The sequence below is a fragment of the Notothenia rossii genome, assembly GCF_949606895.1.
Source record: "Notothenia rossii genome assembly, chromosome: 7".
In the NCBI taxonomy this organism is placed as follows: Eukaryota; Metazoa; Chordata; class Actinopteri; order Perciformes; family Nototheniidae; genus Notothenia; species Notothenia rossii.
The window spans coordinates 70,344,053-70,467,868 of NC_136905.1; the positions used below are offsets into that span (position 1 = coordinate 70,344,053).

The 123,816-nt window shown below is 40.1% G+C and overlaps 5 protein-coding genes and 1 long non-coding RNA gene across 7 annotated transcripts in view; 2 read left to right on the top strand and 4 right to left on the bottom strand.

The window, feature by feature from the left end:
• The window catches only part of bahd1 (bromo adjacent homology domain containing 1), a 13,123-nt gene extending 11,465 nt beyond the window's left edge, over positions 1 to 1,658 (bottom strand). The window contains 1 exon segment of the mRNA XM_079641182.1: positions 6 to 1,658. Coding sequence (XP_079497308.1) covers positions 6 to 1,582 — 1,577 coding nt within the window. The 5' untranslated portion in view covers positions 1,583 to 1,658.
• A 19,819-nt stretch (positions 1,659 to 21,477) lies between these two features.
• On the bottom strand, positions 21,478 to 30,177 carry ivd (isovaleryl-CoA dehydrogenase). Its single transcript, XM_079691422.1, has 12 exons — positions 29,892 to 30,177; positions 28,696 to 28,785; positions 28,493 to 28,544; positions 28,199 to 28,368; positions 28,013 to 28,106; positions 27,141 to 27,271; positions 26,856 to 26,952; positions 26,628 to 26,721; positions 25,634 to 25,715; positions 25,370 to 25,474; positions 23,348 to 23,420; positions 21,478 to 22,455 (listed from the first exon to the last, which is right to left on the bottom strand). The coding sequence occupies exons 1-12, from the start codon at positions 30,021 to 30,023 to the stop codon at positions 22,322 to 22,324; spliced, it is 1,254 nt and encodes a 417-aa protein (XP_079547548.1). The 5' UTR covers positions 30,024 to 30,177; the 3' UTR covers positions 21,478 to 22,321.
• Positions 30,178 to 30,553: 376 nt separating this feature from the next.
• LOC307046726 (phenylethanolamine N-methyltransferase-like) lies at positions 30,554 to 33,195 on the bottom strand. Of its 2 annotated transcripts, none has more exons than XM_079693258.1 (3): positions 32,299 to 33,195; positions 31,075 to 31,285; positions 30,554 to 30,963 (listed from the first exon to the last, which is right to left on the bottom strand). In XM_079693258.1, the coding sequence occupies exons 1-3, from the start codon at positions 32,462 to 32,464 to the stop codon at positions 30,732 to 30,734; spliced, it is 609 nt and encodes a 202-aa protein (XP_079549384.1). In that variant the 5' UTR covers positions 32,465 to 33,195; the 3' UTR covers positions 30,554 to 30,731. The 2 variants fall into 2 exon arrangements, with proteins under 2 accessions (XP_079549384.1, XP_079549385.1); XM_079693259.1 differs by having other exon boundaries at positions 30,706 to 30,974.
• Positions 33,196 to 33,270: 75 nt separating this feature from the next.
• Positions 33,271 to 44,149, top strand: itpka (inositol-trisphosphate 3-kinase A). Its single transcript, XM_079693257.1, has 7 exons — positions 33,271 to 33,959; positions 39,259 to 39,355; positions 40,178 to 40,391; positions 41,522 to 41,726; positions 42,204 to 42,305; positions 42,809 to 42,880; positions 43,275 to 44,149. Exons 1-7 carry the CDS (start codon positions 33,543 to 33,545, stop codon positions 43,515 to 43,517), a joined length of 1,350 nt encoding a protein of 449 aa, XP_079549383.1. The 5' UTR covers positions 33,271 to 33,542; the 3' UTR covers positions 43,518 to 44,149.
• Positions 44,150 to 44,370: 221 nt separating this feature from the next.
• Positions 44,371 to 102,458, bottom strand: ltk (leukocyte receptor tyrosine kinase). The gene is made up of 29 exons (XM_079693256.1): positions 102,270 to 102,458; positions 79,438 to 79,536; positions 77,038 to 77,187; positions 76,557 to 76,791; positions 74,645 to 74,784; positions 73,660 to 73,797; positions 71,704 to 71,853; positions 70,928 to 71,028; positions 70,644 to 70,804; positions 70,206 to 70,300; positions 68,765 to 68,836; positions 68,203 to 68,377; positions 66,993 to 67,143; positions 66,687 to 66,815; positions 64,825 to 64,981; positions 62,792 to 62,977; positions 62,082 to 62,180; positions 58,517 to 58,681; positions 57,544 to 57,654; positions 54,352 to 54,538; positions 54,182 to 54,272; positions 53,638 to 53,702; positions 51,667 to 51,796; positions 50,257 to 50,354; positions 49,687 to 49,779; positions 49,307 to 49,408; positions 48,173 to 48,307; positions 47,489 to 47,579; positions 44,371 to 47,393 (listed from the first exon to the last, which is right to left on the bottom strand). Exons 1-29 carry the CDS (start codon positions 102,319 to 102,321, stop codon positions 46,392 to 46,394), a joined length of 4,560 nt encoding a protein of 1,519 aa, XP_079549382.1. The 5' UTR covers positions 102,322 to 102,458; the 3' UTR covers positions 44,371 to 46,391.
• Positions 102,459 to 112,479: 10,021 nt separating this feature from the next.
• LOC307046898 lies at positions 112,480 to 113,073 on the top strand. The gene is made up of 3 exons (XR_013810277.1): positions 112,480 to 112,737; positions 112,825 to 112,877; positions 112,958 to 113,073. It is a non-coding gene; the product is annotated as an uncharacterized lncRNA (long non-coding RNA).
• Positions 113,074 to 123,816: the final 10,743 nt, after the last annotated feature.

Sequence of the window (123,816 nt, forward strand, 5' to 3'; positions counted from 1 at the left end):
AGCACCCTCCTCTGGCGATGGCTGGAATCACATTGGTGTAGGTGGAGTAGCCGTTGAGCCTGCAGGGCTCTCCGTAACACGCCTCCACCGAGGAGCAGCAGTACACTGGGTGGGTGATCCCTGAGGGCTGTGGACCCTTGCTGGGGAGCAGCTTGGGCCTCTTGCCGCTCTTGGAGCACAAAGCCGGGGACGATATGGGAGACTGTGAGGAGTCCTGATGGCTGAAGTGGACGTAGTAGCCGGGATAGCAGGTGTACGTGTGCGGGCTGATGGTTATGGGCGCTGGGTGGGTTACAGTGTGAGGAGACTGAAGATGGTGGTGGTGATGATGGTGGTGGTGATGGTGGTGGTGGAACACCTCTGATAGCGAGCCGTCCTCTGGTTCCTTGAAGGTCTTGTCGTCCAGGAAGAGGGCCAGTCGGTGGCAGTACTCCACACACCTCTCCTGGGAGCAGCAGTAGCATGAAGACACCTCAGACTCCACCTGTTCCTCTTTGATTGTTTTCACGGAGAATCCCAGAGAAGAGCCACGCTGGAGCTCATGTTTAAGATACTCCCGTCCTCCTGTGCTGCCCTTCCACTCTGGATCTGCGATTTTACACAAACTACAGCAGCCCTGGGAGTCTGGCTGGGAATGCACCGGATCCTCTGTACCCTGTTTTATGTGCTTTAGTTGGTCATCATGTTTGGGATTTGTTGTTCTTTTGGTCAGTGTTGTTTCTCCACACACTGGTTTACTTATATCATCCTGAGTCGTAGCTGCTGCTTGGCTCCCACTCACTGGCTTGGACTCTGTCTTCTTCTGCCGCTTGGTTCCATACGTGGAACTGGTGAGTTTGAGCAGCGTTGCAGCAGTGAGGCCCGCCTGACGCCGAGGCGTTGGCGCAAACAAAGCCAACCAGTCGATGTTCTGAGCCTCCACCTTTGACCGCCTCTGTTTTTTAGGTCTCTCTTTAGGGTCTGCTTTCCCTCCTGGGGAAACCTTTTTGGTTTTAAGACCTTTATGTTCAGTTTTAGCAAGACTATCTTTAGCTTTGTCTTCATTAGAAGGCTGTCGTTTCTTTGTGAGATTTGACGCATGAGAGTTGTTTCTGTAGAGCAGCAAGCTGTTGACAGCCTCAGCATTGAGAGACGCCATTCTCCGCTGGCGAGGCTCGAAGAAGGGGGCGGGAAACATGGGTAAGGCGTCAGATTGGTCGATTTTTGGTTCCAGTGCTTGCTGATCGGCTGTGGACGTTTTCTTTAATCCAGATTTGGTCCTTCTTTGACTGGAGCTGGAATGCAGCTTTTTCTTTACTTTTACCCTCTTTTGCTTTCCATCTTTTGGTGCATCCTTTCCTTTACCCACAGCCCCTTTCTCCTCCAGACGGGTGAGCAGGACGCAGCAGTCCAGTGCATCCTTGTCACCGACTGCCAGTGTCTTCTTCTTCCTCCTATGTCGATGTGGCTCTTTCTTATGCTTCTTTTTTCTATCGCTCAACTCATCCTTTCTGTCTTTCCCTTTTTTCAAGCCGACGCCTTTCTCCTTGCTTTCCTTCTCTTTCCGGGGCTTTCCACATTTCACAGCCTGAGCTTTCACCATGGTCTCAGCGTCCAGAGGCAGAGCAGCCGCTTCCTCTTCATTCACAAGTCCTACGATGGAGGGTTTTAGCTCAAAGAGAGCCTGCAGCGAGCATCCTCATGGACAATCACCTGGGTCCATACACTCTCTGGGGAGACACAGATCAGACATTTAACTGTAAAGCTTAAGCCCCACAAAGACAAGAGACTTTGCAAGTGACTTAATGTAACAGACAGGATCTTTTGATGCATTATTTAACAACCGGTTTTACTTAGTTTGCTGTCAATATGCAGTACCCCAGAGAATATGACCACTTAGACAACCTTTCTCCTTGACATGCAAATCCAGTGCACACACGAGATGGAAGAGAAACTGAGATAAAGAGAACATTATGTAACGTAATGCCTGAGGCTGTATGTACTCAAACCTCTTTCCCATTTGTAAGCCCCGTCTCATTTTAAGAATTGCTCTTTTTTTTTGCTCTAAAGATATTCTTTATTGAGTCATGGACAAAAGCTATTTTTTTCTAGATCATGTTTTTATGTTGACCAATGGATTAGATCATTTAATCGACAAATCTGTAAAGCTGAGTTTCTCCACGAATAATCATGCAAAAGCACTTCATCTTGTTTGGCTTTCTTGGAAATAAGCTTCACAAAGAAGCATAACAAACGATGAAAGAAATCAAAGACTACGATAGTCAATTAGTTGTCTGACTGACAGAGAGGAGGCAGCCCTCCTCATCGTGTAATCATTATTTAATCTGTATCACCTGCACCTTTGGAATAAGGATTGCAGCCAAATTAAATACTAAAAAAAAAAAAAACGATTGCCTTTTCGCCTGTGTATCAATAAAGACCATATTTGGGTCCTTGAACCCATGTTGAAGCACTTTAATGACTCACACAATCCAGCAGGAGCTCAATATTACAGGCATTTACCCACTCAGGGCGAACACAGAGAAGCGCAACGCAGAAACAGATGATTTAGGTGATGCATTTAATGTTTGATATGATGGATGCTTTTAGAAGTGATCTCCATGCCACAGCCTGTAGCTGAACTCTGTGACTGGCACTGTGGCTTACCCAATAGTAAGAAATAATTAAGTTAAATATATCAAAGACTGTTTCACATTGACAAAGGGAATGTTTCAATTTCTAAGAGGTAAAAAAAGGCCAGCGAATGCTTTGAAATAACTGCGAGGTATTGCCACTCTTCAACATTTGGAGACACAAAAACAAACAGTATGATCAAATGACTCATGAATTGATACTTATTTCACCAAAAGTGGCGGAGGAAACACTTGTAGCACAAAAGCCTCTTCAGTTTCCATGTCAACAGGCTGGTACAGAGCACATCAAAGCACCTCCAGCAACTTTATAGTAGAAGTCGCGTATTAAGCTTTACGATCCTCTGTAATGCACACTTGTCTTCCTGCTCTTGCAACACAAAAAAAGATGTCCTCCCTTAGGAGAAAACCTTTAAAGTTCCCTATGACTCAACTGCCAGTGACCTTTATTCAATGACACTCGTGCGCGCAGCATAACGAGATGGATCATCCTTCTTGCTGCAGCCATGAAACACAATTATGCCACTTGACCTCCAAGAACTAAGTCAGCATGGGACTTTTTTATATTAAGTGACTTCAGCCAGAACACCATTGAGCTGGCACGATCACACACACTGTTCAGAAAGGACTGGGTATGAATCTTTGCTTTCATTAACACACTCAACAACTGCACATATATATTTTTTCATCTATGAAATTAGGAAGTATTGATAAATCTACATGTGAATGACATTTTTCAAAATAGCAAAAATAAACATCAGAGTTTATCAGAGCCCATGTTGATATCTGAAGTTAACCAAAATATATCAAATTGAACATTAAAAGGCACAACATAAATCACACTGGAAAAACTGTAACTAAATCATTTACATTTAAGAAATTGATTAAATGATGAATTCATTGTGACCATCAAATAATCTGCTTCAGCACTAAATCCATAGAAGAGTATACATGTGAGATAATATAGGAGGAACAAGTTGGGCCGTCTCCTATCAGCAATATACTGTATGAGACAGATGATCATGCCCTACTGTCGGTGTAAACTGAAATTTTGAGCAACAATGATAAAGTGATTTCTTATAGTTACCAACTTAACCTTAAAACGACTAAACACAACACAGCTGATTTCTGCTGCTGTTGCTTTTCCACACACCATATTCCATTTCCTCTCCTGTCTCTACATTATGATGTTTGTTAGAGTCCTAAAAAAGTATTCTTCAGCCAATTCACAGTCAAGTTACACACATCAAAAAGAGAATGATGATGGGATACAACTCATATTCTGCTAAAAACTGTTTCTGCACTGCATAATAATGACCAATCCATTAAACAGCGGATTATTTGTGCATTTGAGTGATGAACACATCTTCATCTCATCGCCAAATATGAAACAAATTATCATTACAACTTTCTGTCATGTCACACCTAATGAAAGCTTAGAGAAAGTGATTGAAGTGCAGAAAGTGTTGAAGTGCTTTAGTAACAAGAAGAAGACCGTGTGAGAAGTTTTATTCTGTTTCTCAATATCTTTTTTTTCTGCCACACTAGAACCAGAACAACCCTCTATCATTTCATGGCATCTTACATTTATTGAGAACATACCCAGTTTAGTTTCACCACAATTGCAAACCTACTTTGACTTTGGAGTGGTCACAACTCTCTGACTGGACATTTTCACAACCGTCTCGTAGCTCTGTCTTCACTTATACCGTACGACTCTGGGAACCGTGAAATGCAATCCATGAGAGCGAAATTTAATTTCAGGATAACAAGAGGACAGAAGGAGCCTCACATTGAGTTTCTGTCTGCGGATATCAAATCTAAATGCTTCATTTGAATAGGACAAGCATGCACAATGGAAGGACAGGAGCTCATTTGTGAGCATCGTATTGTTATTACTGACTAGACCTTCCCCTCACCGAACACAACAAGAGGTTATTACTTGGATGCTTACTTGCTTCTTCATGTGGTTAAGGAAGTCAACAAAAGATATAGCACGCACCGAACACACACAAAGCCAAACCTTTTGGGACTACCCAATCCATGGTAAATATTTAAATGTTATACAGTATATAGAAAAGGAACCACTGATTAATGGGTGACTACTTCTCTTTTCTCGTTACTTCTAGAAACCTTTGGTAAACTGTAAAAAGGAGATTGTGTCTTCATTTTTCTTTTTATCTTTAGTTTTCGGCAGAAATAATGAAATACCAGAAGCTTGATCTGGTTAGGTCAAGGGTTTAAGAATATGATGGGTCAGGAGATACCTAATGAGAGAAGATAGAAAAACAAAGAAACGTTTAGGTTTCTTTTCCAGGATTTTCTTTACTTAACCTTTTCTTTTGAAATAATGGACACTTTCACCTTTTCAGGCAACATACGCCAGATGGAATCAGTCATTTAAATCAGTGTTTCACAACATATTTGGCTCCCCAATTTGTGATCTCCTCATCCAGTTCATGACCTGAGTTTACACATGAATTGTGAACAGGAAACTAAAAGAGTGATTTTTTTAAATTTGAAGGATTTTTAAAAGGTCTCAAAAAGTATCCATAACACAAAAGACAAGAGGATGTATTTGTCCTAACATTAAACATGCCTTTGTATAATAAAAAAGTTGTGTGATCATCTCATTATGATAAGTCACCATTTACAGAGTTTTATCAGGGGAAAAAAGAGCCAAAATTAAAGAAAGACTGAAATGTTATTGTGTCAACATATATCATATTTTATCCTGAACTTGTGAGCTCCATTTCAGGGAGGATCCAGATACTCAATGACAGAATTCTGATATCAAAGAACCCTTCCTTCAACATTATGCAATTTAAAGTAAATGGAGCATAACTGACACATAAAGCCCACTTAAACCTAATCGTGTCCCTCCTCCTGATGGCATGTTAACTGACTGTAGCCTACAGTTTAATGTGTATCTGAAGACAGGGGAGGAGGTGGCAGAGCTGTCACACGGACTCATTCAGAGGAGGGACATGTAGAGCTATCATCATCATTAGAGGAAGACAAAATAAATCCCTGAGGCAGGAGCTCTCAGGAATCTAAGCTGGTGTACTGCTTCAGATAGTGATATCCCTGCAAGTCCACTTTCCTGGAGCAAATCAGCAGTTCAGCAATCCTCCACAAACACTAACCATCCTCCAACACCTCCATGCAGGTTCAAAACGCCAGCAGTTACAAACACACGCATCTCCAATCACGGATCTGCGCTAAATTAACCATCAAAATGCAATCAAGCGCAACATTATATATTGTAATCGGGCTGTGCAAGAAAAAAGAAAGCAGCAGACTCGCATACTGGAGCTCGTAGTTGGCCATGGTGGAGGACGGTGTTAATCTGACAGCATGCCGTAGCAGGAGTGCAGGCTGTGATAGGAGAAGTGAAAAAAGCTCCACAGTGAGGAAACGAGTCTAAAACATCCGAACATTCTCGATCAATCTGGGGTTAGAGGCGCTGCTAGTTAATATCAATATTATCAGGAGCTCGTGTTACAGCCGAGTTGTTAGAAGCAGGCGATCCAATCATCTCCAACTGTGACGGGAATTACAGCCGCGATTCATCGTTACCTTGCGTGTCCCGTCGGGAAATGAAGATCTCTCCGTCCTGTTTCTGATGCTCAGTTTCTACCCGGTCGGGCTGTCGACCTGGGGAGCGATCCGAGGACCAAACAAGCCCACAGTAGCTGGAGACATGGTGAACAAATCGGTGAGCGGTGACCTACTTCCGAAGTGGCATTCTGGAGATAATATTCATGCGCTGCCTGCTTTCACATTCGCCGTTGCACCGGGACATCCCTCTTTAACGCTCATGTGGCTGTAATATTCCTTCAGTGACTAAACTGTGTCGCAAATCCTCACTGGGGAGATGTTACCCCCCACTTTACGGATTTTTTTGTTACCCCAAAAAATATACATTTTCTCTGCAACATGTCCTATCATTTGATTAAACAGCTCTATTTAGTGTCAATAGCAAAATCATTCCACTGAAAATGACCAAACTTCCACCAAAATCAACATTACTTCTTAAAAATAAGGTCAGTCAGGAGTAATCATCTAAAAAACAGGGAGGTTTGCCACTAAAATTGGATAAAAAAGCAGAAAAATAAGTAGAAATTGAGGAAAATGTTGTAATTATGCTGACAGCTGACTACAAAGTAGTACCTTTAGCGCTGCTGTAGTGCTAAACATGACTGTAACTCAGCAGTTAATGTTTAAAAAGGCAATAGAGTAGAGAAATATGCTACTGTAGAAGTTTAGACGACTATAAAATATGATTATAGCCTATGTAAAAAAAGAAAAATGTTACTATAACGTAATGCCAAGTACCAGCAACATAAGCACCATTGAGATCACTGATGAGCATCCATAATATACAGTAAATCCCCATGGGAGTATTCCAGTGATTGCCTTTTCTTAATTAGGCTCATTTACTATACTATCGTCTTCTCTTAATAAAGAAAATAAGAATATGATTAAATTGAGGGAATTCACTAGATTATAATGCCAATACGGATAATAAACAGACAGTACACTAGGTCATAATTCAACATAACTCACTATTTAATCAAAACTAAGATATTGACAAACCTTTTGAAACACACCCATCCCAGTATTATAACACAAACATAAACTATCAACTATAATGAGGCGCCTATTACATTCATACTATAAATCTATAATATAGTAAGATAAATCTGTATAACTAAGTCAGATACAAAAAAAGTAAGTATAAAGACACACTTTGACTAGTCTCAGCAACACAAATCAGAGGAAATAAATGTGTTCTTGTCTTCTATCATATTAAACTCATTATTGTTGGGTTTTGGTTGACCAAAGTTAAGTTAAGTTAAGACATTTGAAGAGGTCTTCTTAGGCTCTGAGAAGTATTGGTGGGCATGTTTTGATCTATTAATCATTTTTACATCAGTCAATAATGAAAACAATCATCAGCTAGAGCCCTATTAACACTATATGATCAAATGATTACTAATGTTAGATCTTTATTTGTGTAAAGCACACATGTAGTCCCTATCAACATAAACCTCATTAAGACCAGCTCTCTAATGTATATTACATTCATAATATAAATCCCGAACGGAGTATTCCACAAATGTTATTCCTGTCAGATGGGAGCAGGAATAGAGCATGTATCCCTCTTAATTAGTCTCATTTACTGTATCCTCTGCTCTTAACGATACTTGGATTCCAGTAATGATGAGTGATCAGACGCTGCTCGTCATTTATTACCCTACTTCTTGAGAAAACACACACTGGCCAATTACAGTGCGAGACACACACAATACACATACTGTCAATGATGATAACTCAGCTGCTGAGCTCACTCAGTGGATGTTCAATTACAGGAAAACTACATCAAACACAGGTTAAGTCTCTTAACAACCAACTGATTGGAAAGCCACTATGCTATCAAGTTAGCATGTAGTCAGAATTGGGCTTAATTGGGATAAATGCTGATTGTCCTCATCAATATCAGCTTTGCAGTGTGTAATTAACAGCTGTAAACAAGCTGAGTGTGTTGAGTTAATGAGGCGTGAGCACCGGGGGAAGTGGAGGGAGTATAGACTGCTGAGAGCTGACCTGCACTGCAATAAAAAAACTGCAACACACTGCAGAGAGACGCACGACACGGCCGGGACGCTTCCTACAAGCAGGAAGCACTCACTCACTACTGCTGATGATGGTACAGACATAAAGCTTCTGAGATCTAAATGACTGCTAAAGTACACGGTTAAAATCTCAAAGAAGAGGCTTTGAATTTCCAAAGAGCTTAAGGGTGGTAATTAAATTGTAGGTTCATGGCTCAGAGCGACTCCTTTCACATTACACAGATTCAGTCATTTGATCTTTTATTACCATCAAAAAATTGATTATAGCTTCTTTAAAGACTTCTTCAAAAGGCACATTTCCCTTTGGTGTAACATGGTCTTTCAATACTTTATTGAAAAAGAAGAAGAAGATGATGATGTACCTTTATTTATCACCCTAGAGGGAATTTCAGTTTTCACTCTGTGACGGGTTTGGTGCCTTGCTCAAGGTCACCTCGGCAGTGCCCAGGAGGTGAACTGGCACCACTCTGTATGTTTTTGGTTCCGATCGGGACTCGAACCGGCGACACTTCGGACCCAAGACTGAGCCACTGCCACCCTGTCTCTGCATTAGGAGCAGTGGGCTGCCATTATTTAGGGCGCCCGGGGAGCATTGTAGGGAACGGTGCCTTGCTCAGGGACACCTCTGTAGCACTTCGTCTTTCCGGGACTTGAACCAATGACCTTCCAGTTACCAAACCAAGTCCCTATGGACTTAGCCACCATCGCCCTTACAAAACCTAAAATACACTTTTACACTTCCATAAGACTTTTTATCATTTTCCAATGACAGAAAGTTCATCCACCTTTATGGATACAATCTGGTATCCATGCATTTGGTGATAATCAGACTAGAACTGTAGAAATAGATTGTGTATAAGAAGTGGACGCAGTCACCATAATGTCACTAAGTGGACTAAGGTTTTGAAGTCTCGAGTTTGACATCTGGCCGTCGCCAGAAGTGACACGAGTAGCTGGAGCTACTGTTAGTACAAACTAATACTGACAAAAAAAAATTTAGGCAACCAACATTTCACAATTAACTTTCATGAACTGAAAACCCACTTTGAAAGGGTTAAAGTGCTGTTACAAAAACACAGACATCACCTTTACCACACAACAGTGACCTGTGTATCAGAAGGGAGCCATATTGCAATGCATACCCTGCTTTGGCTTGTCTATTTTAATCTAAATGCAACCATCATTTACTAAATGAACATCATGCTGTATCAAAGAACACTTGGATCCAGCACCTGAAAATATAAACTCATGACAATGTTTACTAATGTAATAAATCAAGAGAGAAGTCGAGTCCTTTGTTCGAAGTTAAAAGGCAGTTTTGCACAGGCTCCACTTTTCAAACACAGAGGTTGGCATATAAAACTTGTTTTGCTAAAATGGAAATGTGTATCCTTGATAGTAAACATTGCTTCAAATTCGAGTGTAGCTGCACCGAGGCTACAATTTCTAAAATGTTGATGCCTTAGACACATCTTCAAAATGGCAGCAGAAAAAACTTCTATACAATCATCACAGATTCAAGGGTTGCACCCAAGACTAGTGTCTCCAACTCAGTATGTGACCAAATGTGAAATATGGATTCAATTTACCCTTCAGTTTCTACGTAATGGCATTGAATAAAGGCTAAAAATAGTTTTTGCTGAACACTATAATGTTGCAGATGACCTTTGACCTTTTGGAATATTAAATATCAACACACCTATAACCTCTCGCCACCGGAACAATTTCTTCCCCTCCACTACCGGCCTCATTAACAAGGCCCGGCCCCCCCACTGACACTTTACCTCAGCCACAATGCAGACTCTATGCATTACATTAATGCACACAATGTTATATATCTGTTTTTTTACAGCACATATTTTATATATTATTCCATTCTATTTCAATGTAAATACTGCTTTCTTTTATTTTACTATATTTTTTCTTATTTTTTTATGTTATTATAGTGTTCTTAAAATAGTTCTCTATCTGTGTTTTTTTATTTTTGTTTTACTTTTATGTATGCACCACGACACCAAGTCAAATTCCTCGTACGTGTCAAGCTGCCTAGTAATAAACCCGTTTCTGATTCTAATTCTGATATCTGTGTGAAATATTGTGAATTTTTTTGTAAAGTTTTGTAAGGTCACAATGACCTTTTGACCGTTGAACACCAAAAACTAAGGAATTCATCTTTGAGTTCTTTTGGACTTTTGTGCCAAATTTGAATAAATTCCTTCCAGACGTTGCTGAAATATCACATTCACTGGAAAGGGATGAAGAAAACATATTTCCTCCAGCAACAGCATTTGCAAGCTCAGAGGCATAAAAAGATCAATTACCTGAAGAATCAACATTGTGGGAGGCAAAATGTGTGGAAAGAAATCAATGCAATAAAATATGTTGTCAGAACAGTTAATGCAACTCTTATAGATCGATCAACACTAAATATTTAAATGTGATGTCTCTTTCACAAGCAGGCAAAGAGCTGCTCTTACAACACTGGGTCCTTGCCTTGACAGGACTTCTCATGTCAGGGAAAAAATACACCTCGCTGTCCTTGAGAGAGAAAAGGAATATGAAACTAATCGTATTTTTTAAGAGTTTCATGATCCTTTGTGTTGTCTTTGTGTGTCCCAGACCATTTTCACCTCAGATATCCAGACTGAACTTTTTTTTGGCCACAGACACTCTCACCTTAGGAGATATTTACTGAAGATGATGCATTTTTCATTCTAGAGGTGGAAAGATAGCATCGGGGAGAGTGAAATAACACTTTAATACTTTATTGATCCCCTTTCTCCGCTTGCCCCTGCCTGAAAAGTCAGAGCTCAGATTCTGCTGCAGGCCAGCCACCCTCCAGCTGCCAGAGCGTCTGGGAACAAAAAGTTTGAACATATATAAAGAGCTATAGTGTGTTTTTGGACTGAAAGGTTCTTTATATTAAATAAACAAGTGTCAAAAGTCAACCTTTAACATGTAGACAAACATTTAATTCACTAGAGTGTTTCTCTGAGATTTCTAAAGATGGTGTAACGAGCACATTACTGCTTGGATATTCATTTGGGCAGCAGGCAATTGTTTTCATTCTTTAAAAGTCCTGGGTACATTACCAGCCCGGCACCAAATGGCAGCGAGACAAAGTTGCCGGCAAGCTTGTGAACACAGAAAAGCATTTAGATGCTATGGAGTCAGATCATTCCCTCTGGAGTTGGTAGAGAGCAAAGCGGAAGTGATTGCTGATGTTTCTCTGTAACTGTTGTAAATAACTGTTACAACCCAACATGCGAAGATGTTTACTGTATCATCTTTAAAAATTGCGATATGTCAATGTTTTGTCCACAGCTCGCCTTCTTTGCACCCAAAAATAATCACTTTACAAATGTGGCCCCCATTAACATCCATTCATTAATATTTTTCAGTTTTTTCTTGTGGAATTTTTTTTTCTTTCAAGAATTAAAAGGTTACACGGGTCGAGTGATTAATATACAAATGGACATTTTGTGAGTGGAGAATTTGCTTATTTCTGCAAAAAGAAAGCGTGTATGTGTAACACAGTGGTCTGAACAGCATGAGTTTCGAGCTCTGGAAAGGATTTAAAGTTGTATATATAATATCTATTTTCTGTGACTAACTGTTATAACACACAGTAACAATGTGTATGTTATCAACATACAAATCCATAAACCACCTTTGAGTCATTAAAGAAAAGCGCCAAGAAACTGGGCAGAAACAGCTGTTGAAAATTTCCTGCCAGTGCCTATGAATGAGAGGCGAGATGTTTACTGTCTGTTTGCCCACAGAGCAGGAGTAGAGGTGTACAGCAATCTGACATTAGAGAAACATGTTTTCAATGTGATGAGTCATACAGCATGCACGTAATCAGTCGTTCAGGTGGCCTTATCTCTGCCAACCACTGCAGCAGCCTGTCATACAGTACAACTGCCTGAATACTGTGTCTGTGGATCAAGGCTGTTTAAAGAATATGTTTGTGTGTACGATAGGTATCCGTGATCTGCATGGCTGGTAGCAAGAATGTGGTACACGACTGTTTGTTTTCATTTGTAGATATTGTGTGTAGGTTTAAAAATTGAAAAATGTAAATAATGAAACTGATCCTTTCTGGTACAAGTTTGCCAATACTGGAAAATGTTGTCTGTTAGATGAAAAACTAAATGTTAAAAAATATTAGTGGGCATAGATAGGGTTCACACACCCTCTTATCATCAAATACAGGGACTTTCCAAGCCAAATTCCCTCACCGAAGGACACAAAAGGGCCTATTTTAAGACATGGATCAAGGTTATCTACTGTAACAACACCGAGAATATTTATAATGAGAACTAGCAAGCTATACAGGAAAACAGATTATTATTATTTTTTTTTTAAAGGAACAAATATTATTAAATTAGCACTACACTTTTTCAAAGAAACACGTCTGCTAAAAAAAATTGGGGAACTTTCCAGGATTTCTAGTGCTCGTGGCTTCCATGTATAGATTAAACTTGACATAGCGCAGAAATCATTTTTAAGCTTGGAAAATCTGAGACAATGATGATGCAAAAGTAGGTAAGAGTCTAAATTCTGAGTTTTCACGCAATCGTGTATAACTGCTGGAAACCATGTCTGTGCTACACAACAGAACAGGTAGTAAGCTGTTATTTCTCCAGCCTGTAAGCCTACAGTTGTAAAGATGACAGTTCAGCACTACAGAGCAGATACAGGACAGGAAGTGTAATTATCTGCTTCTACTGTTCCTCTTCAAAGAGCTGGGGCAAGATGCCAGACCGCCTGACTGGCAAAGAGGGAGAAGAGAAAAAAAATAACTCTAGATAGAGAGAGAGACATAGTGATGAAGACTGAATTCAAAAAGATCGAAGCAAAGTGCTAGAGAGGAGTGGGGAAAAGTGGAGAGGGAATCTCACACCTCACATGTCATCGAGCAGGAGAAAAGTCAAACTGAGGAGAAATCAGAGGCAATTTTTCACATTCACCCTGCTCTTCTTTGCCTGACAGCTCTTCAGAAACACACAGTTTGACATGGACTCTCTGAAAGAGCAAAGCAAGAACAGAGGAGGAGGAAAAATTAAGAGAATGTGTGAGAGACCGCGACTGAGACGGGGAGGCTAAAGACAAGAGAGTGATGGATTGAGATAGCACGAAGAATGGAGACAGAGAGAGATTGTCATCATCACCCTGAACAATGACTCTCTGATAGAGGAGGATTTTTAACGCAGCAGAGGAAAGAGCGCGAGGGGGCGGCCGCCCGCCTGCCCACCTGCCAGGGCCTCAGTCATGCTTTTAGCATCTGCCAGACTGAAGGCCGCTCGGTGCCATGTGCTTTTCACTGAACCAGCCTGACGTTTGTCCGTCACAGTGAGGGCTTCTGTTCTGTTCGGCCTCAGCCAAAAAGGTTTTAATATTCCCCCTTCCACACACACACACACACACACATGCTCCCAGGCCATGCAAACAATCCCAGTGTGTGTGAGGAGCGAGCTAGACCCGGGCCCTGAAAACTCCACATCCACTGCAGCTGTGGGCCGGCCAACAGCTGACGCTGGGTCTCTGCTCGGTTTCTGTCTCCCTCCCCACCAACCCTGCCCCCTCTTCTTCTGTGTTTCCATGAAACAGACCTGTAATTTTCACAGCTGTGTCTCGGGCATTTTGCCAGGGTGAGTCAGGGGAAGAAGAGAGAGTGGGAGACAGGGAGAGAGGGAGAGGGGGAGAGCGGGAGAGCGGGAGAGGGCCTGGCTAATGGCTTTAGGAGGAGCACAGGCTACAGTATGGCTTTGGAGACTCTGAAGATTTAAACCAAAGAAATATTAAAGCAACTGAAAAGCAGAGGAATTAACTGAGAAAATCAGAAGCATTATTCAATGTATATTTCTGTAGATGATATGTTAGTCACAAAGCATAATTCAGGTTTAGTCTTGTTTTAAATTATCGCGTTATATCTATTTGGATAGGATAACATTGTCGTAATGCAAAATCACTGCTGAAATCTGGAAGCACTTTGCCACAACAACTCAGAGGCAGGAGGTAATGAGGGCAACAGTGGATCTAAACGGTGTTATTCAGAGGTAAAACTGAAAGAGAGTGCGTCGAAATTACGGTTATAATCTGAAATAGCAGGAAATGTTTTTGCACGCACAAGAAGTAAGAACAGTTGGTCAAAGTTTACTCAGGAAGTCGGTCTATAAACTGTGAACCATGTTTTTAATGGACAGTTTGGGTCATCCAACTGGTGTTCGGGGGAGGGGGGTTGTTTAGTCTGATCGTTGGCATTTTCTTTTCTTTTTAGAAACGATGCCAAATTCCCACATTTCAGACAAAACCAGAATACAGGGAATATCGGACATATATGACGCTGTTCCAGATCTTTGCGCAATTTGGTGTGAAAGCACTGGGGTTCGAATGGTTTGGGGTCAATTTCATGAATATGTGTATTTAGAAATGTATTATTATTACAAAAATAAAGGGCATTCAAGGGCATACAGTATGCTTGGTCTCAAAGGCGAGCTGAACTCTATGAAGCAAAATATAAAGAAAAGGGTATATTTAAGGAGAAAAATAACTCTGAATTCAAACAATACAATTTCAAGGTGAAGAGCTTTTTTTAGCCCTTGGTAGTGTCTGTACAGTAGGTCTCCTTTTTAGGCTGCTTGAACCTCCTGCATGGAGCCAGAGGTATTATTATTTCAGTGTTGTGCTTGTACGCTGAATATCTCTACATGAATGTGGGGCCCAGAAGTCCGCTTGTTGCCTCGGGGCCCCTTAGCAGGTTAATCCGGCAATGATTTTAGCCAATAGCTTGGGGAGTGCAATGTTAATTTACCAAAAGGAATGATAGCCATAATTAGAAAAGTAAGACCCCTTTTGTAATAAACATGAGTTCTCCCTAAAAATGACTAAAACAGAGACCCAACATCTAGGCACACTCTTCAACCACATCTTTTCATCATGCGTTGACTTATCTTTATAAGGTTAATACCATCGGTTTAGACATTTTAGATTATCTGCATATAAAATAACCAAATGTCCAAATGATTTAAAGCCCAGCAGTGGGAGGCTTAGGGTAGTATACAGATTTTACATCTGAGTAAAAGTAGTTATACCAGGAAAAATACAGTAAAAGCCATGCATTCAAAATGTTCTGATGGGTCGTAATCTATGAAATGACATCATCATTTAATAGTTGAATAGGTATCCAAGCAATCTAAGTAACTAGAGCTGGAAAATCTGGGTATTGGGTTAAAAGTACAATATTTTCTTCAGAGACATTAAAAGGTAAAGAAGTAAGTAAAGTACAAGTTCTTAAAAATCGTACTTGAGTACAATAACTGAGTAAATGTACTTAGTTACTTTCCCCACTGCAGATGCCACATGGAAATGCAAGTCTAATCTAATGACAAACAGCTGAAGCTGCTGACAAATAGAGGAAGTATCAGCCATGTAAGTAAGTTAAAAAGTTACTTTAGTTTTCAAAAAACACATGCAAGTTAGCTTGTACTTGATGCCATCCTAAAGGACCCAATGAGCTGAGTTCCTGTTAGATAATATTTAACGTCCCTGTGTGGAGCACACCAGTGTGGCCATGACAGGTGTTTTGGAAAAAGGGATGTGCGTGTGTTAGTGTACTTTTCCAACGCAACCTCATGAACAATAAAGGCATTCATACTGGGTGGAATGATGTTTTCACTTCCTAAAATAGATTTCAATGGATTTGCTTTACACAGTGAACCACACAACAACATGAAGAACGAGAATATGTTAACAAATAGATGCTAATGCTTATATTATCAATTATAGTCTTCTGAACACATGTGGCCTGTATCTGAGCAGGAAGTATTTGTCTTCTTTTGGACAGCAGGGAGGACACCTTTGGGTGACAGGAGGCATGCTCTGCTCCTCCTCCTCCTCCTCCTCCTCCTATTCCTACTCCTCCTCACAACAGAACACTTCATCAGAAATAATGGGATTATGTCCAGGATTGATATCCAGCTTTATGGTTCACGTCTTGGCTGCACCTCTATTCAACAAGCTGCTATGACAAGCCTGTCAAAGTAGGCTGCGGAGAACTGACGAGACAAAATCTACCACAAGCTCCAGGACTGAAGCTCCATTGTCAGGCTTCTCTGTCCACACGAGGCTTTACAAACACAATTACACTGAAGAACTCACCAGGCAGCTTGTACACTGTGATCTATAACCCTGATGTCATGTCACAGCATGTACTCCCAACTGCCTCTTACAGCGGGAGGTGATGGGCTCTCCACAAGCTGGATGTTTTTTCTTCTTCATCCAAACAGTGCTAAGGCAAACTCACACAACTTCTTTTTCATTAGAGAGTAATCCCCTCATTATTTTCTTGATTAAATACTAAATTATGAAAAGCTATAGAATGTCAGAGGAAGTAAAAAGAAGAAGGCAATAACATGTCCCTGGAGTACTAGCTAAAGTCTTCAAAAAGCTTGTTTTGTCCATCCAACTGTGGTGGAAGAAGTATTTAGACTATTTTCCTGAGTAAAAGTACGAACAACATAGGGAAAATACTCCTTTATAAGTACTGAAGAGCATGCAGCTAAATCTTGTAGGGAGGGGGGAAAGGAACTGGAGAACACTGATTGATTTATAGATTAATTATTATTATTTGAACAGTACTGTGTCTTCATCAGAGTCAAAACAGACCAAGATAAAGGAAAATATAAGTATATAGTACATGTGTAAGAGTATCATTGGATAACTGCTGAGGTAATAGATCAGAGCTTCAGTCAACTACTAATTGACTGAATGTGAAACATCTTGAATCTTTATTCACTTTCTAGACTTACACTTTACAAAAAGGAATGACAGCACTGTTGGTACAATCTATTACAAATCCTTACGAAGAAACAATCATATATTAGCGGAGAGTAATTCCCCCAAAACCACCTCATCTTTTCTATCCAATTACTAACTCTTGATACGTCTAAAGTAGTTGAAAAGAATGAACGTTTCCAGGGCTTACTTCCTAGTCATTTTTTTCCTCTGGCCAGCCGGGTCGAAAAATGTAACGTCCTAAAAAAAACATCCATCTTTGCATAAAATGAGCTTGAAGGCTCCTTCAAACACATACCCACAATCTGAGAGACGAAAAGGTTCATTTAGACACAATTTAAAAAAAACAAAATAAACGATTTACTGGTTGTCAACTCACAGGCTCTTTTCCACTGTGGTCACCGCGTTGAATACTTCACACAAACATCATAAACTGTGTCATAACCTGCAACAGCTCGTATGTAGAGTACATGCTCACATGACTTCAGGAAATGCATTACACTTTTTGGATGCAGTGTCTGTAGTTTTGTAACTTTTAGACATTTCTGTGCTGTTTTGTTTCTGATGAAATGATGTGGCATGTGTGGACCTGGGACCCAAATGATAATTGTTCACCTGTTCTATATCTTCTCAAAAAGTCACAGTATGGTCAAATCGCCTGTTTTCACTACTAAAGGCTGTAAATCAAACAGTTTGCTCCAGTTTCTTATGTTTCCTTTAATACGAGTGTATTACAATACTTTGTTATATCATTGCAATATTAATAAGATGGCATCCATTGACATAATATGGAGCATTTTAATGTTGTACCGTTGACGAGAAGCTCATTTAACCTATATGCTGTACTTTTCGGTGTTAATTATGTGTAATAGGCTACATTTAATGAACAAACTATACCTCTGAGAAGTAATGAAGGAGACATATTAAGTAGCATAAAATGTCAGTAAAGTACAAGTATGTCAAAGTTGTACTGAAGTGAAACAATAAATGTATTTATAGTCCAAATATATCGAGAGTATTATGATAGTTAAGCAAACAAAATCCACAGGAGTGGACCTGGCAGCAGTGGATTTGGGGTATTTATGACGCTTCAGTTTACTAATTGATTAATCGGCTCGTCATTCAGCTCTAGATCCAGAAGAAACAAACAGTAGAATACCACAAGGACCTTTACATGTCTCCAGTATGGTTTCCTGTGTTATAAGCAGGCTGTTAAAACATATTCCATCTCCATAAACAACCTCAAATGTGACAGGAAACACAAAAAACACAAACTCCACAGACAGCAGAGTGAAGCCTCAAACTCCAACAGAAGCTGCTCGAGTGACATTTTCAGCAATCACGAGCTGAACAAGTCTCAACCGAGGCGCGTCTCACCATTAAGGCGATAAAAGACAACTAAAGTAAAGCAAAAAGTCACAGATCTGCAAAACTTTCCACTCAGATCACTACCGAAACTGAAGGATCTGTTTATCTGTCTATCGCTGACACATCGCTCCAGCACGGAGCTCGATCCTGTCCTGCCTGACACTTTCCGTTTGGCCCGAGAAGCGATAAGAGTTGTTGTGTCTTACCGATTTGATGTCTTGAAAATAACCCGGTTTGAAGAAGCAAGATCACTTCCACAGGGCGAGAGAGAGATGCGTCAGGTGTACGCTTCCCGCGAGTGAAGGAGGAAAACAGAGTGGAAGGCGACTCATGTTGAGTTGATCCGCTGAAGCCTTTTCCTCTTCCTCTCTCCACTCCAAACTGCACTGCCTTGTGCGCTAAGCGTAAAAATCACAAGTCGGTTCACTTCAAACCCAAAATCCTGCTTTAGGAGAATACATGTTGCGTGATAAGCATTCGGCAAGCTCCCTGCAAAACTACGGCTCACTTCAGCGTGTTTTTACATAACAGCATCATCCGCTTTTTTATGTTGACGCATCATGTAGCGAAAACATGGAGTTTCTTAAAGGGCCACGGACGCGCCGTCCACATGTCACCGAGCTCCCGACAGGCAGCAGCCCCGCTGTGGCTGACAGATGGCTTTCACCTCGTTAATGTCTTTAAGCCCTGTTCTTTTGACACTTGTATTAACCCTGGCAGGCAGCACAGAGTGGGGGGGCTCTGAATGAAGGATCGGTGTATGTCTCCAGCTCATGGCCAGAACCTTCTCTGACATGTGACTGCGCCCCGGAGCTCTGATGTGGAGGGCTGGCTGTTCTTATGTGACTTTCTGGTTTTATTTCATCAACGAGGTCACTTCATGTTGTGTGACACCTGGGATTTTGTATGGCCCATCAATTAAGATAGTGTATATATCTGCACTATGAGACAAAAGTGCTTAGAGTCACACATTTTCTGGTTTTGCGTTATCTTGATTTACTCTTCAACCTATTTAGCATTTATTGATAGCAGCATGGCTTATAACAAATATGATTAAGCCTTATCCATGTTCTTATATACATCCAGTATTTTTTGTACATGTCTTTCAATAGTATTTTTCAGTTTGTTGTTCAATCATCATTTACAATGATGTGTGATATGTTAATTGATGTTGATTAGCAACGTTATTCCTTGTGTCTATAGGCTATACCTTTATTTCCCATTTCTGATGGTTTTAGATAAACCTTTAGTTGGTTTCTCCCTTACCTGGTCATGTGATTTATTTTCGTATACTTTCTATTTGTCTGAGCTGTTTTTTTGTTATTAGCAAGTAAAACATAAAGTGTGGCTGAGTCCAGAAATCGTTCCTAAAGTTCAGTTAGTGCTGATTTCCCTTTACATTCCTACAGTTGATTCACCAAAAAAAAGTTAAAATGTATAAACCACTTATGAAGAAGTTTAACTATAGTGTCCATCAGACCTCCATCAATGACTCACTTACTTGATGCTCATTATAAACCTTGACTTGACAATAAGGCACTCACTTTGCGCCTCTCTCCTGAAGGGAGGAGTCCTTCCTGCTTTATAAAGAGCCACACAGCTGAAAAGAAAAATAACACTCCTCTGACAGCAGCTTCCTTTACAAAGATCTGAGTTCACACTGGACGTTTGCATTAGATCACTTATAACTGAGTCATTAAACCGTTTAAGCTCAGAGCCTCATACATAGTACATTGGCATGCTTTATTATAAGGTTACATTGTATCTAAAATACATGCTTATTAAAAAGTAACAAGATAAATACCAGGTGGTCTGTTTTTTGTTGGATTTAGGGGTATAACACTCTTATAAAATACTTAAAAAATCAGTTGTCTATAAAGTGAGTGCCACAGATGCACCATCATCTCTGAAGTAAACCATCATCCTTCATCTTGTCATCGTGGGTTTGAAAGGAGAAATTGCCCACCTGCCATCTAAGGACAGGAAACTAGTAGGAATACTTTGATTGATTGTCCTTGTTGCAGGTCTTCAGAAGTGTCGACATTTGGTATTTAGCTTGAGGTGAGTTTCAAAGAGAGTGATAGAAGATAAACATGAGAAAAGGCAGTATGTTTGATAATTGATACATCTCCGTTTTACACGCATAGCTTTGTTGCTTTTGCTTCAACGGCTAACTTACTGGTTCTCCTCAATCAAGATTTCCACAACCGTTTAACTACAACTCTGGTCACACATTCAAAGCATGCACATTTGTGCTTGAAATCGTTCTCTCTGATTCTTTATACTCTTCATCCATCACATCTCGAAGGTTAATATTTTACTTTTATTTCAATAGATATCCTGATAACTATGGTTGATTGCTTAGTTGGTTTGCAGATTAAGATTTTACTTACAAAACATAGTAATACTAATCTAAAATGATATGGAGTTTTACAGATTAAACTAACTAAGAGTTCAATTAATCTATATCCTTTCAAAATGCGACACAAAAGTACTTCTTAAATGTTAATGCATCAGTAATGATCCAATAATATCACAATAAGACTCGCAGCATAACCTTTCATACTGCAGCACATTTTACTGCTTAGGTCAATCTGAATGCAACAAGTGTTTTTAATGCCATACTTGCTACACTGCTTTTCAAATGTCGCAATGCTGTTTTTTTTCTGTTTAACTTTAATGTAGTTGTTCATTTATCATGGATTTTAAAGAGGATATTTTAACAGAATACACATTTTAATCAAGTGTTTAAAAAAACATGTAATTCCCTTGCATTTACTGCAGTGTTAGAGAAAATACTGTTGTGTTGTTAGTTGTTACCTGTAATGAGAAAAGTCACCCTGACATGTATTATTCAACTGCACTGTGATAGTTCAATCATTGTCTGAGCTGACGTCTCCACTTCGTCTTTTGTAGAAACAAGCAGCCCTGTGTTCAGCGGCACAGAGGCACGATACAAACAGACATGCCTTCTTTACAATGTTTTGATCAGATTTTTGTAAATATGATGCTTCATGAAAATGACTAGAACAAGTCAGAAATGAATAAAACATTTGTTCATTTATTTCATGTCAAACACTACATTATATCATACATGTATCACACTGTACAGCTACATTTAGTCCTTTAGAGAAGAGAAGACAAACAAATCTGTAGGAGTGTTGCTCCAGTCGGACTGTACTGACTAGTGGAATATATTTGCTCCGGAAAATGGACAAACTTTTTTTTTTCTAATGCTAATTCTCTACAACAGAATACTCAGACATCAGATGCATTTCCTCATTGATCAGAAACCGTTCTCAATTTTCTTGAAATAATTAAAGTGATATGAAAAAAAAGCAATTCTTATTTAATCAACTGTTAGGAAGACATGTAAAGTAATTAGTCGATGTTGTGGTGTCTAAGCAACAGTGTCCGCCCCTCACCTGCTCAGTCGTTAGCTTCAAAATGATCAGTTCATATTATTTTTTTACTGTTATAACAGTATTTCTACTTATAACCCTTGAAACACCAACATGGTTTGTTGAAGTAAAAAAAGGCAGCAGCAGTTTTTGATCCCTTGTCACCTAGACAGGGAGATAATTTGACTATTTAAGAATGAAATTAAAACCTACGTTAATACCTATTTGTATTGCTTAATTGGCATTACAGTGATTATCAGGTTAATGCAATTAAAAATACAGACTTTGTATGAAAAAAAAGGGTCAGCTTGTAACATCTGTGTCAGCACTGAGTGATTTCATAGAAATGAATTTAAAATCCTGTGTGACAATCATTTGGAAGCTTCCAACAACAACCTGACAGCAGCATCAGTTTAAGGCCCTGGGAGTGAGTAACTGTGTTCATTCATGAAAAACCTCTTGTAGAGTTTTTGAGTGCGTTCCATTATTTGTACATGGCGTTAAAGGCTCGTCCAATAATGAGCCGGCGAACTTCACTCGTGCCTGCGCCGATCTCGTACAGCTTTGCATCGCGCAGGAATCTCCCCATGGGGTAGTCGTTGATGTAGCCGTTCCCACCTGTCGACAAGTGGCACATGAATTAAAGTTAATGAGCAGCAACGGAGCGGGTTGATATTACAGCGCACATAATAAAATAACACTCTAAATGAGTCCCTGTGCTCGTAATATCTTACTATAGTTGCTACAGATAAAACCTGTGTTGCATGGCTTAATAACTGTGTGCATTTCACACTTCAAGTATAATTAACAAAACTTTTCTACACATTTTTACTCAACAAAATCGTTCTTTTAAACTACAGTAATACAATAAAGCCAGGCAACTACAATTTGAACTTCAGAAATGAAATGATTTTTTGTCTAAAATACCATAAAATGAAAGGACTTTACCGTGAAAAACAAGTTTAGAAAGTGTGAAGGAGACTCATTAAAGCTTGGCATCAAATGAAAATTGCAACAAGAAGTATCACATGAGGAAAGAGGCACATTCTTTCTAAGCATGCAAATGAAACCAAACACTGCATGGGACGTGCCTAAAAGAGAAGTTCATCACAAACACTATCAGTTCTGCTCCTTTCTCTTCTAAAGCTTAACTCAGCACATCCCCATGGCTTCTATCCATCCAATAAACAGAACATTCCCACTTTTAATTCCTAGAAGTTAAACATTTAAGAGGTAACCCTGATCACACTTTGCAGTCAAGGAAGCGTCCTCTGTCTTATCTTCCCTGCAGCCATTCTCTAGTCAGCGTGATATTTATTAACCAAAGTAGCTGCACCTGTAGCGCCTGCTTCCTGCTGCTCTGATGTTAACATCAAGCAACAGGACTCCATCAGGAACCAGAGGGAAGACTGCAAACCTCTCTTTCTGACTGAAATACGTTCTTTCCCTCAGTACTGTTTTACATTTTGTTTTAAAAAGGTTTGGTTTTCATTTGAGCCTTGGCACTTACCCAAACACTGAATGCCGTCCAAAGCGACCTGAGTGGCGTTCTCTGCACAATACAGGATCACTCCAGCACAATCCTGCAACAACAAATCCTGTCAACATCTGTGCAGTGGTGGGGGAATCTACTGTTACAGGACAGCGTAGGAAAAATGAAATGCTGACTGAGTAACAAAATATCTTTCTTCTTCCTAGGATCACACCAGTGAGAGGAATTTGTAAACTTCCTACATTATAATGACATTAGATTTTAAATGTCATTGATAAGATATTTTTTACAAAAATACTTTTTGGAATTTTTCCAGGTTTAACCATGTCCATCTTAAAAGGACAGAGAACAAGAAACCATTGGTCGATGCGATTGATATTTTTTTATTACAGTGTTCTTAATATAGTTTGCTATTGTTTTTTTTTTTTATTACTTTGATGTATGCACCACGACACCTAGTCAAATTCCTCCTGGCAATAAACCCGTTTCTGATTCTGGTTGCTCTTATATCCCATAATTGAAGTCGTTTTAAAATTGTGCCAGTTTTTAATGTTTTATAATAGTTTCTTTTATTTGCATATTGACTGGTTAATGTGCCATTTCATTTGTGTTTTACGACAGCTGTATTCGTCTGCCTGTATTGTTTTGTCTTCATTTGTTGTAACTTTGTTCACGCTGCCCTCTTGGCCAGGTCGCTCGTGAAAAAGAGATTTTAATCTCAATGAGACTTTTACCTGGTTAAATAAAGGATATATATTAGGGCTGTCAAACGATTACAATTTTTAATCAGATTAATCACAGCTTAAAAATTAATTAATCATGATTAATCACCATTCGAACTATGTCCAAAATATGCCATTTCTTTATGTATATTGTTGTGGGAATGGAAAGATAAATGAAAGAAGGCAGATATATCCATTTAACATACGTATGTTTATTCTAACATTTTTCTGTGTGTGAAGATGAAAGACAGCCCACACACCTATCAATCATCAAACCGTTGGGTCTTAATTCATTACGTGTTGATTTCTATCAACGGGGGAGTCTTCAGGAAAGTCGACGGGAGGGGGGGGGGGGGGGCTAGTGGAGTACTTCGTGACCACAGAGTGTGAACGTTGTGATCAGCTGTTGTAGCGCAGTTCTCCAGTGAAGGGGGGGGGCGGGGAGTCTCCCTTCGCAGCCGGTTGGCTAGTTTTGGCACGATTCCGTTGTACAGACCGACGTTAACAGCAGCCCTGTCTGTGCACACGGAGACCGACTCTGTCGTCCGGTGATCTAACCGCCTTCTGGAAAAGCTTCACAAGTACGTCGGTACGCAAATGCGCTTTGTGACACAAGTGACGGTACGCATTTCAGATTACGCACATAACTTGCGTACCAGTTATGTGCACCCCTGTACTACAGCAAAAGTATTCTCCGTCGGGACTTCCTGCAACAACACCACGCCGTTATCTTGATTCTGATTGGCATGAAGACATTATCAAAGATGTTCTATTGAGAAGACGATCACTACGTGACAAAAGTTTTCAAACCCGTTTCTGGTCTTTGGTATGGACAAAATCAACCTTACTAACTGCTGTCTGTGCAATTCTCGGCGCGAGTTGGCGGACTTTATTTTGCTTACTTTAACATTATTTTTCATGGTGGGTCTAAGCCATTTCTTGGTATGGGTGTAGCCTACCCCAGCCATACCCTGGCGCTGCCACTGGTGGGATGTATGGGGCGGGCCATTCTGCACATGCGTTAAATGCGTTAAATATTTTAACGCAATTAATTCAAAAAATGAATTACCGCCGTTAACGCGATAATTGACAGCATTAATATATATATATATTAACTCCACCTCATATTGCAAATGATACGAAGTGTTTTGGCTTCAAATCTGTAAAACATGCCATTTCAAGATGAAATGTCTTGCATTTCAAATGATTTCAATATAAATGTTTCTATAAATCAAAATGCTATACTTAATCATATGCAACTTTTGTAACAAAATAGGTTCTTCATGAGTATATGTATATATTAAAAAAATCCCCTCACCATTGCACTAGCGTGTCCTTTGTCACAAGCCCGGGCGACGTTGTACACATACTGCCGACAGGAGCTCAGCCTGGTGTACATGTCGGCCATCTTGCCTTGCATTAGCTGCAAACAGAATAACATCAAACATTATAGTTCATTCACTTCAAATAACAGCTTCAAATCATATAGCTGCAAGCTTTACACTACAGCTATTACATTTGACTAAATATATCACGATTCAAACTCTACTTTCTTGTATAAAGAGAAGTCTGATGGTCAAACCTGGAAGTGTCCGATCTTCTGTCCGAAAGCTTCTCTGGTGTGCAGGTAGGGAACAGCGTTGTCCAAAACGGCCTGCATGATGCTGGAAAGTGAAAAATGTGTTAAAGTCTTCTAAATAATTCAAACAAGTCTCATAATAGGATATTGAAAAGCAGCTCACATAATGGAACCTGCAGGGTAGAAAACAGAAAACATATGAATGTCACGCTGTTTCCATTAACTGCTGCTACCATTTAAATGTTTGAACAGCATTCATGTTGTTGGTTAGTGTGAATATTTAGCAACTTCTTTTCTGTTTGCAATAATACATTGCAATTGATAAGCAATTGGAAAAAATAAGTAGTGTTTCAATGTTCGCTTTAGAATAATTATCTATGCGCTACAGTAATAACAGTTACATCAAAAGTAAAGACTGCTCATGTTAACGACACACAAACATGCAAAGTAAATGTGCCAGTAGCTTTTTTCAAATGCAGACAAGCCAACTGACAAGTGAACAGTGTTTACATTCACATTTTCACCACAATAAACTGGAAACAGAGATGTAAAATGTACAATAAGATGTTTTCAATTGATTTATTTTATTGATGAACTAGATTTTGTATATAATAGACTTGGTAGTTCTACTGTCATTTGGTGTGATATTTACTTCGTCTTTATATTGTAGTTTTATGTCCATTTTTTAAAAATGTATGCTGTATTTGTATTTATTGCTGTCCTTGTGCTGCTGCAACAATCCAATTCCCCCTCTGGGGATCAATAAAAGTGTATCACATCTTATTTACTATTCAAATCCAAAAGGTCAGACTGATAGGCAATTACTGATGGTAATGAATATGTGAAAGAGATAACAGACAGCACTATAAAATAGTAGCAAACATGACTAAAAGAATACACACAAGGACTCAAAGATGAACTCCATGGGATGGTATTACAATTTGATATACATCCTCATTTTCGGAAGAGTTTAATATCAATTCTGAAATGAACTTACCCGATGGGCCCTGCTGAAAGCACCAGCCTCTCCAGATCCAAGCCGCTCATCATCACATAAACCCCTTTGTTCAACGGACCAAGGATGTTATTCTCTACAAGGAAGAAAGTAGAAAATCCAAAGTTAGATGAACATACACCATCAGTTTAAAGGATCATACAGTGAGCCAAAACATGTATTAAAAAAAACAACTGCTATGTTTTACACTGTTGGCCCTTGAACCCACACCTGGGATTTTGCAGTCTTCAAAGACCAGCTCGCAGGTGTTGGAGCCCCTCATGCCCAGTTTGTCAAGCTTCTGTGCTGTAGAGAATCCAGGCATTCCCTAAAAAAACATGTACAAACTTTTTTTTAAATTGCTGTGATGTACTATTGCATTATTTTGTATTATAATCAATTGATAAAATGCAAGACTGATCCCCAGAACTGACTGCAAACGTTTAAACCCACAGTGTCCTCTGAGCCACGAGTAAAGCCTGAGACGGAGAAGAATCCATCTTAAATTGGATTTACCTTTTCAACAATAAATGCTGTGATGCCTTTTTGATGGGCCTTGGGATCTGTCTTTGCATAAACAATAAGGACATCGGCATCGGGCCCATTTGTGATCCAGAACTTGTTGCCATTCAGAATATAGTAGTCGTCTGTTCGAAAAACACAAAGTAAATATATAAGTGGAAATCACACTGGAGTCACAATGTGTAGAATTAATATTTAAAACCATTTGTCTGGATCCATGATCAAATCTGGAGATGTTAATCATAGGTTAAGAGATGATGTGAGTGCACCTGTTGTTGTGGTTAATTGATAATTAGTTTCTCATTAAAGATTTAAGCTAGGCCACAGCTCAATCATTTATACTCTTATCCTGGAAGCATCCAAGTCTATTTGGTTAAAACTGTTCAAACACGAATCTATCATTAAACTTAAAATCAAACATAATGCAATGGGATCAGGCCGAATCGGGCCATCTTCAAACTTGCCCTTCCTTTTGAGCTCGACTACACATCTGTGAACTATTGTGACAGAAATGTGCGTGGATGCGATCATGGTGACAAAATCTCTCCTCACAGAACCACATTATTAACAGATAGTGACTTTTCATCTCGGAAAAAATTGAAATTTCAGGCATTTATTCAATGACCATCAAGCACACATTATAGTTTAAACATACAATCGAGCCTTTACTGTATACAGGCACAAGTATATAAAAAACTAACTAAATTAAAAAGATAAGTGTCAGGTGTAGCAGCAGCATAAGGATTTAAATAATTCAGATGAATATAAAAAAATAAAATAATAACTAGAAGTATATGAACTACAAATTAAGATGTAAAATAAAAAACTAAATAATAGAATTAACATTTATGCAGAGTTTGTCATACCTTTTTTCTCCGCTTTGAGTCTCATGGATACGACATCAGAGCCGGCGTTGGGCTCACTCATGGCGAGCGCTCCTACGTGCTCTCCTGTCATTAACTGTCAGGAAAACACCATGATGAGCACAACGAACTTAATCCATCTTAGTTCAACAGTTTATTATGTATAACATGAGCTGTTTTGGTCCAGACCTTTGGAATATATTTCTGTTTCTGTTTCTCATTGCCGTGGCGCACCATCTGGTTGACGCAGAGATTAGAGTGGGCGCCGTAACTGAGAGCAATGGCTGCTGACACTCGGGACATTTCCTCCATCACAATGACATGATCGAGGTATCCCAGCCCTGTGCCCCCATATTCCTCTGAGAAGAGATGTTGAGAATACATTCATATTAAACATAACAAAAAAAAGAGAGGACCACTTTCCACCAGCTGTCATTCAACTACTTCAAATCACTGATGGTGCTTTTCCTTCAGCTGTCTTACCTGGAGCTGTGATCCCAAGGAGTCCCATCTCCCCCATTTCTAGCCAAAATTTCTGGAGGAGAGACAACGCGAATTGTTACCAAAACAGAAATCCTGCTCTAGGTTAGATGGTAAATTGGCTTACACTCATGACCATCACACCACTTTATTAGCAATTCAACTCGTTCAGAAAACCACAGGTATGATGTGGTGATTCAACTCACCCGCATTCCTGGAAATTCATTTGTCCTGTCGATCTCGTTAGCTTGAGGTGCAAGCTTTTCTGCACAGAATTTACGAACCGCATGCCTGAGCTGTGCAAACAAACAAGAAGAACAAAATACTTTAAAATGACTCATTATTAAAAAGGTAATGAATAATGAAAGAGCAGCCATGTGTTCTGATGTTCCTCCGTCATTGGATTTCATGGCAGAAATGAATTAGCTATATATCTTTATCAAGTGTGCTGTTAACACTGATCTGTTTGCATCTCACAAATCTATTTATTATTACAATAAGCAGTATTTATTCCACTGTACAGTACTTCATTTTACATGATGTTCTTGTTTATCTTACTCTATTTACATAAATATAGACTCCTGCATTTACTTGGTCAATTGCAACATTATCTGCAAAATGTAGCTTATAGTATTTTATTTGACATACAGTTCACTTCTCCTGCATTACTTATAATCTTGCACTATTTTATTTCTAATCAATTTATTCAAGCACTATTTGTATTGTTTTATGTCATTGCCATAACTACACCGTAGTGTGCATATAACAATAAAGCCTTTCACTATTCTCGAATCTTGTTGATGTCGCTTTGGTAAGACATCTCACAATCATGCATAAATCGGTTAAATGATTGTTCAGGTTTATTCATAATATTCAGGACTGGACACCCCCTGCTCTGCTACCAGCTAATGCCCTGATTCTCTCTTTTAGTTTAAAGCATTACTAACCTGCTGTCCCCATTAGTTGGGTTGATATTTCTTGATTGGAAAGCATGTTTCAATGAGCCGTTCACCTTTCACCAACTTTCCCTAGGAGAACTTAGCTGGTGGCTAGCAAGGCGAATATTGGTAAATAAAGCTGGTTACGCTTAAACAAATGCAATTTGAAAGGGCCACTTGCTGAAGCGATTATACAAGTGCAGAACAAAATAATTCAGACTAATATTAGGTTGATGTTTAGTGTGAAACATCTGTTTGCTAGGTGGTTAGCTTAGCAGGCTCAGCTAATATGAAGGTCTCCTTAACTGCTAATGTTATGTCATCACCTCATATGCGTAACGTCCTTAAACCCTCCACTGTTGACTGTTAAACTTCATAAACCATACTTTAGTTGTGTTTAATGTGACTTTTTTTTTCTTTTTCAGCCAGCTGATAAGTGAACTTTGTGTGTCTAGTTAGCTAACCTGTATCTGGTCGTCGGTGAGCCCGTTCACCACATCATCCACCGGGATGGCAGCCCCGGAGCAGCCTCTCCTCGCTACCGCGGGGACGGACAGCCTGGAGCCGAGGCGGAGAGCGTTTCTGACGGCAAACATGGTGCTGCTCCCAGACTGACAGATACAAGGATAGAACAAGAAACACCAACTTTACACCTTGTCTGACCGTGGACTAGCTTCTCCTGAGAGGTCTCACTCTGCTGTCACCACAACCGTCTTTTTCTTTCCGTTTGTTGGCGCTTGGTAAACCAGTGTATTGGCGCGTTAACGCCCCCTGCTGGACTGGGGTACTTTACATCGAGTGGAGAAAATAAAGTAAAGTATATTTAATTTATTTATATTTCAATTAGTTGTACTTTATTATGTGTCTCCCAATGTATGTATGAATAACCTTCTCTTTCAATTATTCTCTTCCCACTCAAATGTGACTTCAGTTTTCTCCATGTTGTAATTACTTCCTGGCACCACACTTGATAGGTAGGCTAGTACAATTATTTTAAATACATTTGTATTTTATTTAACTTCAGTACCGAAAAGTGATAGAAAAGAAAAGGAACTGAATGTGTTCCAGTGGTTTCAACCTCGGGTATACATTAAGTGTCAGAATTGAAGTGAGACTTGAGACATAGGATAATAGTGACATTTATTGTGAACACAATAATACAGGACAAACTTATACCACCAAGCATTTAAAACACTTCCAATAATAAAGGACATTGATTGAATCATTTCAGATTATTTAAGTTTTAAATAAGATAGTAAAATCTTAAATTTCCTATTATTACATTTTGCCACTTAACTCTCTCTTTAATCCTTCATTGCCTTTGCAAAAAACACGCAAGAAACGTCGTCCACCCCCACCCTCATGTCCTGAGGCAGCGTGTAAACCTCCAGCCTGATCAGAGTGAAGCCCATCTTCTTCAGACTGGCACACACCTGGGCCAGTCTGTGGGGGGGGCCAGGGCTGTGCACATCAACATAGAGAACCTCCGAGACAACTGAACGCAGCCGAGCAGCTTTCTCTGTCCACGCTGAGGGCCTGATAAATCACTAAATCAAACACTGAAAAATATGTAACGGTATAATACTGAATGAATATCACATCATGTTTTGCAATATTACACAAAAGTTAGTGAGGAAAAATTCATACTGTCGGCCTTCCAGCTTGCAGGCATGCTTCAGGAATGGAGTCCAGTCCAGGGCGCTGTCCACTGCGTTCCTGAGCCAGCGCTTCAGCTCCTGCTGGTTGACCTCTAGGAAGTCGGTAAGGATCACTTTGTTGAAAACTTCACAGCCACTCATAACCTGGTACAGGGTAGGACCTGACCCGATGTCCACCAGCAGCTCACCACTCACATCACCTGGGAGGACACATAAAGAGGAGAAGGAGGTGAAGCTACCAAACTTTAGATTCAATTAGGGAGAACTCTTATTCATTCATCTTAAAGGTGTTATTTCTCATCACTAATCCAAGCATCCTTCTAAAGGCGTTCCCCAAATTTCACATCTCAGATTTTAAATAAACTTGACCTGAAAACATGTCCATTCTTCAAATATTTGCATCAACCAACATATTCGTTTTAGCACACCCAACAATCACACCTTTCTCAAAGCTAAAGTCAGCAAGGCTGGATTACTAACTTGGCAACGTTGGTGACAGAGTTGGGTTTTTGTCCAGGTTTTGTCACACAAAAACACCTTTGTTAGTTTCTCTGCTATGTGTTTATACTGTTGGAGAGGGCATGGCAAAGTTTATGTGTACAGAGCTCTAGGCTTGTCATATATATTCTCTTGGGTGAACTGTAGCTGATTGGTGGATATATACAAATAGTGCAACAAGCCCTGGGGGTTAACAGGGGCTTACAACTCAATTTTGCTCCGGGCCCCCTTGTGAACCTGCATAAACACATTTTAATTTACAACAGTAATTCCATTTCACATATTTACTTTACAGGTATTCTTTAGGTATGCGTCTAACATCTGGTTAATCTCGACCCTCATTTTACAACAGAATGTATTTTTTTGACATATTAACCTACTCCACTTAAAGCAGAGCATACCAATTAAACTGCCTAAGCACTCAATTTTAAAATATATAACACTGATAAACACAAAGCCGACTTGAAACTTTACTTTTGATTGATTACCTCTACAAGTTTCAAGAGTCTGCTTCCATATTTTTTAATAAATAGGAATAAATGGCTCGGTGGAATGGTGGAGTAAGACATCCAAGTCCCAAACATGATTTTTGAAAAAGGACACAAAACTTGCAAACATATTCGTGTGATGCTTTAACACTAACACACAAAAGGCCTATATATGCATTTTCTATTGTGCACATATTTGAAGCATCTTTGTAACCCCTTTGTCTCACCTTCAGTGAAAGCTCTGTGCAGGCATCCCATTTTCCAGAGCAAAACGCTGTCCTTATTCTCAAAGTCAGCCCCTGGTGGATTGTAGTTGTACTGCAGATAGGCCGCAGGGTCAAAGCCTTGGTAGGTGGCTGCCATGGCCGCAACTCCATCCTCTTTTCTATCCATTATCACTCTTTGACTGACTTTAACTTCAGTGCCCACCCTTTATAAACCCCGCCTCACCCCTCCCACCTCACCTAAACGTAACATCACTTGTTTGCTCAGGGCCCACTCAAAATAACTTGGCAAATGCAATTCTGATCAAAAGTTTGAAATTATATTAATGTTTTGGTCTTTCTCTTCATAATGGCAATTTCACACAGAGGAATAAACAATAATTCAAATAATTTAGTCCAAAAATGTAGTGTTTACAAGTGAAATCCTTTTGGCCCCAGAAGAAGAAGAAGAATTACATTATTTAACTTCCATTTAGCCAATTTCCCTAGTGTACTGTAGCTGTAAAGTCTACAAGGCCCGAAATACAACAAAGGAAACCAGTCAATTAAAGATCGTTGAGTTGTTCAATCTTTAAAGAAATTAATCTAGGTTTCATAAAGCTCGCCCTCTAGTGGCCATTTAAGAGGGAGAAATATTTTTATTTTAAACAAATGACACCATTTAGTAAAAGTATAGATTGAAGATTTTGAACATGTGTTTATGCAGGAAGGATTCATGTATTTGTGTAGAAATGTGAAGAAGCAACTACTGTAAAACATGTTTTATATGATAATGCCTGTGTGGCTGCTTGTTAAACTACTGCCTTTTAATCTGAAAGTATATTAATATCATTGTGATTTAAAGGCATATTCCCGTTAGAGTGAGATTAATGTGGAAGCCTATTTTCATGCTCAAGGGAAAAAATGTGTTTACCTTTACAAGACTGAACCTGTCAGCTGGTTTAACTCTACAGTCAGGAAGCGGAGAGGCATTGCGGAAGATAATAATCCTTCTACGGTTGTGTAGTGCGCCGGTGCGCGTGAGTGTTTAACCGCGTAAACGCGCGAGCCAAGCCACCAGCAGAGAGGGGTTCCCCTTTCCAACATCACGCGCAGAGCAGAGAGGCTATCAGAGAGTTGTTTTAATGTGTGACAAAGGACAACAAACACGAGGAAGTATCTCTGAGGATCGACTGAATACAACTAATACTGAACTTTCGGGAAAGTGAAATGACCAGATTTGAAGGTTGAAGTGCTTCAGGTCTCCGATGCCCAAAGAGCGCAGAAGGAAGAGCTCTAAGGACTTCGGTCTTTCTGGGACTTCATTTACAGAGGGGTCGCGTTCAGAGCGAAGGGCAGCCGGGAAGGCACCACAGATTTGCGATGATCTCGTTCAGAGAGCCGCTCAAATCACCGAGTCGTCCTCAGGCAGAGCGCCGGCTGTGATGGACTCTCCCCGGGTACCGCAGGTCACCATCACCCCGGAGGGAGGCGGCTCCTCCAGGGAGATGCTGCAGGAGGACTGGGATGATGATGTGGACGGAACCCTGCGCAGGAAACTGTCCAACTCCTCCATCTCCTCCACAGGCTCTTCTCTGGTGGAGTCCGAGGATGATATACTCAGCGACAACGAGAGCAAAAGCAAAGGCATCATCACTTTAGAGCATCTGGGGGACTCTGGAGAGGTGAGGCAACCGCAAACACATAAAGATATATATCAAGACTTTAAGAGGGCCATTAAAGGGGTTCCCCAGTAAAGGTTTTCCAGCGAATCATGCCACTCTAGTTTATGGTTTGTCCCAGTTAAAGTGTAGAACATAATTCAATACAATCTGTTGCCTCCTTGTATACATGAATACAAAAATGTATAGGTGATTACATTTTTAAATAAACTACAGCAAATGTCTGGAGCATCCTAGGACAAGTGTGTGCTAATTATTGTCATATGCATGCTCAACCAGTGTTGAAGAAAATATGACAATCACACAAGTTCAAAAGATTTCTAGAAAAGTGCACTATTTAAATCTTCAATGTATATTAACCAAAGTAATATATTTGTGGCAGAGAGGCGTCAGTAATTGCAAATGAATAATCTGTGATGTAAACAAGTTTCAATGTAATGTAGTAAAAGTGAATTGTATGCATGGTGGGGCAGGACAGGATGTCTGCATCCCCCTAAAATGATCCAGTTACAGTAAAAAGCTGATGATTTGAAAACAGTGAAGCACAGCATCTGATAAACAGCAGTCAGCAAACTACTTCCTCTCAGAGTACCACAGGGACCTCTGACTGCAGAGGGGAGCCAATTACAGTGTTAGTATTTGTTAGCTTGATTGATGTTTTAAATCCCATAAAAAGCATGTTTTACAAATGAGTTCAGCAGTATTAGGGATTAGTCACTTCTACTAAGTTATTTTTGTATCTGTTCTGCTCTTAGGTATGCTGTTTGAGATCTGGGATATTTTAGTTGTCAGAGTGATACTCTCCTCTTGTTGCTTAAGATTATGTCCGGTGAAAGATTAAACAACTGTGAGATCCTTGCTAGAGAGCGCAGGATAATCTTTGAGGAAATGTGATTGTCCCCATTGAAATCACATTATCCCTGCTTATGTTTAATGGCTTATCAGAGCCTCTCACATCACCTTAATGATCCCCGGCGCTGTTAAGACAACATGAAGAAGCCACTGAAAGCTTGATGACCTTTGCTGTGAGGAAACATGACACGTCATTTTGTTTACAGCAGATTATCTAAAGGGCACATGGTACAAATTGTTAATAAGAATCACAGCCTCAATAATCACTATTTTGAAAACAGTCATTTACTTTTATATCAATAATGACTATACTTATGTTAAATATGTTGTTGAATATAATACTTACATTATACCAAATGTTTCTTAAAATTTGTAATGGATAAATTCTTAATTTTAATCAAGTCTTCTGCACTTCTCCGCATTCTGCCAGTAGCTTTAAAAGATTAACTTTTAATCCAGTTACAGGCCACACTTTTACCACATTTTGAGAGAAACAAGCCAAACAAGCGTTAGCCTTGAGCTATGTGCCTTTACTAACAAAACACTGAAAACAGAAAGTTAAACTGCTTTTTTACACTGCTGTTTATACCAGTTTATTCCCCTGGTCAGTTTGTTTGAGAGAGGAGAATCATTCGGCTGCTTGCAAAAATATCCTGAACAATGATTATGATATATTTTTTTAGAGGGGGAGCTGACTGCAATGAAACACTCCTATGGGCCCCTTTTAGGTTTGTTAGAAAACTAAATATTGTACGATTAAGTGTACATGTCATTAAAAATAATAGAAGTTAATGTGCGTGTTAAATGTCAGGTCATGGTTTGGTGCTGTAATGCCTGACCTTTATCACTCTGCGTCCCTCCTTCAGCAAACAGACAAGTGTTGAAGGATCGGCCTTTACTTCAATACACTCTGAGGGTGGACATTTATTTGACATTCAAGACTTTTTAGTCGTGGGCCGAGAAGTCTGAGTCTTGTTGAACATTCAAATAGAGCAGTTTAATACCTTTCAGAAGCACACATTTTTGATATTCTACCGAAAAAACGTGCATTTAGTGTGATTTAGTGGGAAGTGTGATGGTAGTGAGTCACCATTGGTTTCTGCACTTACAGCACAACCTGCTTTTTGTCTAAACCAGTCCCTGCATGAGATTCAGGTTCAGACTGTCATTGGGTGTGTGTGTTTGTGTGTTTTAATCGTGCCGCTAGTTCTCTTTGCCTTCTCCATACAAAGTCTGTAGCTGTCACTTTATTTTAAACAGACTGAATACACATTTCCTGTGTAGCCTGTGTGCAAGTGTGTGAGAAAGAGTCACACTGTCCATCAAGCGTGGCTCAGTGTGAAGGTTTTCCAAATAAAACTCCATTCTGGCACTTTAAGGCCTTGCACTTTTAAATGGAAATATGCTGCTGGTGACACCTCGGTTACACTTTTATGCTTCTGCCCACACATCAGCACCCACACACACTCACACACCCAACACAGACACACAAAGTGCAGCACAAGCTCACATGTTATTGTGTAATATGTTTTTCTGTGGTCAATAATAACCAAGCTGTGGCCTTTGACATTTAACAACGCCACACTTCAGGAAGTCAATCACACTGTGTATCAGCACTAAGCTTTTGCCAGTTCACGCTTTTAAAGCATGTATTCTAGAGATAAAGGTCCAATGGAGCAAAGTTCTTTCAATATAAATGCAACAAAGAGCATTTGCTTGTGATTGCAGCATAATTCATTTCATCATCTTGCAGTGGTTTGAATCCCATTTGCATGTCAAGGTGACACTTAGCGTACCGTGGAAAAACAATGTTTGGCTGGGCGAGTCACATCGACTCTCTGTTGTTTTCCTCAGTCCTTTGAAATGCATTGTTGGGAATTGGTAATGTTTGCTCTCAGTTGTGTGTGTTGGCGCCGCTCATAACTTCCCCAAAGGCTCGGATCAACACTGTTGTATAGACTCAGTGTTGAAGAGAAAGCAAACATTAGACTAACACAACAGAGCATTTGTGTGGAATTTATATTAGGTTGTGGTTAAAAGTAACTATGTACATTCACTCAAGTTCTGCACAACTTTGAGCTGCTTTTATTTGAATATTCCTATTTTCTGCCCTTTTTTACTTCTGCTTTATGGCATTTCAGAGGGAACTATTGGAATTTTGACTCCCCTACTTTGATATATGGCTACTATTAGAATTAAGACCGAACTATAAAAACATATCATAAGCTTCATTCATTCATTAAAGAATCAGAAACACAACAAATGTAAAGGATTTATTCAGTGTTTCTCAGCACATTTGACCTGTGATACCTCATAAAACAACAGTGTGTAATTGAGGCCCCTTGTATTTTTCCCGCTGCCAAGAGTGATGAAATGTTTAATATTGTACTAAGTACAGTATTATTGATGAACTCTGCTTTGTACAGTTCTTGAGAGTGAAACCAGTATTATTCCTAAGTGTTATCAGTTCAATCTCTTGTGGTTTCTGTCATCACGGCTGGCTGGGGCACCATGGCGTGTCAAATATAAACATATATGAAACTCAGAGATTCCATTGCCTCTCAGTCTGTGGATAAGAATTAACGCCACATGATAAAACAAACTTGTATCTCTTTTTTCTATTTGTTCTTGGCTTCCTATAGCTATACACAATATCATTTTAGTACACATTACTGTGTAGGATTATCAGTGCGACAAATAGTGTGATTTAAAAATGTTCATGAGTTTGTAACTCACTGTTAATAAGATAAGATAAATAGTGATCCCAAATGGGGATTTATTTTCGTCACAGCAGCATTAGCTTGCACTAATGTACATTCCCAAAGATATTGGAGCGACTGTTTTTTTGTGTATATTGATGTTGTGTTTTTATCTTAATGTGTGCATATGTATACATGTGTCTGTTGATTATGTATATATAGGATATAGATTTTAATATATATGTCTTTTTGTATTCGGGATTGTGGGAAAATGGTATTTCGATCTCTCTGTCTGTACACACAAACGGAAAGGTTGACAATAAAGATGACTTTGACTTTGATAAAAAAACAACAAGGCATTGCACATTATTATAAATTAAAAAGAGTAGAAAATAAACAACTATAAAATAGAAACATTTCAAAAATAGAAATAAGAACAGCACTAAGGTATAGAAAGTTGACCGTGAAATACAAATCTGTAAACTATCTGACAAAGAAAACACTATTGAAGGACCAATTTACAGCTAAAAACATATAAAAGTAGGATATTATCTATATTAAGTGTGCAAGGAATTCAATATTAAAAAAAAATGTAGACAGTATCTGCCGGTGTCCACTGACAAGCCAATAAACACCCTCACAATTGGATATGATCCGTGAAGTAGTAGCACCATAGTAAGTGAAGTGTATCCCCTGACATTTACCAGACTTGGTGTGCTGCGGCAGTGCTTTGTGTTTCATGAACACACAGTCCCTGTTTCATTTCCTGTTTCAATCAGAACACAGAATAAAATGACCTCTGCAAAGCCTCAAGATAGGATCACAACAACACGTACTTCTTTCCCTCTCCTACGTCTAGGAGGTTGTTCATGCGTGTGTATTTTCCTTATGATTATGTTTGAGATTATTGTAAAGAAATATATCCCTCTCAATGTTTAAGTGTATGTTATTTGAGATTTAGTCTTGGAGGGAATAAAGCAAGCAGTTCTCCAGAAGTGTGAAGAACTACAGTGTCTCTGTGAAATATGCAAGCTGTTCATTTGTTTTTCTGTGTGTGTGGATATGTGATGTTTGCATAGCAAGAGACAGAGAAAGAAGGAGAAAGCAAACCTGCAATGAGAGGAGTCCTCAAACAAACAACCATGAAAGAATAAACATCCCAGCCGAGGAAATATAATTTGCCCATCAGTCATCTTTTTTATTTTGCTTTGTTCAGGATTCAGTGCATCATTTGATTTGTTGCAGTCATACAGTATGACACCGAACAATTCAGACTTTGCTGAGTGGCAATCAAGATGCCAGCAGCAAGCGCAATGTCACCCTTGATTATTCTGTGTTAAACCTTCAGATTTTCCCATAAAAAAATGCAATCTGACTGCAGATGACAAATGTTGCATGTTTAATTCAGTGGGACATTTTTATACTTCAAGATAAAAGCAATATAACCAGGAAACTGATTTTAGATAGTGGATTTGTACCCACACTAAGCAGTAGATGCTGAATAGAGATGTCTAGTTCAGATTCAATGACCTAGATTAGGGTTTCATGCAGTGGAAAACTAAACGGCTGGCATCAGATTAACTGCATATAAACACTTTTTATTCAAACAGTGAAGGATGGACAAGGTCAGCACTTCTTCATGTTCTCAAATAATTGATATGGAGGACACAGGATAAAAACTGTACTCGCCGCTTTATATGTCTATTTTGTTCTATTATATTTACTTCTGTGTGCTTGCATGTGTTCTCCAGAGCAAGCCGTGGTGGAAGTTGAAGACGGTCGTCCACTGGCCCTTCAGCGCTACGCAGAGGAGAAAACTAAATTGGGTTCAGCTAGCCGGGCATAAAGGTATGACTTGTTCAGATCAGCTCTTTAACTTCTGTGACAGCTTTAATGAAAAAGAAAAAGGTGCGGGTAAGAGGTCGGGGATTGTCCCCACGATGGATGGAAATACTTAATTTGACCCTGCAACCAGGGTTGTTATTCTTTATTTTGACGTTTACATTTATAGATCAGTTTTTAATTCGTTTTTTGCAGGTCCAACTGTAATGTCTGAGAATGATGTAGCTGCATTCACCTACAAGATATATGGTTGGAGAGCTTTGTAGAAATGGCATTAATGTTTAATCTTCTCGCTACTTAAATGTGTCCGATGTAAAACAGTTCTGGCAAAGCCACTTCATTTCTGTGGGTAATGTCACGAGAGCTGCTGGAAATTCATGATGTTTCCTTTTTTCAACAGCGATACATTACATTACATTACATGTTACTTATTAGACGCTTTTATCCAAATCGACTTACATACTCAATACTGTGGGCAATTCCCACAGGAGCAATTTGGGGTGAAGTGTCTTGCCCATAACGACATGCAGACTGCAGTGGGGTTTGAACCTGTGACCCCTTGATCCGAACACCAACATCCACTGCGCCACACGCCTCCTCCTATACATTATAGCTAAAAAACTAAAACTAAAATAAATGTATGTTCATGTTGTTTAACTTTCCCCCCCACTTATTGTTCTATTGTTTAGTTTTAATTTTAGTAATGAAAACAATCCCCTCTACAGCAGAAAAACATGGATTCAAAAAGGATAAACTAGTCATTATGAGTCATTTCTAGCATTTCATTCCTAATGTTTGTAAAAGCCTGAAATCTTCTTTTTATCTCAGGGAACTTCAGAGCAGCAGACGAGGGCAACATCCTGAAGAAGTTCTCTGAGAACGAGAAGCAGTGTTTCGAGAAGCTAAGGGATGACGTGCTGCTCCCATTCGTGCCCAGTTTCCACGGTGTTGTGGAAAAAGATGGAGAGTCTTTCCTTCATATGACTGACCTCCTGTCAAACTTTGACCTCCCCAATGTTATGGACTGCAAGATGGGAGTGAGGTAAGAAAGTAAGGTATACATTGAATTACTTATATTAGAGATTTACGCATATATTCTATAATTATAACCTTCGTTTTTCAACACGTGAAACAGTTTTGTAGTTTATTTCTCATGATTAATAAGCAGTATGTGCCGCCTAAAGCATGTTTGCTCTACAAGGGAACACCTGTTGTAACTGCAGGCTATATGCTTGGCTTCCTGCCGCAGCGGGCGGGGTGCCTCAATGCGCTATGTGCACAGGACACACACACACACACACACACACACACACACACACACACACACACACACACACACACACACACACACACACACACACACACACACACACACACACACACACACACACACACACACACACACACACACACACACACACACAAACATACACCCACACATTCACATATGAATGTACTGTACATGCACATGTAGAGGTCCCTGATAACTATTTCCAGTTTAACATGCATTGCACACATGCGCTAAACTAACATACACATTACGATACACACTTGAAGTATTATTATATTGCCTGCTTAGCCTTTCTGTGCGTTTATGTTTCAAAGGCTACACACACACACATATACACAAACAGACACTAACTAAGGGTGTCCCTGGAGACTCCCCTTTCATCAAAAACACTCACACCACAATGTTGCAAAACCGCTAAGTTGCACTCAGACACGCACTCAGACTTTCACACAGTTGAACGCTGAATGCTGGATTCTCCTCTCAGCTTCCCTCTTCAGCAGAGAGGAAGTGAAGCTCACAAACTGAAACTGAAATCCACATCTGCTTGCACCTTACTGTGTGGTATGAAAGAATACAAAGTGTGAATGCGCTGCTGAATTTCATACAGTATGTTGCCTTCAACAGAGTAGTTCAGTTTGGGCATTTTTATACAATGGTCAGCTATTAGGCGTGATTGATGTTTAAAAAAGATCTCTCTGGTTTAAGTGCAGCAGGAGAGTTTATTTCATTAGTAGGTTCTTGCATCTTAATAACTAAGGGTGCAAGACAAACCCTGAAAGTAAACACGGTTTAATTTTTACTTAAATGCAGAGAACACTTAGCCAGTAGTGTGTAAACATGCACCTCCTTCACCTGAGGCCTCATTCCTCTTGCTGTTTCAGGACGTACTTGGAAGAGGAGCTGGTCCGGGCGCGGGAGCGGCCCAAGCAGAGAGAAGACCTGTACAGGAAGATGGTGGAGGTGGACAGTGAGGGGCCGACCCCCCAGGAGCATTCTCAGCGCGGGGTCACCAAGCCTCGCTACATGCAGTGGAGGGAGAGCATGAGCTCCACCAACACCCTGGGCTTCAGAATAGAAGGGATCAAGGTAGAGGGACATGTCATTAGTGGTATTCATTGGATACATTGAAATACACTTAAACCGTTGAACATGGCCCTATAAAGCTATAATTGAAAACATGAGCACAATCTCCAATCAATCACAAATCATTATCATGATGTGTCTAAGCTGAAATACTTGATATGATGATTGTTGTATTATCCATCGGTCATATGGCCATATGTAATACGAAAAGGATTCCAATCTGCTAGATTTATTTACAGTAAATACAAGTACTGTTGAAAGTGTATTAAATAATGTTTTGGTGAAGTAGTGAGACTAAGTCGATTAGAGACTTGGACTATACTGCTGTATAAGTTGTGTGTGAGTTTGTTAACTGATGATTTGATGTTATGAAATGTGTTATTCCTTTAAATTAAATGTATTTATTTAAAGAATGTTCATACATTCAGTCCAATCTGAGGCAAAAAGTATTTTTATCATGTAATATTTCCTCTTTTTTAGAAATCTGACGGCACATGTCGCACTGATTTCAAGAAAACCCAATCGGAGCAGGATGTTGTCCAAGTGTTCAAGGACTTTGTCGGAAGGAACCCCGACATCCTAGTACGTGGCAGTCACTTTGCTTTTGCACACGTTAGCTTTTTATTCATGCATATAAAGACAAACATAACCTTACTGTCGTATACACAAGGCGGTCACACAGGCATTACCTGGAACACAACACTAACTGCAAACACACCTGTTGAGTAAGCTCTCATATCCTGGTTCTGACAAATATACATTATTTTTACTACTTATCACTCAGTCCTTACACTAAGGTCAAATGTCACTGTGTGTGCTGCTGTGTGCATGTATGTGTGACAATTAAAGAGGTTTTCATCCTCCGATTTCGATAAGGTTGGTGGACAGATAATGATAAATGAAAAAAGCCTAAATAGTAAATAATAATACACACAGTCACAGTCCGTAATGCTGTTTGAGTTTTCTATTATAGTAGGACACACTCTATACACCCTGTTAGCTACAACAGTTAATTATAATTTAAGACTGCTTGTAATGTTAGTATTTTACAATCTGCCCATCACTGTTTTTCTCTTCTCACTCAGAAGTCTTACCTGAGCAGACTCAAGGAGATCCAGCAGGCCCTGAAGACGTCAGAGTTCTTCAAGCAACACGAGGTGATGACCGATCTAAAAACATGATGGCAAATTAAAGCATCAAAAATGAACTCTTAAAACAACTGTTGTAGGAACTAAAGCTCAATTTAAGGGATTGAACCCAATCCCTTCAAAAGATCTGAATATGAATGATGTACCACTTTCTTAACACCATCAAAAATACTTTAAGCTAACCAGTCCACTCTTTATTTATATAAGCGTTATCTGCACTGTGGCTTTGGTATTGTAACAATTGAAGGACAAACAGAGGATGTCTGATTCTGATCTCTCCGGTGAAGAACGAGCTAATTGACAACAAAAAAACACACTGTTGTGTTTTCCCTCATCAGAATGAATGTTCGAATAGAAGAGGGAAAAGGAAAGGCTAATATGAAAACCGTCTCGTTTTCTATAGGTTATTGGAAGCTCTCTCCTCTTTATCCACGACCACAAGAGCAATGCACAGGTGTGGATCATTGACTTTGGAAAGACGACAGCGTTACCGGAGGACCAGACGTTAAATCACGACATTCCCTGGCAGGAAGGCAACCGGGAGGACGGATACCTGTTGGGGCTGCAAAACCTCCTTGACACTCTGAAGTCTGTCAGCAATGAAGAGTCCTTCAGCTCAGTTACCAAGGAGACAGGCTGTCAGTGACCCGTGACCTATGGGAAGTCAAACTAACGGACAGAGAGCCTCTGAGGGAGGTTTCATACATGTAGATTTGCCTGGGTGCTGGATGATAAATGTTAAAAAAGTGCATAAATGCTACAAGAAAGAGCATTGTATTACTCTGATAAATCCACTGATAGAAAAGACACGATTAACAGAGAGGAGCAGAGAATTTGTCACTAGTTACTGAAAGATTGAGCAAATGAACTGACACTAACTCAACTTCCTACAAAATGAACAGAAGTGAAAGTGTAGGGATATGCATTTTAGTTTCAGGGTGACACGTGAAACACGACTTAAAAACAGTGAGTAGGTAAGCAAAGTCCTAAATCCTCCTTATTACCATCTAACCCCTCAGTCATAATGTTACATCTGCAAGTGTGACATTAAAGGGGAAATTCTGTGTGGTGTTAAACTCACAGATATATATAACTACAAGTAGTACTGCATGATGATTAGTTTGAACTGTTCTGACAAACCTTTTTACTACGTATCAATTTATATTTCTTTCATTGATTGTAATCAAACTTGTAATTATTTTTTCCGTTCTTGTTCTAGCACATTTGTGCAAGTGTAAAGACTGAAAATGTATATCAAATTAAAAATAGGAAATACTCCATCCATCCTTCTTTTACCGCTTGTCCGAGTACAGTAGCAGTTCCAGTAGAGGGCCCCAAACCTCCCTTTCCCTGGCCACATCCACCAGCTCTGACTGGGGGATTCGAAGGGCAAATACTGTTCGTTTTTATTCTTAATGGTAGAACACTATTGTGGTATTTTAGTATGTTAGTAAGGAGTGAGCTCACATCGTGTAACTGATCAGATTCAACCACATAAGATCAATATATGTTGATTTATTTGGGGCACAGTAAGGTTAGAGGAAAGTGTGAAATACAGTGTTTTGCATAGAATATCTTTGCATTTTTGGTTGAGGCATAACACCCTCAGCTACTTCAAGAATACAGAAGAATTTTTTTTTAGAATAAGTGTGAAATAAAATGCACCAGGCCAAGAATATACACTGAGAGCAGGACACAGATGGATTTGTCTTTCTCTGTAAAATAAATTCCACATTAATCAATGTTTTTTTAATGGCACATCTCTAGCTAAAAATGTGACTTTAGAAAAAGATAGTCAGCCTTTTGGTGAGTCACCGTTTCTAATTTTAAGTGGAATTAAGAGCAACCCTCACATCTCTCACTAACATCAGGCCTGAGCATAAACACATACAGTAAGCCTAAATAACCCCTATATACATTTAACCAGTCACACAACATATTCAAAAATAAATGTTTAGGATGAAAATAAAGACACGTATCAAACACAATCGATTAAATAAGAAACATAAATACTGAATAATCTTTGAATAATATGAACTGAGATACAGCAGCACCTTTGGTATATCTGAATACCTCCCCCTGCTGAGTAAACATAGGTACTACCAGCACTACATCAGCAGATCCAGTGCAGCAGTATTTAATGGCAGTGATCAACTACAGATCCATCATTAACATAAGTGAAAAAAACAATACAGCTACAAATGCAAATGGGTTAGTCCAGTGTACGAAGTGAGTACAAAAATATCTCCACAGCTGCATGGTCATCACATTCTACACGCTTATACATTTATGAGACCTGCGGTCCAAGTAAATATGGGGACATAGGGAAAGAGAACAGTAAAAAATGTGAAAAAATTATACATTTATGTAAATTGGCAAACATTTCTCAGCAAAAGCTCCACTTAATCATTGACTATACAGGAAGCAAGTCACTACTTAACAAAAGCAATTCTAAAACTATATAAGGCGATTTGTTTTATGGAAAATATGCCATTTTGCTAAAGAGTTGGATGAGAAAATAGAAACCACTTTCATAGTAGTTTGTAGCTACAGCTAGCAAGTGGTTAGCTTAGCATGAATACTAGGGAACTGGAAAACAGCCACCCTTGAAATATCTGCTCGTTTCTCTGAAGCTCACCAATAAAACATAATATCTTGTTGGTTTAATCCGCACACTATCTGAAATGTAAAGCAGTTTAAGTGCATGACTATTTCTGGGCCGGTAGCAGAGACATTTCTTGAGTTTTATCTTAAAAGTGAACTTAACTAAATCACCTCCATGGAAAACTCAGCAAGCTCCCATCTGCTGGGGAAGCATTAGGAACGCCAAGTAAGTAGACCTTGTGTTGAGAGAAAACAGCAGAGACATGTTATTGCAATATACTTGAAGTATGTGCTTTCACATTGTGTAGGGTGAAGAAAATCCGAAACACATAAGTGTATCTGATGTATGCATACAATTCAAAATGAAACTGTTTTAGTAATTAGAGCCTTTTCTGAATAACAAACTTCTGAAATTAAACATTCTCAAACAAAAACACATGTTTGGCGATTCTCTTCCCAATGGCTCAATATTTTTGGCATGTTACGGTCCTTCTGTAGCCTACACTGATTACTACAAATTCCAACAAATGGTTTACAATTATGCAACATTTATTACAGCAAAAGCTCTCATGAAAAAACTAAAACATAAAAGGTAGAAAAGGAGTCCATTTACAGCAGTTATTTAATGTGGACAAGAGAAAGCGTCTTGTCGTCCAGTGTTCAGCTACCAGAGGTCCAGGAAGGAGCTCTGAGTCCAGCGTTGGCTCTCTGTGTCACAGAGCAGAGGCATGTTTGTGTTTTCCAGCATTCCCAGAGCTCTAATAAATTCGATGTCGTGGCTCTCAGACTGTGGTGGTCATGCTTTTTGTTCCAGAAACTCAGAAACACTTTAGTCTCAGCTGGTGAGAAAATGCGCTTTGGGGGGGGACATTTCATTCTTATATCAATCTAAATCCCTGTAACAGAAGGCGGTTTCTTAGATGGGGGTGACGCTGAGGTCTTCAGACAAAGAGAAGCCTGAGTCTCGGTCACGTGTGGGCTTCTCAGCTTTGGTGTGTCTCCTCATGTCCTCGTGTCCGTAGCTTGCGTGGCGCTTCAGCAGCAGCTTGGGCATGCAGGATGAGGAGGAGGAGGGGGGGAGACCCAGCGCCAGGCCCAGGCCTGTCCCTGAAGAGGCACTGGGGGCAGAGCTGGTGTTTGAGATGGCTTCTGGGGCTTTGAGCTTCACCAGGGGTAACCTCTCCGCCTCGTAGCTTTGCTCATCGTAGGCGTAGTTGACGTTGCCACAGGGGAAACTCTGTAACTTAGCCAGATCCATTCCAGCTTTGGTGGTGCCACCAGTTGGGGTCTTATGGGAGGATGTGCTCGGAGTCGCTTGAGCCTGACAAGAAGGGGACGGTGTCGAGGAAGGACTGAGGTCACACGCAGCCTCGTTGCTCTCCAAGGCCTGAGAGTTGGAGGAGGCGGAGCTGGAGAGAGGCATGGACTGAGTGTGAGCTAGTGTTTTCTTCCCACGGAGGTTTTCCAGAACCCAGGATCCATATGTGGGGTTCCACAGGTTCTTGGTCTTGTTCTTCAGCCTCTGGCTCCCTGAGGAAGAGCTGTTTCTGGAGCACGGTCGGTGGTGGGGGGGCTCGGGTTGAAGCCAGTGGCCTCCTGCCGACAGACCGGGGGCTGGAACAGGCTCGGCCCAGGACGGCTCCAGAGCCTCGCGGCAGGACGTCACCTCGTGGTGGACGGGCTGGGTCCTCTGGAGGAGCAGACGGGGTTTGGTGGGCTGTGGGGGAAGAGGGGCGGAACCAAGGCCCAGAGAGGAGAGACCCAGCTGGGGGGAGGGGGACTGGGAGACAGGATGGGACACCAGGAGGGGAGTGAGGCTGGAGGAGGTGTGGTCAGAGGGACGGATTATTGTGCTGCTGTCGTCCTCTGATGTGGGGGAGTACTCCACTGGTAGGGGGGTGTTGATCACATCTGGGTCCTGGTAGAGGAGTGAAGGGGAAAGGTTATTAATAAACAAAAGAAAATGAAGGAAAAAGGAGTATATACTGTATATATATATCTGAAAGAGTATACCTGAGAGCAGTAGTTAATTCTCTCCAGGATGGTGGAGAAGTTGGGCCGGTGCTCGGGGCAGTGCTGCCAACACTGGGTCATCACCCGATAGCTACAGAAAACAAAAAAACGATTTAGAAGGTGATTTACAATATATGAAAAAACAAGAGAAATACATAAACTACTGTATACAATAAATGATATATAACACGAATAAACAGAAAGTGATTATTACAAGCATTAATGATTTAAAACCAAAAATCGGATAAATGAAGAAGAGAATCATTTTATTCATAGTTTAGTTCAAACTGTATATGTGAACCATCTATTGAAATAAGTACATGTAATACGATCAGACATGCGATAATCTCCTAACATAAAAGTCCTTACTGCTTATACATCACTCTTATACTTAGAGGAAAACAATTTGTTCAAATAAATGTACAAATCAAACTACTTGCTTTAGCTTTGGTCAAAAGTTATTCTTGAGATACCAACTTTATTTTCCTCCCCTGATTTTTTCTGGCCTTACTGTATGCTCTTTTTTACTTCTGAGATAAGAAGCAGGGAGAACTTTCAGAAAGTTGAATCAATTCCCTTTCAAAGGTGTTAAAGAATGCAGAATCCATGCCTCCACACTGGATGTGAACTGCTCTAACTTCAGACCCAGGCTCCTCTCTTTATTGTTTCTCCCTCAGGACTCACACAGGCCCCGGGCAGCTCTTGGGAGGATCCATCCGGCCTCCGCTGGTGACGAACTCCAGCACCTCCTGGTTGGTCTTACAGGGATACGGCATGTACCCCAGAGAGAGGATCTCCCACAGCAGCACACCAAACGACCTGCAGGGGGAGAGACAGACCAGAAACTCAGCTCACTCTGACTGACTGTGCTTCACATGTCGACCTGCTCTCCTCATCAGCATGTAATCCTGCATTGGTTAGAAGCAATTGTTGTTTCCAAATCTGTTGTATCAGCCTCTAAGGTATTAATGTGGTTTTATTTTTAAAAGATGGATGTTTGTTGGCTTTACTCTCATTGGGGCTGAGTTCTGAACCACACGCAGTTACTGTCAAAATCGTTTTCAGACAGTAGGATCCAAACATCGTAAAGCGCTGCCGGGAACTTTCTGTTTTTAAGATTGGTGAAACAAATCAGTGTTTCACTTCTTCTTGGTCAAATCTATCCTGAAAATATTCCAACCGCAAAGTTTGACTCTGAGTTTTATGGATCGCCGCCTCCACATAAAAATTGTGTTTACAAAGTTCAGACTTTATCTGTAAACAAACGTTTCTTCCACCCTTTAAAAGTGAAATTTGACATGTTAAATATTTGACTTATTTTGTCAAAAGCAGTTTGAATATTTCCCCTCACTGCGCACTTTGTTCAGTTTTGTGTCTTGAATACAGATGCTCCTTTGTCTTGTGAAGATGTTCACACTGAGCATATTTTTGCCGACTTGTTTGTAGGTCTGAGTGATTTTGTTTAGTGGTAAAATGATTTCCATCTTTGCATTTTGTGTTTCGCTGATTGCACAGAGGCTTTTAAATCAGCTGCAATTAGGCGCTGGGATAATTGTCAGAACGTTTTGACATGGGTAGAAGGAAACATCTTCAATTAAAATCGGCTTCATCTGGTTTTAGATGTTGGAATTGTTGGAGTGAAAGCAATTAGCTTGAAAACATGATATTCAGCATTTATCAAAGACCTACATTTTCACCAGTTTAAAGTAACATACATTAAATAACAGGTTGTAAACTAAATAAAAGAGGGAGGAAAACGCCATTAAAAACAGTTTCTCTTTCTTACTTCTTTTGATATTATGTGTTAAGTATCCATACCATGTATCAGTCTTGCAGGTGAAGATTCCCTCCATGAAGGCCTCCGGTGGCATCCATTTAACGGGCAGCATTGCACGACCACCTTTCCTGTAATAGCTGGCTCTGTGATATGAGAAAAGCAAAACAATCAGATTTAGGAATGTCCATTTATCATCTGCTTAGAAGAGAAGGTAAATACAGTACCACAGGGCCATGAACTCTGTAAGTAAATTCTGATTCTGGCCCCGCGGAGGATAATTAGATAGCTTTTCAACCGGGCCTCCATTTGCTACATCAGCCAAGTGCTGCGCAGACTGCTGCCTCCATCATCGTAAGTCATCCTGTGTGCTTTCATGCGGACTGCCATGCAGTGTGTGACGATGCAAATTCAGCTTACGAACCTGTATATGTCTCGTGCCATGCCAAAGTCTCCGATTTTAGCCACTCGGTCTGGTCCAGGGCACGTGAGCAAGCAATTTCTCGCAGCAATGTCTCTGAAAAACACAGGATCTGTCAGAAAATGTATCTTCATGATGGCACTAAGCCCATATTCATTTTTCTACAATAGATTATGGTTTGGTTTCTTGTTAAAAGGGAACCACATTTATTTTGAAAGGGATTTGTATACAGATGAATATTAATCAATTCTCATGCGGTTTCTTATTTATTTAAAAGCTGCAGCATTTCCTTCTGCAAGAAAATGTTGACTATTAGAGCTTACAGTAAACAAGGTCAGGAAATGTAAAATGGTGATTATGCAACAGTCTGTCCAAATGAATAAATATGTAAACATGTCGTAATTTTCTTGATATTGATTTTATAATCAGGTTAAAAAGCAATACATTGCTGGATGAAGATCTAATGCCATAATGCTTTTTCAAGTGTTTTTGTTGCAGTAGAACGGACATTCTAAAATCTTGAACATTTTTATGTTATGTTGTTTAATCTGATCTCTCAGTGTGGAGCTGAACCTGTGAATGAAGTGGTTCTCCTCCAGGTAGCGACAGCCGAAGGCGATGTCTCGAGCCATCTGCAGCAGCTCCCGCATGGTGAGGTAAGAAGTCTGGCCCTGGAAACAGCACAGCTGAGTTTAGCGTACCACACACACACACACACACACACACACACACACACACACACACACACACACACACACACACACACACACACACACACACACACACACACACACACACACACACACACACACACACACACACACACACACACACACACACACACACACACACACACACACACACACACACACACACACACACAGAAAGGGGGGTGCTGAGGGCGCTGCAGCACCCCCTAGCGGCAGGCAGGGGGTGCAACAGAGGCAAGACACCAGACCAATCAGAGAGTTGCATGGAAATAAAAGTGTGCTTGTGTCATTCAAGCTCGCGGCTCTGTGTGTGTGCGGAAATAGCGTATTTAGTGTGTGTGAGAGAGGGGGAGAGAGAGAGGGACCGGTGCCAGCAGCAGGGACCGTGTTGTTAGCATCTGGTTAGCTAGCTGCACTAACGGACATACGGAGCTGTTTGTTCCACAACAAGCTGGAGGAGAGCTCTCCTCTAAGACTGAGAGGCTCAGGTGAGCTAAAGGACTCTCTGAGTGTTTAGATAGTTAACTTTAGTCTAAGTTATCTCAGTGGGTCTCAAACGGTTTGGTCAAAAATTATTCAAAAGATTATTTCCGCGGCACACCTTCATATGATCATTATAGTTATAAAAAAAAGAGAATAAAGGAAATACAGTTATGAAATACTATATGGCAGTAAAACAAGAATACAGTTTGAAAGGGGAGTGATTTGTAAAATATCCATAAAGAAAAAGAACATCTGCTTACAGTTGTGTTTCATCTGGGTGTTGAGAGATGTATCCATAGATCTCTTAATGTTGCTCTCAAAGTGCACCAGATTGATGCTTTTAACTTCAATATTTAAAAAAAATCTTCCCGGGGGAGCATCCCCCCGGACCCCCCTAGAGGAGGTGAGGTCCGCTCCCCACTTGTAAAATGCCGTGAGCTGATTATCGAGCCTTCATTGTAACAGTCGCGGGTTTACTGTGCGTTTGCGTCTGGGGAGTTTTTTTGTGCGTGCTCTATAGTCCCCGTAATAGTGTTCACTGGAGTCCAGCACCTCAGCACCCCCACTGAAAACACACACACACACACACACACACACACACACACACACACACACACACACACACACACACACACACACACACACACACACACACACACACACACACACACACACACACACACACACACACACACACACACACACACACACACACACACACACACACACACACACACACACACACACACACACACACACACACACACAGGAGGGTGTCATTTAGACGTACAGCTCGTGGTCTGTTCTGTCTCAGGAAGCTCTTCATGTCTCCTCCGGTCATCAGCTCCAGCAGGATGAAGCGTGGCAGGATGTTCAGACTGACACCGATGCAGCGCACGATGTTGTCATGGCTAAACTTGCTGCATGGACAAACAGTAAAAACCCCTGGGTTAGCAGGACGGCAATGTGTGTGTTCGATATATCAAATGTGCAGTGTATTTATGTTTGCTCTCTTTATATACTGGAAAGAGAAAGAAAAAGGCAATGTAGATGAGAGAAAGAGAAGACAGGTGCTTCGTGATCCTACAGTAGATTTGAAGACTGTGCTGAACACCTGGAAAAATCAGCTGTGATCTCATTGGCTGGGGAAAAGCTGCGTATTAAACAACATGTTTAATATAGCAGTTTTGATGTATTTTACACATTTCTTCAGATTGTATATATACAAAGTCTAAAAGGTGCCTCACTCAAGTTTAATTTAAGGAACTATTGCAGAAGGAATGTGTCCCTCATCCACTTAAAATATATGAAGTTTTATTTCTAATAAATCAAATTCAAGCTTTAACCAGTCTGCGAGGGAACATCGTGGGGGACAGAATAGTTAGTAAAAACTATTTTCTGCATGCTCAGTTAGAACTATTCCCTCCCATTGCTGATGGCGATTTAAGCAGTGTGATAGTGTAAAAATGTACTTATCTATATCTTTTAGCTGACAGTCCTCATCAGTGTCTTGTTTTTTTTTTTTAAATGGTGATATCTTTTTCACACTTTTGGACCAATGATAAAGCTGATGGACCACACAGCAAACCCTTAACAAGATGAAGCAACACTTTCTGCTCAATACTCAGAGTTTCATGCATGGGATTAACACGATCAAAACACTAGCTAGCACACAGATTTAAAAAAAAAAAAGAGAAAAGGATGCTTCTTTAAAGTGGACCTATCATGCTATATTTGAATAATATAGTGTAGGACCATACCTATATAAGGCATATTTATACTTTTTATTTTTCAAAATACCAAACAGATCATGCATTTTAGCCATTCCTCATTTCGCTCAATTTAACAATGTCTTTGCATGGGCTGATTCTGTGAGAACAGCACCATCTACAGGCCTGGCATATGTACTACAGCGTCTCCAGCGCTTTCCAACGGCAATGTCCGTGGCTGTCTCCTCCTGATTGGTGGAGTTGGCCCAATAGCCGTAGCGCCACTTCTGTGACGTCATAGAAGTCTTCAAATCTGGATCAGTCTGTATCAGATCCGTTGCAGCCCCTTTTTTAAGAGATTTGGGTATGGAGGAAAATAGAGAGGGTTGTGTTTTCTGACACTTGGTGAGTTCCCTGGAACACCGGGGACACATATTCATGTAGAAAAGATGTACAAAAGTGCATTTTGCATGATAGGTCACCTTTAAATCTACATACATAACTCCTCTGTTCAGTTTTTTTGCACACTTTTTAAAACTCGTCCTGACCGAATAGATTCCTTGTGTGAACTCCAAATCCAGATAAAAAAAATGGCTTCATATATTTTTTATGAACTTATGTACATATGTGATAATAAACTGTGATCTCAGCTCTACTACTTGATTCTAAATAAGGAACCCTTATTGGTTCTGGATCGAGTCTTGTCTTTCTAAACCATCAATAAAGAATCTAATAAAGCAAAAATGCCCCACATGTTTGGAATAAGACCACACAGGTCATAAACTATATTTAACTTATCTGTTTCATAGTTATTTTCCTGAGATGAAAAAGCCCCTGCTGACAGGCAGACAGGGCCTGTGTTCTTCCCTATAGCAGAGGTTTAATTTGAAGGGAGTCAGGTTGCTCATCTTGCCTCAGGTGTTATCTCCTGTTACTCAGGAGCCAGCTGCTCTCTGATGATGTGAGCTCAGTGCTGCTTCACACATGTCAGGTGTGCTTTAAGAAGGGTGCAGTGAGTGAATCAATGTGTGAGGTGCAGGATGGAGGAGCACCTCATAATCAGAGCCTCCATCAGGAAATCCATTTCATCCTGTTCAGAGCAGATTTCTGGGAGAGTCTGTGGAGCAGAAGGAATCGGAGGGAGACGTGTTAGTGAGTGTGCCATGGTCCGGAGGAGAGAAATCCTTCCACCAAATCAGCAGACCTTTGTGCAGCTCACTCAGATATTCCTTTTTAAGCTTGTGTTGGTTTTAAGCCAAGTGATTAAGGGCATTGACCAATTTTTTGCATTTATAAATCTTTGTCTGCAGTTTTACAATAAGTGATTTAATTTTGACATAGCACAAACCACCTTTACACACGTTCACATTATGTTGTTAAAACATAAACAACCCTTCTCTAAATAAAGACATTACAAAAGCCTTGTCTTTTCAATTCATTCATCCGTGTGTGACCTTTGGATCCAAGAGGCAGGAGCCCCCCTGTGGGAGGCTGTTTAGTTGATTATGTATAATGAAAGTAAATCCTGGGGGGGTGCTATCGTCTGACATTTAGGTGTAACTTGGTGCTCATGTGTCTTACAGAGTGAGCACTGACCTTTATGGCCACCTGAGAGGGGCTGTTATCGCCACTAATCCCCAGGACTTGTCCTTCGTAGACTTCCCCAAATGCACCGTGGCCGAGAGCCCTGGAAGAAAAAAACACAAGTGACACATGAGTACAGTGTTTTTCCTGACATTTCAATATGGTGTGTGATTTAGCTTTACCTGAGAAGTGTTATGTTCTTGCGCGGCACTTCCTTTAGTTCATTGAGTGAGGCGGCCTTCCCTGCAAAGCAGTAGTTTGGGTTGTAGTCCGTCATGATGGTGGAGGAGCGGATCTTGCTCAGCTTGTACTCTGGACTCTGCAGACGCCCCCTCACTGCGTGCAGGTAGTTCTTCCTGCGGTACCACACTGAAGACAAAGACAAGACAAACAGCTACTTTTACTTTAAAGTCTGAGAAGGTTTTATTTAAATCACTCACTGGACCCCACACTTGCATGTAAGTTGTAGAAGCAACTTATCTGATCTGCTAACTGTAGGAGCAGTAACACAAGGAAGGGTCAAGCTGTATCTCATGATGCTTATGGATGTAAAAACAGCATTCTTAGGGACTTAGGTTAGTGTGGGATGTCCTCTCCTTGGTTACTGCTCCTACTCTGTCTGTGCCAGTGAGTTTGGACTCACCCGCCGTGGAGGCAGACCACGTCCCCGATGCAGGTTGGTAGTCTGCCAGGGAGGGGGTGTTGCGTGCAGGTAAGAGGAGCCGTCGAGCCACCGCCCGGTGCAGATGCTAGGGACTCGGGATGGGGGGGGGGGGGTTGGGAAGATTGGGAGGGGTAGTTTGAGGAGGAAAATGAGGAGTAGGAGGAGGAGGGGGAGGGGGAGGGGAAGGAGGAGCAGATGGGGCGCCCAGGGAACAGACTACCTCCCTGCATGGGGGAGAGCTCAGGTGAGAGACACTGTTAACCTGAAGGGTGTGTGTACTGTGGGTGTGCTGTTCTGCAACGCAAAGCAAGCTGAATGCAAACGCACAATGTCATTTTTTGTTGTTTTAGTATTTAATTTACACATTTACACTCAGTGCAGTTAGTGAGAAAGTGACAGTTGTTCATTTTTCATTCAAAAAATGTTTTGCATAGAAATCAGCTAAGTTTAAACTTTGGTAATTATAAGAGTATGTTATGCAGTAAACGGCTCTTTGTTCATGAATGGTTATATGAACAAGATAAGCATCCTTTTTGCAATGAATATGTCTGATATATTGATTACACATGTGTGAATGGAACATCTGTTGTACTTTTGTTTGACTTACTAACACCTCACTTGTTTTCTGTCCATTCCTCTTCAATACTAGTCCTTGATCTGAAAATACCATGTATCTCATGACTGATATTCATCCTCGCTGGTCCTCACCCTACTTACACTTCAAATGTTTCCATTCCCTATTTCTCTAAAATAATTGCCATGTAAAAATGTATCTCCTAAAAGTAGTTTTGAATAACAATTTCATCACATATTCCCAACATTCAATATTTCTCATATCCTACCATAAAGGCTTTTTCCTCTGCAGTTTATACATTTCTATTAACATCTTCTCCAAAAACAAATCCTAATAGTCTGCCACTAGAATGTACTATAAAGTAATGTGGAGCTAACCTACAAAATAAATCTCCACAACACAAATGTCTTGGATAGTAAATACACTGTGATCAAACATGATGTTGAAATACCCTTTTCTATATAGTAAAGGAACATCTGTCCTCAACTCTGTGAAGGATGTCTGTGAGGTCAGTATATGTCCTGTCTTTGTAACATGCAGATTCATTTTCCTCTCCTGTGTTCAAAAAAGTGTTGCTCCAAAAATGGCGTTAAGATATCAATTCACCAGATAAATTCTCACTTGGATCATTAGGAATCTTCCCTGAAGGTCAATACATATCAAACATTTGTTTTGACCCAGAGTCATCAAGATGTTTCCTTTTGCTGTAAATCTGACATGAATTTGCTCTGGTCACGCAAAAACCCTCCATATTGCTCCTTTAATCCCTCAGATTAATTACATATTCACAATTCTCCGTACAGGACTTTTTAATATAACATCTCAGTCAAAACACCAAGCCTCTCGCTGTGCCTGGTTGTCTCATCAGAGAGCGAAAAAGCCCCGAGAGCTGGAAGTGTGATTGATATTTTACAGGAAGCTAGCACTGTGCAGATTTCTCTGGAGGCTCTTTGAGAAAGTTTAGATCCACTAAAACCGAGTGTGGGAACGAAAGAGTGAGTCTTCTACGGCTGAGCTTAGCTTAATATTCAGAATTTTCACTAAGGTTAGCGAGAGGACGAGGGTGAGAGAATGTGCTGTACGAAAACATCGGAACTACTGTAGGATTAATGGTTGGACCCAAATGTCAGGCTTCCTTTCCTAATTATCTGCAGCTGATGGATGTCGAAATGGTGACAAATGTGCAAAAAACAAGTTTTATGAGCTCTATTATCCCTCACCGTCCTATATTAATAGCACATGACTGCATAATTGTATTGTTACAATGTCATACGAACATTAAAGTGTCTGCGGTTAATAAAGCTAGATTTACAGATTGTCTGACTGTCCACTCGTTTAAGATGACAGAAATCAGACAAATTGTGCCTTCTCTTCTTTAAAAACAAAAAAATCTTCCTGGCAGTGCTTTGTGTAAAAACAATGTTACTGTACCACAGCTCAAGTCTTATTATACTACTATATCCTAGTGTCATACAGTCAATGCCCGTGGGTTAAGATCAACTGTGTTCTTCTCAAAATGACTAAAAGGCTTATCTTTATCACAGCTGTCTACATCCCCATATTGTTATGTAATTATGATTGTTTCTTAAGCAACTGAATCATACAGGCTGACATTTACTGCTGTCTAATCTCGCTCATCATAACGCATCTCCAGCTGAGAGAAACCTCCTAGGTAAATGTCAAACTATTCTATGTTTTTTTTTATATATTTAAGCGACGCGGTGAGATGCTTACTACTGTTTTGTGCTGCTATAAAAGCAATCATACTGTAGGCAATACACACCAGATATCATATCCATTATGTCACTTCCCATCGCCGTATTGTCTTGTTTCACACACTTTGGCACAAAACAAATGATACAGGAAGCAGAAATAGAGTCATCTGAAATAAGTGCTTGTAATAAAAGTGTCCATATGTGCTCAGCAACACATCATTCAGAGCCCTATCTATCCCACAGCCCATTTAATCATCCGGCGCAGAGCCAGAAAAGGGCATTTACACCAACACTTCAAAAAGCTGTCCCTGTTTTTGTTGTCAGCAACATCTGTTAGCATCTGTACGTTCAGATGCGCTCACTCACAGCCGGTGGAAGGTGGAGGGCACAGACTGCACACAGAACTGGGAGAGTCTCTTACTGAGGATGACTCCGGTGCAGATCAGCGCGATGCCGCTCGCGATGGTGGAGACCACGACCGCCAGGATCAAAGATGTTGACATGTGGCCATGCAGAGGCGTTCCCAGAGGAGCTGCTGGGAGAGGGGGATCGATTAGTGAAGTTCAAAACAACTTTTAGATGTTTTATGTGTTTATGGGATATTGTTAGACATTAAAGGTCCCCTATCATGCAAATTACACTTTTTGATGTCTTTTATACATAAATATGTGTCCCCGGTGTGTAAGGGAACTCACAAAGTGTCCGAAAATACAACCTTCTCTCTTTTCCTCCGTACCCAAATCTCTTAAAACAGGGGTATAAGGGAGCTGATCCAGATTTGGTGCCGATATGACGTAATATCCCAAATGTTGGCTGGCTTTAGACCGACGGCCCTATCAGAAACGTCGCTATCAGAAACAATGCGCGATGTGTTTTGGAAGTAATATGGTCTTTGTTTACATCAGCAAGCTTCGCTATACTGGAGAGAGCATGTGTAAAAAAGCAGGATATAAAAAAGGTACTCACCTTGTGGTAAACACGCAAGAGAAAAAGCATTTGAGCTCTATACTGTTTCAGAAATAATCCTTGATGTGGTTTGGTACATAATATGGCGTTTAATCACGGCAGCGTTTAGCTGAGTATCAGGGTAGAATTCTCCTGCACGAGCTCCGCCTTCTTTTTCTTTTCACTTTTTCTTTTTTGCAAAGCTACGGACCCAGAATCAGCGTTTCTCTAACAGGGCTGAAATAGAGGGGTATGAGGCATGGCTAGAATGGGTGATCTGTTGGGTATTTTGAGCAAAACACTTCATAGACATGTTTTTTATATATCTGAGACCTATAATATATGCCTAAAAATAGTATAATAGGAGACCTTTAAAACAAGCTTTTAATGACTTACTGTATGGCCAAAATCCAAGAGAAAAAAGTGTTTTATGGTTGGTAATTATATACCTAAGGTGCCGACACATGTGACGTTGTCGTTGGCCAGGACTTCATCGTCGTCGTCGCAGAGACAGAGGATGAGGTGAGTGTCTTCGTCGCGTTTGCAGCTCTGCGTTTGACAGTGGCTGCAGTTCAGCTGCACCTTGATCTCACACTCGCCGTGGCTCTCCATGGCTACAGGGAACAATGTACACACACATAAACCCATGAATGCCAGGAAACAGAAACCGCATGCACAAGAAATTTGTTAGAGACGGAGATCATTGAGTTTGCAGGATAGCCCAACAAGGTCAGGTGATATTGTATGTAGCTTTTTGTCAACAAATTGCATGCGTTGAATTATTGTTTGTGCATATTACATGAATATGGACACTTGTTGTGCATTTATGTCTGTATGTGTAAAGCCTAGTATGTGCTTGTATTAAAATGTGTCTCAAAACTCTAATCTGTGACTTAAAAATAGCTCCATTGTATCTTGATATAAACTATGATTATAGGGAGAATAATATGTGTGTCATATTTAACATCATGCTTCACTTTGAGGCAAGATAATTTAACTACTTTACAGGACAAATTCAATAATAAGCATTTAAGTTAATCCCTTTGTTTGTATCTCGCTTTGGATGTGTTTCATGTCTGAAAACTGCGGGGGGCAGACGCTGCGTTTGAAAGCGACGGCTGGCAGAAAACCAACAGCAACAACAGCGTCTTTCACATCAGAGGCCGTCTGCTGGGGCCGAGGGAAACGAGCTACATGAGGCTGTGAATTAGTCAACTGTCTTCCTCCCGCTAAATAATGAGAATCAGATGTTAGCCTCACAACAAAACTCCACTACATATATCCATGTGCATATGTGTAGGCTTAAATGTACAGACAGATAGTTGGAAACAAACAAGAACATGTAAACACTCAATTTATTATCTATTTATTTAGTGGGAATGCTGTTAACAGCATTCCAACTAACTGTTCTTCTACGGACGAATTTTTATTATTCCGCCGACTTATTTTGCCGCGCTTCTCCTCCCGCATTGAACATCGCAGAAACTCCGTTCGAACATCAAAACGTTCAGCTCGGTCGGGAATCGATGGCTATTACTTTTCTCATTCATAACTTTCATAATCCCAGAGATACATCCCATAATACATCACATTTTTAACCATTGAAGTCAATGGAGAAATTCTTCAACTTCAACAAATCTTCATGCGACTTCAACTGCCAGCTGTTCATTCATATTTTCACTCAGAAACCTCATTCTAACTTTAAAATGTTACACATCTTTCTCACATTATTCGTGTAAAACAACTTTTAAATCTGATTCTTACTTTTAGAGATATTAAACATTGTTCAGACCTTGTTTTAGAGGTTTTCTTCATATTTTAACATTAGTGTGTGATGTCACAGCTAGAGAGGAGGACAGCTTGAAATTCGCATTCATATTTTTTTTTTAAACTGCCATAATTCCCAAACCCTACATTCCCGAGACATAATTTATCATGACAAACGTAGGAAAACATCTCGTAGCTTGAAAAAATGACAAATAATTAAGCAAAAATAATCAAACAAAAGGCTTTTTGAGGGCATGAAGTGACAAAAACGTTCAACATTCCTCCATTAAACCCCATTGTAATTTCAGGCAGATATTTCCTCACTGCAGCAGCCGCACACCTTTAGTTAAACTGCCAAAAAGGCCACGTTATTAACCCGAAACTACACAAAAATTACACTTCAGATACTCAACTTCCTTGACATGCTTCACGTTTTGAAATTTCACAGATATCTGTTACGGTTCTTCCACAAAACGTTCACATGTAAGAGGTTTATCTCTCATTCAGAACAATGAAGCCTCTGATCTCTACAGAGCTTGTTAGCTCAACTATAAACACCTGTGTAATGGAACACGATGATGTCATCACTCCAACTGACATGCTCAGAGCTGCAGACTTCAGATAGCAGTGTGCTAACATTCCAGCCGTGAAGACATCTACGGAACAGTGTTGAGATTTCTTCAAATGTCGTTGCCATGGCAACGCAATGCTCGCCTTGAAACACGGTTTTCTCATAACTTCAGTGAAAATACTCAAAACAGCCTAGAACTTCACAGGTTTGGTAACGATGCAGCCATCAACGCATCTAAGCGTAGTATGGGGTGTCATCAAATGCCGTTGCCATGGCGACAGACAACTCGCGATGAAACAAGATGTCGCTGTAAGTCCAATCGACACGGTCCAATCGTCCCCCAATCTTCACTTGTATATCACCGGTCCATGCCTCAACAGCTCTACGCCAAATCTGAGATCTCACCATATGCCGTTTCCATGGAAACGCATCCCTTGCCATAAAACATGTTGTCGCTATAAGTCCAATGGCCACGGTCAAATCGTCCCCCAATCTTCACTTGTATATCACCGGTCCATGCCTCAACAGCTCTATGCCAAATCTGAGATCTCACCATATGCCGTTTCCATGGAAACGCATCCCTCGCCATAAAACATGATGTCGCTATAACTACGATGAAAATGTTCAAAAAGTGCTCAAACTTCACATGTGTGCTAACAGTCCAGCCGTGAAGACATCTACGGGACAGTTTTGAGATGTCTTCAAATGCCGTTGCCATGGCAACACAATGCTCGCCTTGAAAAACGGTTTTCTCATAACTTCACTGAAACTGCTCCAAACGCCCCAAACCTTCACAGATTTGGTAACGATGCAGCCATCAACGCATCTAAGCGTATTATGGGGTATCGTCAAATGCCGTTGCCATGGCGACAGATCATTCGCCATCAAGTTAGTTCAGAAGTTTGCAGTTCAAATATTCTGCTGCTTTTCCAAGCCTTTTTACTTTCTTTTCTTCTCTCATCACACAATCAAGCCCCCAGTGTTCATGTATCATTTCAATCTCAACTCTTCACTTCTTCTTACACATTACATTTCAGCATAGCAGTTTAGCGTCAGATTTTCAGCATAAAGCATTCCCACTAGCAATTTCTTCAGGAATTGCATTCTCTAGTTTCAGATGTTTTTCCACTCTCGTTTGACTAAAAATTTGATTTGATACACACCTACTAGCTTTTTACTCAATCTGTTTCTTATTTCCATTCTGACAGCATCTCATGGCCTTTATCAGTAAAAACATGTGCTACCTTTGCACTATTTCACTCTGCAATACAGTTTATTCCTTGCTTTTCTCATCCTAGCTTGACCTAAGAAAACATACTAGTTTCCTTGAGGGCTTTGACATTTTTTATTTTTCACTGTCACGTTCTCTTTTCTTTTCCCCTTGTTGTATTCCATGTATTTGATCAGAGTTTGACCAATAAAATACAACTTACTAGCTTTTGCTTGAGCTTTTAACTTCTTCTCATGGTCTTCATTCGTGGATGGAGTTGCTCTCTATTCCATTCTGCCATTAAATTAGTTTCTACTCTGATCTAGTCTACCTTACTGAATTTAACTGTATTCTGATGTGGTTTGACAAAAACACGTCTTAATTGAAGGTTCACTTAATAGCTTCTCTCACCATTATCAGTATTATAAACATCATTGCCGTGTAACATTTTACATGTCAGTCTCACCTGCCAGAGGCTGGAGGAAAATCTCCCCCATCGGATGAATGAAGGAGATCCCATTCTGACCGTCAGCTGTGATCTCATCCGTCAGCGCAGCGTCCCCCCCTGCCACAAAATGTGTGTTTTGAACTCTTTGGTTAGTATTAAAAGAAAACGCCATAACAATCAATTATGACACGTCATGCACATCAGCTTGTCTCCACTGTTTACAAAATAACACTGCATGGCACACATTATTCTCAATGACAAAAAGCTGAAAGACTGGGAGATTTGACTGGTGGATGATAATATTAAGCTCCTCCACCCTGCTGTTTCTAACAATCTGACAAAGCAAAGAAATAAACAAACAAAAAATGTATAATTATTATGTCTAACTTGATTGCAACTAACTAACAAACTGTCTAATCCCAAAGCATGGACGTTTGTGACATCACTCACAACATTGCAAAACTGTACATAAATGTGACAGTGACATTATACTAAACTTTGGCTCATTTGAAAATGAGGGGGGGATCCTCGAGTCATTTGTGTTCGGAAACAGTCAAAAGACTCCAGAAAGGAATTAATTATGCTTTAGATATCATATTTCCTTCAAGGAGAGACAGTTATGCCACACAAATGACACATATTCTCCTCAAAAGGAGTTTAATAGATTGTCTTTAAAGAAAGGAAGTGATCTTCAATTAAAAACTGATTACTATTTAAGGACTGATTACCTCTGTAACCTCCTCCCCCTCCTCCAGCTGTGCAGGCCCCCCCTCCACCTCCAAACCCCCCGTAGGTGGACCAGCTGAGCTTGGACGTGGCGATGGGACACGAGGACCCCCCCTCAGCTCCCTCCACCAGAGACTTCCCCGCCCTCAGGTGAGGCCCGGGACTGTCTCTCCAGCCACCACCTCCACCTTCAGGGACACAAGAGCAACAAAAGAACAAAATTAAAAATAGTACTTTATAAACGTATTTATGTAATAGTATGAATCATAATATGCATTAAGTTTTCTCCTTAAAACTATACACACTTCACAAGGTGAGGACAGCAAAGAAATGATAACAAATACCACACACTTCATGGTAATTACATCTGCTTCTTATGTAATGTCTATAGTTAATAATCGTGAAAACAGTCCACAGGTTATCCACCAGCTGATCAAGCCCAGTAATCTTTGCCGACGGCAGCAAATCACATGTCCAGCGGAGCTCTAACGCCTTATCGAATTGTGCAATGCATGGCATGATAATAATAATGTGTGATGGCCGATTTCAACAATGCCAGACACAGTTCACACACACACGCACCAACATATCCACACACACCTCTTCTACTTAGAGCAGCATATTTCCCCTGACACTCTGATGTTTATCTAAGCAAACCCACAGAGGTTTCAATAAGCTAGTGCGCCAATAGATGGTCTGTGTTGAGACTGTGTCCGTCAGAGGGGATTTAGTGAGAACGTTCCAGCAGGCGTTTCCAGGAGCAAATAGAGACCATATAAGTCTGTCTTCAACCTGAGAGGAAACTAAAAATACGATCCGGAAAGATCCCATTATCCACAGGCCAACCAACATGTACTCCTTCAGTGTGTGTGTGTGTGTGTGTGTGTGTGTGTGTGTGTGTGTGTGTGTGTGTGTGTGTGTGTGTGTGTGTGTGTGTGTGTGTGTGTGTGTGTGTGTGTGTGTGTACAAACATCCCTCTCATGGCCTTGGACCAACTTGTCTCCACGGGCAGGTTTTTATGTTACCTATTAGATAAACAAACTTGTTGTCATCTGACACTCCAGAACTTAACAAGAAAGTCAAGAGCACATTTTTAACTGTGACACTTAACCTATCTGTGCTACGCCAAACTTCAGTTTTATAAATCATTTTTACTGCGTGTACTGTGTAATATATTATCCTTTGTGTTTTCTCTACATCATATGACAGTATGACCATGTGAGAGTAATAAGTTGAACGAGGCTCGATGGAGAAGATGTTTTCCATCTTCTATTGACCGAGTTTGATTGACAAATGGTTCTCCCAATCACCTGCCAGGTATGTTTTGTGCCAGCCCATTTCCAAACAGTTCACCACCTTTTTGATTTGAAGGTTTTATAAAATGTCTGTGTAAGACACTCTTCTACGGCTTTTTTATAAAACACTGTTGCTCTCACCCCATCCCCCTTTCCAGTTACAAAGGGCTTTTGGGGGCAAATGTGTCATTACATGTAATACAGGTAATAAATGGTAAATTATTGCTGACCTTAAAAGCATATTCCATTCCATAAAGCTAAAAAAAAAATAACCTGTAGTGTCTAAATTGTCTATGGTTCATATTATCACAAAAACCCACATGAACTGCAAAACATTCCTGGCTCGACTCAGCTGGTCCTAACGTTGCACGCTCACAATCTCTATGCCATCTCTTCCTGTCATCTCTAATGCCCCAAAATACTTTCTAAAAATCAGAGAATTACCTAAATCTTGCTCGTGTTTGTACAAATAAATTCCAGGCCTCACTGTTTTCATTCAAACAGGTTTCTATTAAAGAGAAAAGCTTCTAACAGGACTGCAAGTTCTTGGGATTGTCAAAATAAACAGATTTTGATTTAATATTGTTAGCATAACAAACAAAGAACGAATATTTCCAAATCAAGGCAAATCAGGGAATGTCTGCATATAAATTCAGGAACATTTAATTTTCTTAGGTTTAGTCAGCCCTTTAAACAAACATGCCTCCACAGTGGTGTAAGAATGTCTTGATTTATATTACCTGCGGCACCAGTTTTACCGTTGGCACTGGGAGCAATAGTGCTGTTCTCATACTGCTCCAGTGGGATATGGTCCAGACTGGACTCTGGGTCCTCCATGTAGGCATTCCCTCCCCCGCCAGCTGCAATCAGCAACGGGACCAGCTCCCCCCCGCCCATCTTACAAATCAAATCAAATCAAAATTCATTATAGCCAGAAATCACAAGAAATGCGTCAAAGGGCTGTACAAAGCAAACAAAAGCAAAGAAAAAAATATATATACAAACGTCATCGCATAACAATTCTAAAAACATTAAACAACATTATACCTCAACATTAGTATTGCCATGGGATAAAAGCATGTGACTGAAGTGATGGTAATGATTCGCCGAAACTAGGTGATGGAAATTAGTTTACAAGGAAGACAGATGCGAAGAGATGGGTTTTGAGTTTGTTTTTAAAGGAGTCTACGGAAATAGCTTTGCGGATCTGAAATGGTAGACGATTCCAAAAGAAAGGTGCTCGGAATGAAACGGATCTGCCACCTACGGATGATTTTATTCTGGGGATGGAAAGGAGACTTGCATTATGTGATCCTGGGAGCCATTTCAAAGGTTAAAAGTAACACCTTGAAGTCAGATCTTATGTGAATCGGGAGCCAATGCACTGAAATGAGAACAGGGGTGATATGATCAAATGTTGTGGTGCTGGTTCTGGTTCATATTCTGGCAGCTGTGTTTTGAACCATTTGTAGTTTAGCGGTAGTTGATTTTGGTAGCACGGAGAAAAGTGAATTGCAGTAGTCCAACCGAGATTAAACAAAACCAAAGTTTCAGCATCGGACAAGACGACAACACATTTAAACCCAGTCGTTTCAGGCATTTTCAAGTATGAACATGCTGGGCTGTGAGCATGAGCATTTGCAACTCAACATTACAGACAAAAAGGGAGTTTTGACAAAGCATCAGTCTCAGCAATAAAAGCAACATGACCCAGAAACTCCTAATGCATTACAGATGACATATCATAACAAAAGAGACGTGTTGACGTTTTCACAAAAGTAGTTTTTCTTGTGCAATGTTGATAAAACTGCCCTCCGACGTGTCCAATCTATACTTAAACCCGTGGATTAGAATGATAAACTGTTTCAATATGCCTGCAGACATTTTTGATCATCACTATGTGTTAGAGCCAGTATTTTGATTTTATGAGAAAGGCCACCTAATTGTGACATCTGTAGTCAACGCACTATAAAGGACTACAATTCCCACGGCGCCTGTGCTAAAGCCACAGTGATGGGCAACCTGTTTGAGAGACGCTGTCGAGGAACAGTTTTTAACAATGTTGTGGCTTCCTTCCTTGTTTTTCCGTCAAGCCACTAGACGCCTTAAACAGACAGTTCTAACTTGTTTCTTTCCTTAAATTACTCACAGTTTGAAGTGTTGCTTGGCCTCCGATGGTTTAGAAGATGTTGCGATGTGTTTGCTCAAAATAAAATAACAAACTTTCGCACATGCAATTAAGAAAAATAGGCCTTTACAATATTCATAAGAAATAGGCAAAACTCAAATAAAACAACAAACAACTTAGGTATTCTTTCTTCCTTGATAATGCTTATAACTTCATAACTTAAAGCGTACTCGTACTCGTACCGTACACGTATATAAAAACCGTACAAATACCCTTTAAGTTGTGAAGTTAGAGGCCAAGCAACACTTCAAACTGTGAGTAATTTAAGGAAAGAAACAAGTTAGAACTGTCTGTTTAAGGCGTCTAGTGGCTTGATGGAAAAACAAGGAAGGAAGCCACGACACTATGTACACCTAATCCACACGATATATGAAGAAAACCCACAGAAACGATATGCAGAACTTAAACCCTCACCTTAAAGATGAAGGTGGCCCCTCCTCCTCCCCCTCCTCCTCCAGCCCACTCCCCTCCAGCCTCTCCGCCGACGTTGTCTTCGATCACTGAAGACTCCCCCAGGCAGATCCTCTGAGTGTGGGGATTTCTCTACACAGCAGGAGAGAGGGAGATTTGAGTTTCAGAGAGAGAAGCCCTCATCACAGAAGAATGAAACCAGAGATTCATTTGATCCAGGTCACTTTCTTGTCTCCAAACGATTTCCCAATGGATTGTCACAAACTTCAATAAAACCTTTCAGAAAGTGTTGGATTTCACCCTACTCACCCCGGGGCATGCATCCTCTCCCTGGTGGCCCACCAAGATGTAAAGTAGATCTCCTTTCTCCAGAGGAAATATGGCCGATATGAAGACCCCGTGGTTGCGTTTGTTGTGGTTTTTTGCTCCTTTCCCTCCTGCAGCCCCATACGCAGAGATCCTGAGGGAGATAATGGGGTTTTAAATTCTGTGACTGAAAGAGATTGCTTTCTGGCTCCAAAGAATATAACACACTACATGGAGACACTGCAATACAGTTATCAGGCAGATATATTTTGACACAAAAGAAGAAACAGTCAATCGCTGTTTTGTAAAGATTTGCTCTTACAAACAGACACTGTGTGTTAGTACTGGCATGAAGTACTGCTGTGTGTTATCTAACCAAAGTAATGAAACGCCCTGTGGATCCTATGATGAAGCCACTTTCCTGTTGCCTCATTTCATGTGGTGAGAGTGATAATGAGGTCCCATGACTGACTGTGCAAAGACAATCTAATTGTTTGAAGTCTTGATCTGGCAGGACAATAATCAGTTATACTGAGCATGGCCAGGAAAGTTTAGAGCCCAAGCACGCAGATCATAAAACTGTCACCCAAGCCCAGCTTGACTCTTCAAAGACTAAAGCTAATACAAATGAACTATTCAGGGCATTCAGAAAAATGTAAAAAACATTGAAACTCTGATGTCATCATGTATAACTGTACCTAAATAACAACACTGTCTTTTTTTATTGTCAGAAATTAAACCAAAAATCATAAGTTTGTATCGCAATCGAGGGCTCACACCCTCATGTTCTATAGTTTTGGATAGATATTGTTGTTGTTTTTTTAGGCTCAAATACCACACCTTTAAGATATACAATCTCAGTTATTTCCTATATAACCTGGGCATGGCAGTTTTAAGAAGAAAAAAAAGTTATATTTTGCTTGCCAGTCTTATTTTAGTAAACTGGAATACCCAATTTCACTGTAATAAAAAATGCATCATCCAGTACAACTGCACAACTGTAAAAATGTATGGCACAGAAGTATTACCAACATCAGGCTTTGACTACTAGAGAGACTAAATCTTATTTGTAGATTTTTCACATTTTCTTGGGATTTGTTGACTATAGGAACAATATAAAATCATTATTTAACAACTTAAACAAATAACTGACCAGCCTCTTGATTTCCACCTGACAGCTCAGGTAGATTAAAGCCACTCTTCCATCACTTACATGTATCTGTTTGTAGCTGGTACCCTCCACATCTGGACTCCTTTTAAAGGGTCTTCCTTCCCCACAGTGACACTGACATTTTTGTTCCTGTAGGTGCTGTCACACTGGGCCTGGGTCGGACCGTAGGGTCCGCTGGCACCGCATGAGTTAAACAACCATGTCATCAAAGACACCTCTAGAGACAACAAAACAAACGCTTACATTAGCTGGTGGGTGATTTCTGATTGGGTAAAATAAAGGTACTGTATATTTACCAGCAAGAAATACACTTGGAAGAAAGATATATACGAGAGAAAAAGATAAACATTGGGAAACAGTACACACATGTAGCACAAGGTCTAGGAGGGTCAGGGGAAATTGCATTATCCACCTGGTATGCGAGCGCTGCATGCAGAGTGGATTACCAGCCCTGGTCAACTGATATGCTATATAAAGCTTCAAGCCTCACAGAAAATTGCAATTGTACAATCCACCACCTGGTATGTAAATTCTGCATGCAGAATGGATTATAAAGACATGGTACACTAGGGAGGCTTAAACAATCCACAAGGTATCACAGTACCTGAGGCTGAAGGCTCTGGAAGAGGGCTTAAGAAATCCTCCAAGTCCGTCATGGGCAGGAGGGAGTTCAAATCTGAGGAGACAGGAGGCAACAGAAGAGGAAGGTTTGGAGAAAGAGAGACAATGAGCCCGTCAACATCCGCATGTCACTAAAGTATAAATTAGACTCGAGGATGGGTGTTTTGGATGAATAGCGACACATTTCCTGAGACTAATTCCTGAGCAGGAAAACACTATACATGTATTTCTTACTTAGCTTACAGTAAACATTGTCCATTTTTATGGTTTAAGTTAATGCAGTTTCTGTCAAAGATAAAGGTTTAGAGCTGTTTGCAATTTGTCCAATCCAAGACCAGATGTCCACAGTGATATCATCGCCAATGCAAGCTCACTCAAACAACATCAGCCTAATGGTCGTTTCAACACCATAAAAGCATGCAAGTCTCCCCATCAGAGACAAGATCTCAAAATGTCAATGGGGGAAACTTGAAACTGAGTTATGGACTATTAAAGTAAAATTGGATCCAGAGCTGATACCAGAAACTGTTCCTGTTAAGTCAAACCGCGACCACACACACACAACAGACGTTTCCCTCTGATACACCCGAGTCAAATGCAATATATGTGTTTCAACTTTATCACAATACTAATTGATAAAATCGTACCTGGAACATTTGAAAAGAGGAGAAAATGATTTTTAAAATGACGTTCTGCGTGTTTGAGAGAATGGAAAATAAATGAAGTATAATGACTCTGACAAATGAATGTGAGTACACATGTTTCCTGCTATATTGCGGTACTGCATCTGCAGCAGAATTAAATGATGGCAAGCCACACGTCAAACACAATTGGCATCAAATAAATAACTAAGAACTGCTGCAGGGCTGAGCGACACACGGGAGTCATCAGTTACACTATACTCTCTGCTCTACATTTCATTAATAAGATTCTGCTTTCATAAAGAGTACAGATCATTCTAAACGTAATAAGGAGAGAAAGTGTTACATACAGTATATAAGATGGATAAACTATTTGAGCAGTATTAGCTCTAGAGTTTAATAAGCAAGTCTGCGCAGTGGTCTCTGTGGCCACACATTTTAATTTAAAGAAGCCCTGCAGGAGTTTGCTTATGAACAAACAAAATATGTGTTTTAGATCTGCATCTTCAGCAACAACAGTTGGACAGAAATATCTCAAAATGTTTTTAGATAACAGTAACGACAGGTCATAGTCATCAAGTATGACTTAAGCAGACCAATTTGCCTTTATTTTCCATGATTCAAACCTTTTATTTACGTAGCATGTGAAATACCTTTAACAATATATTTTATTTATATTCTTTTAATACTATAATAGCCACAAATGTGCTTGATCATATTTAAATGGTGCTGTTTCTGTTATGGTCTGTAACAGTTTATGATGGCATGTTAGCAACAGCCTACCTGTTTCAAAGCAGGCTGCTCCGAGGGCAATATCATCGAGAGCGACGTCAGCATTAGAGCCTTTTCCCCACACAGCTGTCACCTTAATGTGGAACCTGGATAAAAAGAACAAAACATTTCTGTTTTTAGAAAGAATGACATGTTTTGTCTTAATGTGAAAGGCCACAGAAATGAAATAACAACACCTGTATGACAGATGTTAGAAAATAAGTAGAAACAGCTTTTATTTTCTTCTTTCTTAGCATCAATGTAAAAGGAAATCGGAATATGGCAGAGCCTGACGTCAACAAATTTAAATAGCGAGGGGAAGAAGAGGTGGGTACGGTTGGATGATGGGGATGAGCTTTATACACAAGAGACCGTGTCTGATTGTCTAGCTGTAGCACGGCTGTGACACAATTATCTGCTCCTCTGCACTTTTGATTTCATTTTACGCACTCATGATGAAGGCCGGTCAGCTGCAGGGCAACATCTTCCCAGTCGTCTGTCCACTGATCGCTTCTCTCCCACACTAGTGGGGCAGTGTTAGTCCCATTCTCCTCTATGGCCACCAGCAAAGAACCATTGAAGTCCCCGTACAAGTAGAGAGAGAAACGCAACTGTACAGAAAAAACAATACATGTTAGCATACCGAAAAAATCTTTAGTTGTGAATGAGCTGCCATAAAATGGGAACAAAAATATATAAACACAGTTATTAAACCATCCGTCCGAATGACTGACCTGGCAGGCAGAGGTGGAGACTGGCGGAGGGAACGAAAGGCTCTGAACGGACGCCTCTCGTAGGGAGTTACTCTCTCTAACCTGCAGAAACAGGAAGTGCCCTGGGGCGCACAATAAATGTGAAACAGCAGAACACCAACCAGCACAACATGCTTATTTTAAACGAACATCAGTAGTAGAGAAATCGTTTAAACGTTTTTTGTATACTTTAAAAGCCACACATTCCCAACAGACACAGCTGCATATAAAAAAAAAAAACTGAAAGCAGCTGTAACATCAGACTGAATATAAAGCTATTATGGGCTATTTAAACATTCATTTGTTTTGCAAACGATGCATATGAATTCTTCATGGACATGCAATGTAAATCCATGTGGCATTAATATAACAAGGCTTTCACAAACAAGGCATTATTACCTTGGTCTGGAAAGAACAGTGTTACTTATATCTTTCCACACCACAGTGAATAATCAGAAACGGACAAGATAGACTAGACAGACTTCGTATGTAGCCTACTGCGCGCACACACACGGACACACACGGACAGACACACAGACACACACACACACACACACACACACACACACACACACACACACACACACACACACACACACACACACACACACACACACACACACACACACACACACACACACACACACACACACACACACACACACACACACACACACACACACACACACACACACACACACACACACACACACACACACACACACACACACACACACACACACACACACAAAACCGACCTGGTGTGCTCTGCAGAGCGACGCCCTGCAGGTCTTTTTCCTCCAGAAGATCGTCTCCTTCCACCCTTCTCCAGGCCGAGCGCTGTTTGGAAACGGACCAACCACATGCATCCGGTTCAAAAGAACAGTGAGAGCCAAACGGAAGAGCGCCTGTGGAGGAGCAAATTGTTATCAAGTTTCTCCAAAAGTCCCGCTTTTCCCCTTTAATACTGTTTTTCCAAAAGCAGGAATTTAATTTTGGAGGAATCAGCGGTGGATTGATGCTCAGAAAGCTGTGGCCTAAAGGAGAGGATGGACATTTGACCAACTTCAAATTGCCTTTTGTCTTAGTCACATGTTGAATCATATAAGCTGTAAAGTTTCACTGGGATAACAACATCACTACTAAGGCAGGACTTTAGAGCCACTGTGAATACCTGCTGCAAACAATGTAGCTGAAACCTCCATATCTCTTTTTAACCTTAGAAAAATTGTTCAACATTTTGTGAAATATGCTAATTTGATTTGACTATTTACTAATACAATTTAAATATATATTACTTATACATATTTTACATATACAATTATTTGACTTTCCAAGAACAAGATGGGTACATTTTGAAACCTATCTCATGTCTATTGATTGGTGTTGATATTCTATACTCACTCTCGTAAAAAAAAAGAAGCAAATTAGTACATTTTCCAAAATCAACTATTTCTAAAAACCTTATGCCACAAAAAAATTGAAAAACACAGCCCTGACTCTCGTAATGGAAAACAAACAAAGTGAATCATCAAAGCCAGTAGGGCTCACTTTTAACATTAAAAGCCTTTATGGTGTTTTCATATGAAGCTGTAAATGCATGTCGTAATTTATGAAGAGACTGTCACCTTAATTGTGGTTGTAGAAAAGTAATTTATGGGGCTAAAAGAGTTATTTCAGATCCTCCATTTAATGGACTACAGCTGGGGCCTTGTACTGCAAGCAGAGTTTATCGACCACCGTGAACATTTTTTTTTTGAAAAGGCTAAAAGCTAAAGAAAATGGACTAAACCAGAATATTTTTGCTAGATAAAAGACTTATTTTGGAAATGATTACGTTTTTCAATAAATGTTGACTTTAAGACCGGGTCAAGTACAGAGACGAGGACTCGCTGTGTGAGTTCGTGTTTGAAAGAGAAAGAGCACATGGACTCTTGCACGCGATATTTTTGTGGGTTATTAATAACAGTCATTTATTTGTCAATGTTATGATGCTTTTGAAATGAATGATAACTGTTTTAAAATACAAAGGAAATGAAAGGTACAATTGTTATTAGTGACCTCAATCTCAAGACTTCTAAATACTAATGAATTCACTACAGGTGTTTATTATCAAAAGATGGTATGTTTATATATTATAAGGGATGATTTCTGAAAAGCATATCAAATTCCTGAGAATACGATAAAATCATTTATGAAAAAAGGAAAACTAGCCGAGAATCTGAGGACAGCCACATTTGGGGCTTCACACTTTAGACGTCTACTTAACTCACTGTAGGCCTACTTTCAATATTTTGTGGCATGAAATAATCTGGTACCTCCAGTCAAAGGATTATAACATCTAAATGGATTTAAAATGAATTGAATACAACTAATGCAAATTGTCTGCTATTAGCCCCATTTTCTGCTTTAGGACTCCTCAACTTTTCGGGCCCTAACTCTCCACCCACGGCCACACAAACTGACGGCCGCACACAGACACATCTTTCACTTTCATGGTTGTTTTCACACTCCCACTCTCAGAAACGGTTGAACGTGTAGATCAAAGCAAACAGTTAAAATGATTCATCCTCATTCACGGGAAAAACTCTAAAGCTGACTGCACAAGTGCTTTTCCAAGTGTTACTAATAGAAATTGAATTGCCGCTATTTCCCTCAAAAACGGAGTTAAATTGAGCAACTAATGATTTTATTCATCAGAAACTAAACCTCACCACAGATGAAGCCCTCGTCTTCTCCTAGAGGACAGTCGGTGTGGAAGTTGCAGACTTGGCTCAGGCCGATGCAGTCTCCTGAGTTTACACAGTGGAAAGATTCCCAACAATTTGCATCCAGCCCGAGTCCCTGGTGTTCTGGAACCACAGAAATCACACAAAAATTATACAATACTTCACATCCGATACACCATGGAGAAGTATTTTACTTTTGAAGATAGGAATGTGTTCAGTAAAGTAAAGAAAATATGATTTTCTTTTCTTTTTTAAGATAACAAGATCAACACTACTTACAGTAAACATCTGTTTTTTCAATGAGCTACAACCAGCAGCTAGTTAGCTTAGCGCAAAGACTGGGATCAAGGGTAACAGCTAGCCTGGCTCTGTCCAAAATATGATTAATACCACCCCTCAAGCTCACTAAATGACCCTTAAGATATCATTTGTTAATCATTAAAAAGACCAAAAAATAAAATGTGCTGTTCTAACAGGGCGCTACGTGCTGAACTATTCTTGGCTTGTGGACAGAAACTTTCTGAAGTCTTCACTGTGTGTTAAAATGCGTCTAATGCTCCGCCAGAAACCAAAGTGTATTTCTATACCTGCCTAATTTATTTACAGCGCATGGAGTATGAAATAGCTTAAATGCATAAATAATTGCTATTGAACATATGCTTTTCATGTGTTACTGACATAATAAGAACAACAATGAATTGTATGTGTTGTGTTTCACTTTATATTTAAAATTAAATAAAGCATTCAAAATCTTACATATTGATATGTTAATGATAAACTAATTTGCAAAGAGAAACATTTTTCAGTGTTTCTGTTTTGAGCTGAAAGGGGGAAAATATGTTTTTAATCATCTGGAACATGAACAGGTTTTAAGGTAAAAAATAACATTAAAAAAATAAATAAAAAGAAAAGGTACAGTGTTTGGTTTGAATAGAAATCGTTAAAGCTTTTAAATAAGGTGATAACTCACCTGAGTCACAGTCTATGAGCTCCAGAGAGTCCAGAGCCACAGTCCCTCCATCTTCCCCCAAACAGGAAGTGTAGAGAAGGATCATTTGAAAGGGCTCGTCCACCTGACCAATCATAGCATCCAGAACCTCCCACTCAGCCCTGCATCAACCAATCACAGTGACATGTCTTTTAAAGTAGGAATTCACAACTTCCTTTTTTTATTTATTAGCTTTTATGAATATATATAAAAAATTAATAAAAATGCTATCAGCATAAGGCCCACAACTGTATCTTTTTATTTTGCAGTACCTCTTAGTGACTTTACTGTCACCTGTTGTTGATCCCTGAGCTGACGTGGTTAGTTAATGTCATTAGAAAACGTAGTAAGAAAAGGTTAACGCTGGTCAGTTGCGGTTCTCTAACCTGATGTTGTTGATCACAATATTTATGTTATTTAGTGATCTTTTTGGTGAAGCAGGCATCAGCAGAAATATCCAACATAGAGAATTTGGACCATGTTTATAAAATATCTTTAAAGAGTCCATTTAACCTCAGCTTCTAGCAGTCTGGACAAAGAAAAGCCATGGTGAACATTGGCTGTTTGTTTACACCGATTGAAACTAATAATAAAATACAATTCTAAATGCAAACAGGGTTCCCTTTCACATGTCAATGCAAAAAAACACATTGTTGAAGCGATTCAGATTTTTCACAAGGTGACTAACCTAACAAACATGTTGAATATTTTATTCCTCATAAAACAAAGGCTTTTTTTCAAATCTGCATTGTACATTATAAAAGTCGTATTTATATCACCATCTTAAGCAATTTTATTGGCACATGTTTACCCAACACTGCAACCATTTTCCATTAAGCAGTCAGCTGAAATGTCAATAAACCACAATAAACAAACAATACAGCTCAGTGAAACATGCAGCTACTACTTAAAAAGCTCCAAAGGGTACCTGTTCATATTATGGTACATCTGTCACCTCCTTGTATTCATTTTTTTCCCACCTGAGATGCCATAAATTGTGCAATGCTGCATATAATCCACCTCTCAGAGTTCAGTTCTTCACCATGTGACAGCTTTAAACTTGATGTTTCACTGTCGGGAACATACATTAAAATGAAGGTAATGTGTTCAATCTCTGGGCCTTTATCAGGGCTTTTAAGCTTCTGGTTTACAGGAAAAAAGTCCAATTAGGGCATTTGATTCATTCTGAAAGCAGTACAGGTGCAATGTAACAACTAACACAGCACTACAGTAAAAGATGCGTCATCAGTGGGGAATTGTGCATTATATGGAGAGTGCATCTAGAAGTCTCCGTCCAGCATGCGATGAATCAGTGGGCTGCATAAATGAAACCACTCATAATGAAATTGCCCAGTCCATTACTGCACAGATACTAACAAAGCCAATGTACAAACTTAATGCATATGCCCATCCATCCCTCTTCTGTCCAAACCAATTATATATACATGTGTTTCCAGAGACTGCATCGAGACACATGAATGATTTTAGTTTCTCTAAAGGAGGCTGCAGTCAGCATTAGATCAAGAGGAGATAAATGTCCCCATTTCCCGAACAGTATACAGGGGACTGCTGTGCCCACATGGACACAATTCTAAAGTTTGTCCCGCATGGCAGCTGAGATACACTTTCTTTATTTTTCTTTAGAACCACAGAAGTAAAAGGTATTACTTTCTGTGCCCTTGTGCGCTCTGAAAGCATATGTCAACTTTCATTGCAGTGAGCTCTTAATTATTTCATAGGCTGGCCCTCAGCTTGACAAGCACTTCAATCCGATAAGATGCAGGGTTTTGCTTTTGGACACTAATTAAATGGCCGTGTTGTGCTGCATAATAAATAAACATCAATACTGCACACAAACAGCATTGCAGAGCTGGATCTGGGTGTGTTCACTGACCTGCGTTCATCCCGCCTCCTGTGGTTGATAAGCACAACATCTGAGTGAACATCTGAGTCCGAGTGGACCGGTTTGATCCGGAGCGTGAGGTTCCCTGCTGCTGGACCGGACTCATACAGCGCAACCTGCAAGATGCAGTGTCTGTCGTTTCCTGGCAACACTGGGCTGGTTAGGGTGAACTCACATCTCCCAGAGGCCTCGGTGGCAGGGGAGGAGCTTAGGAGCAGGAAGTGCCCTATAGTGATTAAATAAAGTTGGTAATGAATGCATGACAGCTTTGTGGCAGCCATATTTCTTTCAGTAGTATAAATCATTTGAGGAATAACATTAGAACAAATCTCAAACAAATTTCACAGGAGGAACACTGACTCAAAAGAGCTTTGAGTTCAAAGATCCATCACTGGGACATATTTTCAAGAATAAAGGCATGTGCAGTCTCTCAAAGCATTGATTTACTTGCTTTCAAAGTCTCTTCTCTTACCGTCAGAGTTTCCCACTGAGTGGTCGGTCACAGGCATCAGCCCCGTCTGAGAGCTTTCTGGTTGCTGCGGCGACACCACTGACCAGTCGCTCCGGTCGCTGTGATTTGATAACGTCCAGTGGCACAGTGACTCGAAATCACAGGAGTTGACTGAAAGAACGACAAGAGTGAAGAATTTTTGTGTAAATATTCAAAGATGTGGGGGATTCACTTAACATAAATTTAAGAGGTTAATGGTTAAAATACAATTAAATAAATAAAAGTAGATTATATATTTTCTATCCAAAGTTCTATAAATGATCATTTTGAAGGGTAAAATAAGGAAGACATGTGGCAAAAATAATTATTGAATACTAAAAGTACAAAAATAGGGTTATTTAAAAGACAAAAAATATAATGTCAAAACCAATCAAATAACTCAACTTTACAAGAACCAAACAGCAATTGTGATTCCTCCCAAAACAAGGCAATGCCAGAGTCAATATAAACAAATATGATGTCTTTAGTTTGTTTAATGTACAACATCTTTTAAAAGTAACTTCACAATCGACAAATCCATTTTAGTTTCCTATTTAAATAACCAAAGGTGTACATTTTGTACTTTTTGGATCCAGAGCTGCATCAATAAACACGTGATTCTTAAACCAGGTGATTTTTATGTGGAGTAGTCCCTGTAGTTCATTAAAATCAGAAATGTTTACCAATGTTAGAATGTGGTGTTCTGGAGTCACACATGGATCATGACCTCCACCACAGACTAATCACTTCCTTGGCTCATGGCCTACATTTCCTCTAAATTAAATTGAAATCCCGAATTTCCTAAACAGCCAGACAGAAACAGAAAGGACTCTTTGTACATTTTGAGTAATTGTGCATATGTCTGTGTTGTTTTTTTGTTCTTTGAAAGGGGCAAAACAGACGAGGCATTCGAGACATCATGTTATGGTTAGAGAGGAAACTGACACGACAGCCACAGGAAGGAATCCCTCAGGGGCTAAAGGACGGAAATACGAGGCATATTATTGAATTATCTAATCGAAATCAACATTCATTTATAAACTTAGCTACCTTTAATGATATTCCTTTGTTTTTTTGTTTTCATCGAACAGAGCACCAGAGGCCTGTACTACGAAGCTGGATTTTCCTAACCTGGATATGTTTGAGTTAGCCGGTTGGCCTAATCCAAAACATACGCGCTGCCGCTAAACTGTACTACGACGCGGGTTATCAAGTGGATCGCTCAAGCCAGCCGTGCCCTATCTAGTTAGGTGCGCGTTCACATGAAAGGGGTGGTATTTGGAGCATTTGACCAATCACAAACATGGACAAGCGTACTGACAGCGCAGCGTCATACTTCCTGAATGAAAAGTCAACTATAATATTAGACAAATATGAAGAAGTTAAACTTTAAACATCCATGACTTAAACACTTTATCCAGGATAAAAGCCACATAGCTGCACCTGCAAGGTGAATACAGCTGGTAAAAGAAAAAGTGTTTGAATGCGTACATTAAAAGGTTTATGATATCACTCTGCCCCGTCTAAGACACGAGTGGATCTGACTTTAATTACATTTGTCTCGAGTGTTTCCTCAACTTAATGTGTTGCTTAAAATAATACTTCTGCATACAGTATGTGACACTGTGAGTGTTGCACGGCCAGATACGGCTCGGCTCACTCAGATAAGGAGATATATGATACATTATGATGTGATATGCCGCGGACTGTACTTAATGTTACTCTGATCCGGTTACTTATGTTGTGGCAGATATTTAAGTAAGCTTTCTTTACGCTAATGTTATAATAGTCAGATTGCTCTGAAGATGGGAGGTGATATTCTATTAATGTTCACGTTCACACAGTCTGTGATTTTTGCCGGCCGTCTTTCCTGCAACGGCAGCTTTTCTGTGTTTCCTTTCTCCTGTAATATGACTTCATCGCTTTAAACTCTGCACACTGAGCTCTGATTGGTCAGCAGGCAGTGCTTTCACTGTGTTGATCTCTTATCCTGGAACCTATCCTGCTCCGGGGCAGGTTAGACGCACAGCTTAAGTTACCATGGAGATCTAGCCTGCTAAAAAGAGAGACAGCTTCATAGGACCGGAAAGCCCGAGCTTTCCCTGAAGTTAGCCGGCTAAGCGAAAATCCAGCTTCGTAGTACAGGCCTCAGAACTTCGTAATGAGATGTTTTCTAAACCTCAACTTTTTCTTTTGGTAGATTGAGGCCAATACATTCCAGACCTTTAAAGAGATTTAAAGTTTTAAGAGTCAGTACATTTCTCTTTGCCTTCCAGTCGAGCGCCCATTCACTTAGATCAAGGACTTCTTACATTGATGCGTAATCATTGCAATGTGTAATGTTTCTGTGTGTTGGCACATCAGCAAGCACATAACTCTTACTTTGGCCGTCATCTTCTGAGTCATGATGAAGAGCAAACAGCTGATCTGAGATGCTCTCCTCCAGAAATCTGTCCAAGAGAGCGTGGCAGGAACTGCTGACTAAAGAGACAGACAGACACAGAGAGTGGTTAGAGGTCTTGTTTGTGAGGGTAAGTCAAACATACAAACAGTTTAAAGCTGCTAAACAATGCATTTCACTCATTACTGTGCAATCCTTGAGGAAACAAAGAGGTGCCTGGGAGGAGGTCCGTGGACACTGTTAAAATTAGTATCTGAAGAACGGTCGCTGTCCAAACTAAAACCAGGAGAGGGAGTGAACATCAACACAACCTGCAGTTTGGGTTGTCTGTCTGTCTACAAACACAACCAGTTTGTTTTCAGACAGATTAAGAGACTGAAGGTAACACACGCTACAGGCTCCAGCACATTGTGCTTGCTAAGAGTGGAATATCTCTAAGCGGTTGACAAATCACAACAGAGCAGGCCAGCTGCAGCACAAGCACTAAAAAACAGGCAGGATGAGAAAAATAATGCAATTTTTGAACATTAAGGCATTTAAACATGTCACCGTAGAGGCACAAAATACAAATATGAACCTGAAAATGAGCAAAATAGTGCCCCTTAAATAAAGCGAAGTGAGGTATTGGCACCCTTTCACATACAATGCTAGTGAGGTGCATCAAATGAAGTAAATTGCAGCAAATGCAAACATGTATTCACAGTATAGGGTTGCAAAGGGGCGGAAACTTGGGAAGTTAAGCTGGGGAATTTTGGAAATGTTCGATGCAAAATTAAACAAAAAAACGTGACATTTCAACAGGCTTAAAAAAAAAACTAGAACAGAACAAGTTTTAATTATTTTATTGAACAATTATTTGTTTCATTGAAGAACGAAAACAGGAATGTTGAGTTAAATATGACTCATCCCCCCAACTCCACTCATTAAAAGAGGAACAAAAATGCACCCCCCATCCAAAAATGCCCACAAAGTCCCATTCAAAATGTTAAATGAAAAGAGCCCTTCTCCCTCCAAAAAGTCCCATTAAACATGCAAATCTTCCTTCAAGCAATCCTCTGCATTTTTGCTAAACCCTTTCAGTCAACGGGCTCTTCCTGGGCCTCATCAACATCCAACTCTTACCTCATTCACAACAACGCAACTCCGGTTCAAGCTCCGTGCTAAAGCTTTTCAGGTTCAGAACCGGTTCTTCGGTTTAGCTCCGGCTCTTTTCACACTGCCCAGAGTTCGACTGGTGCTGCGTCATTGCGTCATCGTTTGCGCCATGACGTAACCGTTTGCGTGCCTGCTTCATAAAGCCAAACCGCGCGGAAACCCCTCACAGCTGACACTGACAACAACAACAACGACCGATTGTGCTCCAGCTTCCTCTGTACCTCTTCGGAAGACCAGATTCCCAGTAGGTAGCTGGTCTCTTCAGTGGACCACTGCTGCTTGTTAAGTTTCTCCATCGTTGTGTACAAACTGGATAAAACGCCGGCTTTTTGTTGTTGTTCAGGAGTTGATCCCGCCCCTGCCCCCGCCTCGACGTAAGCGTGACGTATGTGGTGCTTTTGCTCTGGCCGGACAATTTTTTGGTGCTCGAAATGAACCAGATTCCGGAGCTAAGAGGCTGCTCCGCTGCGTTCTGAAGAGGAAAACCCGGTGCTTTTCAAGCTCCAGCTCCGAACCGGCCCTGACACACCGTTGGTGTGAATGAGGTATCTGAGTCTTCCTCTTCAGTGTCACTGTCCAGCCTTGTTGAGGATGGCTCTGTGTCCGGCTCAAAGAGCCTTAGGTTTGCCCGAATGCCAACCAGTTTTTCCACTCTCACAGGTGTGAGCCTGTTGCGAACCTTTGTGTTGTCTCAATAGCCATGCAGTAAGCAGTGTGCTATGGCATGGATATTCAAGTGTACTTGAACGGCATCTGTTTGTTTTAGTCAAGATTATGCTCAAATATACTTTCCCCAACTATATTTAAGTTCCCTATGAAGAGCCAACTTTCAATTTTGAAAATGCCCAGTTTATTCCCATAAATTCCCGTTAATTCCCGTGGAAAGTTTCCATCTTTGAAAATTCCCGGGATTTTGCAACCCTAATTCACAGTATGCCTCGAATATATAGAACTGGATATTTTCAACAAACAGAGTCCTTTATGAAAAACATTTTCATTATGCAAGCTACTCAACTCGATTAAATTCCTTCGACATGCATGCCCTCTCATTCCATTAGCTGTATGAGGCAACATGAAAGCAATTGACTTCTTCTGGACTGAATCCATTCCTCATAAAAGCCGTTATATGTTACTTTGTGGCTTATTACACACAAATGACCCGACCAGATTGGTAAAAACACATTATGATGCTCCTGGACACATCTTGAGAGATGTTACCAGGGGTTATCGGGTGTTTCCGATCTTTTAATATCATGCACCCTCGCCTTGGTGAACCATGGTTGATCACACTATGACTTGTTTTCATGTGGCCTTAACTCCTCCCCTTGGACCTCCTCTCCTGATCCAGAGCCATCTTGAGGGTCTCTCTGCTGTCTCAGTTGGCTCTCCTCTTTGCACCTGGGATGCCCTGTGCACTAAGGGCTTTGGCAGTGATTGGCCTGCAAAGCCTCCCCGCTGCCAACCTCGATGGGCTTTTAAAAAAACACATTAATCAACATTTCTGTGAATGTACCAGAGTTAGCCAAGAGGCTATTTTTCATCTGTACTGTTCTTCCTTTTGGCCTTCCAGCCCTGCCTGAAACAGTCGATGACCAGCTTCTTCTCATGCACATTTTCTATGAGTTTCCTATGTGATTTCTTATCATTTTAAATCCCAAAGACCATTATTTAGGTTTTCAGGGAAGAAAATCCACTGTTCAAGAGCCAATACAAACTCTTTTTGGCTTGTGATTAATATCGTGAGAAAAAAACACAAGGCCATCATTGTATGAAAAAGTTTGCCAGTTGATGTGTAGAATCAGACATGTCTGTCACTTTTTCAAAAACCCTTTCTTTGCACTTCTACTCTTAAAATGTAATCCAAACAGTGTCATCCATCATTCGGATAATGAAGAAGAGAGGCGCTCTAAGTTGATATCAATCTTGACACATCCTGACCCTTGTACAAGTTGGATTTGTTTATCATGTGCCAACAAGATTGAGCTTTATGAGCAGTACTTTACGGACTTGTCCTACTCCAGGTCAGACTGACATTCAGGCCCTCTTCATGCATCGATGAGCCAGATGAGCCAATAAACAGAGTTTGATCTTCTCTCTCAGGCATGTGTGTACTTCTAAGTGGCCCGTCGACACGTTGTACAAACTAGTTTTGTTTGAGGATAAACACACACACACACACACACACACACACACACACACACACACACACACACACACACACACACACACACACACACACACACACACACACACACACACACACACACACACACACACACACACACACACACACACACACACACACACACACACACACACACACACACACACACACACACACACACACACACACACACACACACACACACACACACACACACACACACACACACACACACATAATTGTTCCAGGCTGTATGGAGCCTGAGAAAAGAATCTGCAGAAGCTGCTGAAGGCTTTTAAAAACAACTGTCAGCACCTCTGGATATCTGATTTACAGTTAACAATGTGCAATTATAATATTATTCTGAAAGGCACAAATATTCAACAATAAACTAGAAGAAGCAGTTAAAGAGTGAGAATGTGAATGTATGTCTATCATTGGTTAACAGTTCTTTAAGTGTATCAACGTTTAGTGCATATATGATTAAGCAATTTCAACGCCTTTGATTGATTACTATAGCATCTATAAAGTACAACATTCATTAAATCATTATATCATATACAATCATGTTTAAATTGATGTACTGTATAAGGATATAAATGTGAATAAATTCAGGGAATAGTGTCAACAGGCTTATCTAATTATTTATTGTGGCATAAACCAAACCTAAACCGTTTTGTGGTCGATTGTGAATTTTCCCTCAGCCCAGTGCATGCTGAAGGCTTTAGTCCCAAATATCTCTGAAATGACATACTGAGACAGGCGATGGCCGTACAGTGTGAAACACAACATTGATCCAGAAATAAAGACACTGCACACTGAACAAACACTCACAACAAACGAGCCACAGACGGGGTATTGTTCTGAGGGATGACGGAGAGCGAGGGCACTTTTCACGTGACGAGACATTGGAAATACTAACTAGCATGACCAGTAGACACTGAGGGAAATATCATGTCCCATTGGGTCATTGTATCTTAACCCATCTAATGGCCTCTGAACAGAGGCATGACTGTTTTCTGGAGCCTGTAAGGCAAGGTCACTCAGGTCAAGCAGGACAAATCGAGATATTAGCAGACAGTTTATAAAAAGCAGTTTATCATAATGATGATAAAGGGTTAGTGGGGGTCATGTATTTGAAAAGCAGAGCTATTCATCTGTAATTACGGAATAAAAGCAGCTAAGGATAGATTTCTGAATATGGAAACCGGAAAATTGTAATAGTCTTTAAAGAGGGGGCTTAGCGAAAATAAAAAACATTAGAACTCTATTATTGACATAAAATAGCAAAACATTTTGGGAATGCCCCTAGAACTCAGAAAGACATTATTTTCCTCCCACTCATTTCCTATCCGACGTGTCAAGTTTGGAGAAAAATAAAAAAGGCACAAATGATGGCATTTTCTTTTCTGGATAAGAGGGAATAGGAGAGAAGTGAATGAAGTGCCACATCGTCAGCCAGCAGAGAAGCTACTTTGATGACAATCCAGGATGCTGGCTGCTGTTTGCAGCTTTGAACAGAGAGAGACTTTGAATGCTGTCAGTTCTGATGAAAGTACAGTCTGTTTTAGTTCAAAACTAAGTGGTTTCTAGGCTGAATCAGGGTCTCAACTGTTTCCTGAGCTGGAAGCTGCTGCAGGGTTTGGGCTCTGTGGTGATTTCAGATCATGAGCACCTCAGAAAGGTCATCTCATCTGATGTGATCTGTGACAGAAAAGCAGGGGGATTTTGCCACGGAAAACCCTGACCCAAGTTATATAGCATCTTATACGAATTATTCCTCAAATCTGGGAATAATGTACCCACTTGAACTTCCAGTTCCTTCATCTCGCGGTCAACAGGTTTTTTGTTACATAAGTAAAATAATGTTACATGGTGTTGGATAAACAGTTAGCCGTGCAGTCCAATAACATTGCCAGACTCATGATGGACACAAAGGATCAAAATCAATGCGGCAGAACAAGAGATATCATCTTTTTCATTCCACATATTCTCCCTTATCAAACCCTGATGACTAAATTACCCACAATGCATTTCGACCACTTGTATCTTAGATGGAGATTCAGGTTTTGTTATGCTATTAGCAGCTCATGTAGCCCCAAGCTGCTAGCTACAAGAAGAGACGAGGAGCAGCCCAAGTGAGATCTCTCTATCTCGTTATCTGAATAACTTATATGTTTTCACAAATGCAGTAATATTTTTACTCCGCAGAGCCTGCTTCATCACTGGCAACATTTGAACAGACTACGAAAGCTGCATGCCTCAAGCACCTGCATTTACAAAACTGAGACACAATGCCAGGAGGCATTTACATTTTTAACAACTGTGTAAGTGTAATAAAAAAGTCTAAAAGACCAAAAATCCATCTCCATGTAGTTTATTTTAAGTGCTTATAAACTGAGAGTCAACTTTCATCACTTTCTTTCAGCTTAATAAAAGCCTGATCCCGTCAAATCCCTATTTTTTCATCAGGAAATCACATGACAGCTGAATTGGCTACAGAGAGAGCCATGATCTAAAACATCCAATGACAGCTTGGCTTCATCGAGTGTGAAGCCAGAGAGAGGCTTAGAAGATGAAACATTGACACGGGACCAAATACAGACGGCAATGAAGAACAAACAGAACATTACAAACAATGCTCCCAGGAGGAAGGTAACACTTCATGTATTCAACTCACATAATAAAATAACTCCTTGTTAACATAGTTGTTGAGTGTGCCGGAGACTTTTTTAATTGCTAAAAAGTGTGAATTTAGGAGCGCAAGTTTATCTCATTATGAGCAAAACCCGATCAAATAAAAGAAACCCGCAAATATTAGCTTTCCACTGATTCAATGATTGGGCTGACTTTTTGGCAGGGAGAGATCAAAGCGCCGCGTCAGACATAAATGATGGCTCTTTATGTTGTGTCTGTCACTAAACCAAATCCTAAGCAGCAGTTTGCAAAGCTGTGTCAATGAAAATCCTGAAAACTCGCAGGTGAAGGTCCTCACTGGAAAGATGTGTTACAAGGGGAAAAGGGCAATGCTTTCTTGGGAGACAGATGGTGCAACAGTAACACTGAGGTGACGTAAATCTGACTGTTAAATTACAGCATTAGCCTGCGCTGCCGTCCATCGTTGCCATCTACCAGGGCTATTGAGGTCAGAAGCGTACGCACTTGTAAGGATGTTGCACTTTCATGTGCAGGGAATCATTCACAAACTGTTTTCCTCGGAGCTCATTGTCAAGAGGAACTGAGCAACGACATGTAAAGCGGATGACCTGCCATTTTGGCACAATTCAGAGGACATGCATTAGGAAACTGAAAACTCACAACAATTTATACATGGCTATTGTTATTTAGATTTGATCCTCCAGGGTGGAATACTTCCAGTTTCACAGTGTGTTTCACGTCTATTAAATTAGATATGTTTCACACTGCAGTGATTTTTAAAAGTGCTTTGTCGGGACAAGACCAGAGAGGTGGCGGAGTCCAGAAGAAAATGTTGCATAAGGAAAAGAAAACAGCCAAGTATTTTCCTATTAAATCAATATGACAAAATACTTCCTATGTTCCAAAACGTAAGATAAATATGGTTTGATGATGGGACAGCTCTCCGGTTAAGGTTTGGTACAAAAACAAAGGAAAGCTCATGGTTTGCATTGAAATGACTAATAAGTCAAGATTAGAGGCCTTTCATTGTCATGGTTACAATGAAAACCACATGGTTAGTGTTACGGGGATGCAATGTGGTCTTGTGAATAATGAAACACAACAAATGAGTCTGCTAGACACAAATTAAAGAGCTTAACTCGATCTTTTACTGGAAAAACAATGTCCCAAATGTTTCCACCTCCTTTTTGCAGGAAGGTTTTGTCTAGGTTCAGGAATAAGTCTTGAATTAGTTGTTTTTTAAAACAGCTGTGTTCAATTCATGCGAGTCCAGATGTAACTAATGCAGTTCGATAGCTATTTTATTATTTAAAGAGCGTGGTGCTAGAGCCTCATGCGGGCACAATTAAGTTTTATTTAGCTAATTACAAGGTGTTTGTGTACAAGTATTAGTGCCTTGAGTAGTAAAAGAAGATAAAAACTAAACCAATTCTGGTTTTAGTCTTCTAACAGGATACAATTAATACAATGTATAGTGCATGTGGTAGAAAAGAGGAAATATGTTTTCATTATCTATTCATTATTTTTCAGTTTCTATAAAAAAGGTATGAAAGTAGTAAAACCCAGAAGTAAAAAATTACTTATAGAGATAGAATCAGAGTGATGTTTTTTGCTTATCGGACCAGCAACCTAAAACCCAAAGATAACCAATTCACTTTAATATATGAAAAACACAATATCATAACTTTGGGCAGCATTATAGAGATTTTAGCCAAGTGTCCTATGACTTAACTCATCCTACAAAACCATATGTTGTGTAATGCTGTTGTGTAATCCAACACAGTTCTCCCTTTACATCTTAAAAATAAAAGTTGAAGAAATGAAAGTGATAACAAATCTGTTCATTAGATGTAATTCATCCAAAACACACAGAAAAGGTAATGGAGAACAATGGTTGATAAGTTACGCAGATGAAGAAACACAGTAGAAAAGCATGGGCCAAGGAAAATGCAATTTTTCTTCTTAGCAGACATTTCAAAAAGATGTTTGTTCTCAAAACAATCCCTTATTCAGAAAATGATTATACATAGAGTTTGGGTTGGGAATCTTTTTGCATGGATTTCAATGAGGCATATAAAAGAATACAAAATAAGGAGTGTTGAGCTCATTATTATAGGTGCTTGAAGTGAATAAGCAGCTTGGAAATATATTTCACAAACGGATTACACCAGTCCATTAAATCACACTGACTAACTTCATCCATTAAGTCAGAGCAAGCCGAGCCAGTGAGCAGAATGGGAATTATGTTGTGCTTGTGCAAAGAAAAGGCGATAAAAAGACACTTCAACTCAGCACTTCAGCTTTGTCTAGTTTAACTGATACCATATTTCCATTGTATCAGACTTTATATGTCACTTCCATAAAGAAAAATCTCAGCTTAGACTCTCGAATATGTCTTCATCCAGATACACTTCTGTAGACCCATTCATGAGCGGTGTATCAGGCTTTTGGTATTTCCAAAATAATGAAGTCCCATAACTCAATTTATGATTTAATTGGTTGCAGCTTGGCTTCAGTTAGCTGGTATATTGTACCAGCAATTTTTTCCTGAGACTGCCCTTTATCAACAAAGACAAAGAGACCCTCCGACACACCATCTCTGTTTTCTCTGTAAACCAGTTATGAATATGAAGATACAATGCAGCATACACATAAGCCAATAAGTATTTTTAATTCAAGGTGACTTGGGATATGGAAACAGAACATGTGATGTTGATAACCTAAAAGCTTGATGGTAATGGTGAAAAGCTTTCACTACATTAATGTGATGTGTTTTTGCCATGAATTCTTCATGTGTGGTTCAACCTTTTATGAAGCCATGAAACAGTGCGTTTGTAAATGTCAAGCTCATGACTGTCAAAGCTACAGCCTTTACTACTACAACCAGTCATACAAAATTGACACTCTCCATGTATGTATAAATAATAATAATAATAATAATAATAGATTTAATTTGTTAGCGCTTTCGAAGGTGCTCAAAGACGCTTTACAGATAATAGTGAAGAAAAAAGAAAAGAGCAGAAAGGAACAACAAATAAATATATAGTTAAAGTTAAATACATGCCTTTTGCTGCCCTTACATTTAAAATCCACAATCCAAATAAACTGAAAAATGTCAATCTACCTTTATCTGGTGACACTCTCATATTGACAGGTCATTAAAAGACCAATAATCCTTATTTTCTGAAGCAAAAATAATGCCCAAACATCAGTATAGTTTGTTTACAATTACAACATAATTTTCTGCTAACAATTGGGTAAAACAATGGTCTGATGGAAGATGCCAGTTTACCAAGGTTTATAGAATTTCCTGAGACAACAAATCTGCTTTGAGTGTGACATGGTAAATTTGGCCTGATAATTCAGTAAACTGTCCTCACTGGAAAAATGTTGAAACTCAGGAAAATGTTTTCCTGTCAGGAAATTCTATTACACCAAAGAAATAATGATGTTTAATGTCATCTGGCTGGTGGATGTAGAATTACCCATGTGAAACACCAGGGCAAACCAACACTAGCGTCTACTCAATTCTCAATATACAGTACAAGATGTCATGAACAGAGACAAAGGAATTTAACTACAAGGATAAACAAATGGTATACACACCACCAAGGTTAATATTGTTCAAAAATAAGGCCCTTCGAACAAGTACACAACGATTCAAAAACCAGCCTCTCTATCTCTCTACCCCCCTACAAGCCATCTCGTGTATTGCTGTACAACTTTACATCTTATGCACAGCTGGTCGATCACAATTCAGTCACTGTAACATGATGTTGAAGCAGGAAATAAATTCCACAGTTATTCTGGTCGTATGGAGTAACACAACATTTACATTGTACTGTAGACTATTTTCAACAGAGACACCCAAAACTGTAGCATGAAAAGATGAATAGCCATCTCATGTCTGTTCTCTTATTATTCCCTTACAGCTAGCATCAGGCTAACCAAGCATAGCGCAATGAAAACAGGAGGAAACAGCTAGCCTGGTTTTGTTTCAGTTCTCAATCGTATCATTTGGTTCACTCCCACTGCTCTCATCAGCACAGCAGTCAGCTGTTTTCTGCACAAGAGTTCTTAAATCCAAATCTACACTTAAATTAGCTGACCACAACCAGACGACACGCGAATAAAGTTAGTTAAAGAGTCAGATATTTATATTTCTAGTAAGCAGAGAACAAAAAATAAAGCAAAACGTTGAGTAAATATTGGAAATATATTCTAATGGTGCTCCATATCAGCTGGATGAAATTGGCATGACCATAATATCAATTTAAAAGCTATACTTAAGACACTGCTTCGTTTAAAACTTGTTGTGCTGCCCCCTATGGGATAAAAAAAAATCAATTTACTATAGAGCTAGAAGATCAGAACAAGGTCAATTAAACAATCTTTGAAATGTTATACTGCAAATTCTCCAAGGCTTTATGTTGTCCAAACATGGAGAAATATAACGTGTATACCGTTATATTGTACCAATTAGTGATGTGATGTAAATCTACCAACTAAGAGAGTCTGTACGGAGGTCGCCCTGACATCTGTCTGGTGAACATCCTGAGGAGGAGCGCACTGAGGATGAAACCGTCCTTCTAATCTCCACAAAGTCGTTCTCCCACTCGGAATGGTGTGCTGACTTTCCTCCACAGAGATCAAACTGGAGTGTCTATGAATAATGTGCACACACTCTACTCATGATAAGGCTCTGATCAAAATAATATACTGAGATATTGGGTACTTCATATGCGATCTCTGTGCACTGCGTACTGCCTACCTAATTATTAATTACACCATTAACCAAATGATACTCAAGCAATACTTCTTCTCTGCATCACATGTAATTGTGTATAACAAATGTAAATCGAAATTGCCTGCTTCACACAAATCAATCATTTAATTAAATAAAATATTTTAGTGTTATATTTGTTTCCCACAATACATTATTAATGTGAACTCATTTCCTCTCTGATATGGGTTTCAAACATAGACTCTGGTTTTAAAGGAAAAATGTGAACCTCTTTATATGGATATCTGATCAGTGTTAATGAGCAGTGGCTTGCCTACATGTACCATGATGCAATGCACGCAAGCTTCTGATGCCCAGGGTCCCCGAGGGCCAGTTCCTCTTGCAAAGCTAACTCAGCTCCAGCCTCAGCCTCTCTGTACACTGCATTCATTTGGCAGTTTACTGAATATTCTAGTCAATAACATCCTCAGCAGTACTATTTTGGGAAGCCATTTTTGCTGATTAAAACATAACAAGCTTGCAATTCAAACAAAGAAACAAGGTAGGTCTGTCTTTGAGCCGCATCAACAGCTCGCCCTCTGGCTACGCAGAGGAATCCTAGCTGAAAAAGATGCACTCCTTTGCACTATATTTACTAGTAACACTGATTGCCACAGCAGGTGGCCAAATTCCCTCTTTAATTTTAGCACTGAGGTAGAAATGAGGTCAGAACGTCACTGTGGCCAACCAGACTCAGCACCTCTCTTTCTTATGAATGACTGGCTGTGCCCTGCTGGGCTGAAATCTGCTGCACGGGGATCTAAAACAGATTCTCTTTGAAAGTGTGCTAAAGTAATGTTCCAGCAATATGGAGAAGATTGAAAACACAAGGTCCGATATATTCTAAATGCTTCCTGGTAACAAATGTTGTTTATTTGTTTGAGCAGAATTTGCCATACTGTGTATTTACGAGCACCAGAAGAGTCACAGTCTGTTCCTGATTTTCTTGATTGACAAGTGTGAATATTTAAAGCGTTCTAGGTGTTTTGCCGTATCTGCTGTTGCCTTTTTTTATTATTTACCCCAGACTTATTATTTGTTATGATGTGTTATTATTTTCTGAAACCGTTATATGAACCACGAGTCAGGTACCCGCTGTGTGTCAGTGGGAACCTATAACCGAATTGACCAGAATTAAGCAAAACATGAGTTTCTCGTGATGGATTAACATGTGACCTCAGACACTGTTTTTCTCCGTGTCCTTTTGCTTCATCTGACAGTGGCCTATTTTCATTCCACAATGTCAAGTCACTCCAAACGTATTCTTCAACATATGGGCGTGAAAATTGAAGCATTTCCTTCTCCAAAACAAAACATCATTGAACTTTGTGTTAGGCGAAATAAGGAAAATAAAAAACGGTGGAGGGCAGCTGCCCGGATGTTTTAATCTTCTGTTTTCATGCCTTAAATCAAGTGTGACTGTTTGTGCCGAATGTCTTCTGAACTTTATTTTTTATGATCCTACTTTGATGATGATGCTGCCATATTCTAGCCTTTTATCCTTTTCCGCTTCTAATGTCTTTCCTTTGCTGATATAATTGAACGTGTTGTAATGTGTGTTGTATTTGTTGTTTTAATGAAATCAGGCTAGACAACTGTGGGACATTTGCCTGGCACCTTTACAATGATTTGGATCAATGAGCAGTTCCTGAGAATAACTTAACCAGAAATGTAATATTTTAATGATAAGCACCATCCCTGTCGTGTCCATACAAGAATTGGTAACACTTTAGCCTTACCCCGTATAGTTTTACATTTCTAAGCTGTATATAATAATAGCAAGAGAGAGAGAGCTTTAACATATTATTGTTATCCACTGTAGGTCAGCCTTTCTTCAATGGGAGTCATCCTGTTACAATTTCCTCTATTTATCAGATAACTGTGGTCTCCTCTGTGTCTGGAGCTCTTAATCTCTATGGTGATTTACGAAATAATTTCTTTGAAGAACTACGTCTCTTTCGATTTTTGACAATCTGTGTATTTTCAATCGTTAAAATCCAACATAAAATATGTGTGATGAAGGACTTTTTCCAACAATCTTAAGGCAATACAATTGTCTGTGAAATGTTACACCCTGAACGCTTAATACTGTACTGTACACATGGCAGCATCAATGAGACCATTGTTCCTTCTCTGTTTTGAATGGCCTCAGTTTCTTTTCACTATTTCTTCTGGGAGTAAAAGGAGCAGATGAGAAGAATAATACACATTTTTTTATTTTAACAACTCCGGACCAGATTTGCCTCAACTCATGTTGGCCTGAAACAGCTGGCTGCTCATCTCTCTGTTATGCAGACATTTCCTTCCGGTTAAACGTAAAAAAAACAGTATGCATGATGTTCAGTAAACGACCAGTCAAAATTGAAGGATCCAACGTGTTTTTAAACAGAGCAGTAATAGAACTAGTCTCCCACTTCAAGTATCTTGGAGTCGTATTAGACTTGAACTTGACTTTTAAGAAACATATCAAGAAAGTATCCAATACTATTAAATTCAACTTTCAAAATGTTAAACAAATCAGACCCTTCTTAACTGTCAATGCTGCAAAGTCATACCTCCACTGTATGATTCTATCCCACATTGAATACTGTTTTACAAACTGGTCGTTTGCATTTGCCACGAACCAGAAACCTATAGAACAGCTGTACAAAAGAGCTATCAAGGTGTTTGACAGAAAGCCATATTCATACCACCACTGTACCATCCTTGAAAAACACAATTTCTTAAGTTTTGACAATTTTAAGTCTTTTAAGAGTATGTGTTTTATTTATAAATGTTTACATGGACTGGCCCCCCCTCCCTTAGGGGAACTCATCCACAAAAAAGACACTGGACGCTTCACTAGGTCAGAAACCAGAGGAGACAGTGAAGTCCACCGCAGACGGACCACTTTTGGACAAAATGTACTTTCCATTAAAGGCAGCTCATTCTGGAATAGCCTCCCAACTGAGCTACAGGATTGTCCCACTCTCAATAGCTTCAAAGGTCAACTCAAAGAATGGTTGAGAAACAAACAGACGTGCAATCACCGCTAAATGCACTTTAACACAGGGGAATCTCCTCTTGCACTTTATGTAGCTCTTGTATCTTCTCTTGCACTTTATATATCGTTGCTGCTATATTGTACTACCATGTCCTAAATGCTTGTGTATGCTGCTCTTGCTCTTTTGCACCTTTTGCGTATCATTTATTTTGTTTTTGCTATGTTTGTAAAATGTAAACTTCTTAAATGTTTTATTTGAGGGACTGCGGATGGAAATTAGCTCAAAGCTAAATCTGGCACTGTTACGCTTGACACATTTGAATGTTTTAAGTGTTCATTACTGTGCATTGTCCCTCCCAAATAAACGATTAAATACAAAATAAATAAAAAAGACAAGTATACAGAAACAAAGGCAAACTGAGGAATCATATTCAGACCACATCACATCAGACTCCTGAGATATTCTAATTCCCAAACTTCTAAGAGGCTCATGCTAATCAATTCCCCCAGCTCTTTTAGGGTCAACCTTCACCGTTTCATTTGATCTCAAATATATATATTTTTTTTAAAGATTAAGTTGAGCACATATCAGGGTAAATTTCACTCCTAAATTCAACCAATAAGATTATTCTAACTTAAATCGAATTAGGCACCATGCGTAAAGTCTGCATTTATATAGTGCTTTCCATGAATTGCTACCACTCAAAGCGCTTTACAACATGTGTGTGTTTTGGGCCTATGTGTATGATATAATGTAAATAACAACAGAGTAAAGGACAAGGATTAATAAAGTATGCCTAAATCATAGGGGTGTAACGGTTCACAAACATTTCGGTTCGGTACGTACCTTGATTTTTAGGTTACGGTTCGTACGTTTTCGGGACAGCAGAAAAAATGATCACAAAACATAAAATATTTGTTGGGGGTTTTTAATTATTATTAAACTGTGAATAATTTATTAACTCAAATAAATCAAATATATAATTAAATAAACATTAAGGTGCAGCATTTCGATGAACTGAAATAACCTGTATTTGAACTTCACTGTACTAGTAGCCTACTCAAAAAACATAAAATATTTGTTTTGAGTTTTTTATTATTATTAAACTGTGAATATACACTCAAATACAAAATATAAGAAAATAAACATTAAGGTGCAGCATTTCGATGAACTGAAATAATCTGTACTTGAACTGTACTGTACTAGTTTGACATTAGGACTTGCTTGTCATTGTATTTTCATGTTTTTTGAATTAACTTGTCCACATTGCTTGCCGAAAGGGCAGATCTGCTGGCACTAACAATGTCTGTGGAGAACACCCTCTCGCTAGGGACAGAGGTAGCAGATACAGCCAGGTAGCGCTTTGCTAACATGGCAACATAAGGATATTTGGCGTTTGTAATAGCTTTGGCTCGGTCTGAACTTTTTGCAAGTGGTGGAGGCTTAAATGCTAGTGGGAGTTGGGTTTGCACTTTTTACGTTTAATGTTATATTCGCAGGGCTCATACCGAATATTTTCGGTACGAATACGTAAACCGTTACCAGTGTTGGGCAAGTTACTTTTAAAAAGTAACTAGTAATAGTTATAATTACTGCTCTCAAAAAAGTAACTAGATACTTTATTAGTTACTAAATTATAAAAGTAACTAGTAACAAGTTACTTTACTTTAAAAATAATAACAATAAAAATACAAGTTTTTGTGTTGTTTTTTGCTGACTAGTTCTCTGAAGGCAACAGACTCGACCGTTGCGATGGGCAGCATGTCCTCAACAACATACCTGGCAATCAATCTGTTTAGTTGACTCTGGGTGACATGTGGCGATTTTAAAAAAAATCGTTTTTTGGCTGTGTAGATGGTGTTGCTCCATCTTGGTCACTGCCGGTGGTTGAGACGGTGGGGTCTTTGGCGACTAGTTTTATAGCCCCATGTACATTACTTAGGTGCTTCAGGAGATTGGCATTGCTGTTTTTCGATGTGGACAATGCTTTCTGTCCTGCACACAGTGGTTATATTTCCAAGTTGCAAATGCGCTGCTGCTCTCGCTTTGTAACGCGTTAGTCCCAACACTGACCGTTACACCCCGAAATCTTAATCTTGATGTCATGTAAGCGTTCACCCCTTCACAAACATTCATACAAAGGCAGGGACTAAAATTCACACACATCTGTGTCATCGGAGGCAATCTGGGGTCAAGTGCCCAAGGACACTTCAACATGATGACTGCAGGGGCTGGAGTTTGAACCACTGAACTTTGTAAATGTTGGTTGAGGTGGGTTTGTGTTTTTTAAAATATATTTTTATAGCATGTACTCTGAAGTTGGTTTAAGCAGAATTACTTGAGTGTTGCGCTGCGTGAGTTCCTGCGCTAATGAGATTCATGCTCTGCGGATCGAGTGCGGATCAGATATATTTTTTTAACATTTTAGACATAGGAACTCAGGGGTGCAAAATAAACATGGATGATTAGTTTATATTAAGCCTGCGTGCGTGCATGCACACACACACACACACACACACACACACACACACACACACACACACACACACACACACACACACACACACACACACACACACACACACACACACACACACACACACACACACACACACACACACACACACACACACACACACACACACACACACACACACACACACCTTTAATGATGTTGACAGTCACTGCTGCTGTTTAGTCAGGCATCAAATCAAACCTTCAGTTACTGAGCCACTGTGATATTTACATCTAAAGCCCACATTTCCATTGCAGTCATACATCCACAATCATTAACTAAGAGCCTTGGTGGTGTCAGTATGAATTAGTAATGAAGGACTAAAGTAACCCCAAATCCATTTATGTAAGTCGCAGTCAGGCAGCCAATATCTTCAATAACACTAAAAGCTAAAATATTCTAATCCAAGCTAAATTGTGTATTTTTCAGCTTTTTGTTACCAATTAACCTACAGACAGCATTGGATTTTGTACTCCCTTTGAAACAAGTGTTGCCAGATAACTAAAGCATTTTGTTATCCTCATTCCTAGGGACACTTATGGGTTAATTGGAAGAAAGAACAACATGATTACGGGTTTGAAGAAGCCCTTTATCGTAATGACTAATGCCACAGTTGCACTTTGGCAGTTCTCCACTATGTGTCATTTTGAAAGATGTCGCTTGGCATTTAGGGAGAAAGGAAATGTTAACAGTCTAAAAGACCAAAACCTCCAGTGTGTCTATTATATGAAAGCCGGCTGAAAAATAGACCAAAATGATTTCATTTGTGTATTTGCAAGAATCTGGCAAAACGATAGGCATCATGGGGAGGCTAAGGGGATACGAGGCAATATATTGCGTTTTTTTTTAAACTGTGATAGAATAAAGAACATCCATATGCAGAAGATTGGAGTAGAACAAAGTGTTCTTTTTCAATGCAATCAGAAAATAAAAATAGACAATAAATAGACTTCTCTGTTTAATTTATTCTAATCTGTATAATTGTTCTGTAGTTATTGTAGCTAAAACAGTGCTTTTGAGAGATTTTAAATCTCAGATCTGCTCAACTCAACCTGTTACACAGGTCTCAGTGGGTCACGCGCCTCAACCCTGCATTACAATAGGCAGGGGCACTCTGCTGTCGCCCATCAGCTGAAAAGAGTTAACTAATTAGAGGGGCGTGGCCCCACAGCTGTGAGAACTCAGCAATCAGGTGTCCATCTTAGGTAGCTCTTTCCTGGAGCGTCAGCTTCAGCCAGACGAAGACTGACAAAGACATTGGAGTCCTGTGGGAGGCAAATCCTACTTTGATTGAGCTAAGTATCGCTGGTGTTTTATTTTATTTCATTTGGTTTTCTAGCCCCTCATGCTATAATCATGTGTATTTTCTCCATTCCTGTTCATGTGTCTTCTCGCAATTATCACTGGCCCCGTGTATCTCCTAATTATATAACCGGCCTGCTCTTGTCTATCCCACATGCTCCACTGAGATCCAACATCTAGTTTCAGGCGGCCTGTGGAACTGCCAGTCAGCTGTTCTTAAAGCTGACTTCATCTCTAGCTACGCTTCCCTGCAGTCTCTGGATTTCCTTGCTCTCACGGAGACCTGGATTACTCCATCCAACCCATCCACCCCAGCAGCTCTCTCCACAGCATATTCCTTCTCCCATACACCCAGACCCACTGGCAGAGGAGGTGGCACTGGTCTCCTGCTCTCTCCCAACTGGAGCTTTTCCCTCTTCAAGCTACCTAACTTCACTCCTTCCACCTTTGAATTCCATGCCGTCAAATTAACTCATCCTATACAATTAACCATTGTTGTTCTCTACCGTCCACCAGGCGCCTTGGGGGACTTCTTGGAGGAATTAGATAATCTCCTCTCACACATCCCTGAAACTGGCCCTCCCGCTGTACTTCTCGGAGACTTCAACCTCCAGACAGGGAAGATAGACGAACTAACATCTCTGTTAACCACCTTTGCCTTCTCATTGTCTCCATCCCCACCAACTCATAAAGCTGGCAATGTCCTTGATCTATTATTCTCAAGGAACTGCACTACTTCTAACCTCTCTGTAAACCCGCTCCACACATCCGATCACTTCTTCATTTCATTCTCTTTAGCCCTTTCCAAACATAACAAACTAATAACTAACAATCTTTTCATCCTGCACCCGTCCGCCGCAACCTCCGTTCCCTCTACCCCTCTACCTTTGCCTCATCGGTGCTCTCAACCCTCCCTTCCTCTGATTCGTTCCAACTCCTGCCTCCAAACTCTGCTGCAGAAACTCTTCTCTCTAATCCTCTCTGGACTCTCTCTGTCCTCTCACATCTCGGCAGGCTCGTCAGTCCCCTCCTGTCCCCTGGCTAAATGATGCACTGCGTGCTAATAGAACCATCCTTCGGGCAGCAGAGCGGAAACGGTAGAAATCCAAACACCATGATGATCTCCTAATATCAGGCTCTCCTCTCCTCTTTCTCTGCTTCGATCTCTCAGGCAAAAAGCACTTTCTTTCAAGATAAGATCCAATCTTCCTATTCCAACCCCAAAAAACTATTTTCCATCTTCTCCACCCTCTTAGAACCCCCCAAAGCCCCTTCCCCCTCCTCCCTTCTGTCAAGCGACTTTGTTAACCACTTTGAAAAAAAGGTTGATGATATTCACTCTTCTTTTTCTGACTCACCTTTACTCACCACTGGGTCACCAGACCCTCCTTTCACCCACACACTGACCTCCTTCTCCCCTCTCTCTCCAAGTGAGGTTCTTACCCTCATTACCTCTGCCCGTCCCTACCACCTGTCCTCTGGACCCTATCCCCTCAAACCTCATTCAGACTATCGCTCCTGATATTCTACCATTTCTCACCCATTTCATCAACACTTCTCTAACTTCTGGTCACTTTCCAAACAGTCTCAAGGAGGCAAGAGTAAACCCTCTCCTAAAGAAACCCACTCTCAACCCGTCTGATGTTATAAACTACAGGCCTGTCTCTCTCCTCCGGTTTACTGTCTAAAACACTTGAATGCGCTGTCTTTAAACAACTCTCCTGTTATCTCCATCAGAACAACCTTCTGGATCCACACCAGTCTGGTTTCAAGGCAGGTCACTCAACAGAAACTGCTCTCCTTGCTGTCTCTGAGGAACTGCACACTGCTAAAGCAGCCTCCCTCTCCTCTGTCATCATCCTTCTGGACCTGTCTGCTGCATTCGACACAGTGAACCATCAGATCCTCCTTCGCACTCTCCAAAAACTTGGAGTTTCAGGCACTGCACTTTCCCTCCTCACCTCATACCTCAAAGACCGCACCTACAGGGTAACTTGGAGAGGGTCCGAGTCCGACCCTTTTCAATTAACCACAGGGGTCCCTCAGGGCTCTGTTCTTGGTCCCCTCCTCTTCTCCTTGTACAAAAACTCGCTCGGATCAGTCATTAGGCCGTATGGTTTTTCATACCACTGCTACGCTGACGACACCCAATTAATTCTGTCCTTTCCCCGCTCAGAGACCCAGGTCGTCGCACGCATCTCTGCTTGTCTAGCTGACATCTCTCAGTGGATGTTTGCTCATCACCTCAAGCTCAACCTTGACAAGACTGAACTGCTTTTCCTTCCCGGGAAAAGATTGTCCCACTCTTGACCTAACAATCAACATCGGCACCTCTGTTGTTTCCCCGACTCAGACTGCAAGGAATCTGGGTGTGATCCTAGATAACAAACTGTCCTTCACCTGCATTGCTGCTACAACCCGCTGCTGCAGATACACGCTTTACAACATCAGGAGGATACGTCCCCAGCTGACCCAGAAAACAGCGCAGGTTCTGGTCCAGGCTCTCGTCATCTCACGCCTAGACTACTGCAACTCCCTCCTGGCTGGTCTACCTGCATGTGCCATCCGACCTCTGCAGCTCATCCAGAATGCAGCGGCTCGTCTGGTCTTCAACCTTCCAAAGATTCTCCCACACCACGCCGCTCCTCCGCTCCCTTCACTGGCTTCCGGTAACTGCTAAAATCCACTTCAAGACACTGGTACTGCGTACCATGCTGCGAATGGATCTGGCCCTTCTTACATCCAGGACATGGTTAAACCGTACACCCAAGCACGTGCACTCCGCTCTGCATCAGCCAAACAGCTCGCTGCACCCACACTGCGAGGGGGACCCAAGTTCCCATCAGCAAAAACACGTGGGTTTGCTATCCTGGCTCCAAAATGGTGGAATGAGCTCCCCATTGAAATCAGGACAGCAGATAGCTTGCACATCTTCCGGCACGGACTGAAAACTCATCTCTTTCGACTCCACTGTGAGCGGTAGAATTACTAACAAAGCACTTGTATGCTAATAAAGGACTGGCTTATCTAAAGCTAGTTGAGTAGCACTTGAAATGTTTGGCTCTATGAAACCTGAAGTACTTATATGATTCTGTTATCTTCAAGGTTGTATCTTCCTGGTCGAATGTACTTATTGTAAGTCGCTTTGGATAAAAGCGTCAGCTAAATGCAATGTAATGTAATGTAAAAAAGAACATAAAGGTAACTTAAAGGTAATTCATTTTCCTTACTGGAAAATATATTTACCACTGCAAATATGTTCAAACTAATCTCAAGGACATTTATGAGAGAACTGTTCCTCACTTGCTTCTGAACTAGGCTGCTTGCTGTGGACGACTCAGGAACAGAGAGGGGGGGGGGAACTGACATAATACTGAGTTTTGGCAAAGCTCACCCTGGGTTTTCTCCTGTCAGTGGGATTGACTGCAGTAAGAGCCACTGGTGCAGCCTCTGTGCTGCTTAAAGCCAAAGAGGGGTAGAGCCAAGAAACGCAATCCTCCTCTCCCTTTGCAAAATAAAATATGGTCTTGCTGAAGATATGTGAAATAGGGAATCTCCATTCATCTTATTGGGAAAGCCTGTGGAATAAAGTATTCCTTCTCAGCAGATGCAAGACCATGGATGCAAAGAATGTAGAATGTGGGATAAACCTGAATGAAACAGTACAAATGTGCATCCACCAGACAGTTTTCATGTGCATCTACCATACAGTTTTCCAAAACAAGCAGTAGCATGAGGTGACCAAAATCAGGCCATAACATGTACGCCTAAGAGGTAAACGAACAAGCTCCGTGGGAACATTTGAAGCCACATAAAGTCACAGTGACGCCAATAAGCCTGCTCTGTTGAATGCAAACTAAGCATATCATAATTGATGTGCCCACATGTAATGCCACTGCTGGTCATAAACACTCAATCATATGACATTAATTCAGTTTGGATCTGGACAGCAAGCACAAATAAAGAAAGTCTTTCGGATAAACAATATCATTTAGATTAAATACAAAATAATTAAAATATTAAAGGAGGTTGGGGATGTCATAGTGAAAAGCACATGGGGATGTTGTAGCTTTTTTAAATGCTGCAATGTGTTTTCCAGTTAGGGTACGATTTTAAACAAAATGAACATTTACCCGCTACCTTCATTTCTGAATAGAAAGATAATAGTTTCCTCTTATCTTGTTACCATAAACACTTAAACCCACTAATTGTGAGAGCAGTTGAAGAGCCACTTTCCTGCCAAGTCTTGTAGAAGTGCTGCATTGTGAATTACTGTAAATCCAATGCTTGCTTGCCTCGAATGGGAATTTGACACCCGGACTTGTGTGTGTGTGTGTGTGTGTGTGTGTGTGTGTGTGTGTGTGTGTGTGTGTGTGTGTGTGTGTGTGTGTGTGTGTGTGTGTGTGTGTGTGTGTGTGTGTGTGTGTGTGTGTGTGTGGCTGTGTGTGTGTGTGTGTGTGGCTGTGTGTGTGGCTGTGTGTGTGGCTAATTACTGGGCTACATATTCAACTGGTGATCCTCTTTTTGTGTATCAGAACAACTTATTCACTTATTGTAGGTGCGTTTGCATCTATATTTAGGCCTGCAGGCTATGGTTTGCATCCAAAAAACGTGTATACACAACGTGTGTGCATTTTCAATTTGTGCAAAAAAAGGGGAAAACGATGAGGAATGTGGGGGGGGGGAACTGAAAATATGTTTTAAAAAGTGTTTGTGTGGTCACTTTTTTGTATCGATAATAGCAAAATGCAAGAAAGTTAGCAAATTAATCATGATTAACATTAAGCAAGTAGTGACTAAGCAGTGCACTTCCGGTTTACTTGCAGCACCGGAAATCATATTACACATTATGGAGACTTTATAATAAATACACGAAATGAATATAATTGTTTACCTTTTCCCCAATTTGATTTTCGCCCGACGCTCTTTTCCTCACCTCGTTTCGTCTTCTTCTGCAATTCTATTAAAAGGCACCTGACTAAAGCGCCACCTAGTGTTTATCTCAATGATCCCAACTCCTGATGTTACCGCAGCAGCAGATGGACCACATATTAATTCAGAAAAACGGCTGAATTTGATGTAACATGTTTATGCACACCTGCATATTGTTTGTAAAGTGCTTACTTTTATTATCTAAAGCACAATAAAATAATAAGGGATTTAACATGGGAACGTTTAACTGTGGAGAAACATTTCCCTTTGCTTTTATAAACAAAAAAACAATTTAGATAAAAGTGAATTACAGTACTTACTTATCAAAATGACGATGGAGAGATGAGTATTGTAGTTTTTAATAAAATCCATGGCTCTCGTTTTTCGACAGGTCCACAGAGATTCCGTGTAGTTTTTGGCCCCTTTACGTCCTCATGAATACGTTCACAAACAGGCTTCCGACCCCGAACGCGCTCCTCCGGACAGTGTAGTGGTTCCTCCAAGTTGCGCACTCTTACTCATTCTGGTGATGCTGATGCTGCTGCAGCTCCGTGACGACAAACTCTCTCTCTCTCTTTCTCTCTCTCCCTCTCTCTCTCTCTCTCTCCCCCCCCCCCCCACCCTTCTCTCTCTTTCCCCCCTCTCTCTCTCCCCCCTTTTCTGTGTGTGTGTTTGTCACCACTCACCAGTCATGATGTCTCCTGGTCCTAAAGACATGTTCTCAGGTTTTATCCTCCACTTTAAAATTCCGTTTGGAGAGTATCTGTGCAGTGATACCAGCTTGCGCATTCAGCATAATGATACAGGTCTATCAATAAAGGACTAAACTGACACCATTTTCTATTTCGTTGTTTTTTTTTTTATCCATTATCCAACATGGTGCATGCAGGAACAGCTAGAACTAACTTTTTTGTTGGTTTTTCTTTCTATGATTAATGAAAGTTATCCTGCCACATGTACCCTTTTACTAAATAAATAAAACATGTTACTGGCCCTGCATTGCCAGTTTATTAGGAAACTATTTATTAGGTACAACCAGTACTAAAACTAGTGTCCAATTAAAGAAACCCCAAATAAATTCTGTCATGGAGCTCATAATGTTGAGTTTCTGTTAAAGATGTTAAAGAGAAAAGTTGTTTCAACTTTTGATCATTTAGAGTTTGCTGTTAAACTTTACTGCGTTATATCGAGAGATGTTTGTTATTTTTGCAGGAATGTTTAGTTGAAATTTGGTAAACATCTTTAAAATATTACCCATAGAAAAAAATGGGGCCCTCAAGGAAAAAAGCTGGGAACTACTGATTTACAGTTTTTCTCGATTGCTAACACACATTTTTTTTTAATTGCTCAGTTTCTCAGAACACTAAACACAATTCACAAAACCACACACCCAAAGTGCAAAACACCTAATTTCTCCTGCTAACTGAAGAACTGCACTCAAAACTACATAAACACTTACCAAATGAAAACTTTTGCACCAAATATAACACACTTCATTCATGTTTGACCACCCAACTACACTATGCTGAGCATAATCTAAAGCACTTTCATCTTGTATGGGCTATACTGTGTACATAGAGGTTTCTGCAGAGAAAGATTGCTTGAGTATACAGAAATACAGTAAATGAAGAAATACAAATGAGTCGTTGAAAAAAATCATATTTTATTCAAAAATAACATTGTGCAACATGCATCACATGGTTACTATGCTTCGGATCTCTCTAAGTGGGATGGCATTGTTTGCCAAAACCCAGTTTGTAACTGCTGCTTCCTGTGCCTCATTGAAAATCCTTAGCCTTCCACCTGCACCTCTGTCTTTCTCAGTCCTTCAGATAAACAACAAAGATATAGTGGTTGGTCAGTGTCTGTGTTGCATAAAAATTAAGTCTACCACAGTACATTGTGCAGGATTTGTGTACAGTTAGTATAAGCAACATGCCAACAATTCAATTACAGTAATGAAGTAAATACGTTTCACACAACAGATATAAGCACTGATATATCATGAATTATGCAGAGCTATAAACTGGTAACTAACTTGTTTTCAAGTCTAAGTGCCCGGATTACAGAGGCGACAGCACATCGGCTTAGATTAGGCTGAACCCTCTGTCCAGCCTCTCTCTTCTCATCGTCAAACCATGGTTGATAACATTTAATTTCATTAGAGAATTCTTCTTTGGTCACATCCTCTCCCTCCAGCTCTACCTCTCATTCTTCCTCCTCTCACTCTCACCCCACCTCTTCCTCCTCCTCCTCTCACTCTCACCCCACCTCTTCCTCCTCCTCTCACTCTCAGCCCAGCTCTTCCTCTTGCTCTTGCATCCATGTTGGCTTCAATTGTTGCTGTAAGAAAGTACTCACCTGTGGTCTTTTTATAGTGCTAACATCCTGATTGATGAGCCAACAATTATGCTACCAGGTGTTTGGTCAGGTGGAACGTGTTTCTTGATCATTGGTCCATGCGTGAGGCATTTTGATATCAGTGTTATGTATGTGCTAACACGTGACTTTATGTCAGATGCCTGTGTCTTACGTGTCTTGCAGTGGTTTGCAAAAAGTGCCAGTTGATTTGCAAATTTTGTGAAAAGCTGAAAACGTGTTTAGAGTTTTGGAGATCTGAGGCGATGTTTTGCTCTTTGAGTGTCAGTTAATCAGTTAAAATGATTATGCTTTATGTATACTTTGTGTGTTAGAAATCGAGATAAACTGTAATCTGTATCAACAGATTATGTAAGGAAATAAATATGGTATTTCCTTCCAAAATAGGAGTCAAATAGCATCCTTAAATACTTTAAACAACTAACTTTAAAAACTATTTTTTTACTTTTATAAATCAAACTATAAGAAAAAGCTTTTTTTTGTGTATACATTTCTAAGGTTAGATTGCTGGTTGTTATGTGTTCCGAACATAAAAGAAGATCTCATCCATGGCTATATGCTGCCATGTGCTTTTAATTAGCTGCTCAGACATAAACACACATATATCCTCTTTGTTGAAGAGGATTTTCAAAATTGTCTAACATCAAAGCCAGTACTGCCGAGGAGTGTGCGGCTGGGTGTCTGAGTAAAGAAATTGCACTTATATATTGTTAGGAATCGCTGGTGGACGTGCAAAACACGTGCACTTTTGAAAACAAAAATAATGTTCAGTTTGCACAATGCAGAGGTTGACATTTTTACTAACTTGTACCATGCTGTCTTGATTATTATTGTGATAATCATGTGAATTCCAGCAGTGTTTATATGAAGATAGGGTTTCTTATTGATTGAATACTGGTAACTAAATGCACAAATCCACAGCAAGCAGACATTCAGATGCTTTTAAAACCTATTTCATATTGATTTTAGATCAAGTGATTCATTAAGTAATGAATTTTGACGTGATGTTTTGAAAATACATTTAATTAGAAATTGGCTGACAAAGTTGTCCAACCACTTATATAATTATTTAAGTCAGATAACTCACATGTTCTTAATATGTTTATGATAAGCAGCATATAGTTTGAGTTTGGCGTCGAGGCTCGGGCCTCATCACTCCACAGATTTACAAATAACATTGAGTGATGATTAGATAACTATCCCCCGAGCCTACAGGTGGAAGCTGGGGTGGAGCTGGGGCAGGCAATGTAGCAGCAACATGAAACACAGCAGGAACATGAACGTAGCAATAGTAAGTGAACACAGCAGTGGCTGCAGTGGCAGCAGCAGCATAGCGAGGCAGAGGCAGGAAGACCTGGCAGCTTAAATAGAGTGGCATGTTTGGAGAATGTGTTTGGTTGGTTGCAGAGACATGCACAGACAATTTGGGCGGCGGGAGCTCAAGTGAGAAAAAGGGCACTTCCCATCATTTATAAAGAAATGTTTTAAAACAAAAAGTTAAATGTAGTTGCACATCTCTAACTTACTAACATATAGGTATATTGACTTGGAAGCTTGTTATGGTTGGGCTGATGTTTTGAAAATTGCTTTTAAGTAGTTTCATCTCAATTGTTGTATTGTTTTATAAATAGAGTTGTATGTAAAATAATCAGGTAATTGTTGAAAAATAAATTCAGTAGAATAAAAAAAAAGAGAAGCAATTAGGCAGATACATAAAAATGTACTTGAATAAGTGTACTAGAAATTATCCAAATTAAAACTCTACAATGAAATTGAATGTGAAATTACATCCCAGTATACACAAGTTATTGAGCCGTTTCCGCTCTACATCCTGAACTCCTCCCTTCGATGCAATGCACTTCCGTTTTGGCGGACTGGGTTTGTTTTGCTAGCTAGCTCCGTTGTGCCGACAAAGCACTGATATCGCAGAGACAAAGAGGATATAACAATTACAACATGAAGAAAAGTGGTTCGGGAACTACGTGTGCGGTAGTTGGTTGCAATCACTCGAGAAAGCACCTGAACGAGTGGTTAGATAGAGAGTGCTACGACCACAAACCAGCACCCAGCACCCAGCCATGTTGTTCATTAAATACAGATAAACACAACAAATACTGCATGCATTGTATTTTTTAATATTATATATGAATATTTTCATAGTGATGTAATTGTGTGGGCTGCTTTTATATTTTAATTTGTAATACCTGTTAGGATTAAACATGTGATCTTTCTTGTTGAAGCCATTTCTTTAGTTTCCTCTCAACAATTAATTAATTCAGTGTTATTTATGTACAGTATGAGCTTAATATGAATGATGAACTGTGTTAAAAGAAATTGTAGCACTCTAAGGAACATATGAAATGCAATAATGCAATAACAGTGCAATAATGAAATGAAATTACATCAAACTTTATTTTCACTCAAACAGTACAGGCACATATGATATATTGCACAGCATAAAGAGATCATGTAAATTGTGCATTATGTAAACAACAGACAACTGTTGGCTCCTGTGGGCATGACCTAAATAAGGCAGTTTATTTTGGTTTTAAAATGCTGAGATATTTACTGCAGAACTGTAACCTTCCCTCAACAAAATCGTCAACAATTTTCGGGAGCATGTGGGCAAAGTAGAATGTGCGCAGCCTTATGATATGCCTTCAGACTGTCCATTGCTTTTCCATCTATTGCCATGGATTGAACGAAGTAGGAGCAAATTTTGCTGTACGTTATGCTGGGCCACGTCGTCATGTTATCCTCCCAGTTTTGCACTGAATTCGGGTGGGGGAGAGTAACGCCATCTCCAGTCAAAGAAGTAGAATCGTGTTCCCAAGCTAGCATCACTGTTAGCATCGAAATCGCTGTGTTTACACCAGTGCCCGTCTGACTGTTTACACCGGTTTACACCGACAGACGCTGTGCAAAAGACTTCCGGCGGAAATGAAGTGCATTTGTGTAGGGTTATGGCGCTACCCGTGGTTTGGCGCGTAAACTTGTCTATAAGTAGACAGATGCTGCCCTGCTCTCACACAGGTGTTGCTCGTTCAGCTAATTTGGCAGGGAGTCTACAAATTGTGCCACTTCTCTTGTGATCTAGATCAGGGGTTTTCAAAGTGTGGGAAGGTGAGCCTCCCCTCAGAGAACATAAGAACAGCCGTGCCCCCCCCCCCCTCCCAATTATTATTGCTATTATTATTATTGTTGTTGCTATAATGCAGGGGTATTATTATCCAGTGGAAAGTCCTTACCTACTGGCCTAGTTAAATCAAAGTGGTTACTTTTTTTTGGCTGGGCAGTGTAGTTTTACAGTCTTATTTGACTTTCTCAGGACTCAACTGTTTTTTGGGGGCAGACCCCCACAAAGAAAAATATATATTTACACACGTAAGGTCAGCTGAATGCGGCGATTAACATCTTGTTCAGCAAAACGCCTCACAAACTTATTAAGATTTAAAGCTTTAGTGCGTTTTGATTCAATGCCGAGTACAGCCAAACTTGACAGTCTCTTCTCTGTCATTGTAGACCGCAAATACCTCATTCCTTCCGTGTACTTGGGGTCCGAATTCCGAATGCGCCGTCACGTTCAAATGAAATCGCCGCCAATCACATTTCCTTGCTCGCGCCAGAACCGGGGGAGGGGTTACAAGGCGGCTCGCGTCTTGTGCTGCATTCACTTGCACTCGGACATTAGGGATTTTCTCTCAAATGTCCGATGAGCCACAACTTTTATTTCAAAACAAAGCTGACGTTTTCTGCCAGACGCTGTCTCCTCTTTCACTTTAGGTAATTTCACTAAAAATCGATCCATGTTGCTGCTCGCATAAAGTTAGCTGAGTGAACTAGCTAGATTTAACTGTTTCTCGTTATTTTTTTCTCACGCTTCGCCTCCCCTGAAGCTCTCTGGCGCCCCCCAATGCAGGTATTCTAAGCACATGTATGGAAAACATCTGCTTTTGTTGGGGAATGTAGGGAAATATGTAATAATGATTTGTTTGCAGAAATCAGAGTACAGAGTGAAAAAGACTCCATAAGCATCACATGGACGATCCCCTCGAAACTGCGGCAATATATAGCGCGTCACTTCCTCGGAAACTGCATGCCATCTAGGTTCAATGTTCTGCTCAGTGGAGAGGGGAAAGCTGAGTTTAACTATAAACTAGCTGACTCCAATTTTAAAAGACTGGTAATGTAACTGCTATGTTTCAGCAAAAATAACTCAGCCTTTCAATGTCATAATGAGCTTCTTTTTTTCTTCAGATGAAAGGGAAAAATCTCCTCTACAAAATATAAGAAAAAGCTTTTTTTTGTGTAGCCTATACATTTCTAAGGTTAGATTGCTGGTTGTTCTGTGTTCCGAACATAAAAGAAGATCTCATCTATGGCTATATGCTGCCATGTGTTTTTAATTAGCTGCTCAGACATAAACACACATAGCCCCTTTGTTGAAGAGGATTTTCAAAATTGTCTAACAGATATCAAAGCCAGTATTGCAGAGGAGCGTGCGGCTGGGTGTCTGAGTAAAGAAATTGCACTTATATATTGTTAGGAATCACTGGTGGACGTGCAAAACACGTGCACTTTTGAAAACAAAAATAATGTTAAGTTTGCACAATGCAGAGGTTGACATTTTTACTAACTTGTACCATGCCGTCTTGATTATTTTTCTCCATTTGATAATAATGTTAAGTCCAGCAGTGTTTATATAAAGATAGGGTTTCTTATTGATTGACTACTGGTAACTAAATGCACAAATCCACAGCAAGCAGACATTCAGATGCTTTTAAAACCTATTTCATATTGATTTTAGATCAAGTGATTCATTAAGTAATGAATTTTGACTTGATGTTTTGAAAATAAATGTAATTAGAAATTTGTTAACAAAGTTGTCCAACCACTTATATAATTATTTCAGTCAGACAACTCATGTGTTATTAATATGTTTATGATAAGCAGCATATAGTTTGAGTTTGGCGTCTAGGCTCGAGCCTCATCACTCCACAGATTTACAAATAACATTGAGTGGTGATTAGATAACTATCCCCCGAGCCTACAGGTGGAAGCTGGGGTGGAGCTGGGGTGGTGGTGGTGGGGCAGGCAAGTAGCAGCAACATGAAACACAGCAGCACGAACATGAACGTAGCAATAGCAAGTGAGCACAGCAGTGGCAGCAGCAGCATAGCGAGGCAGAGGCAGGAAGACCTGGCAGCTTAAATAGAGTGGCATGTTTGGAGAATGTGTTTGGTTGGTTGCAGAGACGTGCACAGAGAATTTGGGGGGCGGGAGCTCAAGCGAGAAAAAAGGGCATCATTTATAAAAAAATGTTTTAAACAAAAAGTTAAATGTAGTTGCACATCTCTGACTTACTAACATGTAGGCATAAATTGACTTGGAAGCTTGTTTGGGCTGATTTTAGAAAATTGCATTTACAGTAAGTAGTTTCATCTGAATTGTTATATTGTTTTATAATTAGAGTAGTATGTGAAATAATCAGGTAATTGTTGAAAAATAAATTCAGTAGAATAAAAAAAAATAAACAATTAGGCAGATAAATAAAAATGTACTTTAATAAGTGTACTAGAAATTATCCAACTGAAAACTCTACAATGAAATTGAATGTGAAATGACATCACAGTATAAGTAGACAGATGCTGCCCTGCTCTCACAGGTGTTGCTCGTTCAGCAAATGTCATCCCCCCTACATTCACTGCAAACTGCTCGCATGGGATCCTGAAGTTCTAAGCGAGAGCAAGAAAACTTGCCACTATCTAAAGGAAAATTAGTGGTAAGGGAAGAGTTTGATATTTTGGAAGTGTGTGAATGTTCTTCCGAGCAGTTTAATATGATGAATGCAAATGATGCCATGTGCAACAAGTATGCACCATTAGCCAAGCTTATTTTAGCATAACATATCCAACTTGAAGTAGATCAATGCATGTACTTTGATCAGTATTGTGCTTTTTATATATCTGTAAAAATGATCTCCTGATAACTAACAAAGGATAGACAACAATTGTGACGAATGATGATTGTAAAATATTTGGGGAAAACAATATATTTGTTTTAAAAGGAGGGGCACTCAAATGATTAGCCAACCAATGAGATTTATACAAAAAAAAAAGCCCTGAGCTTTTGTAAAATGTTAACCTTTTTCTGCACTGATGGAAATATATCTGTTGGTCATTACAGTAACTTGATGTTTATAATTTTACCAGTTTTTGTTTTTTATGGAAACATCATACCATTTTATAACGGCTTTTTTCTTCTGTGTATACAAAATGTTTTAAAGCCATGCTGATGTATTTGAGCCTTAAAGAGCAACTTCCAGGTTAAAGACACCTGTGAATAAATGTGTAGGAAAATGATGAATACACTAGATTTTCAAAAAAAATCTACAGAAATATACACTACAGTGACATCTGGCGTCGTTTTTGTAAGAAATGTTCACTTCCGCATAAAAAAGCCTCGTCACGTGACCTCCCGCGTGTGACGTAACACGGGGGACACAAGGGTGAGAGCGGCCGGTGTAACGTATTAATAAACATGGATCCCAATGCTAGTTTCGACACAGAAGAAGTTGAACATGAATATTCGAATGCATATGACGGACCACAACCTTATAATTAGGAGCCTGCTAGGCGTCCAAGAGACCAGGAGCAGCCAAGGATTAGAAGAAATAACAACCATCGGAGAGAAATTGAGCTGTGGTGTGAGGAGAACCAGTGGAGAACTGGGCAGCTATCTTGGTGAGTGACCGGCGTTAGCTACAGAATGTTAGCTAACGTCACATCACAACATTGTGAAGTTAGCTATCATATATCAGGCTATAACTAAAGTAGCATTGATAATATAGTAACGTTACTGGCAGGAATGTTGATACTGATCCATAACAGAAACTAATGCGCAAGTATCAACCGTATCTCGCGTTACCTAATGCAACTCCACACTACGGTGCTGTGTACCGGAGGAGAGACGCGAGATACGGCTGATACTTGACGATCTGGCGGAGAAAGGTTGTGGAGCCTCCGTTGATATGTCGTTGTAAATGGCTTGATGGAAAGCAGGTGTGTAGTCGGGGAGGGTGCACAGCTGATTGCAGCAGGTGAGTGGAGGTTGAGCCGGGAGCCAGGAGTGAAAGCCACCACGCACACACAAACAACACGGACAGGGGGAAACAAACAAACACAAAGGAGACGGCTGGAGCAGTACAGCCACCACAGCGTTACCTAATGCAATTTCTTACGGTGCCGTGTACCGGAGGGGGGAGAGAGAAGTAATACGGTTTCCTGATAAAGCTGTGAAAATTATGTGCTGCAGGGAGGTGGATGCACAACGCACCCAGGAACGAACGCTAGCTCCGGTCCTTTTGACTGTGGACTCGATGTCCTGACAGGCTGGTATTTGTGCAACCTGCACAAACACAATACTGCACCATGATTACAAATGGTGAAATACAATGTAAAACTACCGAAAAATACCAGCCCCTTAAAACATAACCGCTTAAAACACAACCGCTCTACTCAACGCAACTCTACTATACCCGCGGTCAGAGAGCGGAGATGTGTCCCCTGCGTGATGTAATATGACGCGTTTGACGTATGACCTTAAAAAAAAGCCGTTTTTAAGAGCAGAGCTCAAAATGGCTCCTTTCCCTCTGAATTCCTGCCCTTAAGTCTCGTAAAACATATCGAATCCTGCATTCACTTTTTTTAAATTGTAATTTTCAAGCAAGTTTAAGCATAAATGTAGAATAAATAAAAACCTGCAAGATGCTCTTTAACGATGCTGCTTCCTCAGATGGGAACTCCTGGATGTTAAGAACTCAGGCACTCAGGAGGTAGGACCCAATTGCACAACCCGGGAGACAGAGGTAAAGTATTGGTAAGATACTTCTTACCAATACTTCTTTTCCAAAACAAGCAAGATGAACAAAAAATGGTCACTAACTAATCTCAGGATGAGATGACAAAAAATGAGAACAAAAAAGGAAAATCGCTCACATAGTGAGGAACAAAACTTTTCAAGAGCATAGACCTGACTATGGCAAGAGACCAGACAAACTGACACTGAACACTGGGAGACAGGGGAATTTAAACACAGGATAACAAGACACAGGTGGGGACAATCAGGGGCGGGGCTGACACTGATGAGGGCAGGAGACACACAAGGGGAACACAATCAGACACACCAGGGAAACTTACGACAGGGAGGAAAACACAGGGAGAAGGAACAGACAATACACAAGGAGGAAAACATGACAGGGAGAACCAAACAGCAAAACACCCATTACCAGACACACCAAACTAAAACCGTGACATGACATAAGAATCGTGACACTGGATGACCCCATGCAGAGCTCCATGTGTGACTGCTGTTCTAGGACGCATGGCTCCAAGAAAGGAGACGTATGGGGTATCACTTTTATGCTAACTTGTATGCTTTTTTTTAAATATAGTATAGTCTTTTTCATTATTAAGTTATTGTTTTTTTCCACCTCAGAATCCAATGGCTTCATGCCCACAATGCATCAGATGTTTCCATTGCTGACCAAGGTTAATGAGTATTTATTTATGGTATTTGTTTTGTTCAAAACTTGTCATAAGACTAACGTTGCTAAACATTTTCTCAACAGGAAGTCCAGTCTAAGATTGGGGACACTGAACAGAGGACGACATCCATATGCAGATTAAAGTTGTCTATAATCTCTGTATGAATAAAACTTTTAACTCCTTTTGAGTATAAAGCGAGTATCTTTATTTCATATGAAGGTCCTACTGTCTTCAACTGTGTCCATCTGTCCTACCAGTAGAATTTTACTAATTATGTGTGACTTTTGTCATTGAAAGATACTGTCAATTATAATGTAACCTTTAATGGCCATGTGAGTTGGAGTATAGCCCCTGCATTTTTCTTTCACTTTACATTGAACTCTGCACATGATATCAATTCTGAAATCACATATGCCACCAGATTTAAAAGCTATAGGTGATCTGTCTGGTATTACAACTATGGCAATTATTTATGTTGAGCCTCATTTGAAAAGACAATTCTGATCTGAATTTATTTTCTGGGCACTGCAGTTGAATGTAGCACAGTTTACTTTCTGGCCATGAATATAAAATCAATAGGGATGGCCTGCATGGCACGTGTTTATGCAGTTAAAAGATGACATAGCAACACAACTAATATTCAGATGTGTGAGTGTGGATATTTTTTCACACTGAATACTACTTAAATGAACTGAAAAATGTTCCCTTACCTTAAGTTTCCATTAGGTCAAAGATATAAAAATAACACATTTGAATAGGATGGGACATCTGATAGAGGAATAAAACCTTCCCCCAAATGATCATTGTTTAGAAATGACTCACCTTTTATTCTCAAAGTAAACTTTTTCTTGCATGACTTGAAATTGAACAAAGAATCCCAACGTGAACATATATTAATGTTAATATATATAACAGCAAAACTAAATCAAAACATCAGTAAGACAACCCATGCACTATCATCCTTAAAGTGTTTTAAATAAGAATTTAAGGTAGTCATACATGATAATAAATTGATTAACTGATGGTGATTTTGTGCTGCTGATGAAGCTGAATAAAAAGGAATTGGGTGTGGACTAATGTGATTGGATGCTCCCCATGCTGTAATCAGTGTGCTAGCTGCTGCAGCTGGGACTGTTGACAGGCACTAGGTGAAAGACGTTATCTTCATTAATGCCTCTCAGGAACAAGTTATCTGGATCATAAGTCCTGGATGGATATACTCGTGGATTCATCTTCCTATTATACACACATGCATTTCCAAACATTTGGACTACCTATGTTGCAAATGTATTATCTTTTCAATTTACACACGGCATCTATTGCACGTCTGTCCGTCCTGGGAGAGGGATCCCTCTGTTGCTCTCCCTGAGGTTTCTCCCATTTTTCCCTTTAAACTGTGGGTTTTCTCTGGAAGTTTTTCCTTGTACGATGTGAGGGTCTAAGGACAGAGGGTGTCGTATTGTCATACTGATATTCTGTACAAACTGTGAAGTCCACTGAGACAAATGTAACATTTGTGATATTGGGCTATATAAATAAACATTGATTGATTGATTGAGTTATAAGAACATGCACTGTTTCAGTAGCAAGCATTCAGTCATGATGGTTTCATTTTGTCATGGTGCACTGCTTCTGAGCCTGGCAGCTGCCATGGCGGTATATGCAGGTAAGACTCGAAACATTTAAAGTCATGTTATTATCCTTGACTCAAATAGCTGAGTCTAAGCTTAATTTATTTGTGTTGCAGACATGAAAGTGGACTGTGGGCCAGATTTTGTGACGCTGATGTGGACAGAAAGCCGAACCCAGGCCGAGACGTCGCTTCTCTGTCTGGGTAGCTGTTTCCCAACCAGCTTCTCAGCAGGATATATATTAAACCTGCAAGCTGTGAGTCTGCTATATTTTCTACAGCTCTCTCAGGGGGTCTTTGTCTCTCTAACAGGTCACCGGGGATGCACTGGTGTACAGCAATGATCTGACCTACGTTGCTTCTGCGGATTCTTACAATTTGGCCTTCACTCACCCAGTTGTCTGTGCACATGAGAGGTTAGTGTTCATATCAACTACAACATAAGGTGCTAAAGGGTTACGCCACCCTTAACTAACAATTCCAATGCGGCATTTTCATGGCCTGGGGAAGTTCAATTTGATAAGCTTCTCCCTCTCAAAGCCACCAACCATGGAAGTCAGTCTCAAACTTGTGATGTCATCAGGTATAGCAAGTCTGAAGCTGCTACATAGACAATGAATGGGAGACTGATTTAGGGAATCTACAGCCTGTTTCTGTTCCAGTTCCAAATTAGCTTTATCTAGTGTAGTATTCTCAACAAAACATTTACCCATTTACTGAGAACAATCCCTAAGGTACACAGTGTTTTTCCCAAATTCATTGTCAATTGAGTTTTTCCCATAGTTTTAATTGAACATCACAAATGTAAGTTCACTCTAGGTGTGTGTGTGTGTGTGTGTGTGTGTGTGTGTGTGTGTGTGTGTGTGTGTGTGTGTGTGTGTGTGTGTGTGTGTGTGTGTGTGTGTGTGTGTGTGTGTGTGTGTGTGTGTGTGTGTGTGTGTGTGTGTGTGTGTGTGTGTGTGTGTGTGTGTGTGTGTGTGTGTGTCCTGAAATGTTACCCCGCGTTAACCAATCATCACTCCTCTCTGGTTACTTTCGCTTTTCCATGGTGCTGTGAGAGGACATCGCTGTATTCGCCTGTAAGTTACATCCGCAGGGAGATTCGGTTCAGTTCATTACATAATGTAGCGCAGTAACGCACCCATTTAAATCACAGTAACTATAACGGCGTTACTTAATGGGAATAGGTAACTAGTAACGCTTTTAGTTAACGCAAAAAGTAGTTGCGTTACTTTGTAACGCGTTAGTCCCAACACTGATCACTCCTAATTCACCTTTGTTGAAATATGTTGCTGTTTTTGTTCATGACTAAAGAGACAATGATTAAGCCTAATATTTATTGAACTAGGAGAGGAACTGTCTTTTTTGCATAACCAGTCCAGTATACAAAAAGTATTTCAAGCGACTGAACAGATCAAGGCAACCTACAAAAACAACCTCTGGGATGCCCTTTAATACCGTAGGCCTACTTTTTCCAGGCACATTTAATATCTTGAACGTTATAACTTGAATATTTCCATAGCCAAATTTGCGCAAATGAAAAATCATACTATGATAAAACTTGCCACTACGATACACTCAGTGGCGGCGCTGGGGTAGGCTACAGCCATACCAAGAAATGGCTTAGCCCCACCATGAAAAATTGTTAAAGTAAGCAAATTAAATAAGCTAAATGTTGAGAACACAGCTAGCGAAAATAAACGGGTCGTGTCCACAACACGACCCGTTTATTGTACAGATCCTGCTGTAACAACAAGTGCACGACCGATGCAATATGGTTGAGACCATTCGGGCTTAAATGCTAGAAGAGGAGTGCAAGGAATAGTCTAAGTAGTGGGGGATTTTCATACACTAAACGGTGTGGAAATTCTAAACCAGCAACCACCTGATATTCAATCTCAGAATTCTACGGGTATACATCTTTGAACATTACGCATTTGCCAAGTTGTGCAAGAGCTCATGGTTGTTGTGCTGAAAGGGTCTCATTCTTGTGAAGCATGACATATCACTGGTAGGCAGAAGATGAACGACAGCCCAGGACTCCTGGGTTGAGGTAAGCAGATACGGCGCTGCGGTTGTGGCTGCGCACATCTAAAGGCCCTGACACACCAGGCCGATTTTGGCCGTTGTCGTTAGTTGGAAGAAAAAGCGCGTCCTGTCGCCCAAACTCAATTTGGTGTGACACGCACCGTCGGCCGTGACACGCCTTATTTGGACTGCCTGAGCCGATGCATGGCCGATTCAGTTGAATCGGCCACGCATCGGGTCAGGCAGTCGGACCAAGCAATCACTCTGATTGGTTGTTCAGCTAGCGAATCAGTGCATGAGAAGCGAAACGGAAGTGAGGGACGTAAACAAACGATTTAAGAAGGCACACACAGACTGCTATTCATTTTCATCTCATCATGGCGATCTGGAATGACGGAAACGAAGACCTGCTCATCACCTTGATCCAGGAGAGGCCAGCTCTGTCCGACATCACAGAGAAAAGGTACTTGAACCGAGTCGGTGGATGTCTGCTCATCACCTCAAGCTCAACCTTGACAAGACTGAACTGCTTTTCCTTCCGGGAAAAGATTGTCCCACTCTTGACCTAACAATCAACATCGGCACCTCTGTTGTTTCCCCGACTCAGACTGCAAGGAATCTGGGTGTGATCCTAGATAACAAACTGTCCTTCACTGCAAACATTGCTGCTACAACCCGCTGCTGCAGATACACGCTTTACAACATCAGGAGGATACGTCCCCAGCTGACCCAGAAATCAGCGCAGGTTCTGGTCCAGGCTCTCGTCATCTCATGCCTAGACTACTGCAACTCCCTCCTGGCTGGTCTACCTGCATGTGCCATCCGACCTCTGCAGCTCATCCAGAATGCAGCGGCTCGTCTGGTCTTCAACCTTCCAAAATTCTCCCACACCACGCCGCTCCTCCGCTCCCTTCACTGGCTTCCAGTAACTGCTAGAATCCACTTCAAGACACTGGTACTTGCGTACCATGCTGCGAATGGATCTGGCCCTTCCTACATCTAGGACATGGTTAAACCGTACACCCCAGCACATGCACTCCGTTCTGCATCAGCCAAACTGCTCGCTGCACCCGCACTGCGAGGGGGACCCAAGTTCTCATCAGCAAAAACACGTGGGTTTGCTATCCTGGCTCCAAAATGGTGGAATGAGCTCCCCATTGAAATCAGGACAGCAGAAAGCTTACACATCTTCTGGCGACGACTGAAAACTCATCTCTTTAGACTCCACTTCGAGCGATTGAATTACTAACAAAGCACTTATATGCTAATAAAGGGCTGGCTTTTCTAAACCGGACTCTGGCGAGAGATTGAAATGCAACTTGGTTTCTCGGGTAAGATTATCTTTTTCATCAATTGAGCTCTTTAGCAGATACTATTGGCTTTTTTATTGTTTGCCAGCGTACAGTGACGTTAACGTGAAATGTAATTTGTTATTTCAACCTTGTGTTTTGTTGTTATCTTGTTGCTTGCTGTGCAGTTTGACACTGCATATAGATATGAATTGGACATGCTAACTAGCCACAATGCTTACATCGTTATTTGTGTGCTTCAGAGAAAGAGCTGAGGAACAAGTGGGATTCTCTGCGAACCCAGTACAGGAAACTTGCCCCTTCAGGTAGTTGTGGAGCACAAAGGACTGGTGGATGAGCCTGAGCAGGCTGCAGTTTTTAGACCCCTACACAAGAAGGAAGGAGAGTACTTCGAACCTCACCATCACGGTAACTATTTTATTAGTTTTAGAAGTAATTCTTGCTTCTTTTATTGACAAAAACATTATTTTCCTTCATTTGGTGGTTACAGTGGTAAATATAACAATAACAGAATAATATATAGTATTATAATTATTGATGTGCTCATCACCTTAATGTTGCAGCTGGTAAAGGAGGAGCTAATCTAAATTACATGATATACTGCTGGGTAGTTTATGAAATTCACCATGGGATCAATAACGCTTTTATCTTAACCTATAATAATACATCATAAAATATGTCTTGATTATATTTTGTAGTGTTCTGAATCTTCTAGATTCTCTAGATAGAAGTATGTCTTTAGCATCTGAATAGAGCCATCACAATGTGTCTACAATGTACCTCTCACACTTGACCACACCCCAAACTAATGGCACACACATTTCAGGGTATTGTTTTGTTATGAATGCTTAGTAAACAGTTTTAAGAAGCCATGGTATTAAATCCAACTGACTGTGAATTTATTTAAAAAAAAATAAGGAACGTGCGGTGGCTGCAGAATCAATCCCCGGTGGCACCAGCAGTGAAACCTCGATCAGCACCACCGAGGAGTCCTTCCACTTTGATGCTGAGCCCTGCACTCCCCTGGCAGAATCCACCATCTGCACCACACCGGCACCGCTCGGAGAGAGGCCAAGCACACTCAGCACTCGAAGGCCTCCGGCGAAGCGCAGGATGATGATACTAAATGAGATACTGTCTACCGCTGTTCATTGTTCTAGATTTAAAAGTAAATGTGCAAGCCGGTTTTCTGCCCCTCTATTCACATGTAGCCTTTCATACGTGATGGGTTCTTCATTCTCTAACTGTTGTGGAGCAGAACTATAAAGTTGCGGGATTAGTCTCAAGTACCTCAATATAATTATAGTATGTCTGCACTTTAAGTGCTCATTTCATCATTCATGTATTTTATATTCTACTAAAACTGAATCAAACCATAAACAAGGTGGCCTGTTGGGATTATATATATATTATTTTATCCCACTTTATGCTTTGCTCTTGCTGCTTGTTTTACACTGATTGTATATCTTATTTCTTACTGATGTAAAGCACTTCGAACTGCAATCCCCTGTACTGTATGAAAGGTGCTATACAAATAAAGTTATTGTAGCTCCCTCTAGTAAATGACACGAGGCTGAGGTCTTGATTCAATATGGGGTTTATTCTTGTGGGACCTATTCCAACCCGTGAGAACTGGGTTGTAAGACAAAAAATATATAAAAGGTAAACAATAAATAAATATAGAATATATGCATGTCATCACTGTTAATGCCGCTAAATAAAACAATAAACGGCACACATATCCCACACAGCATGTAGCACAAGCTAAGAATAGCATGTAGAACAAGCTAGCGCATAGCATACATTTAGACAAACAACCAGCACAAAAACGTACCTCGTAGGCTGCTAGTCATCTAGACTCTAGATGAAAATGCAGTTAAAGATATCAGCCCCTCTAGGTTCTAGAGGGCTTATATCTTTAACTGCATTTTCACCTTAGTTTCCTTAGATTTTCTTTACATTCTGCGTTGCTCTGCAGTTGCGACTATCAAGTGCGTCGATTAAACAGGTGTAACATAAAACACAGCAGATTAGTTCCGCCTCTAATAATGTTGCACATAAAAGGTAGGAACCAAAAATACAACGTGGAAACAAATGAACAACAGAAAGGGAAGACAGTTACAGTTATTATTATTCAGATGGATGTTTCTGACCCTCTGTTCATTCTCCCATTATCCTCCTCAATCTGCCTAGAAGTATTTTAATGTTGTAGCTGTTACTATAACCAATACTAATGCCAGGGCTGCAACTGACAGTTATGTAGGCACATTGTTATTGTTTCTTATCGCTGTGTGATTAAAAGAATAAACACAAATAACACCATAGGCAATGCAAAACTTTATTTCGTACCTTCATACACACAACACATTAGAATGAGCTTTTATCAACGCCTACATGATGATAACCTGTGAACACGACAGGAAAATCCACATGACATTAATACAGAGCGGGCAGAACCCAAATCTAGCTCCAGTGCCGCACAAAACATGTTTTCGATGGACGAGAGTGAAAATGGAACGCACACGCTATTTGTTGTTTGTTTATATCACGCAGTCTGTTCTTCTTCTCTGTCTTCCGGTTGTTGCCTCTTTTGAATGACGAATACACATTACCACCGCCTGCTGGTAAGGAGAGTTATTGCCACTGAAGTCTTTGCGTTGTGTTCCCGTGCGACACATGGCCAAGACGCAGGAGAACACGGCGACGCAACAGTCGGCGTTGGCTTCGGCGAGTCCTTTGGTGTGTCAGGGCCTTAAAAAGTGATGGGAATAGCGATCTTGGGGGAGGCCGCAGCTTTGCAGAGATCACGCAGCCTGGAGGAGAACTTTGATCTCGTCAGGGCCTTGCAGTCATCGAATCAACATGGGTGCCGACCTATGTGTCAGAGGGCAATGATGCAGGAAGTTCAGCATGGAAGATAAAGGACAAAGAAAACAGTGTTAGTGTTAGCAATGATTTTTCAATTTCCTTGAACAGAAGTATCAAACTTTGAATGTTTCAAAAAACCTGGCGAGGTGACAAATGCCGGCTACTACAGCAACCAAAGTTACTGAGTGTAAAACCTTAAACGCCATTAACGTCACATATGTATGCCACAGAAGGTATCTGCTTTCCCTACCCATGCACATGCCCCTATTGACTTAATCGTCTGCCGGCTTCACCTACAGAAGCTTAGAAACAGGAAAGCTCTTCAGGAGTTAAGCTATTAATACTCTTGACGGAAGAATCATGAGGCGCTAACAGATCAATACAAATACTCTTTAATAGCGGCACATCTAATAATCCTGGTTCCTTCAGCGCAACTCAGTCTTCAGTGCAGGTTTTAAAAGACATAGGTCCCTTTGGGAGCCAGTAAACCTGCTAGGGAACCTTGATTTAGCCTGGTCAGGCCCGTTTCTTCCTATAGGCGGACTATGCAGATGCATAGGGCCCCCGCGGCCACTAGGGAGCCCCCAAGCTGAAAGTATTTTTTTTTTTTTTTTTTTAATTCATCCAAAAGACAAGAAAAGTATAATTCATACAGACAAAGATGAACAAAATTAGTAGAAGCGGGAGGGCTGAAGCATAGCTTATGGAAAGTAGCCCTCCCGTGCATCATCCTAATACAACATCAGCATTATTGCGTAAAAAACGTATAAAAATGAAGGAGTACAAAGAAATAAGGAAAACAGGAGAAAAAATGTAATAAAAGTTAGGGCAGGAAAACAATAAATGCATATACAGTATATATATATATATATATATATACACATATATATACACATATATATATATAGACGAAAACTAGATATAGGGTCATTCTCTGCACATGTCAAGCAGTTTCAACTATCTTTTTTTGGAAATGAAAATACTATACATAAATATATACATATGTACATGTACTTGGCAAATTAATAATAATAATATATGTATTGCTAAACATTGTGAATACTTATTTTCAAGTGACTTTTTTTACATTCATATGTTCACGCTGTGGTTTGGAACTGCTTTTGAATGTTATTAGGCATTTTGTTTTGAAAATGTTGTGCATAATCAGCACTGTTTTAAGCTGTACTATGTCAACACATTTTAATAGATTGAGTTTTTTTAAATATGGGAGTTGTGTGTTCATATTTACCAACACCACAGACTATTCGTAATACTCTTTTTTGGGATTTTATTATTTTTTGTAGATTTGTTGAGTACATGTTTCCCCATATTTCGGAGCAGTAGTAAAGGTAAGGGAGAAATAGACTGTTATAAAGAGTATTTTTTCCTCAAGAATGTTCTTAGTATGATACAAAATTGTCAGGGTTGAGAGAGGCAAGCAGGACCCAAATGCAGATGAACAGAAAATACCTTTATTTCAAGGTTTCAAGACAGAACTCTTCCCAGTGAACAATGTCAAACTACAACAAGGAACTAACAAAGACACAGAACCTAAATGCACACATGACTAATCAAACAAGCAAGAGACAGGTGAGGAGGGAGGAGAAAACACAGGGGCACCAGGTGAACACAATCGGGTAATCAGGGAGGGAAAACAGACAGAAAGCAACAGGCAAAACAGGAGGTGAACACTTTTCAAAATAAAACAGGAAACCAAAGACAGAAAAAGACAAAACACAACACAGACAGATCATGGCAAAAATACCTTTGTTTTTGACAGTTTAGTCTGTACATAATTTATATGGTGCTTCCAATTGAGTTTTTCGTCAACAAGCAGTCCTAAAAATGTACATGCACCAACTTCTTCTATCTCTGTATTGCAAATCCATATAATGCAGTAATTTCTACTCTCAGACTTTGTATTGAATAACATTTAATTTATTTTGGCCACATTAAGGGATCATTTATTAACCGCAAACCAGTTACATAGTATCTCTAATTCTGCATTCACGATTTTAACAAGATCGCCAAGATTATGATGGGAGCAGAGAATTCAAAGTTCAGGTTCAGCCTCAATATATATTTAGGGAGAATTAAAATGAGCCGTCTTTATTTGTAGACAGCCAAGCCCCCTCCTGTGTTCGGTGAAGCATTATATGCTTAAAAATCCAATGTAGGATATAAACACGACTAAACTGCAATGATAGCAAAGCTGTGGCTTGTGTTTTTGGGGTAATAAAGTCCAAATCATCGTTGGGCTGTCAGCCAATAAGTGACGTCTGAGGAAGACGAAAAATGTAAATTAAACATTGTTGAGAAAATGCTGCATCTCTTGCATTTATTGACATAGAGGAGCCTTATTGTTTACCTTTTTAATATACTTTTTGTAAGTTTCAATTGCTTGGTTTTCTTGAAATTAGCCTGTTTTCCTATTAAAGTGTAACAGATTGATGCATCTCCACAGATCATCTAAAAGGCTTCGGAATCCCCCCATTGTAGTTAAAAAAAACTGTAAAAACTAGGGCCCCCAAACAGCATCTTGCATAGGGCCCCCAAAAAGCTAGAAACGGCCCTGAGCCTGGTAATAAGGTAATTGACAAACATCTGGACACATGGTGAAAAAGCTTTGGAGAGCTGGCACATCACTGGAGTCGTTTTTGCAGCGTGAAGCCTCCCGAGGCACACCAGCATGGGTGGCCATCTCTGTACAACCTACACATGTGTGTAAATTACAATTAAGATAGGTACACACATCCAGAATTATAGCATAATTATAGAAGGCTTGAATCCTCTGGGAAAAACTCTCTCCTTGGTAGGTGATTGAATGTACATGGCCGCTTTGGCAGAGAAGAATTCATGGTATTCATAGAAGAGAGAGAGCCACTGTAATGAGCAAAGTCTAAGATGATGGACAGACAAATATGTATCGAGCTATTCTTCATTATTCAGAACCACATAACAGATATATATATTTATTTATTTTTATTTTAAATTAAAGGTTTCAAGCGCTGATTTCACTTAGAAAAGGGAAGACAGGATGGCAGGTAGTTTAGGAATCTGAGTCAGCTTGCTCCTGCCTTTTTTGGTGTTGAATTGGCCGCTGGCC

Coding starts and splice junctions, on each gene's coding strand:
- itpka (XM_079693257.1), top strand. CDS start 33,543: ATGCCCAAAGAGCGCAGAAGGAAGAGCTCTAAGGACTTCGGTCTTTCT. Junction 39,356..40,177: donor TCAGCTAGCCGGGCATAAAG/GTATGACTTGTT, acceptor TTTTTATCTCAG/GGAACTTCAGAGCAGCAGAC. Junction 42,881..43,274: donor AGTTCTTCAAGCAACACGAG/GTGATGACCGAT, acceptor CGTTTTCTATAG/GTTATTGGAAGCTCTCTCCT.
- LOC307046726 (XM_079693258.1), bottom strand. CDS start 32,464: ATGGATAGAAAAGAGGATGGAGTTGCGGCCATGGCAGCCACCTACCAA. Junction 31,286..32,298: donor GCACAGAGCTTTCACTGAAG/GTGAGACAAAGG, acceptor GTGTCCTCCCAG/GTGATGTGAGTGGTGAGCTG. Junction 30,964..31,074: donor TGCAAGCTGGAAGGCCGACA/GTATGAATTTTT, acceptor GTGATTTATCAG/GCCCTCAGCGTGGACAGAGA.
- ltk (XM_079693256.1), bottom strand. CDS start 102,321: ATGGATTTTATTAAAAACTACAATACTCATCTCTCCATCGTCATTTTG. Junction 49,780..50,256: donor GAGAACCACTTCATTCACAG/GTTCAGCTCCAC, acceptor TGTGTTTTTCAG/AGACATTGCTGCGAGAAATT. Junction 47,580..48,172: donor AAGAGCTGCCCGGGGCCTGT/GTGAGTCCTGAG, acceptor TGTTTTCTGTAG/CTATCGGGTGATGACCCAGT.
- ivd (XM_079691422.1), bottom strand. CDS start 30,023: ATGTTTGCCGTCAGAAACGCTCTCCGCCTCGGCTCCAGGCTGTCCGTC. Junction 27,272..28,012: donor ACTCAAAGCGGAGAAAAAAG/GTATGACAAACT, acceptor TTTTTCGAACAG/ACGACTACTATATTCTGAAT. Junction 25,475..25,633: donor AGAAGATCGGACACTTCCAG/GTTTGACCATCA, acceptor TTCTGTTTGCAG/CTAATGCAAGGCAAGATGGC.